The sequence below is a fragment of the Salmo salar genome, chromosome 03 (assembly GCF_965601325.2).
Source record: "Salmo salar chromosome 03, fSalSal1, whole genome shotgun sequence".
NCBI classification, from domain to species: Eukaryota; Metazoa; Chordata; class Actinopteri; order Salmoniformes; family Salmonidae; genus Salmo; species Salmo salar.
In genome coordinates, this window is record NC_138293.1 from 78642587 (window position 1) to 78786765 (window position 144179).

Consider the following 144179-nt stretch of genomic DNA (forward strand, 5'->3'; position numbering starts at 1 on the left):
TGATATCCTAGCACTCCCATGTCCCTGTTTTTATTGGATAATCTGAGACAGCTCAGAAGTACCTTGATAAGAAACAACTGATTGAACATGCAATGCTTTTTTCAGACTTCTACAAGAGTCTAGTGATGACATCACAAACACAACTCTTAAAAGGAATAATGGAGCAATAATTTAAAAAGGAAATAGAGTTTACTATACTTAGAGTAATCATGTGTCCATTATCCAACATGACTGGAGAGGTTAAAGAAAAGGTTCCCCTGTAGTCATATTACAGTAATATCACATTGTTGATCACAGGAAGGAAGGAAGGCCTCTTTGGTGGAAGACTTCTTCCCATCCATCAGTGCAGTATGACATCTTTATGTATCCATAGAAGCAGACAGATAGTGGGAATTTGTGTCTTCATTGTGCGACATTAAAAAGCATGAGCTGGCGCACACCCAGAATAATAGTTTGTGTAGAGGTGCTGAGTAACGGTGAATAAACTATCAAAATAAAGTGTAATGTTGTAGAAAGTAGACCAAGGTGCAGCGTGTCGAGCGCTCATGATGAATATTTATTTTAACTCAGAACACTAAAGAAAAAATAACAAAGAGCAAACGAAAGCGCACAGTTCTGTCAGGTACATAAACTAAACAGAAGACAACTACCCACAAACACAGGTGGAAAAAAAAAAAACGACTTAAGTATGATCTCCAATTAGAGACAACGAGGACCAGCTGCCTCTAACTGGAGATCATCCCCCCAAAAAACATAGACATAGAAAAACTAGAACCTAAACAAAGATATACAAAACATAGAAAAGCACAAAACACCCCCTGTCATGCCCTGACCAACTCTACCATAGAAAATAACTCCATGTATAATCTCCCAGCAATTTAATGGGTATTTACCAACGTTTCGGCATCACTGTGCCTTCTTCACCCTGCACAGTGATGCCGAAACGTTGGTAAATACCCATTAAATTGCTTGGAGATTATACATGGAGTGTGCGACTTTCTTTATTTTTGTAGTTCATTGTGTGACATGATACAACTCCTTTGTCTTCCCCTTCTCCCTCTGTAGCTGATGGTCATTAGTCGGGAGATGTGGGACATGAAACATCTTCCCTCTCTCTCATCTCTCTTATCTCTCCCCATCCCTTTGTTTTTAATGTTCGTTAGCTGATGCCATGACGGGTCGTTAGCAACGTCGGCTAACGGTTACAGCTCTACCCGGAGGGGATGCAGGCAGGGGGTATGGAGATGAAACAAGCCATCGGAAGCTAACACTAGGCTAGCGTTAGCGCTGTGGCTAATTACATCAGACAGCTGCCTGACAAAACAGAGAAGGAAAACAGCACTTCTCTCTTCTATCTGTCTGTCTGTCTGTCTGTCTGTCTGTCTGTCTGTCTGTCTGTCTGTCTGTCTGTCTGTCTGTCTGTCTGTCTGTCTGTCTGTCTGTCTGTCTGTCTGTCTGTCTGTCTGTCTGTCTGTCTGTCTGTCTGTCTGTCTGTCTGTCTGTCTGTCTGTCTGCTACTGCTACAGCACCTCTCTATATCTTCCAGACTTGTCCTCTTTTTTCTCCTCTACTCCTGGTCTCTCACATATCTCTCTATCTTAAACACCTCTGTAGTCTACTGTAGCAATCTCCAATAGAATCCATTTCATGTTTCTCCATCTGTCTTTTCGTAATCTGTCTGCTCCTTATTGACGCCGCAGTTTCACCTTGTTTTAATGCCGGCCTTGAGATCAATAATTCAGACCTCCCTGCAGTGAAGGCAGCTTGACAGACTGATTAAACATGAGAGGGAGAGATATGGAGTGTGGGAGGGACAGAAAGAGGAAGAGCAGGGTGCTGTAGAAACAGGGGATATAGCTAGAGAAGGAAAGAACAGTGTGAGTGTTAGAGTGAAACTGGATGTCACGTCCTGACCAGTAAAATAGGTTATTTGTTATTGTAGTTTGGTCAGAGCGTGGCAGGGGGTGTTTGTTTTGTGTGTTTCGGGGTTTTTGGTGGATGTTCTATGTTTTCTATTTCTATGTGGGTTTTCTAGGGAATGACCCAAAACAGCTGGTTGTCGTTGCTTCTAATTGGAGGCCATATTTAAGTGGGTTTATTTTCTCTTGTTTTTGTGGGTAGTTATTTTTCATATAGTCCTTGTGTTCTTACGGAACTGTTGGTTGACATTGATTTATTTTGTTTAAGTGTTCACTTATATAAATAAAAGAAGGTGAGCATGATACCCACTGTGCCTTGGTCCACTTTCTACAACACACCTGACAGAACTACCCACCAAACCAGGACCAAGCAGCGGGGATTGGAGCACCGAAAAAAAGGATGGACGTGGGAGGATGAATGACGATTCTGGGAGGACAAACTAAGGGAGCTAGAGGAGACCGAGAGGCATCCCCCCAAAAAAATTTTTTTGGGGGGGGCACACGGGGAATTGGGCAGAGTCAGGATGAAGACCTGAGCCAACTCCCCGTGCTTATTACGGGGAGCGACGGATCAAGAAAGCACCGAGCTATGCGGAAATGCACACTGTATTGCCCAGACGCATTCAAAGGCCGGTGCGATCAGTAAAAGCTCCTCAGTATGGCCAGGATATGTTGAGCACTCAGCCAGGAAGGGTTGTGCAGGCTTTATGCTCCAGACCTCCAGTGCGTCTCCAGGATCCAGTTTACCCTGTTCCTGCTCCTCGCACTAGCCCTGAGGTGCGTGTCACTAGTCTGGCATCTCCTAAGCCAGTCCCACGCATCAGGCCACCAGTGCGCCAGCCCAGTCCAGTACGTCCTGTTCCTGCTCCCCGCACTCACCCTCCAGTGCGCCTCCATAACCCGGTACAGCCAGTGCCTGCTGTGAGCACTTGGTCTCCAGAGTCGCCCGCCAGTCCGGCGCTGGCAGAGTCGCCCGCCAGTCCAAAGCCTTCAGCGGTAGGCTACAGCCCTGAGCCTTCAGCGGGGGTGGACAGGTTTGAATGGGGACTAAGGCCGGAGCCAGATCCACCTCCGTAGTTGGAGGGGGGGTGTAGCACGGTAGCCGTCGGTGATGATAGCTCTCTCCCTTCCTTCCCTTTAATTTTGGGGTTATTGTTTTGTTAGTTTTTTGTTTCAGGTGCATCCAGGGTCTGCACCTTTTGGGGGGGGTGTGTGTGTATTGTCAAGTCCTGACCAGTAAAAGGGGTTATTTGTTATTGTAGTTTGGTCAGGGCGTGGCAGGGGGTGTTTGTTTTGGGGGGTTTTGGTGTATGTTCTATGTTTTCTATTTCTATGTGGGTTTTCTAGTTTTTCTATTTCTGTTAGTTTTGGGAACGACCTCCAATTAGAAGCAGCTGGTTGTCGTTGCTTCTAATTGGAGACCATATTTAAGTGGGTTTATTTTCTCTTGTTTGTGGGTAGTTATTTTTCGTATAGTCCTTACGGAACTGTTGGTTGACGTTGATTTAATTTGTTGAAGTGTTCACTTGTATAAATAAAAGAAGATGAGCACGATACCCGCTGCGCCTTGGTCCACTTTCTACGACGCACCTGACACTGGAGGGATATACACTGAGTGTACAAAGCATTAGGAACACCTTAATAATATTGAGTTGCACCCCCTTGTGCCCTTAGAACAGCCTTAATTCATCGGGCATGGACTCTACAAGGTGTCAAAAGTGTTCCACAGGGATGCTGGCCCATGTTGACGCCAATGCTTTCCTCAGTTGTGTCAAGTTGGCTGGATGTCCTTTGAGTGGTGGACCATTCTTGATACACACGAGAAACTATTGAGTGTGGAAAAACCCAGAAGTGTTGCAATTCTTGACACAAACCGGTGCACCTGGCACCTACTACCATAACCCGTTCAAAGGCAATTAAATATTTTGTCTTAGCCATTCACCCTCTGAATGGCACACCTACACAATCCATGTTTCAATTGTCTCAAGGCTTAAAAATCCTTCTTTAACCTGTCTCCTCCCCTTCATATACACTGATTTGAAGTGGATTTAAAAAGTGAGGGATCGTAGCTTTCACCTGGTCAGCCTGTCATGGAAAGAGCAATGTTTTGTCCACTCAGTGTAAAACAAGGAACAGAAAGGGAGGTGAAGGGAATGAGAGAGAGAAGAGAACAAGAAAAAGGGCAGAGGGAACTGGGAGTGAGGAAGTAAATGTTAAGAATGGAGAGAGGAGGTAATGAGGAAGAGAGAGAGAGAGAGAGAAGGAGAGTGAATAAGGGGAAGGCCGAGTGAATTCTGCTGAGAAAAGATGAAGGATGGTGAGAGTGACAGAGAGCAAAAGAAAGAGCTAGAGAGCAGGTTGATGAGGGATGGTGAGAGCGACGGAGGGAGTGAGGCAGAGAGGTGGGGGAGAGGAGCGTTTGTGGGGATGATTTACAGTAGCAGGGTAAATGCTTATCTTGGTCTATAATGGCCCCATATGACACTGACCTTTCCAGAGGTCCCAGTGGGGAATTGTGTTATTATCAACAGCAAGAGTAGTGGAAAACACCTGTGTTCACCAATTAAATTCTTACAGTGACACACACACGCACCTACATACTAATACACACACACACACATTGTGACCAACAAGTGCTATACATGTGAATGTTACCTTTCATCTTTCATAGCCTCACAGTCCTTTCTGTACAACACAGTCACAAATGAACCAAGAGTCACCATCTGAGTCTAGACTGTAGAATCTAGACCTTCTCAAAGAACCCTGGCAGGACTGATACATCACTGACAATTACAGATGTTCTGTATGGACCAACCAGGCCTCATATGAAACTCAACTGGACTGAATTACAATGGCAGAGAGAAGAGAAGGCAGAGAGAAGAGAAGGCAGAGAGAATAGAAGGCAGAGAGAATAGAAGGTAGCGAGAATAGAAGGTAGCGAGAATAGAAGGGAGAAAGTATAGAAGGGAGCAAGTATAGAAGGGAGAGAGAATAGAAGGGAGAGAGAATAGAAGATAGATAGAATAGAAGGCAGAGAGAATAGAAGGCAGAGAGAATAGAAGGTAGAGAGAATAGAAGGTAGCGAGAATAGAAGGGAGCAAGTATAGAAGGGAGAGAGAATAGAAGGCAGAGAGAATAGAAGGCAGAGAGAATAGAAGGCAGAGAGTATAGAAGGGAGCGAGTATAGAAGGGAGAGAGAATAGAAGGGAGAGAGAATAGAAGGGAGAGAGAAGAAAAGGCAGAGAAAATAGAAGATAGATAGAATAGAAGGTAGAGAGAATAGAAGGTAGAGAGAATAGAAGGCAGAGAGAATAGAAGGTAGAGAGAATAGAAGGGATAGAGAATAGAAGGGAGAGAGAATAGAAGGCAGAGAGAATAGAAGGCAGAGAGAATAGAAGGTAGAGAGAATAGAAGGGAGACTGAATAGAAGGGAGAGAAAATAGAAGGTAGAGAGAATTGAAGGGAGCGAGTATAGAAGGGAGAGAGAATAGAAGGGATAGGGAATAGAAGGCAGAGAGAATAGAAGGGAGAGAGAATAGAAGGGATAGGGAATAGAAGGGATAGGGAATAGAAGGGAGAGAATTGAAGACAGAGAGAATAGAAGACAGAGAGAATAGAAGGCAGAGAAAATTGAAGGTAGAGAGAATAGAAGGTAGAGAGAATAGAAGGCAGAGAGAATAGAAGGCAGAGAGAATAGAAGGCAGAGAGAATAGAAGGCAGAGAGAATAGAAGGGAGAGAGAATAGAAGGCAGACTGAATAGAAGGTAGAGAGAATAGAAGGCAGAGAGAATAGAAGGCAGAGAGAATAGAAGGCAGAGAGAATAGAAGGCAGAGAGAATAGAAGGGAGAGAGAATAGAAGGCAGACTGAATAGAAGGGAGAGAGAATAGAAGGTAGAGAGAATTGAAGGGAGCGAGTATAGAAGGGAGAGAGAATAGAAGGGAGAGAGAATAGTAGGGAGAGAGAATAGAAGGTAGAGAGAATTGAAGGGAGCGAGTATAGAAGGGAGAGAGAATAGAAGGCAGACTGAATAGAAGGGAGAGAGAATAGAAGGTAGAGAGAATTGAAGGGAGCGAGTATAGAAGGGAGAGAGAATAGAAGGGAGAGAGAATAGTAGGGAGAGAGAATAGAAGGGAGAGAGAATAGAAGGCAGAGAATAGAAGGCAGATAATAGAAGGGAGAGAATAGAAGGGATAGGGAATAGAAGGGATAGGGAATAGAAGGTAGAGAGAATAGAAGGGAGAGAGAATAGAAGGGATAGGGAATAGAAGGGAGAGAATAGAAGGCAGAGAGAATAGAAGGTAGCGAGAATAGAAGGCAGAGAAAATTGAAGGTAGACAGAATAGGCGAATGAAAGAGTAAACCGGGTGTCCCGTTCAAAACTAACAAACAGTTCATCATCATGCGCAGATTAGAAATGAGATAAACTGATATCAAACAAACACAAAATACAATCAGACCACAGGAGGTTGGTGGGACCTTAATTGGGGAGGAAGGGCTCGGGGTAATTGCTGGAGCGGAATAAGTGGAATGGTATCAAACACATGGTTTTCAGGTGTCTGATGCCATTCCATTCGCTCCGTTCCAGCCATTATTATAATTCGTCCTCCCCTCAGAAGCCTCCACTCAATCAGATGTGCTTTGTGTAACAGTGCAACTACTGGACTGTGACAGTGTTTAAATAACTGAACACTCCATCCTCTCTGAATCCATACACCCACCTCGGGTACGTTTCTGACAATATACAATCTAATCAATAATTCATAATTGTAATGGCTGTCGTGAGAGAGAGTAGACCAAGGTGCAGCGGAGGATGTGTTCATCTTCAGGAATGTATTACAGAAAGAACACGTTAGACAAAAAACAAGAAACCGACAGCCAAACAGTCCTGTCAGGTGCAAACACTAAACAGAAACAATTACCCACAAAACCCAAAGGAAAAACATGCTCCTTATGTGTGACTCCCAATCAGCAACAACGAGCTTCAGCTGTGCCTGATTGGGAGCCACACACGGCCCAAAACAAAGAAATACAAAAACATAGAGAAAGGAACATAGAACGCCCACCCAATGTAACACCCTGGCCTAACCAAAATAAAGAACAAAAAACCCCTCTCTATGGCCAGGCGTTACAATAATGAAATGTGTGAAGGGATGGATGCAGAGAAGTTCCCTCAAGGGAAACATCTAGTTATTCTATTCTATTTGATTCTGTAAAATTATATTCTATTTTAATATATTCTATTAATTTCTATTCTATCCTATTCTATTGCGTATATGGATGTGATTGAAAGGATTACAGTAGCTAGAATGTGTAATGTCATAGCCGACTTAACAATGGAAGTTTTAGAATGTTGAAGGAATAACATTGGAGAGGATGGGAGGTTCTTGGGAGAACAAAAACCGGTGCAGTTTTGAAAGTATAGAAATGGTATCAAAAAGCTATATGTTAGTATTTTTTGTACCCTAACCTTGCTGATGGAAGCACACTAATAAATGGAAGGAGAAACAAATGTAAAATGTTGTTTTTATAGATTACATTCTTGATACACACTCTTTATGACATCACAAAGTGCCTGTGACATAGGGGTTCCAGAATCATACTTGTTGACGTCTCATGTGCTGGAACACTCATTTGTCTTGCATGCAATGTATCTATCAAACTGTTCTACTGAGAAGATATTAGACTGTCAAATTTGTTAACCCTTCTATGGTCGTCATGGACATGAGGGTGCCTTTGGTCTCCTTATATGTAGGTAATTTACATATTCTTACGAATGAACATACTTTACTCCATAAATTCAGTCCAAAAGGGACAATCCACTCAATTAAGGTCTGCGGAGATAGGAAGACCCAACGATCATTGGGATATACTGTAGATATATAAACATTTACAAAAAGGATGTTGAGTCTGCCTTGGACAGTATGAAATGGAATGTGACTCATGTGGAATCAACAAATCAAATCAAATCAAATTTATTTATATAGCCCTTCGTACATCAGCTGATATCTCAAAGTGCTGTACAGAAACTCAGCCTAAAACCCCAAACAGCAAGCAATGCATGTGAAAGAAGCAAGGTGGCTAGGAACAACTCCCTAGGAAAAACCCCCAAGAAAGGCCAAAAACCTAGGAAGAAACCTAGAGAGGAACCAGGCTATGAGGGGTGGCCAGTCCTCTTCTGGCTGTGCAGGGTGGATATTATAACAGAACATGGTCAAGATGTTAAAATGTTCATAAATGACCAGCATGGTCAAATAATAATAATCATAGTAGTTGTCGAGGGTGCAACAAGCACGTCCGGTGAACAGGTCAGGGTTCCATAGCCGCAGGCAGAACAGTTGAAACTGGAGCAGCAGGACGGCCAGGTGGACTGGGGACAGCAAGGAGTCATCATACCAGGTAGTCCTGAGGCATGGTCCTAGGGCTCAGGTCCTCCGAGAGAAAGACAGAAAGAGAGAAAGAGAGAATTAGAGAGAGCATATTTAAATTCACACAGGACACCGGATAAGACAAGAGAAATACTCCAGATGTAACAGACTGACCCTAGCCCCCCGACACATAAACTACTGCAGCATAAATACTGGAGGCTGAGACAGGAGGGATCAGAAGACACTGTGGCCCCATCCGATGATACCCCCGGACAGGGCCAAACAGGCAGGATATAACCCCACCCACTTTGCCAAAGCACAGCCCCCACACCACTAGAGGGATGTCTCCAACCACCAACTTACCGTCCTAAGACAAGGCCGAGTATAGCCCACAACAATCTCCGCCATGGCACAACCCAAGGAGGGGCGCCAACCCAGACAGGAAGACCACGTCAGTGACTCAACCCACTCAAGTGACGCACCCCTCCCATGGACGGCATGGAAGAACACCAGTAAGCCAGTGACTCAGCCCCTGTAAAAGGGTTAGAGGCAGAGAATCCCAGTGGAAAGAGGGGAACCGGCAAGGCAGAGACAGCAAGGGTGGTTCATTGCTCCAGCCTTTCCGTTCACCTTCACACTCCTGGGCCAGACTATACTTAATCATAGGACCTACTGAAGAGATAAGTCTTCAGTAAAGACTTAAAGGTTGAGACTGAGTCTGCATCTCTCACATTGGTAGGCAGACCATTCCATAAAAATGGAGCTCTATAGGAGAAAGCCCTACCTCCAGCCGTTTGCTTAGACATTCTAGGGACAATTAGGAGGCCTGCGTCTTGTGACCGTAGCGTACGTGTAGGTATGTACGGCAGGACCAAATCGGAAAGATAGGTAGGAGCAAGCCCATGTAATGCTTTGTAGGTTAGCAGTAAAACCTTGAAATCAGCCCTTGCCTTAACAGGAAGCCAGTGTAGGGAGGCTAGCACTGGAGTAATATGATACAAATTTTTGGTTCTAGTCAGGATTCTAGCAGCCGTATTTAGCACTAACTGAAGTTTGTTTAGTGCTTTATCCGGGTAGCCGGAAAGTAGAGCATTGCAGTAGTCCAGCCTAGAAGTAACAAAAGCATGGATTAATTCTTCTGCGTCATTTTTGGACAGAAAGTTTCTGATTTTTGCAATGTTACGTAGATGGAAAAAAGCTGTCCTTGAAACAGTCTTGATATGTTCTTCAAAAGAGAGATCAGGGTCCAGAGTAACGCCGAGGTCCTTCACAGTTTTATTTGAGACGACTGTACAACCATCCAGATTAATTGTCAGATTCAACAGAAGATATCTTTGTTTCTTGGGACCTAGAACAAGCATCTCTGTTTTGTCCGAGTTTAAAAGTAGAAAGTTTGCAGCCATCCACTTCTTTATGTCTGAAACACAGGCTTCTAGCGAGGGCAATTTTGGGGCTTCACCATGTTTCATTGAAATGTACAGCTGTGTGTCGTCCGCATAGCAGTGAAATTTAACATTATGTTTTCGAATGACATCCCCAAGAGGTAAAATATATAGTGAAAACAATAGTGGTCCTAAAATGGAACCTTGAGGAACACCGAAATGTACAATTGATTTGTCAGAGGACAAACCATTCACAGAGACAAACTGATATCTTTCCGACAGATAAGATCTAAACCAGGCCAGAACTTGTCCATGTAGCCCAATTTGGGTTTCCAATCTCTCCAAAAGAATGTGGTGATCGATGGTATCAAAAGCGGCACTAAGATCTAGGAGCACGAGGACAGATGCAGAGCCTCGGTCTGACGTCATTAAAGGTCATTTACCACCTTCACAAGTGCAGTCTCAGTGCTATGATGGGGTCTAAAACCAGACTGAAGCGTTTCGTATACATTGTTTGTCTTCAGGAAGGCAGTGAGTTGAAATTTTTGAGAGGAATGGAAGATTCGATATAGGCCGATAGTTTTTTATAATTTCTGGGTCAAGATTCGGCTTTTTCAAGAGAGGCTTTATTACTGCCACTTTTAGTGAGCTTGGTACACATCCGGTGGATAGAGAGCCGTTTATTATGTTCAACATAGGAGGGCCAAGCACAGGAAGCAGCTCTTTCAGTAGTTTAGTTGGAATAGGGTCCAGTATGCAGCTTGAGGGTTTGGAGGCCATGATTATTTTCCTCATTGTGTCAAGAGATATAGTACTAAAACACTTTAGTATCTCCCTTTATCCTAGGTCCTGGCAGAGTTGTGTAGACTCAGGACAATGGAGCTTTGGAGGAATACCCAGATTTAAAGAGGAGTCCGTAATTTGCTTTCTAATGATCATGATCTTTTCCTCAAAGAAGTTCATAAATTTATTACTGCTGAAGTGAAAGCCATCCTCCATTTGCGAAGGCTGCTTTTTAGTTAGCTTTGCGACAGTATCAAAAAGAAATTTCGGATTGTTCTTATTTTCCTCAATTAAGTTGGAAAAATAGGATGATCGAGCAGCAGTGAGGGCTCTTCGATACTGCACGGTACTGTCTTTCCAAGCTAGTCGGAAGACTTCCAGTTTGGTGTGGCGCCATTTCCGTTCCAATTTTCTGGAAGCTTGCTTCAGAGCTCGTGTATTTTCTGTATACCAGGGAGCTAGTTTTTTATGACAGATGTTTTTAATTTTTAGGGGTGCAACTGCATCTAGGGTATTGCGCAAGGTTAAATTGAGTTCCTCGGTTAGGTGGTTAACTGATTTTTGTCCTCTGACGTCCTTGGGTAGGCAGAGGGGTCTGGAAGGGCATCAAGGAATCTTTGGGTTGTCTGAGAATTTATAGCACGACTTTTAATGCTCCTTGGTTGGGGTCTGAGCAGATTATTTGTTGCGATTGCAAACACAATAAAATGGTGGTCCGATAATCCAGGATTATGAGGAAAAACATTAAGATCCACAACATTTATTCCATGGGACAAAACTAGGTCCAGAGTATGACTGTGGCAGTGAGTAGGTCCAGAGACATGTTGGACAAAACCCACTGAGTCGATGATGGCTCCGAAAGCCTTTTGGAGTGGGTCTGTGGACTTTTCCATGTGAATGTTAAAGTCACCAAAAATTAGAATATTATCTGCTATGACTACAAGATCCGATAGGAATTCAGGGAACTCAGTGAGGAACACTGCATATGGCCCAGGAGGCCTGTAAACAGTAGCTATAAAAAGTGAGTGAGTAGGCTGCATAGATTTCATGACTAGAAGCTCAAAAGACGAAAACGTCATTGTTTTTTTTTTTGTAAATTGAAATTTGCTATCGTAAATGTTAGCAACACCTCCGCCTTTGCCGGATGCACGGGGGGTATGGTCACTAGTGTAACCAGGGGGTGAGGCCTCATTTAACACAGTAAATTCATCAGGCTTAAGCCATGTTTCAGTCAGGCCAATCACATCAAGATTATGATCAGTGATTAGTTCATTGACTATAACTGCCTTGGAAGTGAGGGATCTAACATTAAGTAACCCAATTTTGAGATGTGAGGTATCACAATCTCTTTCAATAATGGCAGGAATGGAGGAGGTCTTTATACTAGTGAGATTGCTAAAGCGAACACCGCCATTTTTAATTTTGCCCAACCAAGATCGAGGCACAGACACGGTCTCAATGGGGAAAGCTGAGCTGACTACGCTGACTGTGCTAGTGGCAGACTCCACTAAGCTGGCAGTTTTCAACCAGATCCTTCTGTGATCCTTCTCTGAGGAAGAGCATCATTGTGAATATTATCGTCAAGAATCTGGATAAGCATTAGGGGACACATTTTATATTCTGTCCTCTAAGGTTGTTTGTGATACTAAGGGCATATCCCGAGGGTATGGTTATGTAGATTGCACAACCCAGGATGCTGTTGAATGAGCCAAGAGATTGAATGGTAAGATGTCGGCTGATGAAATAGTGAGCATTGAACCATTTAACCTCTCTAGGGTAGGTGGCACCAAATCGTCCCACCTACGTAACAGCCAGTGTAATCCCTTGGCGCGTTATTCAAAAACCTCAAAAATGCAAAAACTTCAATTTTTCAAACATATGACAATTTTACACCATTTTAAAGACAAGACTCTCGTTAATCTAACCACACTGTCCGATTTCAAAAAGGCTTTACAACGAAAGCAAAACATTAGATTATGTCAGCAGAGTACTCAGCCAGAAATAATCAGACACCCATTTTTCAAGCTAGCATATAATGTCACATAAACCCAAACCACAGCTAAATGCAGCACTAACCTTTGATGATCTTCATCAGATGACAACCCTAGGACATTATGTTATACAATACATGCATGTTTGTTCAATCAAGTTCATATTTATATCAAAAACCAGCTTTTTACATTAGCATGTGACTAGCATGTGACTAGCATTCCCACCGAACACTGCCGGTGAATTTACTAAATTACTCACGATAAACGTTCACAAAAAGCATAACAATTATTTTAAGAATTATAGATACAGAACTCCTCTATGCACTCGATATGTCCGATTTTAAAATAGCTTTTCGGTGAAAGCACATTTTGCAATATTCTCAGTAGATAGCCCGGCATCACAGGGCTAGCTATTTAGACACCCAGCAAATGTAGCACTCACCAAAGTCAGATTTACTATAAGAAAAATGTTATTACCTTTGCTGTCTTCATCAGAATGCACTCCCAGGACTTCTACTTCAATAACAAATGTTGGTTTGGTTCAAAATAATCCATAGTTATATCCAAACAGCGGCGTTTTGTTCGTGCGTTCAATACACTATCCGAAAGGGTAAATAAGGGTGACGAGCATGGCGCAATTCGTGACAAAAAAATTCTAAATATTCCATTACCGTACTTCGAAGCATGTCAACCGCTGTTTAAAATCAATTTTTATGCCATTTTTCTCATAAAAAAGCGATAATATTCCGACCGGGAATCTGCGTTTAGGTAAACAGCCCATAGTACTCTGATCGGCCACTTGCCAAAAGCGATAATGTGTTTCAGCCAGAGGCTGCCTCGATATCGTTCAGCTTTTTCCTGGGCTCTGAGAGCCTATGGGAGCCGTAGGAAGTGTCACGTTAGAGCAAAGATCCTCAGTCTTCAATAAAAAGAGCCAAGATGAAACACAACTTCTCAGACAGGCCACTTCCTGCATGGAATCTTCTCAGGTTTTGGCCTGCCATTTGAGTTCTGTTATACTCACAGACACCATTCAAACAGAAACTTTAGGGTGTTTTCTATCCAAAGCCAATAATTATATGCATATTCTAGTTACTGGGCAGGAGTAGTAACCAGATTAAATCAGGTACGTTTTTTATCCGGCCGTGTCAATACTGCCCCCTAGCCCTAACAGGTTAAATCATGTAAACGGCGAGAGGCTGAATTTGGATCCAGGGCCAAGGAGTTCACCTATGTGTACATCAAGAACTTTGGCATCAACATGGACGATGACAAACTGTGAGACATGGTTGACATGGTGAGTGTTTGGCAGATGTGTCTTGTGTAGCCTACTGTTGTATATTCTCTTGTGTTTCGTGTCTGTTTAGTTGACCTTTTTATTGAGTTGAGGACGATTCTGTCCTTTTCAGCTCCAGGGAGTGTCATGGTTGATCACAGCATGAAATCCAGAGGATTTGGCTTCCTCAGTTTGAAAAGGAAGGAGGATGCACAGAAGGTGAGAGATGTCATCCATTATTGTCACTGTCTAGATGTGTTACGTAGCTCAGTGTCTGGGAGACCAGTGTGTCATTGGAGTGTATCTGATTTCTTTAGGCTGTGGATCAGATAAATGAGGAGGTGAACAGGAGGTGGATCTATGTGGGCCACGCCCAGAAGAAATGCGCAACAAGCTCTAACAATCTCATGTCAGAATTAGACGTTTATCCATGTTTCTCAATCGTCAGATTTCGAAGTTGTCCCAAACTTAACATTTAGAAGTGTTTAAGGTTAAGTTTAGGCATTAACTCTGAATTTTTAAGGTTAGACATTAACTGTGAATGGTTAAGGTAAGTGTTAAGGTTTGAGATAGGCTTAAAACAAAAATCAAAAAAGTGGCCAGTTTTTACGTCATCTCCCGACATCCTCAGACATGGATCGACATCTAATCCTGATTTGTACCACCGGTGACCTGGCTGGAAATGCAAGTGCCAGACAGTGCTAAAATGCAGGATTGAGCTGAGGAAGAAGGCCGCATTAACTGAGTCGATCTGTATATGAATAATATGGATGATAGCTGGGACGGCCATCATCTCCAGGAAGAGCTTTGCCGCTTCGGAACAATCACTAGCACCAAGGTGATGATGGAGCACGGTTGAAGCAAAGGCTTTGACGCCACCAAGGCTTTGACGGAGATGAACAGCCGCATCGTGACCAACAAGCCGCTATCTGTGGCTCCGGCCCAGTACAAGACCCTACAGCAGGAGTATCTGAAGAACTGCTACCTGCAGAGGATGGCTAGCGTCATGGCCATCCCCAACCCAACCATCATCAACCCCAACCAGCCTGCACCCGCCATTATGCATCAATGCACCATGAGTGCCTCATCCTCCCATCAGATGAGGGAGTATATCTGATGATGCAACATATATGTAAATGATGGAGTCATTGTTGATACTACTCCCATACCATTTATCTTGAATGTCTTTAGTTGGACGAATACTGGCTATTGTCATCATCACATCTCTGATCATAAATATATTCGCCCCACCTTCCCAGGCAGCCATAGTGAGCATGCCTCAGAAAACCTCTCAGCAGGAAATGAATGCCCTGCTTCAGGTCCACATGCAATCGCCTGCTGTCCATGTCCAGGAGCCTCTGACTGCTTCCATGCTGTCAACCTTATCCCTTGAGAATGACATTAAATATTCAAATGGAAAAGTCCACAGCCACTACAAAAGGCTTTCAGAGCTATTATCGACTCGGTGGGTTTTGGCCAACATTTCTACGGACCTACTCATTGCCACAGTCATACCCTGGATCTAGTTTTGTACCGTGGAATAAATGTTGTGGATCTAAATGTTTTTCCTCATAATCCTGGACTATCGGACCACCCTTTTATTACATTTGCATTAGCAACAAATAATCAGCTCAGACCCCAAACAAGGATCATCAAAAGCCGTGCTATAAATTCTCGGACAACCCAAAGATTCCTAGGTGCCCTTCCAGACTCCCTTCACCTACCCAAGGACATCGGAGTACAAAAATCGGTTCACCACCTAACTGAGGATTTTAATTGAACCTTGCGTAATACCCTATATGCAGTCGCACCCCTAAAAACCAAAAAACATTTGTTACAAGAAATTTGCTCCCTGGTATACAGAAAAGGCCTGAGCCCTGAAGCAAGCTTCCAGAAAATTGGAACAGAAATGGCGCTCCACCAAACTGGAATTCTTCCGACTATCTTGGAAAGACAGTACCATGCAATATCAAAGAGCCTTCACTGCTGCTCGATCAACCTATTTTTCTGACCTAATTGAGGAGAATAAGAACAATCTAAAATGTATTTTTGATACTGTCGCAAATCTAAATAAAAAGCAGCATTCAACAAAAGAGGATAGCTTTCACTTCAGCAGTGATAAATTCATGAACTTCTTTGATGAAAAGATCATGATCATTAGAAAGCAAATTACGGACTCCACTTTGAATCTGCGTATTTCTCCAAATCTCAGTTGTCCTGAGTCTGCACAGAACTACCAGGACCTAGGATCAATGGAGTTTTTTTTATCCTGTATCTTTTGACACATTCATGAACATAGTCATGGCCTCTAAACTGTCAAGCTGCATACTGGACCCTATTCCTACTAAGCGAATGAAAGAGCTACTTCCTGTGCTTGGCCCTTCTATGTTGAACATAATAAATGGTTCCCTATCCACGATGTGTACCAAACTCACTAAAAGTGGCAGCAATAAAGCCTTTCCTGAAAAGGCCAAACCTTGACTCGGAAAATCAAAAAAGCCTATATAGAATCTCCCATTCCTCAAAAAAATGAAAAAGCTATTGCTAAACTCACTGCCTTCCTGAAGACAAATAATGTATATGAAATGCTTCAGTCTGGTTTTAGATCCCATCATAGTAATGAGACTGAACTTGTGAAGGTGGTAAATTACCTTATAATGGCGTCAGACCAAAGGCTCTGCATCTGTCCTCGTGCTCCTAGACCTTAGTGCTGCTTTTGACACCATCGATCACCACATTCTTTTGTAGAGATTAGAAACTCTAATTGGTCTACATGGACATGTTCTTGCTTGGTTTAGATCTTATCTGTCAGAAAGATATCAGTTTGTCTCTGTGGATGGTTTGTACTCTGACAAATCAATTGTAAGTTTCAGCGTTCCTCAAGGTTTCGTTTTAGCACCACTATTGTTTTCACTATATATTTTACCTCTTGGCGATGTCATTCAGAAACACAATGTCAACTTTCACTGCTATGTGGATGACACACAGCTGTAGATTTCGATGAAACATGGTTGAAGCCCCAAAATTGCCGACCCTGGAAGTCTGTATTTCAGACATAAGGAAGTGGATGGCGGCAAATGTTTTACTTTTAAACTTGGACAAAAAAGAGATGCTAGTTCTAGGTCCCAAGAAACAAAGAGATCTGCTGTTGGATCTGGCAATTCATCTTGATGGTTGTACAGTCGTCTCAAATGAAACTGTGAAGGGTCTTGGCTTTAATCTGGACCCTGATCTCTCTTTTGATGAACATATCAAGAATATCTTCGTAAACATTGCAAAAATCCTAAACTTTTTGTACCAAGATTATACAGAAAAACTAATCCAATCCACTTCTAGATTAGACTATTGCAATGCTCTACTTTCCGGCTAACCGGATAAAGCACTAGATATACTTCAGTTAGTGCTAGAATCCTGACTAGAACTATTTATAATTTTACTCCAGCCTCTCTACGTTGGCTTCCTGTTAAGAGCTGATTTCAAGGTTTTACTGCTAACCTACAAAGAATTACATGGGCTTGCTCCTACCTATCTCTCCGATTTGGTCCTGCCGTATATACCTACAGGTACGCTAGGGTCACAAGACGCAGGCCTCCTTATTGTCCCTAGAATTGCTAAGCAAACAGCTGGAGGCAGGGCTTTCTCCTATAGAGCTCCATTTTTATGGAATGGTCTGCTCATCCATGTGAGAGACTCAGACTCAGTCTCAACCTTTAAGTCTTTACTGAAGACTCATCTCTTCAGGAGGTCCTATGATTGACTGTAGTCTGGCCCAGGGGTGCGAAGGTGAACGGCAAGGCACTGGAGCGTCAAACTGCCCTTACTGACTCTGCCTGGCCGGCTCCCCTCTCTCCACTGGGATTCTCTGCCTTTGACCCTATTACGGGGGCTGAGTCACTGGCTTATTAGAGCTCTTCCATGCCATCCCTAGGAGTGGTGCGTCACTTGAGTGGGTTGAGTCATTGACGTGATCTTCCTGTCTGTTGATATCCCTCTAGTGGTGTGGGGGCTGTGCTTTGGCAAAGTGGGTGGGGTTATATCCTGCTTGGTTCTGTCTGGGGGTATCATCGGACAGGGCCACAGTGTCCCCTGACCCACCCCTGTTTCAGTCTCCAGTATTTGTCCTGCAACAGTCTATGTGCCGGGGGGCTTGGGTCAGTCTGTTATATCTGGTGTAATTCTCCTGTCTTTTCTGGTGTCCTGTGTGAATTTAAGTATGCTCCCTCTAATTCAATTCAATCCAATTCAATTCAAGGGCTTTGTTGGCATGGGAAAATAAATAAACATAAATATGGGATGTATTTACAATGGTGTTTGTTCTTCACTGGTTGCCCTTTTCTTGTGGCAACAGGTCATAAATCTTGCTGCTGTGTTGACACACTGTAGTATTTCACCCAGTAGATATGGGAGTTTATCAAAATTGGGTTTGATTTCAATTTTTTTGTGGATCTGTGTAATCTGACGGAAATATGTGTCTCTATTATGGTCATACATTTGGCAGGAGGTTAGGAAGTTCAGCTCAGTTTCCACCTCATTTTGTGGGCAGTGTGCACATAGCCTGTCTTCTCTCGAGAGCCAGGTCTGCCTACGGCAGCCTTTCTCAACAGCAAGGCTATGCTCACTGAGCCTCTACGTAGTCAAAGCTTTCCTTAAGTTTGGGTCAGTCACAGTGGTCAGGTATTCTGCCATTGCGTACTCTCTGTTTAGGGCCAAATAGCATTCTAGCTTGCTCTGTTTTTTTGTTAATTCTTTCCAATGTCAAGTAATTATCTTTTTGTTTTCTCATGATTTGGTTGGGTCTAATTGTGTTGCTGCCCTATGGCTCTGTGGGGTCTGTTTGTGTTTGTGAACAGAGCCCCAGGGCCAGCTTGCTTAGGGGACTCTTCTCCAGGTTCATCTCTCTGTAGGTGATGGCTTCGTTATGGAAGGTTTGGGAATCGCTTCCTTTTGGATTGTTGTAGAATTTAACGTCTCTTTTCTGTATTTTGATAATTAGCGGGTATCGGCCTAATTATGATCTGCATGCATTATTTGGTGTTTTACGTTATACACGGGTGATCGTTTTGCAGAATTCTGCATGCAGTCTCAATTTTGTGAATTTTTGGTTGATGAGCGGACCGCGGACCTCACAACCATTAAGGGCAATGGGTTCTACAACTGATTCAAGTATTTTTAGACAGATCCTAATTGGTTTGTCGAATTTTATGTTCCTGTTAATGGCATAGAATGCCCTTCTTGCCTTGTCTCTCAGCTCATTCACAGCTTTGTGGAAGTTACCTGTGGCGCTGACGTTTAGGCCAAGGTATGTATAGTTTTGTGTGCTCTAGGGCAACAGTGTCTAGATGGAATTTGTATTTATGGTCCTGGTGACTAGACCTTTTTTGGAACACCATTATTTTTGTCTTACTGAGATTTACTCCAGGGGCCCAGGTCTGGCAGAATCTGTGCAGAAGATCTAGGTGCTGCTGTAGGCCCTCCTTGTTTGGTGACAGAAGCACCAGATCATCAGTAAACAGTAGACATTTGACTTCAGATTCCAGCAGGGTGAGGCCGGGTGCTCCCTCCCCTCCATGAGGAACTGAGCCCTAGGATCATGCCTCAGGACTACCTGGCCTGATGACTCCTGGCTGTCCCCAGTCCACTTGGTCATGCTGCTGCTCCAGTTTCAACTGTTCTGCCTGTGGCTAGGGAACCTTGACCTGGTCACCTGATGTGTTACTTTGTCCTAGACCTGCTGTTTTTGTCTCTCTCTCTCTCACCTGCTGTCTTGACCTCTGAATGCTCGGCTATAAAAAGTCAACTGACATTTACTCATTAGGTAATGGCCTGTTGCACCCTCTACAACCCATGTGATTATTATTTGACCCTGCTGGTCAACTATGAACTTTTGAACATCTTGAAGAACAATCTGGACTTAAATGGCAATGTACTCTTATAATCTTCACCCGGCACAGCCAGAAGAGGGCTGGCCACCCCTCAGACCCTGGTTCATCTTTAGGATTCTTCCTAGGTTCCTGCCTTTCTAGGGAGTTTTTCCTAGCCACCGTGCTTCCACATCTGCATTGCTTGCTGTTTGGAGTTTTAGGCTGGGTTTCTGTTTAGCACTTTGTGGCATCTGCTGATGTAAAAATGCTTTTAGAAATACATTTGATTGATTGAAGGTGGAGGATGCATCCGCTGTCTACGAAGCCCACGTGGCCCAAGCTAAAACACCTGCCCCAGTGGCTTGAACATTCAATATGGCATTTAATTTTGCAATAATGACCGCAAACATGACAAGCATTGGACAATAAATAATGTATTTTAAGTGAATACATGATTGATTTTGTCTTGTCTAGATAAGGTTAAGCTGAAGTTTAGCTTAAAAGGTTGAAGAGTAGTAGGTGCCAGAATACGAATGTGTGTGTGTGTGTGTGTTTGCTTTCCATGTGTGCATGGTGCCATAGCCCTTCTCTGCCAGCCCTGTGGTCCTGTATCCTGTGGTCCTGTATCCTGTGGTCCTGTATCCTGTGGTCCTGTATCCACTCCTCCAGTTCCTGGGACAGATGTAACCACCTCCAGCACTATTCTCTATTACAGCAGATCTAATTAGCCGTCCGTATCAAAGGAGATGTCAGAGTGACGTTGCCGGCTGTTCTGTCAGACCAGCTTACAGAACCAGGGCCTGAACTTTTGCCCTGTCGCCGTGCTACATAGCTAGCTACAGCTCTATAGCGGGTGAACATCCAGCTTCATAGTGACATGGGTTGTGTCCCAAATGGGCCCTGGTAGTGCACTAAACAGGGAATAGGGTGCCATTTGGGACACCATGCACAATGCTGTATCTGGGAGGGCTAAAGGAGTGGTTTAGTCTACAGTTTTATTGTGTGTCCCAGCCAGGCCTAATCTCTGTTAACCCAGAAGTCAACTATTGAGTCATTTGTTCAGCTGCATGATTTACCCCCCCCCCCCCCCAGATTGAACAGTGAATGCTGTAATCTACAGGAAGAGGATGGATTAAGTTATTCTGGTCATATTTTGTGGTTGTTCTGCAGACTGGATAACACACTTGTATGACATACACACACGTCAAAAGATAAATGAACACATACACCACACACGAATAAATAAATGCGAGTACACACACACACACACACACACACACACACACACACACACACACACACACACACACACACACACACACACACACACACACACAGAGAAAAGGGGTGAGGGGAAGAGAGAATTACATCACACACATCTATGATTTATGTTCTCCACAGACACATAATGTAAGGAATGGAGGCACTGAGCTGTAAAGCTCCCTGAAGGCCATGATAATCACTTGGTAATGGCATGGTTCAGATGTAGGTAACACAGCTTGACCCAGCCGCTAACCCAGGGCCCAATTTAAGCAAAGTCTGGAGAAAAAATATTACAACAAAACAAAACATATTTTGATTTATTGTGGCGTTAAGTTGCCTTTTGCTTTAACCAGTAAGCCCTTTTTATGAAAATATGAATTCAAAAATACATTCATGCTGGTAAAGAAGAATTATGTTTTGATTTAATTGAGTATCCCATTTTTATCTTAGAAACCCTACTGTTTCTGCACAAAGTCATACTGCCGCATTGAATAATTCCAGACTGTTTGGCAAGATACACACATGCAGAAACAAATACAGGCTATAGAAACGGAGTTACCAAGATTGATTGAAGAAACACTCTGTGGTGTTGACAGATCTAAGGGTCTGGGGGTTGAAGCAATATGGCCGAAGCACTGAACTGCTTCTCACCTCAATATCCATATTACTATTATATCAGCAATACAGTACAGTCCCAGCACAGGGTATGAAAAACATGAATTATAGAGACATATGATGGATCATTAATGGTGACGGATCGGTTGCTACAGCTGTTACCATAGTGACCTGATGTGGCAACGGGACTGGAGAGTGTCTCTGTCTATCTGTTGGTCTCTCTCTCTCTCTCTCTCTCTCTTTCTCTTTACCTCTCTTGCTCTGTCTCACTCTCTCTCTTTTGGTTCCTCTCACCCTCTACATCATTCTCAACCTGCATATCTGTCTCTGTCCTGAACATTACTCTCTTAGTCTCTGTAAATCTCCCCAGTTGTATATCACTCCACACCATCTCCCTTTCCTTCTCTCCTTCTCTCAATCATTTTCTCTCTCCCTTTTTATTTTGTGCCTGTCTGTCACTCCTTGAACTCCCTCTCTTGCATGTGCACCCCCTACCCTCTCTTATGCTCCTTCCCTTCTGTCCTGCTCCCCTCCATCCCGCTTTCTCCCCTCGCTCTCTCTCCCTTTTTCTCTCGTTTCCTCCTCTCTCTCCCTCCGTCTCTCTCTATGACAGATATGCTCAGTGTCTCTATACACCAGTACAGAACAAGCTCTGAGAACTGAGAGAGAGAAAGAAAGAAAAAAGAGAGGGAAAGAGAGGGATTTGACTTTCATGAGCCTGTTAAAGTGTAATAGATACCTCCCCACCCCCAGAGATCAAACCGCATCAAAAGACATCACCATTTAAAACACTGTAACACTGCTTTATTTGAGCATTTTACCTCTTTTACAATACAGACTTGGTGAAATAAACATGCTGTTATACTAGCAACTTGCCCAGCATGGTGTAGCCCCGGGGGCAACCTGCTAAAAATGGAGTCCAAGACAGAAACACCCAACAGCCTCAGACCTTCCTTGTCCAAACACCAAATCAACCACTGAGCAGGATCATAGAACCATAGCATCTTACAGCAGGCCCTTGCATTCAGCCTTCATACCAAAGGAGAGGGTCTTCAGAGTGGGGAAACAGAAGCGTTAAAGGACCCTGGAGACTGGAGCTAGCAATGCCTGCATGTGAATGATGTAACGTGGCCTCCAGGCAAGACTTCATCATGCATGTTACATAACTCTGAACTATTTGTCCCTCCTGGGATCTGGTCTCTGGGCTTGGTGAGGGGGTCCAGTGGATATGTGAAATCATTAGCTTATGATGTCCTGTCTATGGACATCTTCAATGGTTCTGTGCTGGTTTCTGTGGAGTGAAGATCAAAGATAAAGATACACAGTGAACAGTGTTAATGAACTTTCAAAATACATACAGTTGAAGTCGGAAGTTTACATAGACTGAGCCAAATACATTTAAACTCAGTTTCACAATTCCTGACATTTAATCCTTGTAAAAATACCCTGTCTTAGGTCAGTTAGGATCAACTCTTTATTTTAAGAATGTGAAATGAAATGTCAGAATAATAGTAGAAAGAATGATTTATTTCAGCTTTTATTTCTTTCATCACATTCCCAGTGGGTCAGAAGTTTACATACACTCAATTAGTATTTGGTAGCATTGCCTTTAAATTGTTTAACTTCGGTCAAACGTTCCGGGTAGCCTTCCACAAGCTTCCCACAATAAGTTTGGTGATTTTTGGCCCGTTCCTCCTGACAGAGCTGGTGTAATTGAGTCAGGTTTGTAGGCCTCCTTGCTCGCACAAGCACCTAATAATCTCTCTTTCTCAACGACAGCACACAGACTAACAGATTCTTCACACATTTCCTCATTTATCCAAAGGCGCTCTCTTCTGTCCAATAAAATAACTGCATGACTGCAGAGAATTGAATCTGTGAGAGAACTGAACACTAAGATTTTCTTCTCCCCTCTGTTATTTCATGTGAAAACAACCTGCCGATTCATTCTAATGAATGTGATCTATTATGACCGGTCAATATCACCGTAATCAATATGACCGTGGTCAGTGTCACTGTGCGTGTTCCCACAGCCCTCTCACGTCCACAAGTTGACATGGTACCCTGCACATCGACTCTGTACCGGTAGACCATGTTCTTTTTTACTCGTTATTGTTATTCGTTATTCCTCGTGTCTATTTCTCAATTTAAAAAAATAAAGATATACAGTATATCTTTAACTGCATTGTTGGAACAGGTAAGCTTTTTCACTGTTAGTCTACACCTCTTGTTTACGAAGCATGTGACAAATACATTTTGATTTGTTCGATTAGAATGGAAAATATCCCAAAACAAACCCTGTGAACCCTGTCAGCCTGACTCTTCCCTTCCTCTCCTCTCTCCTCTCCCCCTCTCTCTAGCACCGCCGTCTTCCCCTCTCTGACGTCATAGCAACTGCAGTCAAATAGAACATCGAGCCAAGCAGAACATCATACATCTCTCCATCTGTCTGGGGGCTAGTTCTGGACAAAGGGGGATCGGAGAACGGAATGAGGAGGAGGAGAGGTGTGTACTAAACTCCGGCTCTACAGACCACGTCATAGAGACGCTAGAATAATATTCCCTATAATCTGTCTTTAAACAGACTGGCTGCTACCAGGCTCTGTATAAGTTCCCCTGAGAAGAAGTAAAGTTATTCTATCAGTCACATTTCTATGTCTGACTCACCCCACCACTGCAGCAGAGGACCAAACATGAACCTGCAACAGGGCCAGCTAATAGACAGACCAACTTCATAGAAACATGTCAGAGAAAGAGAGAGAGAGGGACAGAGAGGGACAGAGGATATATGGGGAAGAGGAAGAAGAGTGAGAGAAAGAAAGGTTGGACATAGAGAGGAAGAGAAGGAATGAAAAGGGAGAAGGGAGGGGAGGAATGGAGAAAGAAGGGAAGAGAGAGAGATGCCAGAGGGAGGGAGAGAGAGAGAGAGAAAGAGAGAAGGAGGGAGGTGCAGGTGGAGAGAGACGCTAAGTGATTAGCATTCCAAAGGGATTGGCTGCTGACTCAGGAGACTGTGCAACGCTGCTCTTTCACAGCCACACACACACAGGCACATGCAGGCACACACATTCATATCCTTATCCATACGCATATACATTAACAATTACAATGTGTAAACAAACATGGACCTGCACATTTACAATCCTGCAAATCCTTTACAAATGACACACTCTTCATCACTTTGTTTCATTTATTTACAGGACTCCCTCCCACCCTCACACACAGATAACCACTGCTAGATTCATACACACCTACATGAAAATCACACACACACACACACACACACTAACTCGCACACACTCAATCACTCACACATGCAGAAATGCACTCTCACACACACACACACACACACACACACACACACACACACACACACACACACACACACACACACACAAATAACCAATGCTATATTCAGCTGGAGGTACAGAGATGAAATACGACCTCCCACTGTGCAGATTTTCCAGCCGTATCATTAAAACATATAGAAAGGTTGTGCCTGGAACTTCCATGACAGAATAAACTGCTGATAGGATCATTTGGCTTCAAAACCCCTCTTGAGGCCTTCCATTTCCTGACAGATATGTAAAACACCAAAAAACATCCTGAAAATACAGATAGAAATGTAATGAATAGAGATTACATGATTCCTTACTCTACATATGCGCTTTGAGAATATTTTCTCTAATGAAAAGTTCTACACAAGTTAAATAAATTATTATTATTATTTTCGAGAGGCAAGTCAACTTTCCATAAAGACCAGCAAGGGACCACTAGGGAACATTGAGAATGTCCTGAGGACATCCCCAACCTGGTCTTAGAGCATTTCGTATTATTTTGCATGTAAATCAGAGATGCTCCATTGAGTAAGATATGTTACGTTTAGTATGATATGTATTAATTTGTGGATGTCCTTCTCCCATTTTGCATGATATGTTGACGAATTACAATTCGTATTATATGTTATGAATTTGCAAAATGTACAAAATATTATGGCTTCGCAAAACATACAATATGTTACGAATTTGCGTGCTATGTATGATACACAGTAGCGACCCGTCATTCAGCCCCACCTTTTAAGTCTGTTATTTTGACATTAATACGTGTCACATATCAAAAAATGTAATAATAATTGAGTTAATAAAGCCCCATACAAACTTGGTCTCTTTTTTACTTTCTTGAATAAGGGAGCTCCACAATGCTGGTGTTTCAGCCTAGCTCAGTGCTTTCTGTGGAGGTGGGGCAGCCAGCGGAAAATACAGAGCATAGGGGTTGGTAATGTTCTCTAGTTGCGCCGTGATTGGCTCAGTATTCTGTCACCCACGGGGACACTACTTCATCGCCAAATCTAAGGGTAGAGCTTGAAAATGTAAGCCCCTTGGGTGCTGCCATAGAATTACATTAGAAGTGTCCATCCAATGAGGCTCAATGTCATTGGCCACAGATAAAATTATGTCAAATCACGTTATATCTACATTAGCTTTGATTGAACTGATCATGTCAACATCATACTTTCAAAATCTTAGCTAGCAAGCTAGCAGTCATCATCATGAATCAAGTCGACAATCTACTGGCAAATGCTTTCTAATCCTTGTCATATGAAGAGAAATAATGAAGAGAAAGTATAGATAAAACGTTATCAGTGCTCATCGGCCATTGGACATAAACATTACACAACAAGTTGGAAATCGCAAATTCAACAATGAGTGGTTAGGAAGGAATTAGTGGTAAACTGCAAGCATTGCAAAGCAATTACTACCCTGCTATTCAGTGGAGTGGGTGTGTGGTTCCAAGTCTATGTTTAAGGGTCTCTTTTCCAAGTTTAAAAGGATAAACATTCAACATTGGCCATGCTGTCAATCCGGCATGACTTCTTCCACGCTCAAAACAACTGGAAACTTAGAACTGGGAAATCGGAGCTCAAGACAACTGGGAACTTGCAAGTTGGGAACTCGGGACTCTTTCCAGAGCTCCGATCTGAAGATCATTGACGTTATCATGATTCAACCTGTTTTTTTCCGAGTTCCCAGTTGTCTTGAAAGTACCATAAATTCAGAGAACGACAAACTTTGATGACAAAGTTTGATGACAAAATTTGCCCACAAAGGATTGCCTCGCCACCTTCCTGTTCAAGTAAACACGGCACAACAAGGTGAGTCCAAAAATGTATTGTATGTTGCTGCATAAATGATGTAATATACAAGGGAGATATGTATACTGTAGCTAAGAAAGTAATACTAAGTTTATGTTGTGTAGTAGCCCATGTAATAATGTAATAATTTGGTCCCTTTTCCCCCTCTTACTTTCCCCTGCAGCTCTGACTTGGTGGTGCACATGTAGCCTATAGCCTGTTTTAGAGAAGTATAATCATTGAATATTGTAAGAGCTTTCATTGTCTGCTTATATGCCCTCTTTATTTATCCTATGGTTCTGACTTCATATACAGGGAGTATACTATAAGAACGGCCCATGTTCTGAATTCTGTCGCTGTACATTTTAAAGTGCAGAACAAATAGTTATACGTACTACGTCCATCCTAGCTCGCCATTAATGTCTTAATCAAAATTACGGATTGCCTCTTATCTGCTCATCATCTTCTTATGCCATAGTTTGTACATCTCAAATTCCAGTAGAAACCACATTTGTTTAAGCAAGTCAGCCATATCAGCTATGTTTTTTTTTAAAGGCCGTAAATGAGGCTGAATGAAATGATTCCCTGCCAGACAAGGCTCCGCTGATAGCCAGGTGTAGCAGTGGTAAGATGTTGGGACTGCTGTTTGGACTCTGCTATTGGGGCAGCTTTATGTAGGACCTAACAGTTTGTGGGCACTGTTTGTCACTGTTATAGTGCAATTAATGTATTGTTTAGTGTTGTGTAGTGGCTTTGCTGGCACGCATCTAAAAAAAATAAAAATCGTTTGCCCCACCAAGATTTACAGTTGAAGTCGGAAGTTTACATACACCTTAGCCAAATACATTTAAACTCAGTTTTTCACAATTCCTGACATTTAATCCAAGTAAAAATTCCCTGTCAGTTAGGATCACCACTTTATTTTAAGAATGTGAAATGTCAGAATAATAGTATCGAGAATGATTTCAGCTTCTATTTCTTTTATCCCATCCCCAGTGGGTCAGAATTTTACATACACTCAATTAGTATTTAGTAGCATTGCCTTTAAATTGTTTAACTTGAGTCAAATGTTTTGGGTAGCCTTCCACAAGCTTCCCACAATAAATTGGGTGAATTTTGGCCCATTACTCCTGACAGAGCTGATGTAACTGAGTCAGGTTTGTAGGCCTCCATGCTCGCACACGCTTTTTCAGTTCTGCCCTCAAATGTTCTATGAGATTGAGGTCAGGGCTTTGTGATGACCACTCCAATACCTTGACTTTGTTGTCCTTAAGCCATTTTGCCACAACTTTGTAAGTATACTTGGGGTCATTGTCCATTTGGAAGACCCATTTGCGACCAAGCTTTAACTTCCTGACTGATGTCTTGAAATGTTGCTTCAATATATCCACACAATTTTCCATCTACATGATGCCATCTATTTTGTGAAGTGCACCAGTCCCTCCAGCAGCAAAGCACCCCCACAACATGATGCTGCCACCCCCGTGCTTCACGGTTGGAATGGTGTTCTTCGGCTTGCAAGCCGCCCCCTTTATCCTCCAAACATAACAATGGTAATTTTGGCCAAACAGTTCTATTTTTGTTTCATCAAACCAGAGGACATTTCTCCAAAAAGTGTGATCTTTGTCCCCATGTGCAGTTGCAAACCGTAATCTGGCTTTTTTTATGGCGGTTTTGGAGCAGTGGTATCTTCCTTACTGAGCGGCCTTTCAGGTTATGTCGATATAGGACTCGTTTTACTGTGAATATAGATACTTTGTACCTGTTTCGTCCAGCATCTTCACAAGGTCCTTTGCTGTTGTTCTGGGATGGATTTTCACTTTTCACACCAAGGTACATTCACCTCTAGGCAACAGACCGTGTCTCCTTCCTGAGCGGTATGACCGCTGCGTGGTCCCATGGTGTTTATACTTGCATACTATTGTTTGTACAGATGAACGTGGTACCTTCAGGTGGATGAACCAGACTTGTGGAGGTCTACAATTATTTTTCTGAGATCTTTGCTGATTTCTTTTGATTTTCCCATGATGTCAAGCCAAGAGGCAATGAGTTTGAAGGTAGGCCTTGAAATACATCCACAGGTACACCTCCAATTGACTCAAATGATGTCAATTAGCCTATCAAAAGCTTCTAAAGCCATGACATCATTTTCTGGAATTTTCCAAGCTGTTTAAAGGCACAGTCAACTTAGTGTATGTAACCTTCTGACCCACTGGAATTGTGATACAGTGAAGTGAAATAATCTGTCTGTAAACAATTGTTGGAAGAATTACTTGTGTCATGCAAAAAGTAGATGTCCTAACCGACTTGCCAAAACTATAGTTTGTTAACAAGAAATTTGTGGAGTGGTTAAAAAACTAGTTTTAATGACACCAAACCAAGTGTATGTAATCTTCCGACTTCAACTGTACATGCTAAAATTGACACTGATAATACAGTATGTTATGAATTCTAGCTACGTGGCTAACGTTAGCTAGGCTATGGGTTAGGATTAGGGGATAAGGTAAGTGTTAAGTTAGGAGTTAGGTGAAAGGGTTAAGGTTATCTATAAGGGTTAAGGTTAGGATTAGGGGACGGGTTAGCTAACATGCTAAGTAGTTGCAACAATGCAAAAAAGTAGGAAGTAGGTGTAAATGTACTAATTAGATAAAATGCTAAAGTTGTCCATGGTGAGATTTGAACTCACAACCATTGGGTTGCTAGACATTTGAGACTTTTGCTTTTGCCTTAAGTAACCATCTGTCTTATGTAACCATACCAACATAACATATTATCAGTGGTGTAAAGCACTTAAGTACTACTTAAGCAGTTTTTGTGTGTATCTGTACTTTACTATTTATATTTTTGACAACTTTTACTTTTACTCCACTACATTCCTAAAGAAAATAATGTACTTTTTACGCCTTACATTTTCCCTGACACCCAAAAGTACTTGTTACATTTTGAATACTTAGCAGGAAAGGAAAATTGTCTAATTCACACATTTATCAAGAGAACATCCCTGGTCATCTCTATTGCATCTGATCTGGCGGACTCACTAAACACAAATGCTTCGTTTGTAAATTATGTCTGTGTGTTTAACTGTGCCCCTGGCTATCCGTAAATTAAAACAACTAGAAAATCATGTCGTCCGGTTTGCTTATCATAAGGAATTGTAAATTACTTATACTTTTGATACTTAAGTACATTTAAAACCAAATAATTTTAGACTTTTACTCCAGGGGTATTTTTACTACGTGACTTTTACTTTTTTATTGAGTCATTTTCTTTTAAGGTATCTTTACTCTAAGTATGACAATTGGGTACTTTTTCCACCACTGCATATTATACTCATTTTTATATATTGCGTGTTGCGTCTAGTCTATGAGACCAGGCTGACGTCCCCGGTCCCAAGGTCTATTCTACACGATATTTACATCTGAAGGCGGGCTTGTTCGCCTCCAGGCTCACCTTGCTCAGCTCTAATACCTGCCTCCACATTTTGAAGTTCCATTCTGAGGCTGTCCGTTACCGTGATGAACCATAGAGAGTTACGTGTTTGAGGGCAGGCTGCCAGATCTGGCATTGACATGTAGGGGGGGGGGGGGGGAAATATAGGCAAAGGGCGACACCGTGTGGTGATGAAGATAAGTGCATTATTGAAATATGTAATAAATCCAGCTCTAGCCACAGGTTTATTTTTATTTTATTTATTTTTATGTAACCTTTATTTAACGAGGCAAGTCAGTTAAGAACAACTTCGTAGTTACAATGACGTTCTCCCAGAAGACAAAAGTCCTCCAGCAGGAACGGGGTTGTGATTAAAAATAAAACATAAAATATAGGACAAAACACACATCAAGACAAGAAAGACACCACAACTCTACATAAAGAGAAACCTAAGACAACAACATAGCATGGCAGCAACACAACATGGCAGCAGCACAACATGGTAGCACAAAACATGGAACAAACATTGTTGGGCACAGACAACAGCACAAAGGGCAAGGTAGAGACAACAATACATCACGCGAAGCAGCCACAACTGTCAGTAAGCGTGTCCATGATTGAGTCTTTGAATGAAGAGATTGAGATTAAACTGTCCAGTTTGAGTGTTTTTTTCCAGCTCGTTCCAGTCTCTAGCTGCAGCAAACTGAAAAGAGGAGCGACCCAGGGATGAGTGTGCTTTGGGGACCATTAACAGAATGTGACTGGCAGAATGAGTGTTGTATGTGGAGGATTAGAGCTTCAGTAGATATCTCAGATGGAGGGAGTGAGGCCTAAGAGGGTTTTATAAATAAGCATCAACCAGTGGGTCTTGCGACGAGTATACAGAGATGAAAAGTTTCCATAGAAGCAGTTTACGCTTCTCCTAAATCTCAAGCAAATCAAATCTAATTTGATTGGTCGAATACACATATTTAGCTGATTTTATTGCGTGTGTAACGAAATGCTTGTGTTCCTAGCTCCAACAGTGCAGTAATATCTAACAATACACACAAATCCAAAAAAACAATAAAATGGAATTAAGAAATATAGAAATATTACGACGAGCAATGTCAGAGTCCGGAGTATGTATGTATGTATGTATGTATATATATATATATATATATTACACTGCTCAAAAAAATAAAGGGAACACTTAAACAACACAATGTAACTCCAAGTCAATCACACTTCTGTGAAATCAAACTGTCCACTTAGGAAGCAACACTGATTGACAATAAATTTCACATGCTGTTGTGCAAATGGAATAGACAACAGGTGGAAATTATAGGCAATTAGCAAGACACCCCCAATAAAGGAGTGGTTCTGCAGGTGGGGACCACAGACCACTTCTCAGTTCCTAAGCTTCCTGGCTGAAGTTTTGGTCACTTTTGAATGCTGGCGGTGCTTTCACTCTAGTGGTAGCATGAGACGGAGTCTACAACCCACACAAGTGGCTCAGGTAGTGCAGCTCATCCAGGATGGCACATCAATGCGAGCTGTGGCAAGAAGGTTTGCTGTGTCTGTCAGCGTAGTGTCCAGAGCATGGAGGCACTACCAGGAGACAGGCCAGTACATCAGGAGACGTGGAGGAGGCTGTAGGAGGGCAACAACCCAGCAGCAGGACCATTACCTCCGCCTTTGTGCAAGGAGGAGCAGGAGGAGCACTGCCAGAGCCCTGCAAAATGACCTCCAGCAGGCCACAAATGTGCATGTGTCTGCTCAAACGGTCAGAAACAGACTCCATGATGGTGGTATGAGGGCCCAACGTCCACAAGTGGGGGTTGTGCTTACAGCCCAACACCGTGCAGGACGTTTGGCATTTGCCAGAGAACACCAAGATTGGCAAATTCGCCACTGGCGCCCTGTGCTCTTCACAGATGAAAGCAGGTTCACACTGAGCACGTGACAGACGCGACAGAGTCTGGAGACGCCGTGGAGAACGTTCTGCTGCCTGCAACATCCTCCAGCATGACCGGTTTGGCGGTGGGTCAGTCATGGTGTGGGGTGGCATTTCTTTGGGGGGCCGCACAGCCCTCTATGTGCTCGCCAGAGGTAGCCTGACTGCCATTAGGTACCGAGATGAGATCCTCAGACCCCTTGTGAGACCATATGCTGGTGCGGTTGGCCCTGGGTTCCTCCGAATGCAAGACAATGCTAGACCTCATGTGGCTGGAGTGTGTCAGCAGTTCCTGCAAGAGGAAGGCATTGATGCTATGGACTGGCCCGCCCGTTCCCCAGACCTGAATCCAATTGAGCACATCTGGGACATCATGTCTCGCTCCATCCACCAACGCCACGTTGCACCACAGACTGTCCAGGAGTTGGCGGATGCTTTAGTCCAGGTCTGGGAGGAGATCCCTCAGGAGACAATCCGCCACCTCATCAGGAGCATGCCCAGGTGTTGTAGGGAGGTCATACAGGCACGTGGAGGCCACACACACTACTGAGCCTCATTTTGACTTGTTTTAAGGACATTACATCAAAGTTGGATCCGCCTGTAGTGTGGTTTTCCACTTTAATTTTGAGTGTGACTCCAAATCCAGACCTCCATGGGTTGATAAATTGGATTTCCATTGATTATTTTTGTGTGATTTTGTTGTCAGCACATTCAACTATGTAAAGAAAAAAAGTAATTCATAAGATTATTTCTTTCATTCAGATCTAGGATGTGTTGTTTAAGTGTTCCCTTTATTTTTTTGAGCAGTATATATATATGGATAGAATACGTAGTGTATCTGAAGAATACGTAGGACAGAATAGTATATGTACAGCAATAGTTAAATTAGGATAGGCCTTGAGTAGAATACAGTATATACATATGAAGTGGGTAAAACAGTATGTATACATTATTAAAGTGACTAGTGTTCCATTAAAGTGATCAGTGTTCTATGTCTTTGCACAAGGTAAGTACACACACACTCCCTCTCTCTTCCCACTCTTGTGCTCCCATTGTATATTCTATGTCAAGGGCCAGGCATTCTGTCTGACCACAGCTGCGAATTCCACAAACAATAAATGAATAGGAGAGTGCTTGAGGGAGAAATACGGGGGAGTGGTGGAGCTAGAGAAAAGGAAAGAGGGAGGAGTATATATATCTGAACAACCTTATCAATCAGCCATTATCTATCATCCATCCAATAGTTAGCTAATCACTCACTGGTAATGGTCTTTATTTCCCATTGCAAGGTCGGTGGATTGATATCAGACAGGCAAAGAGCAATCCGCTAATGCGTCTGTTTACATTGAGTAGATGTCAGAGAATGTCTGAACAGGACATTCAATGCCTATTCTTTCGATACTCACTTTATTTCTCTCAAATACCGATATTCCACATCTGTAAATGTATTCATATATGTTCTTGGACTGAATCACTTTCAAAGTAGACATTATATCATTTAAATAAAGCAATTGATCCATATTCATTCATATCAATCCACACTCTACGTCATTAATGGAGTCCAAGGCGGAAGGCTATGAAGACAGATTACGTTACGTACTGTAGTTCTGGGATCTGGGACTACTTTTCACATTGGAAAACACTGGAGAAGCGCAATGATACCAAAGAGAAACGCACCGCAAACAGGTGTATGACGCAAAACGGAGAACCCTAGTAGTAGCAGATTTGGCTATTTTTACAACTAAGAAACGTCGTCGGAAAACATTGGACAGTCTTTGTAATTGTACAGAATGACAATAAGGTAAGACACTAGCTATTGTAATGTAGTCACTGACACTGCACTTGTTGTAGTCAGAGCCATATTTAACATATGGTTAGCTACCTACCTAGCTAGCTATTAGTTCGCCAGTTAAGTAACGTTAACGTTGTTATCAAGCAAGCTAGAACTGTAACTTACTAGCCAGGCTTCATGCATGCTCATTGAATCTATCTATCATGATTGGCAATGTAGCTAGCTAGATAGCATGTTCTGAATAGCATATTAGTAAACTGAAATTTACCTTGTTAGGTAGCCAATACAATCACGAATCAAAGAATATGTTCATGTCAAGTGATGACGAACGATAAAGGTTTCCATCCATCCAAGTCGTGACATATGGTTGGACTGTTGGCATCAATATAACGTTAATGTGTTGCTGCTACAATGGAATATAATGTTATTTATAACCAAAAAATGTAAGTTAACTAACGTTAGTATGGGGAGTTCATTGATGAGGATTTGTGATCGGTACCATGGATGATGGTGCTTACTACGTTTTTCCACACATGCGTAGTGTACACTTGTACACCTTTTGTAGACCCGCGGATATTTTAATTTTAATTTTTTATTATTTTTAGGAACTCAGTTGGTCTCAACTTACTGAGTTAGAATAGTAGAAACACAAGGTGCAATTTCGAAATCTGGTTGTGCATCAGTAGTTTTCTCTTATGGCTGTCACAGATGGTCACTCAATTAGCCCATGTCAGCAAAACATTTTTAGATTGGTAAATTAGTCTACCCAGCTATCTAAACTTGTGGCAATCATGGTCAAATGAATGACCGGGGACCCTTATTCAGATATCATATTAACTGCAAACATGTCTCTACATCCTATGGCAACGTGTAGAATTGCAGGAAATTCAAAACTTAGTCGACTCCAAAATAATCGATTCCTTGACTATCTGCCCCATTCTCTGACATCTGCTCCGCTTGGAATCAACTCCTAAGATTCAGTATTTTTGCAAAGGTGGAAACTACTTGCCATAGTCTACTTCGAAAACACAAACTTTTGCATCTTTCACAGCAAAGAAAGAGCCAGCTAGCAAGGGAGAGAGTGATGGGCGGGAGCACAGCCAGGCATAGGTAGGTGTGTCGGTCCCTAGGCTGACAGTCAGAACCGTGCAACAGTAATCAGAAGATGTAGGCTATTGCAATGCTGTATTTTGCCATTTCTTGTCTTGCAATGTCTCGCGCAAATCCATTAAAGTAGGGGCTATCAGTGAGTAGGCTTAACTATTCTACACTCAACATACCGAAGACCAAACACACACTAGCATTTTTCATAGCGAAGAGAAAGAGTAACAGGCAAGCCAGCAAGGGAAAGAGAGGATCGGGGCAGACAGTCAGAACCATGTGCATAGGTTATATTTTGGTAATCTGTATCTAGCAATGTCTTGTCTATTAATGCCTCGTAAATTCATCAAACGTATATTCAAGTGAAACTGAAACTATTCCCCAGGTCGTTGCTGAAAATGAGAATGTGTTCTCAGTCAACTTACCTGGTAAAATAAATAAAAACAAGTATAGGGTGAGTATTGTTAAGTGGGACACCTGGAAGACTTAAGCTTTGTAATGGCTATCCTATAAATGTGTACAATAACAATCATTGCCTGTGTGTCATTGAGAAAGTATGTGACTGATAAAAAAATTGGTTCAATGGGCATCATTGTGGGCGTGGCATCTCGTGTAATGACACGTCTCTAGAGGCATAATGGTAAGTCAAATGACATAGGGTTTCTGAGGTAATTGATGTTAAGGTTCTATTGTTTTTAATTTTTTTCACTGAAATATTCTTGTTCTTACACATCACCTAGTCCTTTTTATAGGCTAAGTTGATGAGCAAAGGGGCAGCATCATGCTCATGTCAGTCCTCTAGAATGCAAATGCAGTCTTCCTAGTAGGACTCAGCAATAATGAGGTGGTGTGTACGTGTGTGCATCCGTTTCAGCGTATTTTGGAGTCGCGCAAGAGCCGACTCCCACCACAGGAGTCGCGCAAGAGCCGACTCCCACCACAGGAGTCGCGCAAGAGCCGACTCCCACCACAGGAGTCGCGCACCACTACTAGTCCTTAGGTATTTAACCGAAATGTCGGTTGTTTTTCCGTTTTTAAACAACTAGCTAATTATTTGAAATTCCTTTTTTTTCTGTCAATGCACTGCAGTTTCTGTAGAGAAATCGGATCATGTCTGAAATGTACGATGTTTTAGTTGCCAACTGGCCAATGTTCTACATAATTATCATGTTTTCTGCACTAAACTAACTACACTGACCTTAAATCCATTGCGAGGCTACTTGTCCGTTCTGTTTCTTTTATGCCTGCTACGTAAGCTACAGATGAATGCAGGATCAAGAGGGGATACACGGAGAGCAGTTGCTTTGAGGTATTGGTATTCAGCAGTCATAAGTCTGCCTTATTTACTCTGAATAACTACTAAATAGTGCTTTTTGTCAGACAGCGTAGGCAGCAGTTCTATAGAGATGATGACTTGGAATGAAATGATAGTAATCAAATAAAACAAATGTAATGTACACAACTGAAATAATATTAAAGCAATGTGAATAACTGATGGTTAATAAGTGATAAGCAGTCATGATCAGTCACTACCATCGTGGGAATTTTATAAATTGTTTTATTCTGTGTTACAGCATTCAACCCGCATAATGCGTAGTGCGTTTATTTTATTTTTAAATCCGCCCCGTGGCAAAATGAATAGAATTGCATGAAATTTGTAATACAACCAAAAATATTTTGTATTTATTTTGCTGTCAGGGTGGTGGTGGTGGGGGGGGGGGGCGCTAAAACATTTTGCTTTCACTGTGGATGGGGAGGGCCCAAGACAATTTCACATAGGGCCCCAAAAGGCTAGGGTATGCAGACCCCTGAGCCATGAACAAAGTTGCCCATCCCTCGGTCAGGTGCTGTGTGTGTGTGTGTGTGTGTGTGTGTGTGTGTGTGTGTGTGTGTGTGTGTGTGATTTTCATCCTTATTAGATGTTTAAAGTGGTGTGCATTACTTTACTGACACTGTTAAGTATTGATTTAGGTTGTCATGAATGGCTCTGTTTTGTTATTGGCGTCTGGTCTGAGTGCCTAGGATGGTTGTATTAAGCCTATACAATGCAGCAACAAAAAAATAAGAAGTCTTAGACTTCTGTATGTTGCTCCAGTGTGTTGGAAACATCTGCACGTCTCAATACTGAAATTAATGGTACCGTCTTACTGGCTCCACCACACACTCGGTCTTTAACACCTGTTGGTTGGGATTTCAGAGAAAGTGCCATTTCTCCTTACTGTGTCACACATGTCTGTGTGTTGGAATAGGTGTAGGAACCTGTGATGGGGCGTGTGTGTGTGCGGTACGGCGCCAGCATGCCTAAGAGAATGGGGCCTGCTGTTGATCATAGTGGTGCTCGTGTGTGTGTGTGTGTGTGTGTGTGTGTGTGTGTGTGTGTGTGTGTGTGTCCAATGATTTAGCCTGCTGTGACTCACCATTTGCTGACGTGGCTGGCTGGCTGGCTCTGAGGGGACCTGCTGAAGGGAGAACCAGGGAGTAAGGGGATGGATTAAGGATTTTGAGCAGAGAACAGGTCACACACACCAGAGTCTGCATCAGGAGAGAGGGAGAGGGCCCATCATAGCACTTCCTTTAAGAGCATTGGGCCAGTAACTGAAAGGCAGCTGGTTCGAATCCCAGAGCCGACTAGGTGAAAAAAAAATCTCTCTGTATCCTTGAGCTTGGCACTTAACCTTAATTGCTCCTGTAAGTTGCTCTGGATAAGAGCATCTGATAAATGACGTGAATGTCAAATTTACCTGCCATTTTAATAATAATAAATTCAAAAATAATGTTTTGTATAGCACCTTTCAATACAAGCAACAGTGCTTCACAGTATAAAACAACATAAAATATAAGTACTAACAAAGAGCGGAGGAAGGAGAAAGAAACAAGGTGGATAATTAAAATCACGCATTAAACAAATTGTTATAAAAATGTGTCTTCAGCAGGGATTTAAAGAGGCACTGAATCTGCAAGCCAGATCTCCTGCTCTGGTGACTGAGGGCTCACACACACACGGCACTCCCAGCCCACACAGCAGGATCTTCATTGTGTAAAGTGTAGGTAAACACAGGATAGCCTCGCCTTAAAATCTGTCCAGCCATCTCTCTTTATCTTGCTTTCTTCCAGAATTGTCTTTAAGAATGTAGAAAAGGGATACATTTGCGCTATAAATGTGTAATACCAATCCAACAAATGACTGTGTAGCCTACTTGTTGCCCTGTACCCCCCGAAACAGGAAACACACAAGGACTAGTCTAGGACTGCTCTGGCTATCCTCCAAACCACCAATTGATTTCTCAAGTCCCAAATATCCTCTTCATATACTGATACTCCCTGTCTGGATGAATGACTGCTTTGTTGCCATGGTGGTTGGCCTGATATGCTTAGCTGGCTGGTTATAGCTATTATGCTAATGTAGTCTATGTTTATGAGGAGGTGGTAGTGGGGCTGTTTACTGTGAATGAATGGTCTCTAGGAAGTTGTCTCAGAAGAGCGAGCCTCCTGCTGTTTAATGTTTTCAAGGCGGTCGTGTTGTTGTCGCAACGTTTGTTTTCCGACAGTGTCTGTTTCCATGAAGCTGCCGTCGGTTACCATGGTATAGTTGCCGGGAGTGATTGTCACAGTTCAGGAAGCTAAACAGGTTTGTAAAAGGTCTCCTGGTGTCATAAAATGTGTCTGGTAAACTTAAATGTGTGACTTGTCCCCACATCACTTCCGGCCAACAAGTCTCTAACTGTCGCTGATTACAACTTCAATAGGCTAAGTACTGTTAGTTACCATGAACACTGTGTTACTAGGGCCCAGGGGCGCTGTAATGTGTTTTTGTCATAGTGATTAGAGAACATGACTTGTTGGCTCAGAGGAATGGCAAACAAACATAATCTATGCTACACAGCTCATAAGACTTGAGTGAGTTTTCCTCCCAACCCAAGATTAAAAGTCGACACCGTCTCCGGGGGAAACGGTCTCCATGGGTAACCAGCTAGGTGTTCTTTTGGCCTGTGATGAGGTAACTGCGTTTGTCTGTAAGCTCTATCTTGACTCGCTGTGATATGAGTCTGGGTATGAACTGAGTTGTGTGTTATCGAGTGGGGATTTTCTACTGACTGTCACGGCTGCAGAAGGGTCACTCACTCATATGATTTTAGGTTTCATTATTCATTCACCAGATAGGCTAACGCCTGTTGATTTGTCCTTGCAAACGCACGTAGAAATATACACAAGCATGGGTCATTCTCACACAACTGAAATTTGACTCAAAAAATGATTATTTTTCATGACATTTCCTCTTGGATCACTGAGATATTATTAGGATACATTTTTTTTATCAGATATGCATTTTACCACAATTTCCACAACTACCAATGCAAAAATGTTCATTATTGCAACAGTTTTCAAAGTCCCCAAAAGTTGTAAGCAAATCAATTTTTAATATTTTGTAACATTGCTCCCCTAATGACAAGGCCCGAGTTAAACATCACAATGAAAATAAAAATATTACAAATTTAACTTTTTTGTAATTTCTCATTACAGTAACACATTTTTTTTTAAAGGTTTTTGTCATAATCACTTATGTATACGAGGTATGAGTTGTATTTATGCACATATATCTGGATGGAGATTAAGACAAAATTGCTTAAAGTATACATTTTATTTTTCCTAATCTCCTCAATATCGGTGCATTACGGTAATGATGCGCAGGTTACGGAGATGAGACTACATGTTTCGGTAATGAGTAGTGAATAGTTTAACTGTATTGATTTCTATCAGATATTCTGTAACTCAACAAATCATCAAAGTGTCATTTGTTAATCCCAAATTACTTGTATAATACTAAAATCACTGATCGTAATGCAATTTACTAAAATACCCTTTATTTCAGAGTAAGTATAAGTACTGTAATTGTATGCCTGTATTTTTCAAAAGCGGACTTAAAAGTAACAAAGTGACGTTACAGGTAGAGGTCGACCGATTAATCGGAATGGCCGATTTTAATTGGGGCCGATTTCGAGTTTTCATAACAATCGGAAATCGGTATTTTTGGACACTGATTTGGCAGATTTTATTTAAAAAAAATTTAACACCTTTTATTTAACTAGGCAAGTCACTTAAGAACACATTCTTATTTTCAATGACGGCCTAGGAACGGTGGGTTAACTGCCTTGTTCAGGGGCAGAACGACAGATTTTTACCTTGTCAGCTCAGGGATTCAATCTTGCAACCTTATGGTTAACTGGTCCAACGCTCTAACCACCTGCTTTACGTTGCACTCCACGAGGAGCCTGCCTGTTACACGAATGCAGTAAGAAGCCAAGGTAAGTTGCTAGCTAGCATTAAACGTATCTTATAAAAACAATCAATCAATCTTAATCACTAGTTACACATGGTTGATGATATTACTAGTTTATCTAGCCTGTCCTGCGTTGCATATAATTGCTTAGGTACACGTTGCTCCAACGTGTACCTAACCATAAACATCAATGCCTTTCTTAAAATCAATACACAAGTATATATTTTTAAACCTGCATATTTAGTTAATATTGCCTGCTAACATGAATTTCTTTTAACTAGGGAAAATGTGTCACTTCTCTTGCAACAGAGTCAGGGTATATGCAGCAGTTTGGGCCGCCACTTTAGTATTGCCAGTGTAACAGTATAGCTTCCGTCCCTCTCCTTGCTCCTACCTGGGCTCGAACCAGGAACACATCGACAACAGCCACCCTCGAAGCAGCGTTACCCATGCAGAGCAAGGGGAACAACTACTCCAAGTCTCAGAGCGAGTGACGTTTGAAATGCTATTAGCGTGCACCCCGCTAACTAGCTAGCTCTTTAACATCAGTTACACCTGCCTAATCTTGGGAGTTGATAGGCTTGAAGTCATAAACAGTGTAATGCTTGAAGCATTGCGAAGAGCTGCTGGCAAACGCAGGAAAGTGCTGTTTGAATGAATGCTTACGAGCAAGCTGCTGCCTACCACCGCTCAGTCAGACTGCTCTATCAAATCAGACTTAATTATAATATAATAACACACAGAAATACGAGCCATAGGTCATTAATATGGTCAAATCCGGAAACAAAACGTTTATTCTTTCAGTGAAATACGGAACCGTTCCGTATTGTATCTAACGGGTGGCATCCATAAGTCTAAATATTGCTGTTACATTGCACAACCTTCAATGTTATGTCATAATTACGTAAAATTCTGGCAAATTAGTTCGCAACGAGCCAGGAGGCCAAAATTGTTGCATATACCCTGACTCTCCGTGCAATGAACGCAAGAGAAGTGACACAATTTTCCTAGTTTAATATTGCCTGCTAACATTAATTTATTTTAACTAAATATGCAGGTTTAAAAAAAATATACTTCTGTGTATTGATTTTAAGAAAGGCATTAATGTTTATGGTTAGGTACATTCTTGCAACGATTGTGCTTTTTTCGCAAATGCGCTTTTGTTAAAGCATTCCCATTTATAAGATACATTTAATGCTAGCTAGCACCATACCTTGGCTCCTTGCTGCACTCGCATAACAGGTAGTCAGCCTGCTACGCAGTCTCCTCGTGGAGTGCAATGTAATCGGCCATAATCGGTATCCAAAAATGCAGATTACAGATTGTTATGAAAACCTGAAATCGGCCCGAATTAACCGGCCATTCCGATTAATCGGTCGACCGCTAACCCAGACACAATTGTCTAAATTGATGGGTCACGTGAAAGAAATGCTTTATCCACCCCCAGCCACATATAGGTAAGTGGATGGGTCACTATTGTCTAGACATGTACAGTTTAACCTCTATGGGCTACTCAACAGCCAGTGTAATCCCGTGGCGCGTTATTCAAATTCCTCAAATGCAAAAACTTCAATTTTTCAAACATATGACTATTTTACACCATTTTAAAGACAAGACTCTCGTTAATCTAACCACACTGTGCGATTTCAAAAAGGCTTTACAACGAAAGCAAAACATTAGATTATGTCAGCAGAGTACCCAGCCAGAAAAATCAGACACCCATTTTTCAAGCCAGCATATAATGTCACCAAAACCCAGAAGACAGCTAAATGCAGCACTCACCTTTGATGATCTTCATCAGATGACAACCCTAGGACATTGAACAAAACATGCATGTATTGTATAACAATCAAGTTCATATTTATATCAAAAACCAGCTTTTTACATTAGCATGTGACGTTCAGAACTAGCATACCCCCCGCAAACTTCCGGGTAATTCGCTAACATTTTACTAAATTACTCACGATAAACGTTCACAAAAAGCATAACAATTATTGTAAGAATTATAGATACAGACCTCCTCTATGCACTCGATATGTCCGATTTTAAAATAGCTTTTTGGTGAAAGCACATTTTGCAATATTCTAAGTACATAGCCCAGGCATCACGGGCTCGCTATTTAGACACCCGGCAAGTTTAGCACTCACCATAATCATATTTACTATTATAAAAGTTTGATTACCTTTTGTTGTCTTTGTCAGAATGCACACCCAGGACTGCTACTTCAATAACAAATGTTGGTTTGGTCCAAAATAATCCATCGTTATATCCGAATAGCGGCGTTTTGTTCGTGCGTTCCAGACACTATCCGAAATAGTAAAGAAGTGTCGCGCGCATGGCGCAATTCGTGACAATAAAATTCTAAATATTCCATTACCGTACTTCGAAGCATGTCAACCGCTGTTTAAAATCAATTTTTACGCCATTTTTCTCGTAGAAAAGCGATAATATTCCGACAGGGAATCTCCTTTTCGGCAAACAGAGGAAAAAATCCCAAAGGCGGGGGCGGTCGGGTCACGCGCATAAGCCCAGTGTCCCTTGATCGGCCACTTGAGAAAGGCGATAATGTGTTTCAGCCTGGGGCTGGAATGACGACATTCTGTTTTTTCCCGGGCTCTGAGCGCCTATGGACGACGTGGGATGTGTCACGTTAGAGCAGAGATCCTTAGTAAATGATAGAGATGGAAAAGAAGTTCAAGAAATGGTCAGACAGGCCACTTCCTGTAAAGGAATCTCTCAGGTTTTGACCTGCCATTTGAGTTCTGTTATACTCACAGACACCATTCAAACAGTTTTAGAAAATTTAGGGTGTTTTCTATCCATATGTAATAAGTATATGCATATTCTAGTTACTGGGTAGGAGTGGTAACCAGATTAAATCGGGTATGTTTTTTTATCCAGCCGTGTCAATACTGCCCCCTAGCCCTAACAAGTTAAAGACAAGACTCTCGTTAATCTAACCACACTGTGCGATTTCAAAAAGGCTTTACAACGAAAGCAAAACATTAGATTATGTCAGCAGAGTACCCAGCCAGAAATAATCAGACACCCATTTTTCAAGCTAGCATATAATGTCACATAAACCCAAACCACAGCTAAATGTAGCACTAACCTTTGATGATCTTAATCAGATGACAACCCTAGGACATTATGTTATACAATACATGCATGTTTTGTTCAATCAAGTTCATATTTATATTAAAAACCAGCTTTTTACATTAGCATGTGACTAGCATTCCCACCGAACACTGCTGGTGAATTTACTAAATTACTCACGATAAACGTTCACAAAAAGCATAACAATTATTTTAAGAATTATAGATACAGAACTCCTCTATGCACTCGATATGTCCGATTTTAAAATAGCTTTTCGGTGAAAGCACATTTTGCAATATTCTCAGTAGATAGCCCGGCATCACAGGGCTAGCTATTTAGACACCCAGCAAGTTTAGCACTCATCAGTCAGATTTACTATAAGAAAAATGTTATTACCTTTGCTGTCTTCGTCAGAATGCACTCCCAGGACTTCTACTTCAATATCAAATGTTGGTTTGGTTCAAAATAATCCATAGTTATATCCAAACAGCGGCGTTTTGTTCGTGCGTTCAAGACACTATCCGAAAGGGTAAATAAGGGTGACGAGCATGGCGCAATTCGTGACAAAAAAATTCTAAATACTCCATTACCGTACTTCGAAGCATGTCAACCGCTGTTTAAAATCTATTTTATGCCATTTTTCTCATAAAGCGATAATATTCCGACCGGGAGTCGTTGTTTTCGTTCAAAGACTGAAAATGTAAACATGGAGTCGTCTCGTGCACGCACGCACGCACCAGTCTCATTGTTCTCAGATCGACCACTTACCAAATGCGCTACTGTTTTTCAGCCATGGCCTGCAAAGTCATCATTCAACGTTTTGGCGCCTTCTGAGAGCCTATGGGAGCGTTAGAAAATGTCACGTTACAGCAGAGATCCCCTGTTTTGGATAGAGATGACAAAGAAGGCCAAGAAATGGTCAGAGAGGGCGCTTCCTGTTTGGAATCTTCTCAGGTTTTGGCCTGCCATATGAGTTCTGTTATACTCACAGACACCATTCAAACAGTTTTAGAAACTTTGGAGTGTTTTCTATCCAAAGCTAATAATTATATGCATATTCTAGTTTCTGGGCAGGAGTAATAATCAGATTAAATCGGGTACGTTTTTTATCCGGCCGTGAAAATACTGCCCCCTATCCATAACAAGTTAAGAATGTGTAATGTCAGAATAATAGTAGAGATTTATTTCAGCATTTTTTTATTTATTTTTTATCACATTCCCAGTGGGTCAGAAGTTTACATACACTTAATTAGTATTTGGTAGCATTGCCTTTAAATTGTTTAACTTGGGTCAAACATTTTGGGTAGCCTTCCACAAACTTCCCACAATAAGTTGGGTGAATTTTGGCCCATTCCTCCTGACAGAGCTTGTGTAACTGAGTCAAGTTTGTAGGCCTCCTTGCTCGCACATGCTTTTTCAGTTCAGCCCACACATTTTCTATGGGATTGAGGTCAGGGCTTTGTGATGTCCACTCCAATACCTTGACTTTGTTGTCCTTAAGCCATTTTGCCACAACTTTGTAACTATGCTTGGGGTCATTGTCCATTTGGAAGACCCATTTGCGACCATGCTTTAACTTCCTGACTGATATCTTGAGATGTTGCTTCAATATATCCACATAATTTTCCATCCTCATGAAGCCATCTATTTTGTGAAGTGCACCACTCCCTCCTGCAGCAAAGCACCCCACAACATGATGCTGCCACCCCCGTGCTTCATGGTTGGGATGGTTTTCTTCGGCTTGCAAGCCGCCCCCTTTTTCCTCCAATGATAATGACCATCGTTATGTCCAAACAGTTCTATTTTTGTTTCATCAGACCAGAGGACATTTCTCCGAAAAGTATGATCTTTGTCCCCATGTGCAGTTGCAAACCATTGTCTGGCTTTTTTATGGCGGTTTTAGAGCAGTGGCTTCTTCCTTGCTGAGCAGCCTTTCAGGTTATGTCGATATAGGACTCGTTTTACTGTGGATATATATATATATATATATATATATATATATATATATATATATATATATATATATATATATATATATATATACTTTTGTACCTGTTTCCTCCAGCTTCTTCACAAGGTCCTTTGCTGTTGTTCTGGGATTGATTTGCACTTTTCGCACCAAAATACATTTCTAGGAGACAGAACGTGTCTCCTTCCTGAGCGGTATGACGGCTGCGTGGTCCCATGGTGTTTATACTTGCGTACTATTGTTTGTCCAAATGAACGTGGTACCTTCAGGCATTTGGAAATTGCTCCCAAGGATGAACCAGAGTTGTGGAGGTCTACAATGTTTTTTCTGAGGTCTTGGCTGATTTCTTTTGATTTTCCCATGATATCAAGCAAAGAGGCAATGAGTTTGAAGGTAGGCCTTGAAATACATCCACAGGTTCACCTCCAATAGGCTAAATGACATCATTTGAGTCAATCAGAAGCTTCTAAAGCCGTAACATAATTTTCTGAAATTTTCAAAGCTGTTTTAAAGGCACATTCAACTTAGTGTATGTAAACTTCTGACCCACTGGAATTGTAATACAGTGAAATAATCTGTCTGTAAATAATTGTTGGGAAAATGACGTCATGCACAAAGTAGATGTCCTAACCAACTTGGCAAAGCTATAGTTTGTTAACAAGAAATTTGTGGAGTGGTTGAAAAACGACTTTTAATGACTCAAACCTTAGTGTATGTAAACTTCCGATTTCAACTGTACATATGTAATCACCCCCAGAGACACCTGGCTAACATGATGGGACATCAAATCATCTGGCGAGTCCTTTGTTTAGACATCTTGCTAGCTAAACAATAAACCTTCATAATCCTAACTCGTACTACTAACAATACAAACAAATTATCATAGCTGAAGTATGAATCTGTAGGTACCTAAAGCTAACTAACATTTAGCTGTAACTAAGCTCTACCTCGCCCTCCATTTGCAAATCTGACCATAATTCTATCATCCTGATGCTTGCTTGCTTACAAGCAAAAATTAAAGCAGGAAGCACCTGCTATAAAAGTGGTCAGATGAAACAGATGCTAAACTACAGGACTGTTTTGCTAGCACAGACTGGAATATGTTCCGGGATTCTGCCGATGGCATTGAGGAGTACACCACATCAGTCACTGGCTTCATCAATAAGTGCATCGACAACGTCGTCCCCACAGTGACTGTACGTACATACACAAACCAGAAGCCATGGATTACAGGCAACATTCGCACTGAGCTAAAGTGTAGAGCTAATGCTTTCAAGGAGTGGGACACTAACCCGGAAGCTTATAAGAAATCCTGCTATGGCCTCCGACAAACCATCAAACAGGCAAGGCGGCAATACAGGACTAAGATTGAATCGTACTTCACTGGCTCCGATGCTCGTCGGATGTGGCACGGCTTGCAAACTATTACAGACCACAAAGGGAAGCACAGCTGAGAGCCCAGTGACACAAGCCTACCAGACGAGCTAAATAACTTCTATGCTAGCTTCGAGGCAAGTAACACTGAAACATGCATGAGAGCATCTGTAGAGTCTGTAATACCAACATGTTTCAAGCAGACCACCATAGTCCCTGTGCCCAAGAACACTAAGGTAACATGCCTAAATGACTACCGACCCCTAGCACTCACGTCTGTAGCCATGAAGTGCTTTGAAAGGTTGGTCATGGCTCACATCAACACTGTTATCCCAGAAACCCTAGACCCACTCCAATTTGCAAACCTCACCAACAGATCCACAGATGATGCAATCTCTATTGCACTCCACACTGCCCTTTCACACCTGGACAAAAGGAACACCTATGTGAGAATGCTGTTCATTGACTACAGCTCAGCGTTCAACACCATAGTGCCCTCAAAGCTCATCACTAAGCTAAGGACCCTGGGACTAAACGCCTCCCTTTGCAACTGGATCCTGGACTTCCTGACGGGCTGCCCCCACGTGGTAAGGGTAGGTAACAACACATCCGCTACGCTGGTCCTTAACACGGGGGCCCCTCGGGTACGTGCTCAGGCCCTTTCTGTACTCCCTGTTCACTCATGACTGCAGGGCCAGGCATGACTCCAACACCATCATTAAGTTTGCCGATGACACAACAGTGGTAGGCCTGATAACCGAGAACGATGAGACAGCCTATAGGGAGGAGGTCAGAGACCTGACTGTGTGGTGCAAGGACAACAACCTCTCCCGCAATGTGACCAAGACACAAGAGATTGTGGTCTACAGGAAAAGGAGGACAGAGCACGACCCCGTTCTCATCGACAGGGCTGTAGTGGAGTAGGTTGAGCGCTTCAAGTGCCTTGGCATCCACATCACCAACAAACATGGCCCAAGCACACCAAGACAGTCGTGAATAGGGCACGACAAAACCTATTCCCCCTTAGGAGACTGAAACGTTTTGTCATGGATCCTCAAAAGGTTTTACAGCTGCACCATCAAGAGCGTGCTGGCTGGTTGCATCACTGCTTGGTTTGTCAACTGTTTGGTCTCCAACCGCAAGGCACTAAAGATGGTAATGAGTAAGGCCCAGTACATCACCGGGCCCAAGCTTCCTGCCATCCAGGACCTCTATACCAGGCGGTGTCAGAAGAAGGCCCTAAAAATTGTCAATGACTCCAGCCACCCTAGTCATAGACTGTTCTCTCTGCTACTACACGGCAAGCGGTACCGGAGCGCCAAGTCTAGGTCCAAGAGACTTCTAAACAGCTTCTACCCCCAAGCCATAAGACCCCTGAACATCTTATCAAATGGCTACCCAGTCTATTTGCGTTACACCCCCCCCCCCCCTTAAACTCTGCTGCTACTCTGTTATTATCTATGCGTAGTCACTACCTACATGTACTGATTACCTCGACACCGGTGCCCCCGCACATTGACTCTGTACCGGTGCCCCCTGTATATAGCCCCGCTATTGTTATTAACTGCTGCTCTTTTTAATTATTTGTTATTCTTAACTCTTTTTTTTTTTTTTAGGTATTTTCTTAACTGCATTGATTAAGGGCTTGTAAGTAAGCATTTCACTAAGGTCTACACCTATTGTATTCGGCATACTCATGCAAGGGTTTTTCTTTTTGTTTTACTATTTTATACATTGTAGAATAATAGTGAAGACAATCTATGGAATCATGTAGTAACCAACAAAGTGTTAAACAAATCAAAATATATTCGAGATTCTTGAAAGTAGCCACTCTTTGCCTTGCTTGAATCCCTTGTACCCAACAAAATCTAAGGTTAGACATTTCTAATGTATACAGCCCTAATTTTCAATTCAAAAAGTGAAGATAAAATGAAATATTTATCTCGTGCAGTTTTGGGCCTTTTATTACATTTTTGTATGTGAGGTAAAAAATATTTGATAAAATGTGAAAAGTCTGGAGTGGGCATAATGGGTATCAAATGTACCCTTTAAGCCCATGGGTGTTCCAAATAAGGCCACCTCTTAAATAATTAATTTCCGAATGTTAAGAAATGTCATTATGTCATGTGCATTATAATCATCTCCCCCATTTCTATTCATCATGAAATTAGCATTCATAACAGGAAGTTAGGTGTCTAATTGTAACCACAGAGATCAATTTGGTCCCAAGCTTTTGTTCTTGCCAACCAGTACACACCTGATTCAACTAATCATAGACTTCAATCAAGACTTGATTTAGTTGAATCAGGTGTGTTACTGCTTGGTTAGACTAAAACCCTGCCCCCGCACCGACCCTCTGTGGACAAGACTCCATGCACAAAGACCATAACTCATTAAAAAAAAGTTGCGTTATCTGAAAGCTGGTTCACATTACTCATAAAATATTTGGAAACCAGTTGTCTGGGATATGAATATACTACAATATTATGCAAAGTTAGAATTGATTATGTTGAACAATATTTATAACCATTTACATTCTGTTTAGAGGGGAGGGGGGTTGTGATAATGTACCCTTTAAGCCCACCTGAGATAAATGTCAAATTTACAAGAATTGCATTTATGTATAACAATGCAAGGTTCATTTAACAGTGAAACAAAATGCGTAAAAATAGCTGTGAGATCTATTCTGCGCTACCAAGCAAAAAGGCAGTAACTGCTCATAGCTTGGAGCTGAGAAATATAGCTTTTTCTTGACTTTTTTATTTTTAACTTTCCAGCTAAGTTAATTGTAGGGAGATCATTGGAGATGTACTGTAGTGATCTGTTGTCTTACTATGAGTAAAATGTTTTATTCATTTTGACCCTGACCTCTGTGACCTTTGATCCTTAAACATCAGTTACTGCCTTCTTCCTTGGCATGATAAGTTAGAAATTGTAGGGTAATACAAAAGCAAAGAGCCGTATCTGCCATTTTCATGTGTTAGTTTACTATGCTTCTCATTTTATTACTGACAGTGTAACAGAGTTGAAACTGCATCCTTTGTGTGTCTTCCACTAAGATACCAGTTGCATTTACATGGAGATGTAGGTTCTGCATCAGTGACGTTACATACTGTGTATTTCAAGTAGCCTATGTCTTGTTATAAGAATAAATGTGAAAAGCAGCACTGCAATTGTTAGAATTACATTAAATGACTACCTGTCTTGTAATGATGTATTGGATCATGATAGAAGTATGATGTAGGGTAATACTAATTATTAAAAAAATGCCATGAGATTGCAAATTTAAAACAATGAATTAATGATACTTACAATTAAGAAATAACTTTAAGAATAAATGTTCATTGTCAAGTCCATCTGTTAATTTCATACCTGCTCCCTCCAAAAAAAGGCTCTTACATTTGCATCTTTATTTACTATTCTAATATTAAGTTCATAAGAATAGCACTCTTAATAGCTCTAATGCTTATTTAGATTGCATGGATGGACATTGACAGGAGTAACACTTAGTATTGATGTGGTTGTACAGTTGATTCCCAGAAATACTATAATCATCTAGGCCACAGGGATTGGTGGTAGTCATTTTGGCAAAACTGTTTTTTTTCTTGCACTCATGTAATGATGACACTGAAGAAGACACGTTGAGCACACATTTGGCATGCAAAGGTTGTTGTACTAATTACCAACAAAAGTGACAGATACAATTTGGGATTTTAACTTTCCTGACCAGGACAGTCACTCAATACTGGAATATTAAAGAACCATAAACTCTGGACATGCGTGTTAGATATATTATTAATGAGGTAGCAATTGTTCGTGTGTGCTCAACCGGAAAATGAGCGTGCTTGGCTTTTGACTAGAGGTCGACAGATTTAATTGGGGCCGATTTCAAGTTTTCATAACAATCGGTAATCTGCATTTTTGGACGCCGATTACATTGCATTCCACGAGGAAACTGCGTGGCAGGCTGACCACCTTTTTACGCGAGTGCAGCAAGGAGCCAAGGTAAGTTGCTAGCTAGCATTAAATGTATCTTATAAACTATTAATCTTCACATAATCACTAGTTAACAACACATGGTTGATATTACTAGGTTAACTAGCTTGTCCTTGCATATAATCAATGTGGTGCCTGTTAATTTATCATCGAATCACAGCCTACTTTGCCAAACGGGGGATGATTTAACAAAAGCGCATTTGCGAAAAAAGCACAATCGTTGCACGAATGTACCTAACCATAAACATCAATGCCTTTCTTAAAATCGATACACAGAAGTATATTTTTTTAAACTAAATATGCAGGTTTAAAAGAAATTCATGTTAGCAGGCAATATTAACTAGGGAAATTGTGTCACTTCTCTTGCGTTCATTGCACACAGAGTCAGGGTATATGCAACAGTTTGGGCCTCCTGGCTCGTTGCGAACTAATTTGCCAGAATTTTACATAATTATGACATAACATTGAAGGTTGTGAAATGCAACAGCAATATTTAGACTTAGGGTTGCCACCCATTCACTGAAAGAATAAACGTTTTGTTTTTGAAATGATAGTTTCTGGATTTGACTATATTAATGTCCAACGGCTTGTATTTCTGTGTTTATTATATTATAATTAAGTCTATGATTTGATAGAGCAGTCTGACTGACCGGTCGGTGGTAGGCGGCAGCAGGCTCGTAAGCATTCATTCAAACTTTACTACGTTTGCCAGCAGCACTTAGCAATGCTTGCTTCACAGAGCTGTTTATGACTTCAAGCCCATCTACTCCTGAGATTAGGCTGGCAATACTAAAGTACCTATTAGAACATCTAATAGTCAAAGGTATATGAACTACAAATGGTATAGAGAGAAATAGTCGACGCGTCATAATAACTACAACCTTAAACTTCTTCATTGGGAATATTGAACCACCAGCTTTCATATGGTCTGTGCAAGGAACTTAAACGTTAGCTTTTCTACATGGCACATATTGCACTTTTACTTGCTTCTCCAACACTGTTTTTGCATTATTTAAACCAAATTGAGCATGTTTATTTATTTGAGACTAAATAGATTTTATTTCTGTATTATATTAAGTTAAAATAAGTGTTAATTCAGTATTGTTGTAATTGTCATTATTTTATATATAATATATAAATTGGACGATTAAAAAAAAAAAAATCTATCGGCTTTTTTGGTCCTCCAATAATTGGTATCGGCGTTGAAAAATCAATTGGTCGACCTCTACTTTTGACAATTCAGTATTTTTATGTCAGAATATAGAATATATTTTATCTGGGTTTCAAAGTAACTTTTTGCAGTTACTGTTAACGTGACCCCCTTTTTCTCCAAAACAATACAATAAAGGCAGGATACTTTCCCACTTGATTAACCATGTATTTCATGTAGCAAAAATGGCATTAACAAATTTTCCACCAAATGAGAAGTTACTGCCTTTTTGCTTGGTAGGGCGGTATCCTTAGCCGTGTCCTCAGAGCATGCGCAGACCAGCTGGCTGGTGTGTTTACGGACATATTCAATCAATCCCTATCCCAGTCTGCTGTCCCCACATGCTTGAAGATGGCCACCATTGTTCCTGTTCCTAAGAAAGCTAAGGTAACTGAACTAAATGACTATCGCCCCATTGCACTCACTGCTGTCATCATGAAGTGCTTTGAGAGACTAGTCAAGGAACATATCACCTCCACCCTACCTGATACCCTAGACCCACTCCAATTTGCTTACTGCCCCAATAGGTCCACTGACGCTGCAATCGCCATCACACTGCTCTATCCTATCTGGACAAGAGGAATACCTATGTAAGAATGATGTTCATTGACGACAGCTCAGCATTTAACACCATAGATCCCTCCAAACTCGTCATTAAGCTCGAGACCCTGTGTCTTGATCGCGCCCTGTGCAACTGGGTCCTGGACTTTCTGACGGGCCGCCCCCAGGTGGTGAGGGTAGGAAACATCTCCACCCCGCTGATCCTCAACACTGGGGCCCCACAAGGGTGCGTTCTCAGCCCTCTCCTGTACTCCCTGTTCACCCATGACTGCGTGGCCATGCACGCTTCCAACTCAATCAAGTTTGCAGACGACACTACAGTGGTAGTCTTGATTACCAACAACGACAAGACGGCCTACAGGGAGGAGGTGAGTGCCCTCAGAGGGTGGTGTCCGGAAAATTACATAACCTCTCACTTAATGTCAACAAAACAAAGGAGATTGTGGACTTCAGGAAACTACAGAGGGAGCACCCCCCCCCCAATCCACATCAACAGGACAGTAATGGAGGTGGTGGAAAGTAAAAAGAAGTGCGCAACAGTGCCTCTTCAACCTCAGGAGGCTGATGAAATTTGGCCTGTCATCTAAAACCCTCACAAACTTTTACAGATGCACAATTGAGAGCATCCTGTCGGACTGTATCACCACTTGGTACGGCAACTGCACCGCCCTCAACCGCAAGGTTCTCCAGAGGGTGGTGCGCTCTGCACAAAGAATCACCAGGGGCAAACAACCTTCCCTCCAGGACACCTACACCACCTGATGTCACAGGAAGGCCAAAAAGATCATCAAGGACAACAACCACCCGAGCCACTGCCTATTCACCCTGCTATCATCCAGAAGACGAGGTCAGTACAGGTGCATCAAAGCTGGGATCGAGAGACAGAAGCTGTTTTTCAATCTCAAGGCCATCAGACTGTTAAACAGCCATCACTAACATAGAGAGGCTGCTGCCAACAGACAGACTCAAATCTTTGGCCACTTTTAATACATTTACTTAATAATGGTATCACTAGTCACTTTAAATGACGCCACTTCAATAATGTTTACATATCCTACATTACTCATCTCATATGTATATACTGTATTCTATACCATCTACTGCATCTTGCCTATGCCGCACGGCCATCGCTCATCCATATATTTATATGTACATATTCTTATTCATCCCTTCACATTTGTGTGTGTATAAGGTAGTTATTGTGAATTTGTTAGATTACTTGTTAGATATTACTACATTGTCTGAACTAGAAGCACAAGCATTTCGCTACACTTGCATTAACATCTGCTAACGTGTATGTGACCAATAAAATGTGATTTGATTATATTGTTGTGGTTCACCGAGTTCTGTTGCTACAGTATTGACTGTGACATGGTGCAACTGCTAGCATGAAAAACCTATTTTCAATTGGCAATAAATAGCATACTACGTGTATTAATTACTATCATGTGCATATATCAACACATTAATCTCCTATTTTTACATTAAGTATGATCACATCTGAGGTAGTACTAAAAAATCAGGAATGTTATTATCAGAGTCACCAAGTTTTTTTTTTTGCAGCTTTGAAATTGGCCACTAGTAGGAACTGTCCATAACTTAATAATAAAACATCTCATTGACTTAGAATAACTGGTTGAACCATTAAATTGCAGAACATTTTTCTTTTTCTTCTTTGAATCCAAAGATGGAAGTGGGCTTAATGGGTACACTTACATTAACTGCTGTTCATTCAAATACACTGAGTTCAAATGCTACTCCCTGAGGAGCTAGGCATGTCATGGGTTTACTTTCAAGACAGTAATACTCTTATAGTGTTTGTGAGAGAAGTCAAGGAATGGCAATATTTACAGTATGTAGAACAGCAGCCATGGTCACGCTGCCATGATTATTGCATGAGAACAGTTGGTGCTTCAGGGAGTTTTATCCCTCTTTCTTCCTCCTTCACACCCCCGCAGTTTTATTTTTCTCCCACTTGCGCTCTCTCTCCCTCTCTCCCTCTCTTGCTCTGATTATCTATTCTTCCTCATCTCTCGCTTCAATCTCTCTTTCCTCATCCTCCCTCTCTTGTTCTATCAGTTTTGATCCTGGCTGCATGGTGCAAGAATAGGTCATGTGAGTCTCTTCTTTTTTGTTTGTTTTCTATAAGGAAGAGGTGTGTTTATGAGAGCGAGGCTGTTGCTCCAGTATTTCTACTGCTTCACATGGAGAAGGGTTAAGCTCTTATTGTGTGCTCTGTCTAGTGTCTGTTCATGTGTTTGAACTGACCCCTCCTTACTAGGGGAGGGAAAGACTGATTACGAAAGAATGTACTAATGCTGGCTACCTTGCTACATGGAATTGAAGACCAAACTGAACATGCAAGAGCTCTAATGCCACTCTTGGATTCAAAAAGGAGTTCACTAAAGGGGGACTAATCTTTGGGACATTTAGTGTGAGTGAGTTACTGGGTCAGATGGGTAATTTGTCTGTTTTGTGTTTTCTCCTTCCAGAGTCGGTGCTAGTATCTGATCTCCCTCTTTTCACAGAGTGGTTGTCTACACCAACACACACCGTATTCATTCTGCTCTCCTCCAGCATGTCAGGTAAGGGCTCCCATCCCTCTTCCCCTCTTCCCTCCCTCAATCCCTCTGTCCTCTCCCTTTTCTTTCCCTTACGCTTCCCCTTTCTGATAGTGCTTTTGATTATCCTTCTGCCAGTTTCTCCTCTCACCCCCCTCCCCACTCATTTTCCATTCCGTCTTTCTCTCAAACTTCTCTGTCAGGGTTTGATTATCCCCGTCAGTCTATTCTCATTCAGTCCCCTGTCATCCCACCTCGCCCCTTTCCCTTCATGTTTCCTCTCTTATCCTTCTATTTTCTGTCACTCACATTATTTGACTCTCTCCATCAGTTTCTCCTCACAGTACCTCATTTACCTCTATCTCCCTCTTCTCTCATTCCTTCCCCCCTCTGTGTTCCAGGTGGTTACACTCCGGCCCCTGGGGGCCCCTTCTCAGCCCTGACCTCCAGTATGTGGCCCCAGGACATCCTGGCCAAGTACTATCAGGTAAGGACTGACCTGACAGAACCGATATCTTGGTATTGCTAGGTTAACACTGTGGAGAGGGAGCCTCTAGCTTAGTACTGTGGTTGTCTAGGCTATTTCTGGATTTATTGAATGTGAACGTTTTTACCACACCTGCCCATATTCATATTTTTTGCCATTCATTCTTGTAGCGCCTTGTTTGCACACATTGACCTATAAAGGTACTGCTTAACCCTTAGTGTTTGCTGTGATTTATCTCGTGCTTTAATATAATATGTCATGGAACTCGTTGTATGCTCTTATTGTCTCCGTTTACAGAAGGACCCAACAGAGGAGGCAGAACTGCAGTATGATGAGTTTGGCTTCAGGCTGGACAGTGACGGTAAAAACACTCATATTAGTTACCCACTTAGTTGTTTTTATTTATCCTGTACTTCATTCAAATGCATTTCTCGCTAAGCTAATATTAGACCTGAGGAGAAAATAACGTCAGAGAATATCTGTTAAAGGAGCCCCCCTGAGGAAGTTGCCGCCATTATTTCAATGTAATTTCCTGTCCTAGATAGGACATGCACATTTCGGTTCCACATCCAAAGAATAACGAAGGCTACTTAAAAACTCAGCAAAAAAAGAAACATCCTCTCACTGTCAACTGTGTTTATTTTCAGCAAACTTAACATGTGTAAATATTTGTATGAACCTAACAAGGTTCAACAACTGAGACATAAACTGAACAAGTTCCAGAGACTTGTGACAAATAGAAATTAAATAATGTGTCCCTGAACAAAGGGGGGTCAAAATCAAAAATAACAGTCAGTCTCAGGCGTGGCCACCAGCTGCATTAACCTCTCTAGGCTAGGCGGGACGAATTCGTCCCACCTACGTAACAGCCACTGCCAGCCTGTGGCGCGATTTTCAAAACCTTAAAAATCCTATTACTTCAATTTCTCAAACATATGACTATTTTACAGCCATTTAAAGATAAGACTCTCGTTAATCTAACCACACTGTCCGATTTCAAAAAGGCTTTACAACGAAAGCAAAACATTAGATTATGTCAGCAGAGTACCAAGCCAGAAATAATCAGACACCCATTTTTCAAGCCAGCATATAATGTCACCAAAACCCAGAAGACAGCTAAATGCAGCACTCACCTTTGATGATCTTCATCAGATGACAACCCTAGGACATTATGTTATACAATACATGCATGTTTTGTTCAATCAAGTTCATATTTATATCAAAAAACAGCTTTTTACATTAGCATGTGACGTTCAGAACTAGCATACCCCCCGCAAACTTCCGGGGAATTCGCTAACATTTTACTAAATTACTCACGATAAACGTTCACAAAAAGCATAACAATTATTTTAAGAATTATAGATACAGACCTCTATGCACTCGATATGTCCGATTTTAAAATAGCTTTTTGGTGAAAGCACATTTTGCAATATTCTAAGTACATAGCCCAGGCATCACGGGCTCGCTATTTAGACACCCGGCAAGTTTAGCACTCACCATAATCATATTTACTATTATAAAAATGTCATTACCTTTTGTTGTCTTCGTCAGAATGCACACCCAGGACAGCTACTTCAATAACAAATGTTGGTTTGGTCCAAAATAATCCATCGTTATATCCGAATAGCGGCGTTTTGTTCGTGCGTTCCAGACACTATCCGAAATAGTAAAGAAGTGTCACGCGCTTGGCGCAATTCCTGACAATAAAATTCAAAGTATTCCATTACCGTACGTCGAAGCATGTCAACCGCTGTTTAAAATCAATTTTTACGTCATTTTTCTCGTAGAAAAGCGATAATATTCCGACAGGGAATCTCCTTTTCGGCAAACAGAGGAAAAAATCCCAAAGGCGGGGGCGGTCGGGGTCACGCGCATAAGCTAGTGTCTCTTGATGGGCCACTTGAGAAAGGCGATAATGTGTTTCAGCCTGGGGCTGGAATGACGACATTCTGTTTTTTCCCGGGCTCTGAGAGCCTATGGAAGACGTGGGAAGTGTCACGTTAGAGCAGAGATCCTTAGTAAATGATAGAGATGGAAAACAAGTTCAACAAATGGTCAGACAGGCCACTTCCTGTAAAGGAATCTCTCAGGTTTTGACCTGCCATTTGAGTTCTGTTATACTCACAGACACCATTCAAACAGTTTTAGAAAATGTAGGGTGTTTTCTATCCATATGTAATAAGTATATGCATATTCTAGTTACTGAGTAGGAGTGGTAACCAGATTAAATCGGGTATGTTTTTTATCCAGCCGTGTCAATGCTGCCCCCTAGCCCTAACAGGTTAATCTGTCTGGCGTCCCACCCCTGGTACACCCTATCAACAGCAGGTGAAATATCAAGGGTGCCAAATTTGAAAACAATTAAATGTCATAATTCAAATTTCTCAAACATACAACTATCTTACACCCTTTGAAAGATAAACATCACCTTAATCTAACCACGTTGTCCGATTTCAAAAAGGCTTTACGGCGAAAGCATAAAGTTAGATTATGTTAGGACAGTACATTGAAAATAGCTGTGTGTAATGTTTTGTCAATGCAAAGACAGGCGTCACCAAAAGCAGAAAACCAGCTAAAATTATGCACTAACCTTTGACAATCTTCATCAGATGACACTCCTAGGACATTATGTTAGACAATACATGCATTTTTTGTTCTATCAAGTTCATATTTATATCCAAAAACAGCGTTTTACTATGGCGTTGATGTTGAGGAAATATTTTCCCTCCAATACCGCCAGTCAATCAGCACAACAAATTAACCTGTTAGGGCTAGGGGGCAGTATTGGCACGGCTGGATAAAAAACGTACCCGATTTAATCTGGTTACCATTCCTACCCAGTAACTAGAATATGCATATACTTATTACATATGGATAGAAAACACCCTAAAGTTTCTAAAACTGTTTGAATGGTGTCTGTGAGTATAACAGAACTCATTTGGCAGGCAAAAACCTGACAAGGTTTCAGGCAGGAAGTGGCCTGTCTGACAACGTGTCGTTCTTCTTGTCTCTGTTTATTGAAGAGTGAGGATCTTAGCTGTCCCGTGACACTTCCTACGGCTGCCATAGGGTCTCAGAAGGCGGCAAAAAGCGGAATCGTGGCTTTGCAGGCTCTGGCTAAAAAAAAGTAGCGCGTTTGGGTAGTGGCTGGTTACAGTACTGTGAGACTCAGGCTCGTGCCCGCGTCGACCGAAAGCTTTGTTTACTTTCCTCGGTTTAGCTAAATGGACATTCCCGGTGGGAATATTATCGCTTTTTTACGAGAAAAATGGCATAAAAATGGATTTTTAACAGCGGTTGACATGCTTCGAAGTACGGTAATGGAATATTTAGATTTTTTTTGTCACGAATTGCGCCATGCGCGCGACCCTGATTTACCATTTCAGATAGTGTCTGGGACGCACGAACAAAACGCCGCTATTCGGATATAACGATGGATTATTTTGGACCAAACCAACATTTGTTATTGAAGTAGCAGTCCTGGGAGTGCATTCTGACGAAGACAACAAAAGGTAATCAAACTTTTATAATAGTAAATATGATTATGGTGAGTGCTAAACTTGCCGGGTGTCTAAATAGCTAGCCTGTGATGCCTGGGCTATGTACTTAGAATATTGCAAAATGTGCTTTCACCAAAAAGCTATTTTAAAATCGGACATATCGAGTGCATAGAGGAGGTCTGTATCTATAATTCTTAAAATAATTGTTATGCTTTTTGTGAACGTTTATCGTGAGTAATTTAGTAAAATGTTAGCGAATTCCTCCGGAAGTTTGCGGGGGGTATGCTAGTTCTGAACGTCACATGCTAATGTAAAAAGCTGGTTTTTGATATAAATATGAACTTGATTGAACAAAACATGCATGTATTGTATAACATAATGTCCTAGGGTTGTCATCTGATGAAGATCATCAAAGGTTAGTGTTGCATTTAGCTGTCTTCTGGGTTTTTGTGACATTATATGCTAGCTTGAAAAATGGGTGTCTGATTATTTCTGGCTTGGTACTCTGCTGACATAATCTAATGTTTTGCTTTCGTTGTAAAGCCTTTTTGAAATCGGACAGTGTGGTTAGATTAACGAGAGTCTTGTCTTTAAATAGCTGTAAAATAGTCATATGTTTGAGAAATTGAAGTAATAGGATTTTTAAGGTTTTGAAAATCGCGCCACAGGCTTCAAGTCGCTGTTACGTAGGTGGGACGAATTCGTCCCGCCTAGCCCATAGAGGTTAAATAATTACTATTCGAAAACATTGGTAAAATATTATATTGTCATTCAAAGAATTATAGATTAACATCTCTTGAACGCAACCGCATTGCCAGATTTAAAAATAACTTTACTGGGAAATCACACTTTGCAATAATCTGAGTACTGCGCCCAGAAAAATAGGCTTTGCGATACAGACTAAGCGCCATGTTGGAGAGATCTAAAATCAAAAATACTATGTAAATAATCCCTTACCTTTGATTATCTTCATCAGAAGGCACTTCCAGGAAACCCAGGTCCATAACAAATGTAGTTTTGTTCGGAAAAGCTCATAATTTATGTCCAAAAAGCTCCGTGTTGTTAGCGCGTCCTGTAGGCTACTCAAAAACATAAACGACGCCCGCCGGACTTGTCTTCATCAAAGAGGGAAAAAAAATATTTACTTTCGTTCAAACATGTCAAACGTTGTATAGCATAAATCATTAGGGCCTTTTTCAATCAGAACTTCAATAATATTCAAGGCGGATGATTGCATTCTCTTTTAAAACGTATTGGAACGAGAGTACCCAAACATGCACTCGCGCGCCAGAGTCGTATCGGCCATCCGCTTATGACCAACGTTCTAAGTCTCTTGTTCGGTCAGTTTTCACAGTAGAAGACTCAAACCACTTTGTAAAGACTGGTGACATCTAGTGGATGGCGTAGGAAGTGCTCAATGATTAATACGTCCCTGTGTGTTTCAATGGCATAGGCTTAAAAGTAATTCAACACATCAGGTATCCACTTCCTGTCAGAATTTGTCTCAGGGTTTTGACTGCCATATGAGTTCTGTTATACTTACAGACACCATTTAAACAGTTTTAGAAAATTCAGGGTGTTTTCTATCCAAATCTGTTAATAATATGCACATCCTAGCTTCTGAGTTGGTGTAGGAGGCAGTTAAAAATGGGCACATATTATTTTCAAAATTCTCAATACTGCCCGCCATCCCCAACAGGTTTTAAGTACTGCAGTGCATCTCCTCCTCATGGAGTGCACCAGATTTGCCAGTTCTTGCTGTGAGATGTTACCCCACTTTTCCACCAAGGCACCTACAAGTTCCCAGACATTTCTGGGGGCAATGGCCCTATCCCCACCCTCTGATCCAACAGGTCCCAGACGTGCTTAATGGGATTGAGATCCAGTCTCTTCGCTGGCCATGGCAGAACACTGATATTCCTGTCTTGCAGGAAATCACGCACAGAACGAGCAGTATGGCTGGTGGCATTGTCATGCTGGAGGGTCATGTCAGGATGAGCCTGCAGGAAGGGTACCACATGAGGGAGGAGGATGTCTGCAATGACAACAAGCTCAGTCCGATGATGCTGTGACACACCGCCACAGGCCATGACGGACCCTCCACCTCCAAATTGATCCCGCTCCAGAGTACAGGCCTCGGTGTAACGCTCATTCATTCGACGATTAACGCGAATCCGACCATCACACCTGGTGAGACAAAACTGCGACTCGTCAGTGCAGAGCACTTTTTGCCAGTCCTATCTGGTCCACGGTGGGTTTGCGACGGTGGGTTTGTGCCCATAGGCGACGTTGTTGCCGGTGATGCTTGGTGAGGACCTACCTTACAACAGGCCTATCTCCAGCCTCTCTCAGCCTATACGCGACGTTGTTGCCGTTGATGTTTCATGAGGACCGACCTTACAACAGGCCTCTGTCCAGCCTCTCTCAGCCTATTGCAGACAGTCTGAGCACTGATGGAGGGATTGTGCATTCCTGGTGTAACTTGGGCAGTTGTTGTTGCCATCCTGTACCGCAGGTGTGATGTTCGGATGCACTGATCCTGTGCAGGTGTTGTTACATGTGGTCTGCCACTGCGAGTATGATCAGCTGTCCGTCCTGTCTCCCTGTAGCTCTGTCTTAGGCGTCTCACAGTACGGACATTGCAATTTATTGCCCTGGCCACATCTGCAGTACTCATGCCTCCTTGCAGAATGCCTAAGGCATGTTCACGCAGGTGAGCAGGGACCCTGGGCATCTTTCTTTTGGTGTTTTTCAGAGTCAGTAGAAAGGCCTCTTTAGTGTCCTAAGTTTTCATAACTGTGACCTTAATTGCCTATCATCTGGAAGCTGTTAGTGTCTTAACGACCGTTCCGCAGGTGCATGTTCATTAATTGTTTATGGTTCATTGAACAAGCATGGGAAACAGTGTATAAACCATTTACAATGAAGATCTGTGAAGTGATTTGGATTTTTCCGAATTATCTTTGAAGGACAGGATCCTGAAAAAGGGACGGTTCTTTTTTTGCTGAGTTTAATTATTCATGAATTAGGTGTGGGAATTTACATGTGGAGTTGATAAACATCAGCAAATAGGGCACTGACAGCTGTCAGTGTAGCTAGCTAGCATGCTAACCTTATCTAGCTTGCTGGCTGTCTTTCTAACCTTATCTAGCTAGCTAATGTTATCTGTTGCTGGTTTTCTTTTTTACCTACACCGTATTCAACAGATTAGCCAGCTGGGTCTATGGCTGTGTTAGCAGTCGATGTTACTCTTCAGTAACACAGACCCCAAAGCAAATCAGGGGAGGAAAATAGGTTTATTCAAAGAGGACAAATCATAGATGTTATACTGAGAGGTAGATTTTCATTCAAATCAAATTTTATTAGTCACACGCGCCAAATACAACAGGTGTAGTAGACCTTACAGTGAAATGCTTACTTACGAGCCCCTAACCAGCAATGCAGTTTTAAAAATATGGATAAGAATAAGAAATAAAAGTAGCAAGTAATTAAAGAGCAGCAGTAAAATAACAATAGTGAGACTATATACAGGGGGGTACCGGTACAGTCAATGTGCGGGGGCACCGGTTAGTTGAGGTAATATGTACATGTAGGTAGAGTTATTAAAGTCACTATGCATAGATGATAACAACAGAGTAGCAGCGGTGTAAAAGAAGCAGGAGCAATGCAAACAGTCTGGGTAGCCATTTGATTAGTTGTTCAGGAGGAGTCTTATGGCTTGTGGGTAGAAGCTGTTTAGAAGCCTCTTGAACCTAGACTTGGCGCTCCGGTACCGCTTGCTGTGCGGTAGCAGAGAGAACAGTCTATGACTAGGGTGGCTGGAGTCTTTGACAATTTAGGGCCTTCCTCTGACACGGCCTGGTATAGAGGTCCTGGATGGCAGGAAGCTTGGCCCCAGTGATGCACTGGGCCGTTCGCGCTACCCTCTGTAGTGCCTTGTGGTCGGAGGCCGAGCAGTTGCCATACCAGGCATACCTGTCCTCAGTGATTCTTTCCACAGAACAAAGGGACAGGATGTACTTTTATAACCCAACCCTAGCCTGTGGTTGACCAATTAGAATTCCTTTGGCCAATGGCCAAATAACAAGTATCCTGTTTCAGGCTCAATGCCTAGACAAATTCCTCCCGTGTCTCTGACCCGTAGATCATTAATTCCCTATTACAGAAAAAACACTATTTCCATTGATTGTTAATTCCCTCTTGACCTTTAGTCATCTTGACATTTAGTCCTCTGCATTGTATATTATCTTAAAATATTCTTACACTCCCCCCTAGAACATTTTTAAAAGAAATATACTTAAAATGTATTTTTAGAAAACCAAAAAATAGACACAGTATAAAAAAAACAGAAGTAAGCATAAAATTATTTACATTAAACACCTTGCATTTCTATAAAACACAAAGGGCATATTTTACTTGCTGTTACAATAAGAAACGGATTTCTAACAATGTTATTGAAAATAAGTATTAACCTGGTGAGGACAGATGTTCCGCTAGCGGAACCCCGTTCCGCCTGCGGGACTCCTAGCCAACAGCCAATGGCATCGCACGGCGCGAAATACAAAACCAACTAAAATACCACAATTCAATTTTCTCAAACAATCAACTATTTTACACCATTTTAAAGATAAAACTCGTTAATCTAACCACATTGTCCAATTTCAAAAAGGCTTTACAGCGAAAACAAAACATTAGATTATGTTAGGAGAGTACATAGACACAAATAATCACACAGCCATTTTCCAAGCAAGCATATATGTCACATAAACCCAAACCACAGCTAAATGCAGCACTAACCTTTGATCTTCATCAGATGACACTCCTAGGACATTATGTTATACAATACATGCATGTTTTGTTCAATCAAGTTCATATTTATGTCAAAAACCTGCTTTTTACATTAGCATGTGATGTTCAGAACTAGCATACCCACCGAAGACTTCCGGTGAATTGACTAAATTACTCATGATAAATGTTCACAAAATACATAATTATTTTAAGAATTATAGATACAGAACTCCTTTATGCAATCGCGGTGTCAGATTTTAAAATAGCTTTTCGGCGAAAGCACATTTTGCAATATTCTGCGTACATAGCTCGGCCATCACGGCTAGCTATTTTGACACCCACCAAGTTTGGGACAACCTAAACTCAGAATTACTATTAGAAAAATTGGATTCCCTTTGCTGTTCTTTGTCAGAATGCACTCCCAGGACTTCTACTTCAACAACAAATGTTGTTTTGGTTCCAAATAATCCATAGTTATATTCAAATAGCTCCGTTTTGTTCGTGCGTTCAGGTCACTATCCGAAGGGTGACGCGTGAGCGCATTTCGTGACAAAAAAAATCAAAATATTCCATTACTGTACTTCGAAGCATGTCAACCGCTGTTTAAAATAAATTTTTATGCCATTTTTTCTCGTAAAATAGCGATAATATTCCAACCGGGCAACGTTGTATTCATTCAAAGGCTGAAAGAAAAAAATGGAGTAGTCTCGTGAACGCGCATCTCCAGTGTCACTGTCCCCAGGCTGACCACTTACAAATTCTGCTGCTGTTCTTTGCCCAGAGACAGCAGACACCCCATTCCACTTTCTGGTGGCTTTAGAGAGCCAATGGAAGCCTTAGAAAATGTCACATTACAGCACAGATGCTGTATTTTCGATAGAGATGCAGCAGAAGGACAACAAATTGTCAGACAGGGCACTCCTGTATGAAATCTTCTCAGGTTTTGGCCTGCCATATGAGTTCTGTTATACTCAGACACCATTCAAACAGTTTTAGAAACTTTAGAGTGTTTTCTATCCAAATCTACTAATTATATGCACATTCTAGTTTCTGGGCAGGAGTAGTAACCAGATTAAATCGGGTACGTTTTTTATCCGGACGTGAAAATACTGCCCCCTATCCTAAAGAAGTTAACAGGTGTAATGATGTCCCTTACGATTCCTACCACATTCTGTAGGAGGAAACTCACAAAATAAATAGTCTGCAAGACAATAATATTCAATCGTCCTATTGTCAAGGTAATCATTCACCAAGTCCTTTAAAAGTGACCAGCTCTTCCATAGTGGTATCAGTCCCACATATATAACTATTAAATATGATGTTCTGACAGTCTGCTGGTAGTGAGGAATTCTACTTTCATTCCACTGGTTGATAAGGACTTCTAACACTTCACTGGTAGTCGTCAGACGGTAGATTCTCATAACCTGTAATGAAGGAAACAAAAAAGTGAAAGTAACATGTCCTGGTTTCAGGAGAGATTGATATTTCACATAGATTTCCCTAAGTAAGCATGTCCTGATTTTTCAGGAGAAAGTTGGACATTTCACCTAGATATCCCTAATATGACGACTGCGGTATACAACATAGAAGCTTATCATTTTCTGGTCATCTGTGGTGGCTAATTTCTGCATTACCAAATGAGGAGAGTTAAACTTTACACACCAGTCAGAGTTATACTTAAACTACATCTTTAAATATTAAGAGCTTTTGCATAAGCACTTTGACTTTCAATGATGCGCTATCTCTAATGAACCATTGAAAAGTGATTACACAAAAGTACAAAGATCTTTTATAGCCAAGATGCACCCCTCTCAACGTACATGACGAACCACAGATACATAGAATGGGTCACAAGGTTATGTTTTGTATGAAAGATATCTATAAAACATAGCAGACAGCAACTTGTCTATCAACAGTGTTCATTGTATAGACCAGTGTCTGGTCCTCCTACTCCAAACTGGAACTGTCTCTCCCTGGTACGGTATAGAACAGAACCATTAGCTCATGTCCTCTGGAATGCTCTTTAGGTGTTATTATCAAAAGACGTCGTACATCTCCTCTGTCAGTGCTATCTCAGAGGCCCATCCTCAGTAAAACACACACATGCATACACACACACACATATGTAGACAATATTCCATTCTGTCCTCTTCCCTTTCTGATATTCTGCATAGCATCAGGGACAATCACCATGGTCTTGTCAGCACAGGTCATGTAGCCACCTTTTTCAGCCACAAAGAGGGTGAATGGTTGGCCTGAGTCTGGAATGCCCAATTCCGGCACTGATGCAGAGCTAGTTTAAGCTGGCCAAAAACCTCTTTCTGTTCTTCCGTGAAGTCTACAGAGTATTTTGAATCAGGGTCTCCCTTGAGGAGGTCGTTAACCTGTCTGGGCTAGGGGGCAGTATTTTCATGGCCGGATGAAAAACGTACCCAATTTAAACAGGTTACTACTCTGGCCCAGAAACTAGAATATGCATATTATTAGTAGATTTGGATAGAAAACAATCTGAAGTTTCTAAAACTGTTTGAATGGTGTCCGTGAGTATAACAGAACTCATATGGCAGGCAAAAAGCTGAGGAAAAAGTCAACCAGGAAGTGGAGGATCTGAGAATTGTAGTTCTTCTTTCTAGTCCCTTTCGAAACTACAGTATCCGTGGGGTTACGTTGCACTTCCAAAGGCTTCCATTGGCTATCTAAAGCCTTCAGAAAGTGGTTTGAGCATTCTCCTGTCACTGGGCAGATAATAGGAGCTCAGTTTCTGAGTGGACTGCCTGGCAACAACGGGATTGGATATGCGCGGTCACGCGAGCACGCTGTTCCCTCTTTTTCTCCTTGAATGAATACGCTATTGTCCGGTTTGAATATTATCGGAATTTTACGTAAAAAATACCATAAAGATTGATTTTAAACAGTGTTTGACATGCTTCTAAGTACGGTAATGGAACATTTTGACTTTTCGTCTCTGGTTCCTCGCTCGTGCGTTATGCCTTTGGATAAGTGATCTGTACGCACGAACAAAACGGAGGTATTTGGACATAAGTGGATTATTTGGAACAAAAACAACATTTCTTGTGGAAGTAACGGTCCTGGGAGTGCATTCTGATGAAGATCAGCAAAGGTAAGAGAATTTTTCTAATACTAATTCTGAGTTTAGGTTGCCCCAAACTTGGCGGGTGTCTGTATAGCTCGCCGTGATGGCTGAGCTATGTACTCAGAATATTGAAAAATGTGCTTTCTCCGTAAAGCTATTTTTAAAATCTGACACAGCGGTTGCATCCAGGGGTAGTCTATCTATAATTGTTATATATTTTGTCAACGTTTATGATGAGTATTTTTGTAAATTGATGTGCACATTCACCGGACGTTTTGGTGGGAATACATTTTCTGAACATCACGCACCAATGTAAAATGCTGTTTTTGGATATAAATATGAACGTCTCATCTGACCACAACACTTTCACCAGTTGTCCTCTGAGTCATTCAGATGTTCATTGGCAAACTTCAGACGGGCATGTATATGTATTCTTGAGCAGGGGGACCTTGCGGGCGCTGCAGGATTTCAGTCCTTCACGTCGTAGTGTGTTACCAATTGTTTTCTTGGTGACTATGGTCCCAGCTGCCTTGAAATCATTGACAAGATCCTCCCGTGTAGTTCTGGGCTGATTCCTCACCGTTCTCATGATCATTGCAACTCCACGAGGTGAGATCTTGCATGGAGTCCCAGGCCGAGGGATATTGACAGTTCTTTTGTGTTTCTTCCATTTGTGAATAATCGCACCCAATGTTGTCGTCTTCTCACCAAGGTGCTTGGCGATCATCTTGTAGCCCATTCCAGCCTTGTGTAGGTCTACAATCTTGTCCCTGACATCCTTGGAGAGCTCTTTGGTCTTGGCCATGGTGGAGAGTTTGGAATCTGATTGATTGATTGCTTCTGTGGACAGGTGTCTTTTATACAGGTAACAAGCTGCGGTTAGGAGCACTCCCTTTAAGAGTGTGCTCCTAATCTCAGCTCGTTACCTGTATAAAAGACACCTGGGAGCCAGAAATCTTTCTGATTGAGAGGGGGTCAAATACTTATTTCCCTCCTTAAAATACAAATCAATTTATAACATTTTTGACGTGTTTTTCTGGATACTTTTGTTGTTATTTCTGTCTCTCAAATAAACCTACCATTAATATTATAGACTGATCCTTTCTTTGTCAGTGGGCAAATGTACAAAATCAGTAGGGTATCAAATACTTTTTCCCCCCACTGTATATTACAGTTCGTAGAAACATGTCAAACGATGTATAGAATCAATATTTAGGATGTTTTTATCATAAATTTTCCATAATATTCCAACCGGATGATTCCTTTTGTCTTCAGAAATGAAATGGAACACACCTAACTCTCACGGGAGCGAGCGAGATTGAGCTCATGTCATTTTCTCAGTCATCTGATTCCATATGTACTTGTTCTCTCCCCATTCACAGTAGAAGCATGAAACAACTTTCTAAAGACTGTTGACATCTAGTGGAAGCCTTAGGAAGTGCAAAATAACCCCACAGACACTGTGTATTAGATAGCCAATCACTTGAAAAACTACAAACCTCAAGATTTCCACACTTCCTGGTTGGATTTTTTTCTCAGGTTTTTGCCTGCCATATGAGTTCTGTTATACTCATTCAAACAGTTTTAGAAACTTCAGAGTGTTTTATATCCAAATCTACAAAAAATATGCATATCCTACCTTCTTGGCCTGAGTAGCAGGCAGTTTACTACGGGCACGCTTTTCATCCGGACGTCAAAATACTGCCCCCTACCCCGATGACGTTAAGACATCGTTCGTCACCGCTGTCAGTATCTGTTGACTCAAAGCCAGCCAATGCTGACCAGATGCTTGAAACCTGATCATCCTTGCGCAACTCAGCCTGAGGGTAGATTGAGGGAACAAAGGGTCCACAGGAGGGGGCCAAGTCTGCTTTTACGACCCTTGCCTGTAATTGTTGAATTCCTTCTTTTAAGGTTTTTATCTGTTCACCAAGAGCCCTCAAACTATCTTTAAATCAAATCAATTTTATTGGTCACATACACATGTTTCGCAGATTTTATTGCGGGTGTAGCGAGATGCTTGTAAAGTAATCTCTCTGCAATGTCTAATCATGCTTATCAAGACAATTTCTCATCCCTTATTCTTATTTCTTATTTAATACCGTTAGACCATTGTGTTTTTGTCAACGAGTTAGTCATTCTCTGTATTTTTCCCCAAGATTTTTGTATATCAGACAGATTCCATATTCCATCTTTGTCAACAATGACGGAATATTTATTTCTCTTGCCTACACATCTCTACTTTGAAATGGTTCTTCATATCACTAGACAGTGAAGTTAAAATATTTTTCATGCTCACATCCGGAGGAGCTGTTCTCCCCCCTTCTCCAGTGGTTTTCTCACTTAACAATGACATTACATTAACTTCAAAAGTTGTATAATATATATCTATACGTTTATGTATTTATTTAACCCCAAAATGTGTGTGTTTGTATAACCCCTTGAGGATTCAAACATATCTATAGAACACAAATTGTTTCTGTAGGTCCTGGTTACCCATAAAACTTGTGTTCACTTCAAAAGCTTGTTGAATGCTCACAAGGCTTACATTAACCACACGTGTAACAATTGCTTCTTAACTAGCAACTTACTTCTATGCAACAAGGTTTCACACCCTTAATCAATTGTTGCTTATTTAACTGATAGTGCTTTAACAAAAACAGAGGCCTCAAACCTTTAACAAAGGACTCTAACCTTTTAAGAAAGCAAACAAAGGACTCTAACCTTCTACATCACAGATATGTATCACTCATTGCATGCATACATTTTAACCTGATTTGGTTCTTTTAAATGATATCGGTCTAGACTCACCCAGCAATATGTTAGCAGTCATTCAGTAGATTAAGAGTTGACTACCGTGGTGGGTTGCGCTCAGCCCTCTCTCTTTCTTTTCCCTGGATCAAAAGACAGTTCAGTTCTTCCTTGTTGTTCAACACTAATTCAATCTGGGTCACGGCAAGTCATAAGCATTGATTTAGGGAAAACTACTCCACAGATGGAAACCACTGGCCTATCTTTGACTTCGCCGTCTATTTTTATCTCCATAGTTGTGGCATCTTCCCTAAATTGCGTCCACGAATCCGCCATTGAAATTGTTAGAAAAAATATGACGCTCCGGTAATATGGATTACTATTGAAAGAAAGCTGATGTGTTTTTCTACATTGTAATGGACACTGCAACCTTTGGGAGGTAGGCTACTGGCAGGCTTCGGCTGCGGTACAACAAAGCCAAGTCAGCCTGTGCTCATGGTTCTCACGGGAAGTGAAATGATGGGCAACACAATGACTTATCTCATGATCATGAAAATGAATAATACTGCACCTGTTTCTGATGAATAAACAATGGCATGCTGGTTGGTGGTAACACTCAAATAAAACCCAGCCCTGAAGTGTAATTTAGGCTGAAAATAATGTGTATGTCATATATCATAGGAAAAGACACCGCATTCACACAAATTTGCACAAAGGGGCACTTCGGATTTGTCATTTCAAGCCCAAATATTCTATACATTGACTAAAACTGACTTAATGACTAAAATCGTTACGCGACATCATGGGTAAGCTCTGGCCATCGTCTTTCAGATTTTTTTCAGCCATAGCTGTACAGTTACAGTATGCAACGTGTGACCGATCAATTCAATGCCTGTGATCAATTCAGGAGGACAGTGGAAGGAGGTCTTTGGAGGGGGAGAAACCATTAAAACAGGGGAGGACAGTGGAAGCAGACATTTGGTGGAGGAGGAGAAACCATTCAAACAGGGGAAGCAGACCTTGGTGGAGGGGGAGAAACCATTCAAACAGGGGAAGCAGACCTTGGTGGAGGAGGAGAAACCATTCAAACAGTGGAAGCAGACCTTGGTGGAGGAGGAGAAACCATTCAAACAGTGGAAGCAGACCTTGGTGGAGGAGGAGAAACCATTCAAACAGTGGAAGCAGACCTTGGTGGAGGAGGAGAAACCATTCAAACAGGGGAAGCAGACCTTGGTGGAGGAGGAGGAGAAACCATTCAAACAGGGGAAGCAGACCTTGGTGGAGGAGGAGGAGAAACCATTCAAACAGGGGAAGCAGACCTTGGTGGAGGAGGAGGAGAAACCATTCAAACAGGGGAAGCAGACCTTGGTGGAGGAGGAGGAGAAACCATTCAAACAGGGGAAGCAGACCTTGGTGGAGGAGGAGGAGAAACCATTCAAACAGGGGAAGCAGACCTTGGTGGAGGAGGAGGAGAAACCATTCAAACAGGGGAAGCAGACCTTGGTGGTGGAGGAGGAGGAGAAACCATTCAAACAGGGGAAGCAGACCTTGGTGGAGGAGGAGGAGAAACCATTCAAACAGGGGAAGCAGACCTTGGTGGAGGAGGAGGAGAAACCAATTAAACAGGGGAAGCAGACTGAGTGCCAAAGTAACAGGAATGCAGGGGTTTAACACTGAACAACGATAACTGAAGTTGAACACCATCTTCCCCTCTCCCCCTCCTCCAGATGGCGTAGAGCCGAGGCCAGAGCCCCAGAGAGAGGACCCCCAGCAGAGGCTACGCTGGCAGGCCCACCTGGAGTTCACCCACAACCACACCGTAGGAGACCTGACCTGGGACCTCATCTCCCCCGTCCTGCCCCGCTCTGAACGCCTCCGCTCCCTGGTGCTGGGTGGCATACCACACAGCATGAGACCACAGGTGAGGGGGCCTAGAGGGGGGAAAACACAGCAGTAGAGGTTTTAACAAAGGGAAAAGGCAGAATGAAACCACAGACCAGTAATGGGAGGTAAAGTGGTCAAAGGGCCAACTCCTACTACGGTATATAACCTGATTCAGAGATGTCTGTTGTCTCACTGCCCCCTCTCTCTGGTCGTGCTAGTTGTGGATGCGTCTGTCTGGAGCTCTGCAGAAGAAGAGGACTACAGAGATCTCCTACAAAGAGATCGTTAAGAACAGCACCAATGACGAGACCACTGCTGCCAAACAGGTACTGGATGCTGAGGTACTGTACATCCAGATGACTCCAGGTGGAGGGGTGGAATGGTACTGATGATGTAAGATGTTTGTCTCCCTTGATGAAAATCTGTGATGGAGGATCAAACATTGTTAACCTGTTTAAAAAATATAAGTGATTTACAAGGGGATTTATTAATGCTTGATTATTAATTTATAGATGCTAATAAATCTGTAAACTCTTACAACACATTGGTTGAAAAACAATATTTCCCCCCCTCTCTTTGTCTCCCCTCTTCCCCTCTCTCTCCACCCCCTCTCTTCCCTCTCTGTCCATCCCTTCCCCTCTCTCTCTCCACCCCCTCTCTTCCCTCTCCGTCCATCCCCTCTCTCAGATAGAGAAGGACCTGTTGAGGACCATGCCCTCCAACGCGTGTTTCTGCAGCCTGCAGAGTGTGGGTGTTCCCAGGCTGAGGCGGGTACTGCGGGGCCTTGCATGGCTCTACCCAGACATTGGCTACTGCCAGGGCACAGGCATGGTGAGGAGGACCTTCACTGTACTCTATTGTGTTGTTACGGTCTATACACTTTCCTCTGGCTGGCAAAGACCTGGCATATGATCCAGGTCCCTTTCAGAAAAGGTTAAGAACTTCTCACTCTCTCACCACCTGCACGTTTTAAATAGTATTTTAAATATAACTTTGATCTTGTGTTCTTGATTAACTCTTTAATCTAGGGAGTTTGTAATGCCTCTACTGTAATTTGTATCAGCCCAGACTGTATTTTTGCTGCAACCGAATTGCCCAACGGGGACAATAAAGATCTATTCTGTTCCTTTTCTCCACCCTCTCCCCATCCCCAGGTGGTGTCATGTCTGCTGCTGTTCCTGGAGGAGGAGGACGTGCTGTGGATGATGTGTGCCCTGATCGAGGACCTGCTGCCACCCTCCTACTTCTCCTCCACCCTGCTGGGGGTCCAGACAGACCAGAGGGTCCTCAGACAGCTCATAGTCCAGTACCTACCAAGCCTGGACAGGCTTCTGCAGGAGCACGACATCGGTGAGAGAGATGGGGGGTTCTTTACACTTTAACACTCTCACTTGTCTTTTCCTACTTTGCTGGTAACTACTTTATTGAGGAAAAAGGAACTGTGACTCTGAAATGTGGTTGTCTCACCCAGCTAAATTAAGATTGAATGCACTAGTGTAAGTCACTCTGGATAAAAGTGTCTGCTAAATGACTAAAATGTTAATGTAAACATGTACATAGCGATCTAGGGGACCTACAGGGAAACTGCAATAACAAGGCTTTTAAAGTCTGGTGTTTAGAGGCCACAAACATTGCTAAGAATGCCAGGTGTAGTGTAGGAGACCAACCTGCCTGTGTGTCCTAACATTTCACTTCGTCTCCTCCCCTCCCCCAGAGTTGTCTCCGATCACGCTGCACTGGTTCCTGACATCGTTTGCCAGTGTGGTGGACATCCGCATCCTGCTGAGGATCTGGGACCTGCTGTTCTACCAGGGCTCTGTGGTCCTCTTCCAGGTCACACTGGGCATGCTCAAGATCAAGGTGGGATAGTTGTTTCTCATTGGCTGGCTGGTTGATTGGCTGGCTGGTTGCTGGTTTGATTTTAAACCAACCCCTACTCCCTAGACCTGTGTAGATCAGAAAGGATTGGATTGCTATTGAAAATCATACGGTAATAACTCCACCTTTTTTTCTTACATCTATCCAACCCTTTCAGATCTAGAGGCCTACAAGTGTCTTGGGGATTTGGGATTGGTCATTCCCCTGTTTAACCCTCTCCTCTCCCCCCTACAGGAGGTTGACCTTCTCCTCTCTCCCCTACAGGAGGAGGAGCTGGTGTCCTCTGAGAACTCTGCGTCCATCTTCAACACGCTGTCCGATCTGCCCAGCCAGCTGGGTGACGGGGCTGCAGTACTGGGGGAGGCCATGAGGCTGGCGGGGGCGCTGTCCCAGGACACGCTGGAGACCCAGAGGAACAAACACCTGGCCTACATCCTCAATGAGCAAGCCCAGCTCAACACCAACAACTCCCACACACTCAACAACAACCTCAATAAAGTGAGTGGTCTGATAGTAACAGTGTGTGTGTGTGTGTGTGTGTGATGGCTTGTCTAACCAGAGTGTGTCTATAGGTTGTGAGGAGACAGTTGGTACGTAGGAAGTCCACTCTGAGCTCTCTGTTGTGGGGTGAGGACGAGGCGGAGGCTCTCAAGTCTAAGAACATCAAGCAGACAGAGCTGGTAGCAGCGCTCCGAGAGGCCATCACCCGCACCGCTGAACACTTCCACTGTCTGGACCCCCGACACACCAGCACTGTGAGTCTCACTACTGAATCAGATTACTGAATCATATAGCTGTCTGGACCCCCAACACACCAGCACTGTGAGTCTCACTACTGAATCAGATTACTGAATCATATAGCTGTCTGGACCCCCAACACACCAGCACTGTGAGTCTCACTAGTGAATAAGATTACTGAATCGTATAATTGTCTGGACTCCCAACACACCAGCACCGTGAGTCTCACTACTGAATCAGCTTACTGAATCGACTCAGTTTCACTGACCCCGCGTTTAAGAGAGAAGCTCCCTAAACACCATGCACAATGTCACCTTAGCCTATCTGGCATGGTGACACAGCTAGCGAGGAAGTCCCTCCTTCAATTGGTTATCTTGTGGTCGCCTTGCTGCTTATTTGCAGAAATCTGGGACTTTCTGGTCTTTGAGCTCATAGTCGCTGGCCGTTAAGTCACTGAATGTATGCATCTCTTGTCCTCCCCCATGCTGGGTGCCGAAGACATGGATGTCAGTTTAAGGCAGCCCTCTGCCCCTCTCTGATTCAGAGACACATTTCAGTTGAATGCATTGTTGTACAACTGACTAGGTTATCCCCCTTTCCCTTGACTGATCTCCAGTAGTTTGATGGCTTTAGGCAGTGCCTGGTGTAATCGTGGCATGAGTCATATAATTGAATTCTTCCCCTGACACAGCAGCACTGTGAGTCATGTTACCCAACAATGAGTCACTCGGTCATTAAATCAAATCACTGAATCAATGGTGCTTCACACTGCGACACAGTTAGTTAGGATGTAGTAGAGTCATTCTGATTGACATGTTTGATGCACAAGTCACTAGCACATTCTGAGCTAATTAGATTAATCTATGTCCCTCTCGCCTTCTCTTCATCTTTCTCCCTCCCTCTGTCCCTCCTCCTCTCAGGACCTGACTCCAGACTACTCCATGGAGAGCCACCAGAGAGACCACGAGAACTTCCTGGTTGTGTCTCGTAACCGACGGAGACGGGCCAAAGCCCTGCTGGACTTTGAGCGCCATGACGACGACGAACTGGGCTTCAGGAAGAACGATATCATCACAGTGAGTGGACAGAACACATACATGTAATGGAGTTAAGTGCTGTAGTTTCACTCCACAGCTTTCTTTAAATGTTGCCGTGTATTTGTATAGCTCAATCCGTTGGTACGTTGTCAAGGAAGTTGGTCACGTGTGTTTGCGAGTAGAGTATCACTAGTTAGAGCCCGGTATGGGACAGGGACAGTGGGAAAGCTATACTGTTAGCAGCACACTGACTTTGTTTTTGCAAACACAGCGTGAAAAATTTGTGTGAACGTGCGTGTAAGAACAAAAAAAAAAAAACGTTTTACATAAGTGACTAACTCTCACTCCTCCATCTCATCCCTCTGTTTTTGTCTTTTTTAAAAGATTTTTTCCCAGAAAGATGAGCACTGTTGGGTGGGAGAGCTCAACGGGCTGAGAGGTGAGTGTAAACACCCCATCTCTATCCCGTCCTGTTGAATGTCCATCTCTATCCCAATCTCCCCTCCACACGTCCTGTAGAATGTCCATCTCTGTCCCAATCTCCCCTCCACGCGTCCTGTTGAATGTCCATCTCTATCCCAATCTCCCCTCCACACGTCCTGTAGAATGTCCATCTCTGTCCCAATCTCCCCTCCACGCGTCCTGTAGAATGTCCATCTCTATCCCAATCTCCCCTCCACACGTCCTGTAGAATGTCCATCTCTATCCCAATCTCCCATCCACACGTCCTGTAGAATGTCTGTCCCAATCTCCCCTCCGCACGTCCTGTAGAATGTCTGTCCCAATCTCCCCTCCGCACGTCCTGTAGAATGTCTGTCCCAATCTCCCCTCCGCACGTCCTGTAGAATGTTGTAGTCCATGTTTTCCTAACACTCTGGGGAACCATCCATCTCATGATCTGTTCTCTTACTCAAGGTTGGTTTCCAGCCAAGTTCGTAGAAATCCTCGATGAGCGGAGCAAAGAGGTTTGTCAGTGAATTATTGTATAGTCAGTCTAGTAAAAACAGATTTTAAATTTGTCAGTGCTCTTTTAGTGGATATATCCAGACTATGGGTTTGTCAGTATGGTGTTGTCAGTATTAACTGGTCTGCTGTCCCCACTACTGTCAGTATCAACTGGTCTGCTGTCCCCAGTACTGTCAGTATTAACTGCTCTGCTGTCCCCACTACTGTCAGTATCAACTGGTCTGCTGTCCCCACTACTGTCAGTATCAACTGGTCTGCTGTCCCCACTACTGTCAGTATTAACTGGTCTGCTGTCCCCACTACTGTCAGTATTAACTGGTCTGCTGTCCCCAGTACTCTCTGGCGGGTGATGACTCGGTGACTGAGGCGGTGACAGACCTGGTCAGAGGGACGTTGTGTCCTGCCCTGAAGGCCATCTTCCAACACGGTTTGAAGAAACCCTCCATACTAGGAGGACCCTGCCACCCCTGGCTCTTCATAGAGGAGGTAGGAAACAGAGGGTTGGGTACAGTGTCTGTCTGTCGGTGCTATACCTGACTGTTCTTTGGTCTGTTTTCTCCTCAGGCAGCCAGTAGAGAGGTGGAGAGGGACTTTAACTCAGTCTACTCCAGACTGGTGCTGTGTAAGACGTACAGGTAACTTAGACACACACAGACCTCTGTACCATATGAACAGCTATGATTCCTACACGGTTGTCTTTATTTGTGTGGTGCAGTCCATCAGTTCTCTCTCCCCCCCTCCCCCCCCCAGATTAGACGAGGATGGCAAGGTTCTCACACCAGAGGAGCTGCTCTACAGAGTGAGTCCTCTTGTAAATGTTATCCTATAACAAGCCTGTTTACTTCCTCACACCCTGCCACTAAAGACTTCCTGCCACTAAAGACTTCCTCATTCCATCTCCAAGATCTGAAAGAACTGTGTAATATGGAACCTAGTTCTCTATTGAATTTACAGTATCTGGGCCTCCTGAGTGCTAGAGGTGTCACTCCAGACCCGGGTTCAATCCCGGGCTAGACTGACTATACAATAATTCACTGACAAACCTCTGGGAGACCCATGAGGCTGCGCACAATTGACCCAGCGTCGTCTAGGTTAGGGGAGGGTTTGGCTGGCCGGGATGTCCTGGGCCAGGCGTATGCACACTGACTTCAGTCGCCAGGTGTACGGTATTTCCTCCGACACATTGGTGCGGCTGGCTTCCGAGTTAAGAGAGCAGTGTGTCAACACGCCGTGTGGCTTGGCAGGGTCGTGTTTCAGAGTACGCATTGCTCTCGAGCTTCAACTCTCCCGAGTACGGGAGTTGCAGCGATGGGATAAGACTGTAACTACCAATTGGATATCATGAAATTGGGGAGATAAAGGGGGTAAAATGTACCATTTCAAAAATTATAATACTTAGTATCTGCATTTCAGGTGCTTTCAAAGGGGGAATGAGGAAGTGGTAGGGGCCGATGGGCTGTAAAGGTCGACTGTTAGAAACTTAGGCCTTAGGCTACAGATGAGTGTTTTGTTCATAAGCATTTGTTTCAGTGATGCTTCAGCGCCCTCCGTCTGTCTCTTTCAGGCGGTGCAGTCTGTAAATATGAGCCACGACTCTGCACACGCTCAGATGGACGTCAAGTTCCGCTCGCTCCTCTGCGTGGGCCTCAAGTGAGTCACACAGATTCTCTCACTCAGAGATCCTGGCTGTCCCTCTTATCAGTGAACACTCCCTAACCACATCTCTCTCACCCCACAGTGAGCAGGTGTTACACCTGTGGTTGGAGGTGTTGTGTTCCAGTATGCCTGCAGTAGAGAAGTGGTACCAGCCCTGGTCCTTCCTACGCAGCCCAGGATGGGTCCAGATCAAGTGTGAGCTCAGGTAAGAAATGGAGACAGATGTCCACGAGAGAGATTAAGAGAGAATGAAAAGAGATTGGAGCGAATGATTAAGAAATAAAACAAATGAGAGATTTGAGTGAAACTGTGAGATCACAAGTGAGAATGAATGAGAGAGCGATGCACACAAGACAGTGGCAGCAGAATATTACAAGATTAAATCACGCGATTCAAACGTATTAACAGCTAGATTATTTTTGAAAGACTTAGAGGCCAGGATGAAGTGAAATGGATATATAATGGTGTATGTGTGAAAAGGATGGTGGTGTGGTTTTAAAAAGGTGATGTTTCCTTAGGGTTCTCTCAAAGTTTGCCTTCAGTCTCTCTCAGGACTGCGAGCTGCCTGCCAAGAAAGAGGTATGTATGTATGTATGTATGTATGCATGCATGTATGTGTAACAGTGTAGATTCCGTCCCTCTCTTCGCCCCAACCTGGGCTCGAACCAGGGACCCTTGCACACATCAACAACTGACACCCACGAAGCGTCGTTACCCATCGCGCCACAAAAGCCGCAGCCCTTGCAACGCGAGGGGAACAACCACTTCAGGTCTCAGAGCGAGTGACGTCACTGATTGAAACGCTATTAGCACGCACCACCGCTAACTAACTAGCCATTTCACATCGGTTACGTATGTATGTAATGTAATGTAAAACACACACCCACCCTGTGAACTCATACCTGTGTGTGGTCTTGCAGAATTCAGCCATTCTCAAAGAAGGGGTTGCAGATATGTTGGTTGACCATTACCTCTTTAGTTGGGATCCATAGGTAAACTCTGATCTCTGGTTAATGTATTTGGTTTAGTTACTCAACTATGGGTTTAGGGACTAGAATAGAAAACTAGAGTTATCTAAACAACAAGCTGTTCCTGGTTCAGTTGTTGGAGAACGTAGCTGGTGGTGGCTAGTGATAGTAGAATAGTGAACATTGGTGAAAACCATCCCAATGTGCACACCTCACCCAATGACCCTTTGACCTCCATTGTGGACATTTTAAACTGCACCCAGAAACTGCTGTTCCTTATACACTCCCTTTAAACAAACAGCCTTTCTTTCTTTCACCCCTCCCCTCCCTCCAGGAGAAAGATCAGAGGCCACTGAAGGAAGGAGTCCAAGACATGTTGGTGAAGCATCATCTCTTCAGCTGGGACATCGATGGCTAGACACACACACCCAAAGCCTGCAAAAAACTCCCCTGCCCAACACATGCTGTGTGTCTACCAGAGTGATCTTTCTGTGTCTTTCATATTGACTGCTATGTCAGAACCCACTACTGTTTCCATCACTACCTCTCACTAGGAAGTATTGTATTGTTCAGACATTTGATCATCATTCTATAAACACATTGATATGCATCGTGGTTTCCCCTCCTCGTCTCAACTAAACTGCATCCGAAGCCTTTCTACTGAGGATAGTACACTATAGGGGGCGTGTTCAGCACGACGCAACGTTTTGGAATGTTCAGATAGGAATAACATCAGCTCTATTCATGGCATTTCTATCTGCAATATTTGGCAACTTAACGTGGCCAGGGTATCATTTGAGACACCTGAAGACTTTATCAACTAATTACATTTACCCTCTGAGCTTGCTAACCAATCAGAGGTCTTTTGAGGAAGCAATTATCATGTAATCAAGGTTGATAGTCCTGGCTGTCACCATGGCTCTTAGTTCTTGGGTGAAGCTACTGTGTATGTTGTCCACACCAGTGTTTCTGATGCAGAAGACTAGGAACATACAGAAAGTGCTGATTGTAGCATTCCTTAGGTACAGAGTAGTCACCTCTACTGTGCCATATGAAGTATTTCCTCAGACTCAAGGACTGGGGTGTATCACTAAGAACCAAACGGGGAGGAATGTACCTGAATTTGTCCCATAAACTAGTTTTTTGTTGCAAAATGTTTTTCGTTGTGAAACGTTTTGCTACAGTGTGCACTGATCTGATGTCCTAGTAGCACCTGTGTTCACAAGTGTGTCCTGCTACCAGTACTGTAGTAGGATGTGCTGATTGAGAAGTGTTTCGTACTCCGCAACCACCCTGTCGATCTGTGTTGGCACCCAACAATCCCATTCTACTCTGCATTCCGTCCACTATTGTCTCCAAATGTTTGGTGCCAACATGGCACCCAAATGACTCTCAAACCAGGTTTGTCCCTTGTAAAGTGTGGGCTACTAAACAGTGTATCTGTAGTAGTCACTTTGTGCTGACTAGGAAGAACTGTGTCCAAAAATGAAGTTTTATGAAATGTAAATTTTTCAGTTCAGTCTTCATATTACAATGGGTGTGTCCACCCGCCATCAACTTGCATCTTGGTGTGTAATTACTGAAGAAAAGCCACAACTTTCACACATCACCTTGCAGTAATATTACACTATATATACATAAGAAAATAAACCAATCTCTCTGTTGTGCTCTGATATTAAATGAAAGGCGGTGTAACCATCAGAATATGGTGGTAAACTAACCCAATAACTTGTATTCCTTCTCCTCAACAATGCTACCATACCTATTGACTTCTTTCATAGTGCACAGAGACAAATGGTATCAGTTCAGACTCAGAATATCTAACCTCACTGAAACTATACACAACCTTAACCCCTATAGTTTTCACTGTTTAAATATAAATTAATGTACACACCACAGTTGACCAATCAGAGATCAATAAAGCCTGTTTTTATTGGTGAATGTCAGAAGCAAACAGTGATGGTCCAAACAGTACTGCAACTATTATTACAATCAATGTGTAGTTTAAGCAGTTGCTAATCAAGTGTACATTATATTCTTAAACCTTATTTTCAGTGTAAATGGAATCATTTATTTTAGGCAGGACAAGTGGTCTTCAACTCCTCTCGCCTCCTGAAAAATGATGAGAGGGAACATGGATCAATGCGCTTGTTTGAAATGACTCCTCTGCTCAGGCAAATGACATTTACAGGTGTGATCCCAAAATCAGTGATAAATGCATTTAGTTGTGCTAGACATGATCTATGTGTACATGTCAGAAAACAACAGCTGATTCACAGGGGGTGTAGTATAGTTGTAGACTCTTCAGAGAAGAGGATACACGTCACTGGCCTCCATGAAAGGTGGCTATCGATGAGCGGAGGATATTATTCCATTTCGCCTACAAACACTCAACCGCTTATCGGTTTCCGGGCCATGGACTTTTTCCCAAATGAGAAAGGACAAGTGTGTGAGTCAGACAAACCCTGGGTTTCCTTTTGGTTTCACTGATGGCCATAAATGGCCAATAAAACATCTTATCTACAATATTACACTCATAATGAAGGCCCACTAAATGTACCATTCACTATGTCAGTTGTGACCTTACTTCCTTTCATTAATCTTCACATTTTAGTATAAAATTAAATAGAAAACATGCTTCACTATGTCATATTGGGGGATTCTAGTGGTAAATAGGAAATGAGAGAACCTAGTATGCCTGCTAAACAGAGAAACAATGAGCTATAGTGCTGGGTTACTCTACTGTAAGGGAATAGTTGTGACTTTGGACCCATGATTAACTATACACAGTATTACAGTGATTCTCACCATAGACCCAATGAAAGAAGGCATATCAGGTTCATATACTGTAAATATAAGGATGCTTTCTAAACTAATCGGAGTTAAGATGAGGAGGCAGAGGTAACCATCTACAAGCGCAGAGCTGTGTCTCCCCTTCGGGAGCTGCTTTTCACCTAGTCCCTCTTAAGACTTTCTCCGGTGTAAGTGATAAAGACACTTGATAAGGCGATAGATAGCAGGGTGGTATAGAGGGAGAGAGGTGGGGACAGGGCCATTTACGACCCCATTTTTTTCGACGGGGGTTAGTGGTGGAGTAGTTTTGGGAAGGGGGGGGATAGTAGTCTGCTGAAACAGGTGGATGGAGGAAGTACTGTAGTTTGGGGGCTGGGAGGGGTGTAGTTTAGGAACCTCCTGTGCCTGCTGATGACAGGGCTGCTGTGGTGGAGCTGCTCTGGTTTGATTTGCCTTTATGTCTCTGTCCTCCTCGTCTCCTGCTCCCTCCTCCTGACTTTGTCTGTAGAGAACAGATCACAATCAGACAGATGGAGAACATAGAAACAACTGGCTTAACAATGAGGTTACCATTCAAAATCACACCCAGCTGAGACTGACGTTATCAAACTGAACTACAGGTCGTGTACACATCTCTAGAAGATTCATGATTGGTTCACAGCAGTTGAGGCATGCATTGTTTCAGGATATTTACAGAAGTTACTGGACAAGACTCATTTCCCACACCTCAATTGTTACATGACTCATTTGACCTAATTCTTTGTTTACCTGCCTGGTTCCCATTGTTTATCTTGCTCTGTTTGTTTCTGTTTACCTTGCTCTCTTTGTTTCCCTCATTACTCTGAGGGTCATCCTCCCCCTCTGTCTGAGGAAGCAAGCAAAGCACCAACACAGAGAGGAGAAAGAGGAGGAATGGAGGGCAAATCAAGGATGTAGTAACATTGTAATGCACAAAGAGGATGAAGAGCAAATTAACGTGGAATTGAAAAGAATGCAGAGAATGAAACGGGGTGAGAGGAAAGACAGGGTGGCAGGTGGAGTAATCAGTAAATGAGAATAGCAATGAAAAGGAAGGAAACAGTAGGGTGTGTGAACATGAAGAGGAGAAGAATAGTAGGAAAGGAGAGGTGTTAGGCAGATCAGACAGACACAGCTACAGAAGAGAACATTCTAGAAGCAGTAAGGCAAGTGAAGAGGCAAGCCTACGCACCACACACACAAGTTAAACACTTACACCTATTCAACTGCCCTGAAACTATTACTTTCACGATTCGACCCGCCATCTAACCATCTCCTCCACTCCCTTCATCAGTCGCTCCATCCATCCTTTCAGTCCGTTCACATCGTTCCTTCACTTCCTCCTCTCTCTCACCGGTTGTTGTGATTGGTGCGGACTGTCTGGTCGGGCTGTGCTCGCTTCGTCCTCATTGGCTGGCGTGGCTCCTTCCTCTCTGCGGTACGGGGCCTTTTTAGTAGACTGCATTTTGATTTGCGGGGGTTTGAAGTTTGACGGCAGATTATTGGTTGACTGCAGCAGCTGTAAACACCCACCAATAAGAGTAAGGCATAAGGGAAGTACTCTGGTGTCTTTATGACCTTTCATAAACCATTCAGAACCATTTATAAACCTTTAAGTCCTGACCTTGGTGATGTTACCCACAGCCTTGGTGTGTCCCTCTGAACACCAGTCTACTCTCTGGTCTATGTGGAGGAACTCTGGGGTCTTCATGAGCATGATCCTTCATAAACCCTTTCCAACCATTCATAAACCCTTTCTAACCCCTGACCTTGGTGATGGTGCCCACAGCCTTGGTGCGTCCCTCTCTGAACACCAGTCTCTGGTCTGTGTGGAGGTACTCGGGGGTCTTGATGAAGCGGAAATGGACCGATGCCTTGTCCCCTGTTCGTAGACAGTCTCTGTTCATGGTCAGGATAGTGGCTGTCTGCCTGATGCTGCCACAGTGCACTGCGGAGGGGGAGAAAGAGGAATGACGAGAGGAGAGACATATAGTCAGACATGAGACAGCTGCGTGTGTGTGTGTGTGTGTGTGTGTGTGTGTGTGTGTGTGTGTGTGTGTGTGTGTGTGTGTGTTTCTCACCCATGGCCTGGTAGCGGGGTGATATCGTAGTTGGGTGGTGCAGAACCAGAATCTCAGCCATAAACTCCCATGATGCCTGTGGGTTTAACCTGGGGGACACCATCACCATGCCTTTCCTTATGGACGAACGCTTGATCTAAGGAGGGAGACAGGGAGGGATGAGGTAGAGAGAGAACGTGGTGGGGGAGAGAGGGAGCGGGAGGGGGAGAGAGGGAGCGGGAGAGAGGGAGCGGGAGGGGGGAGAGAGGGAGCGGGAGGGAGAGAGAGGGAGAGGGAAGGTAGGGGGAGAGAGGTAGGGGAGGGGGAGAGAGGTAGGGGAGAGAGGGGGGAGAGACTTGAGGTGTTGATTCCTATTCACTGCAAAAAACATTCAGTTCAACAAAACATTTATCTATCAATGCATCAGAAAAGTGTTGTAATACCAAACAACTCCAGCAGGGGACACTAAAGAGAAAACATACCTTTTTGAGGGCGAAGGAGGCAGTCTGTCCACCTCTCACCTCCTTGACTGGCATCCTCTTCCTGTGGATAGATTTGACTGCAATGGGGAGGAAACTGCCCAGTAGGTCTGGGCCTAACAGCATTGTGTCATTCAGACGTATCAATCCACGTAAAGTAGTCCCTGAAACAACTGTGCCTACACCCTGACAGAGAAGGTAAACATGGTTAGAGAGGTGTGTGTGTGTGTGTGTGTGTGTGTGTGTGTGTGTGTGTGTGTGTGGCATCAATATGCATGTGTAGCAGCTGCTTTGTGTGTGTGACTAACCGGTACTGAGTAGGTGTCATCTATCTGGAACTCTGCAGGTTCGTCTTCTCTGAAGGAGGTTTTAGAAGACAGCAGGTTGAGGAACATCTTCAGCAGGTCCATGTTCTCTCCTGTCACATTGGAGATCTGGAAGATTGGACACATCCTACACACACAAAACACACACACACACTGAATTATGTTCCCCTATAATTGAAGCAAAATCCAGTTTATAAAGAGTGTGTGATTGTGACTACAAAGTGTGAACCTTAACGTTACCTCTCAGAGCTGAAGTTGGAGGCTGTGACGATGACGTCATCTTTGTTTTGGACCAGAACAGGGATCTTTCTGCAGCCTGGGGACTTTAGTAACCTCTGGAGCAGCTTCAACGTCTCTGTTACAATAACATAACCAGTAAAGTCAGGTTTTGTGATGACTGTCAATATTGTAACAAAAGGGGGGGGGGGGGCCTCTTATCTCATCACTAAATCTAAGAGAAAGCAGTATGGTGTTGTAGAGGGAATATGGTTTCACCTGTATAATTATTTCATATCAGTGCAGATGTGGGGAAGGAGTCCAGGAAAGGAAGCAGATTTAGACTCGAGATGCACCCAGAAAGAGAAAGAAAGGAACTGACCTTGTAGGATGTTGGCAGGACACATGTCTATCTTGGTGACCACTACGAACACAGGCACATTGAGGGCCAGGGCCAGACCTAGATGCTCCTTAGTCATCCCTACGATACCTGCATTACTGCCCACCTACAGAGAGGACGGGAGAGATGGACAGGGAGAGGGGGTAAAGAGAGTGAGGGGGGGTAGAGAGAGTGAGGGGGGGTAGAGAGAGCGAGGGGGGAGGGTAGAGAGAGCGAAGGGGGAGGGTAGAGAGAGCGAAGGGGGAGGGTAGAGAGAGCGAAGGGGGAGGGTAGAGAGAGCGAAGGGGGAGGGTAGAGAGAGCAAAAGAAAATGGTGAAAGATTCATCAGTGGTGCTGTTGATGGATAGTAAAGTCAGAAAAAGCACCAAAGCCCACACACTACCCCCTCACTCACCATGAGCATGCAGAAGTCAGGCAGGTGTCCAGTCATTCCAAACACCGTGGTCTTGAGATACTTCTCATGTCCAGCTAGGTCTATGAAGGTGATGACCTTAGAGGACCTCTCACAGATCTTAGTCCAGTCTAGACTGCCACCATGGCTGTCTGGCTTATTCACCACCTAGGATACAGGGACAGAGATAGAGAGGGGTTACACACAACAACAACTTCATGTCTCCATCTATAAAACCAATTCATCAACAAAATGATCAATGAAGCAGGCCTTACATTGTCATCTCTCAAGTCTCATGTCAATGTTATCCCAGTGTAATCTCCATCACCCTTAAGTCACCACTAAGTCACCTATACGCCCCTCCTATGTCATCTCCCTCACCTGTCCCTTCTGGTCGAAGCCCAGGATGTCATTCCCCACACTGCTGGTCCTGCCACTCTCCATTTCGTGTTTGTGTCTGAAGAGTTTCTGGCGGGCGAACCCCCTGCCGTTGTCCAGTTCCCCGTGGGTCAACACCCCCAGCAGGGTGCTCTTACCTGCATCCACGTTACCCACCACCGCTACCCTGAGAGAGGGGGAGAAGGGGAGAAAGAGAGAGAGGGCGAAAGAGAGAGGGGGGGAGGAGAGGAGAGGTTTGACATTTGGGAGACAAGATCAGATCAAGATGAAGAGAAGAGGGATGAAAACAGAGTACTGCTCGTGTGTTGCTTTGACAACACTGGATTTTCCCCCTTTATGTCAACATCCCCTAAAGCTTTTTTGAATTTAAATTGCATTTGAGAGACATGCTTGTCCTCGTCAGCCCTGGTCTAATGTCAAAACACGTCTAATTGTTGATCAAGTCAGCCTTTGACCCCTGACCTTCCCCCAACTCACCTGACCTCCAGGAAGTCTTGATCACCTACACGTCGGCGGATGAGGTAGTCGCGTACCTGCCCCCCAACTTCGATACGCTCCCTCAGCAGGATCAGCTCTGACTCTGTCTGCTCACACAGGGACTGAACTGTGGCTACAGACGCCTCCATGTCTCCCTCATCCAGACCATAGTCACCTCCATCTGATAGAGAGGGATGAGGGGTGAGGGGTTGAGGTTTATAGGTGTAAAATGTCGCTCGCTACAGTGAGTGAGTGATTCTGTGAGTTAGTGAATGTAGGAGCAAATTAGTGCATACTGTATAGCCTCAAGTGAGTGAGTGAGTGAGTGAGTCCAACTTACCTGAGCCCATCCCAACAACGTAGATGGTCTCCCCACAACCCTCGTCCATCCTCTCCCGGAGTTGTCGTAGTAATGAGTCATACTGCTCTCCATTTGGGCTGACCAGGGCCAACTGACGAGGGAGGGGAGGAGAGAGACAGAAAATGTATACAATCTAGATTCCTGCTTGGTTGATGTAGGCCTGGGTATCCTATAACATGGCCATGGTGGAAAGCCTACACATATTTCCATTGATATAGGCCTAATTGTACCTTATCAAAAGCTATAGGGTTATTCGTCTTGTATTGTCCTCAATCTGGGTAGAGGTGTGAATGCTACACCATTTTTGTGAAAAATAGATTATACATCTCGTCTAAAAACATTTGACTATCTGGGTACTCAGATTTGGCTGTAGATTTACCTTACAAGCATGCTTTCATTCCAAATCAATCTCTATACAATGTTCTCAGCTTAGGGAAGCCTGATAAAGACCATGTAGAGTTGTGAATGCTCCACTATTTATGTGAAAATAGATTAATCCAAACAGTGAGTGAGTTTGTTTTGCATCACTCGGGGCCCCGGTGGGCGGGGTTTGCACATTTAAGACCATTCCATTGGTCCTAAACTGAAATCTCTACCCACCCAGAGCACCCAGCCACGGAAAAAGAAATCGCCCAATCAAAAGCAGGTGAACTTGCCTGACAGCTTTCTGTTACCGTGTGTTGCATCAGAAGAAAACTTATTTGGCTTTTTCGAGACATACATTGATGGCAGATTTGTAAATCATCACAGTGGTTTCATAATAATGACTCAATGTCATTATTACTCAAAGCTGCAGGCTAAAGTTAAATCTAGACTTGGTTTCCTCTATCATAATCGCTCCTCTTTCACCCCAGCTGCCAAACTAACCCTGATTCAGATGACCATCCTTCCCATGATAAATTACGGAGACATAATTTATAGATCGTCAGGTAAGGGTGCTCTTGAGCGGCTAGATGTGCTTCACCATTCGTCCATCAGATTTGCCACCAATGCTCCTTATAAGACATCACTGCACTCTATACTCCTCTGTAAACTGGTCATCTCTGTATACCCGTTGCAAGACCCACTGGTTGACGCTTATTTATAAAACCCTCTTAGGCCTCACTCCCCCCTATCTGAGATACCTACTGCAGCCTTCATCCTCCACATACAACACTCGTTCTGCCAGTCACATTCTGTTAAAGGTACCCAAAGTAAACACATCCCTGGGTCGCTCCTCTTTTCAGTTTGCTGCAGCTAGAGACTTGAACGAGCTGCAACAAACACTCAAACTGGACAGTTTAATCTCAATCTCTTCATTCAAAGACTCAATCATGGACACTCTTACTGACAGTTGTGCCTGCTTGTGCGATGTATGGTTGTCTCTACCTTCTTGCCCTTTGTGCTGTTGTCTGTGCCCAATAATGTTTGAACCATATTTTGTGCTACTACCATGTTGTTGTTATGTTGTGTTGCTAGCATGCGGTGTTGTCATGTGTTGCTGGCTTGCTATGTTGTTGTCTTAGGTCTCTCTTTATGTAGTGTTGTCTGTGTTTTGTCCTATATTTAATGTATTTTTTATCCCAACCCCCGTCCCTTAACTGATTTGCCTAGTTAAATAAAGGTTAAATAAAAAATACACACACACACCTAGCCTATTTGTTTTGTAGTATTGACACCAAAAAGTCCTAGAAGTATTGCATCTTTCTCAGGTCTGACACCAGAGTTATTCTAGTGTATTTCTCTCTGTTGATACTGATCTTGATATGGATGGGGGCCAAAGATGCAGGGAGATGAGTTTCCTGTCAGTCAACAACACACTGATCATTGTTCAGCACTGTAAGTTGAGCCTGACCCATTTGTCAGAAACACTTCCTTCTGACACACACACACCATTTCCCTATTGCCCTGTGTTTCATCAGGCCAAGTGGTGGCACAGTATGTACTGGGACTCATCAACCAGAGAAAGAGAAAGTCATGGCTGTGGTTTGTGAGTCACACTGCTGCTGGAGTGTCCTCTCTCTAGCCAGCAGTTACATCAGCCATAACACCTCCAAGACCCATTCAAACCACATCTGATCTGGTAGGCTAGCTAAAGCCTCTTAAGGATCCGCACCTTTTTTTCAATTTTCTTGTTACTTACAACCTCATGCTAATTGCATTAGCCTACGTTAGCTCAACCGAAGTGTAAGATGACAGAATCAGTAGGACATTTAAAACCACAAACTTTTGCCACAAAATATAGTTCTGAACTTTTAGATATGCAATTCTGCATAACATTTTAAGCAAGCTGGGCATTCAGCTAGATTGATTAGTATATAGTACAATCGTTCCTCTAACTAGCTAACTTAGCTTGCAATACAGCAGCCAGAATGACAGCACGTTTAGGCATAATAAACGCCAATTTGAATATGATAAAAACAGCCCCGACTAGCGCGGCCTAGCTAACTACCTTGTTAGTGAAGTCAATGCCGAGATCCCCGGCCTCGCCGTTGAAGAGGTCGCCATCCTCGAAGCACTCTTCCCCGGCGTCATGATCTCCACAACCTCCTCCATCCGGAGCGAAAATGCTCGCGGGCATCAGAGCGTCTGCGAGGACTGGTATCGAATTTGGGCTTAAACTCGGCTCGTGTGCAGCCAACGATGCCATTATGTCAGCTTTGCAGTAACGATTGCTATATTGTCTTCTTACTGTCTCTTGTGTTGATGATTATGACAGCTAGCTAGCTTCAGTACCGTTGGCAAACAATTCAGACCACTAAACAGCTGATATATGTTCAGTTATTACACAGAACTGAGAAACAAAGCAATTGTATGATACAGGCAGAATACAAAAATTCTCTCTCACGTTTTGGCTGTCTGCTTTCTGTGTAGCTAGCAATAAAACATATGTTTACAATCCTCCAAGTAGCAACAGAAAATTGTGGTGACGTAAATTAAAAAACATAAGGGGGTTGGTTCATTTTTTATTTTTTTTGCTGACACACCTTCTTATCAACAATCTAACCAATTGCGCGCCGAATACCCAAATAATATTCCAGAATAAACCAATCAGAGCAAGTTAGTCCTTCACATATAATTAGAAAAAACGTCCAGCGTGGTTAAAATATAGGCGTGGTTGATATCAGCAATGCGTCAACTCATTATATCAGGATTGGTTCCTGCTCATTCATTGAAAAAAGATAAAGTCGCATAAACCGAATGATGCAAAGAGGTGCAAAACATGCCTGACGTTATTATCCAAACAAGCCATAGGTCAATTGTAACCAAATCTGCAAACAGGGAACACTTCCTCGTGAGATGCCAATGTGATAGTATGATGATAAAGGGGAAACAGCAAGAGATGTGATGTAGTTAGCTTCAACCGCAGCCGAGGATTCCAATGGGACTTTGGTATAAACAGACCACGAAGCTAGCGAGTCAGCCAGTGTGCAATCATGGAGCAGGCACACTACCAACTGTGACGCAGAGGCCTAGACCCCTTGGCAGCGGCCGTAGTAACGTTAGTCTATGACACATATAGAGTGAGTGAGTGAGTGTAATGTTTACTGTTCATTTTTATTGTTTATTTCACTTTTGTATATTTCCTACTTCACTTGCTTTGGCAATGTTAACATATGTTTCCCATGCCAATAAAGCCCATTGAATTGAGTTAGTTTCATACAGGAAGGTACAGGGGCTAAGAGAAGGATTTTTTCCATGGAAAATAAATACAATTTTCTCCCTACTCAAGTCCACCTACTTAATATGATTTAGTAAGGATCCTTACCGCTAAGTCTGACTGACTGATATGTAGGCTGGATGATGGCCTATGATGTGTATGTTGGCAACGATTTCCTTTTTAATTCGGCACATTTGTTTTTACTTTTTAATTCTACATTTTTAGGAAAGGGCTCATAAGTAAGCATTTCATGGTAAAGTCTGCACCTGTTGTATTCGGCGCATGTGGCAAATAAAATGTGATTTGAACTTGGCATATATTGTAGGCCTTTATTATGGTTTCTATTGCAAGTGTACTACCCAGTGACAACACACGAGGGCAGTATAGATGAGTGAGGAATGGTTTATGTGGATAACGTTATTCAGATGCCATGTGCACAGTTTACAGTAACTGGGTGTGCCCAAGCCTGAGAAATAGTGGGCTGGTGACCAACATAGATATTACTAATGATAGTGGGCAAATCCCCCAACCGATAAGGTGAAACATTTGGCGATGTGCCCATGAGCAAGGCACTTAACCGTAACTGCTCCATGGTCTCCACTGATAATGGCAGACCCTGGCCGTGACCCCACTCTCCGAGGGTTTCTCAGGAAGAGAAGGATATGCAAAAAAAACACATTTCCAATAACCACATGTGTATAATACACACTTGTACATGACAAATATAAGCAGCCACCAAATTATTATAATAAAATTATGTTGCGTAAAAATCTGTTGGACTACATTACGTGACTGGAACATTGTCCTCTATATCTAACCCAGTGTACAGTTTGCTGTAGAACTATCAGTTATGCAGCTGTTTCCTCTGTCCATCCAGCTCTGGTTTCTGTGTAGTAATTGAGTCTTATGACTGTCTCAAGACCAGCCCAAGGGAACTGAGTCTGTGCTACACATTGAACTCTTACACCACATTTAGCAACACACAATGTGATCTGAATTTGGCCTGATACTGTGCTGGTATGTGGGTATGTGTGCATGAAACCACAGAACCATAGAATGATCATTGTAAACGTCTAATTCTCTGGATGGTGTGTGTGTGCTACTGAATGAAGGATATATTTTTGTAAACAGTAGCAATGCAGTCTCAAGTATACTAAATGTGGGCTATCCTCACTTCCCACAGCTGTGCATTGCCTCGTTATCCCCCACTAATTGTGTTCTATTACATAATCATCATGGCTCATGTAGGCTTCCCCCATGTTCGTAGAGAACAGGGACAGCTAGGCCTTGGCAGAAGAACACTTCAAGAACAGCAACTCGATTACAGATGATGAGATGCTGATCTATCGGCCTCCATCTCCAGATTCACAGAAAAGCCATATCCTGTTCCACAGCCTACTGTCGTTTGTCACTGCTTATCTTGGAGTTCCTTTGAGTCAACCACTGCAATGTCCGTCCTTACTGTACCTCCCACATGGCTGTGAAAGAATTTGCAAAACAAAGGTGCAGTAAAATGTGTCTTTGGTGTTAAAGATAAGGATTAGAGTCGACTGTATCTTAGGCTAGGTTGAGGAGTGATATTGCAATGAGGAGGAGTTGAAGACAAGGTTTCCAGTTCAGAGTATTTATTATCTAACTAAAAAATCATAGCACAAGGACACTGGACCATATTGGGGATAGGATGGAGATAAGGAATAGCTTGTAAGGCCGGTAGGTATGGTTGTGTGATACAAGTTGTGGTTTTTAGTCAGGTCACGCACAACAAAAGGAAATGCAAAATAATTGGGCCACCCAATAGACGGGTTGGTTATTTCTAGCAACAAAATGGACATGTTGCCAATCATAGCTGCGGGAAGTCGTTTGGGGTGGGGGTGCTGCAAGTTTTTGGCCAGTATATTGGTCCGCTAATACAGAACTAGTAAGGGCCCAGTGCACTACTTTTGTGAAAAAACTAAATGTATTTGAGAGTTTACCAGCATTTGTATCTTGAGTCTGATAATTATCTGTACAAAACAGGTAATCTGAAAATAGTTGCTTGATGTAGTGAGCGCATACATTTTCATAATGGCCCCCCGTGGGAATCAAACCCAGAACCCTAGCATGCAAGGGCCATGCTCTACCAACTGAGGCACATTATCATATCACATCATCACAAACCACTTGATGTCTCAATGTACTCAATTACTGTATTGTGCATTTTTTTTCATGTTTATGGAAAGTCTACAGGTACAAACCTAGATGACCAGCCTTGGTACAATACAGTAATATACATTTACATTAAGTGGTTTGTAAGGATGTTAAATTAATACTGCACAAAAAGTGGTTATTTGATCAAGAAAAATATTTTATTTGACTTTGCACCTTTTGATGTCAATGTTTGAGAACAGGGTATTGCTCTTTTTGGATTCCATTAGAATGACAATTGCAGAGAAGAGGAAGGGACAGGGCAACAACTCTTACAATTCCAACTATTGAAACCTGCAAGATACTGTTCTTAATTATACAACTACCTTTCTTGCTCAAAGCAGAGATGCTGAAAAAAATGTTTTGCCCCACTACAGACGTCTATATCGGTCCGATAATACTAGTAAAGGCCCAGTGCACTACTTTTGTAAAAAATATGAGATTTTTCAGGGGGTGCTGCAGCACCCTCAGCACCCCTAATTCCATGGCTATGTGCATAAATATGGGGCAAAACAGACAAGGTTGGATTAGATTGTTGACAACATGTAAACTATATTTAATCTCCAATGTTTATTGAAAACAAATACATTTGTACAATTAACAATTTTTCTCTCTCAAATACATTGTTACAGTTGTTAGGTAGCTGGCCATTTTTTTGCCACATTAGCATAGACATGACATCAGTCAAAAAAATTCAAAACAACATAAAGCTAGCCTACGATTCCCCATATGGCAATTTCTTGTCATTGTCACTAGTTATCTGGCCATCCAGAATCACAACAACACATGGACTTCTGCCCCATTGAAGCTTGCACATCATTTTTGTGACATTGTCAGTTAAATGGTCTATGTCACCACAAACACTCAACAAATACTGAGGTAAAACAAGCTGCTTATGTACCAGAGGAAGGGAGAGGAATGGTGATTAGCAGAGTGAGTTCAGAGGTACGTTCAGTTCGCTTGAACGTTTGCTACATTGTGGAACAGTTTGTACAATGCCTACAGTGAAAAGCCTATAAGAGGAATGTCCTCTGTGTAGACAAGTTTTAATATTGTATTGGACTAAGATGAGAAGAACTTTGGAGCGGCCAAATACGGGCTACTGTGAAACTCGCTATTCAGGTAGATTGCAATTTTGGAACTTACATTTATTTATTTTTGTATTTGTAATCATTTGTTTTATCATTATTGTTATTGTATATCATGGCTATTATTGTTAGCCTATTTATTAATCAAAATCAGTTCTTTAAATATGCCAAATTCTTACATTTTCATTGGCTAAATTTTGTTGAATCTGTCTTTTTAATTGTGTGATCCATGTTTAGTTTTAGATAGATTATAAGTAGGCCTGTTGTAAAATAAGTAGGCCTGTTGTAAAATAAATAACAGTAGGCTATTGCTGTCATTTGTTGGGTATGGTAGGCACTATCCTTTTTGGGAAATTGCTGCAATATAGCCTGTTCAAAACATTTGTGGTGTCATGACTCTCCTGTGAAGATCTGAAGGATCAGATTACAGTGGGTCTGCTCTACCACACCCTCTCCCCCTACAGAGGTGGAAGGGGCCGCTTTATGGCGGTCGTAAAATACTCTACTTCTGGCCTCTGTAGTATCGAGATTGGAATGTCTGTGGAACACAGAGACACAGACGTCAAAAGGTTGAATAATAAAACAGGTTTTCTGTATTCCAAGCAGTTGGAGTGGTCCGTGGACACTTAAGGAACAGTCATGTCGAGTTTGTTTCCTTTCCTTTGAAGGACAGGAAACACACATTACTATTTCTTTGTTTGTAGACACTTCTCAATTATGAGGTTTGCTTCTGAATGTTGTATAAAATAAATGATTGAGTATACAGCACTGTACAGCACTTTGAGATATCAGCTGATGTAGGAAGGGCTATATAAATACATTTGATTTGATTTTATTTGATATAGGAATACTTTTGGAAAGATAATAATGTGATCTTAGTCTTCTAAATGAGAATTGTTTTCATAGTAACTTAGGATCAGTCAGTGGCCACACCCCCATGAGCACAGACATTACATGACCTCATGGAACGCCCCCTTTTCTACTAAATATAAAACCCACTTACGACAAAATTACATTAGACCAGAAAACATAGAGCTGTCGCTACATGTTGAAATGGTTGGCAACTTTACCAAAGGACAAGACCAGAGAACGTGGAGATCATCCCCAGGGTGAAATGGTTAAGACATTTACAAACTAAAGACCAATTATTCCTTCTGCAGCTGTTTAAATACTTTAGTCTGGTAAATGCAACCGGTCGAATGACCAAATGGTACTCTGACGTATCCATTATAACAAACTACAACTACGAAAGACTTTGATCTCTGGTGGACAAACCAGAGACTTTCTGTCGATTGACTATCCAGCAGACGGACCGGCGATCGTGCGATCATGTTCAAAGTATAAGCATTTCCATGAGTGTAGTGTAGTCAACATGGGTCCACTCTTAGTTTCCCGCTCTTGAACTGGCCCCACCCCTTTCCTTTGTCTACCAAGCCGTCATATCGACATAGCCCACTAGGGACTTTTCAGTTTATCATGTCAGTAATCAATGTATTGTGTGTGTTTATGTAATTCTGTGATTGATTAGTTAGTTAGTAAATAAATAATTAAATCAATTTGTATATCGCTGATTCATGATTTCTGATGCTAGGGTTCGTGCAGATATCCAAGGGTTTGCGACATTCAGGAATGAGACTGATGAGGTAATAATACATTAATAGAAGACTGTAATTGATAAGATAATAAAATATCTGTAGAGTTATATTCGGAAAATTGCAACTCTAAAAACAACATTTTCCCGTGGTGCCCCAACTTCCTAGTTAATTACTAGTCCGTGATTCGTTTAATCACTGAATAATTACACATAGAGAATTGATTTGATGATATAATGTCACATTTAATGACAGCAAACGTTACGACAGTGGTTTAAACCCGTTTGCAAGTGTTTTGTTTCATTCTGTTGAGACATTTTCTTTGGCCAAATTAAGTTCTAACTGTAATTCTGTGTTTGCGTGCTCATATCATAATAGCGTGCTCATATTTTCCCTATAAACAATGGCCTGACTTAGTTTTGATATTACCCTAATAAGTTTAGAATCATTTCTGAAGGTTTGGTGTGGTGTGGCTATTATTAAGCTTTAGCTACTGCAGGCCTATGATATGAAGGCAGTGAGCACCTGTGCTCCAACTGACTCTAACATTTGAACTTGAGATGAGAAAGACGTTTTAGGCCTACCAGAGTAACTCCTATAATCTAACAATATCATACTTATCTTTATACAAAATATTTGGACAGAAAATGAACGAAGTAGCCTCCTTCTGTAGGTCTATATCTGTATATCAGACGCAGTAGCCGTCTGACATAAAGAAATGCAGGTTGGTGTTGTAGCATGCCGCTGGCATACCTCTCTCTCTTTCTATCTCTCTATCTCTCGGGGCTAGTCCTAAGCTTCTCTTACTTTATATATAATTTAATGTTATTTTTTGTTGTTGTAATATCATACAGTGGACATCGACAGTGGGGGAAACAAGTATTTGATCCCCTGCTGATTTTGTACGTTTGCCCACTGACAAAGAAATGATCAGTCTATAATTTTAATGTTAGGTTTATTTGAACAGTGAGAGACAGAATAACAACAACAAAAAAATCCTGAAAAACGCATGTTAAAAATGTTATAAATTGATTTCCATTTTAATGAGGGAAATAAGTATTTGACCCCCTCTCAATCAAAAAGATTTCTGGCTCCCAGGTGTCTTTTATACAGGTAATGAGCTGAGATCAGGAGCACACTCTTAAAGGGAGTGCTCCTAACCACAGCTTGTTACCTGTATAAAAGACACCTGTCCACAGAAGCAATCAATCAATCAGATTCCAAACTCTCCACCATGGCCAAGACCAAAGAGCTCTCCAAGGATGTCAGGGACAAGATTGTAGACCTACACAAGGCTGGAAGGGGCTACAAGACCATCGCCAAGCAGCTTGGTGAGAAGGTGACAACATTTGGTGCGATTATTCGCAAATGGAAGAAACACAAAAGAACTGTCAATATCCCTCGGCCTGGGGCTCCATGCAAGATCTCACCTCGTGGAGTTGCAATGATCATGAGAACGGTGAGGAATCAGCCCAGAATTACATGGGAGGATCTTGTCAATGATCTCAAGGCAGCTGGGACCATAGTCACCAAGAAAACAATTGGTAACACACTACACTGTGAAGGACTGAAATCCTGCAGTGCCCGCAAGGTCCCCCTGCTCAAGAATACATATACATGCCCGTCTGAAGTTTGCCAATGAACATCTGAATGATTCAGAAGACAACTGGTGAAATTATTGTGGTCAGATGAGACCAAAAGGGAGCTCTTTGGCATCAACTCAACTCACCGTGTTTGGAGGAGGAGGAATGCTGCCTATGACCCCAAGAACACCATCTCCACCATCAAACATGGAGGTGGAAACATTATTCTTTGGGGGTGTTTTTCTGCTAAGGGGACAGGACAACTTCTCCGCATCATTTGACGGGGCCATGTACTGTCAAATCTTGGGTGAGATCCTCCTTCCCTCAGCCAGGGCATTGAAAATGGGTCGTGGATGGGTATTCCAGCATGACAATGACCCAAAACACACGGCCAAGGCAACAAAGGAGTGTCTCAAGAAGAAGCGCATTAAGGTCCTGGAGTGGCCAGGCCAGTCTCCAGACCTTAATCCCATAGAAAATCTGTGGAGGGAGCTGAAGGTTCAAGTTGCCAAACGTCAGCCTCGAAACCTTAATGACTTGGAGAAGATCTGCAAAGAGGTGTGGGACAAAATCCCTCCTGAGATGTGTGCAAACCTGGTGGCCAACTACAAGAAACGTCTGACCTCTGTGATTGCCAACAAGGGTTTTGCCACCATGTACTAAGTCATGTTTTGCAGAGGGGTCAAATACTTATTTCCCTCATTAAAATGCAAATCATTTTATAACATTTTTGACATGTGTTTTTCTGGATTTTTTTGTTGTTATTCTGTCTCTCACTGTTCATATAAACCTACCATTAAAATTATAGACTGATCATTTCTTTGTAAGTGGGCAAACGTACAAAATCAGCACGGGATCAAATACTTTTTTCCCCCACTGTAAGCCTATAGGCCTATGCATGCAATGCCCTGATGTATTTAGTGGCCAAATCTTTGACAGCTAAACCATGAGATGGAAAATGATTGTTTTAGGAAAGTAAAAAAGAAAACAAAAAATAGGCTATAAAAGCCTGGCACATATACTGGCACTGGAATAAGTTGCTGAAAGATACTGTGAGGACTTAGCATAGGGGCGTTTTTTGGGTGACAAAAAAATGCCTGGATTATTAACCTGTTCCCATGATTTTAAAATAAACGTTCTATTCTGGAACTGTATAGATCACGTTAGTTTGCAGTTCTGATTCTGTTCCTCAAAAAAAATCTAATCTGGTTATCAGTTCTGTTCCCTGAACTGGTTCCAACCACTGGTTTGTACTGAACATCACGTTTCCCCAAAACATTCTTGTAAGTTCTTGAACAGACTTTGAGGTATGTTTGCTCCCGTTTCGTGGGTGTGGCGAATTGTGGCTTGAAACTTGACAGCGTTCCCCAACCCCCAACCCATCCCCTCCCCATTTTTCAACTGGTCGTTCAGTACAGCACCGTTTCCGTTCAATTGAACATTCCAGAATGTAAAAACGTACTTATTTTCGGATAACTGTGAACTCACGGTAACATTGTCAAAATGATATGTGATCATTGTGTGTTGAGTAGGGAATATGAGTATTATTTGATTCGATTTTTATCTGGGTTGATTATTTGTGTGTGCCTGCGTGCATGAGGTCAGTGTGTATGCAAGAGAGAGAGTCTTGTTGATTATTTATATGAGTGATGTGTAAACAGAGCCATTGCTGAGATACGGCCTAATTAATCGGTCTAGTGCTCAGTCCACCTATATTCACATAAACAAACCAATGGTCCCACCTCTCTCCCCCTGCGTCCTACACACACGCCAGAGCATTCTCACACACACCTCACAGATGCCCCACCACCTCTGGCCAAAGTCACAAATAGACCACTTTACCCCCAACAAGCTAGTCCAGGAAATGTACTCTGTGTTGGTGAAATATCATGCCACCTTTTGACGAAAATAAGCATTTCTGCTTTATTGCTGATCTTAAAATGTCGTCCTGGGAGAGAGAGGCCGAGGCAGTCATAAGAGTCTGTTTCTTGTTTGATGGGGGCCTGCTGCCAAAGTTCACTACTGTAAGACTATCTTGATGTCAGCTTGTGACTACTCTTTTTTCTTCCACACCGTCCTACATCAAACTTCATCAATGATTATAAAACCAAATTTCAATTAAAAGCTACAATTTAATTTCCCATAGTCAAAAGCTAAAAAAGTTTGTCTGGCACCAAATATTTTGCTGTCTCCCAGGCAACAAGAAAGTGATCTCTACTTGTGTCTCTGGTCTTGTGGTGTTCTACATCCTGTCCTCTGACTCACCCAAATATAATGTTATTATAAGTAGATCATAAATAAACTTTCATTAATTATCTTCTCACTCTCAATCACCTTCAACTATGGACGTTCATTTCGTCCTCTTGCCTGCTAAATAGTTTATAGCGCTTTTTAAAACTTATCTGTGATTGGTCCGTTTTTTGAGCGCCTATACTCCTATTGGTTTATTATAGCGTCACTCACATTTGGCTAGTGCACTTGACCATATAAGCCTGCCTGCTTGGTTCTACTGCACTCCGATGCCAGCTAAGCATTCTTCCAGCTGTGAACATTTGCGGTTTGTGCAGTCAAGATGAGTGTAAGTACAACTTTTTGTATTTTACTGGCTTACAATGTCTAATATGTTAGTTCATTTGATTGTTATCTGAAAAGTAGCCTACATGCAGTGCAAATTCATAACGGTTCATGTTGGTGCTATTAAACAGCTGTTCGGAAAATAATGCCCCGATTTGAATAGCCTATGTGCTGTAGCCCAATATAATAGAGCAATATCCTCTCTAACAATGCCCTTTTATTGTCAACCTTGTTGTCAATGCGTCTAAGAAGACGAATCAGACTTTTGGCATGCTAGATGGCTTGACTGTCTTGTTTAGGCTAGGTTTTATGACATAGCACTTTTTATTTTTCTGCAGTGACTACAGATGAGAAGGGTTTCTCATTGCAATATAATATGTAGTTCTATCATTAACAAAAGTTAATTTTATTCTCACAATGAATGATTTGAACTTATTGCAACTACTACTGATGACAGAGGTTGTGGACATAGGGCAGGGTGGGGCAGGCATGTAGAAGACCGACAGCAGTGAAACGATGATCTAATCAGTATGTACTAGTAGGGTTTGAATGGGTTGAACTATTGGGGTGCTTGGTCCACCATTAACAAATCAGGAAACCATAAGCATAAGTATAGGCTATCAATGTCTGCACCCCCAGGAGTGTTGATAAGATCGACTTTGGTCCAAACCACTGTTTTTAGGGTGTGTAATTTGAACCCACATGTATTTAGTTGTGTGGGTACAGTAGTTGGCTGAGTGGGAGTTATGTGGGTACAGTAGGCAGTGTGGGACAGACAGCCTCTGATCAGAGTATGATCATGAACAGCATAACTGTGGGTTCAACCTGGGCCACCCCTACTGTTCCTGGACATTACAATCCACATTTAGCCAATAATATTACTTACTCCACTCACCTCACTTTTAACAGGAGCTGAAGGTGCAACATTTTGTCTTGGACGTGACTAACAATGACTCTCCTTGGTCTTGTAATACACTCTCTGAGTTAACTGGCTGTGTGTGTGATAATAAAGGCTTTGTTTCACCGTGGCTGTTTTGTGGTTACCATGGTAATCATAGATGTGTATGGAGAGCAACAGGGTTAATTCTATTCAGATCTAAATGAATTAAAGTTACCGTAAACAGAGGTCAGAATAGATAGAGTAGCAGAGTGATGTTATATCCAGTGAGCCAGTATGATCTTCCCCAAGCGGAGCTATAGGATATACCTACAGTAAACGTCAGGTTAACAAGGGTTAGATTGGCTGTCATGTCCTGAGCTCAGTTGGTAGAGCATTGTGCTTGCAACTCCAAGGTTGTTGGTTCGATTCCCACAGGGGACCAGTGTGAAAATGTGTGCAGTTGCTCAGGATAAGAGCATCTGCTATTTAATGACTAGACTGTAAATGTCAGTCAGGTAAGCTTTATAGTAAGTAACGTATACAGCCAGGAGTTATCATGTGGATTTACGAACTATGTATATCCATTCTACCCATCCTATTTCTGCATTGCCTGCAGCTGCAGCCCAGCTGTCCTGTGTCTCTCAAACAGTGTGGGGAGGTATGTCACACTGGGATGAGAACTGCAGTCTGAAGTAGCACTGGGCTGCATTTAGCCAAGTCCAGCTAGCGCCATAGATTTTACACAGTTTACACTAACTACACACAGTTTACATTAAGGAGGGAGGACTAACACGGAAAGAATGCAACATTTCACTATCGCCCCCCCCCCTCTCTCTTTCCTCTCTCTCTCTCTCTCTCTCTCTTTGAACTTATTACCACTTTTCCTATTTCTCATTTTTGTAACTCTTCTTTCTATCTGTCGGTCCTCTCTTCCACCCTCTACCCCTCCCTTTCCCTTTCTGCTCCTCTCTTTATTTCTCTCTCCTCTACATTCTCTCTCTCTTGCCAGAATGTAGTCTTCCTGTCTGTGCAACACTAATAGAGCTCTAATGTTATATTATCCTGTTCTATTTCTGGATTGGGTGTCAAAGGGTTTGTGTCTGGCTCTGCACTGTTAAAGGCCAAGTACTGTGTCCTACTGTATATGTCTTGTAAGCAATGATTAGGCACTTACTGTACGTTGAAAGTTACACTGTAAGCATTACGTTCACACTCCTATTCCCCCAGTGACTTACAAGAAGTGCATTCAAGTAAGAAAGTTAAAACACATGTTCAGGGGTAATGTGTGACAGTTTTTTTCTTGTCCACTGCCCACTGTGTTTCTGTCAGAAATAAAACCGAAGTACAAGTGTTGATGTGGTTTCCCTTTGGTGAGGTTTCTGTTTGATTATCTGCTGTTGCCCAGGGTTATACAGTATATTATCGACCTGGTCTTTAGCTCAACTGGCTAACTATGTCTTCTGTCAGAGAAGGAACAGGGTGTTGCCAAGTGACAGAAATGGGTAACATTTACTACACACCACAGCCAATAGATGTCATGTGGAAAGAAGGGCAACAATAAGAGGTCTATATGCAGCTCATTAAGAGAACTGTATATGTGCAGACAAACATCATCTAAACACCATTTCCCCTGCCACATGTAAAGATCAATCATTACTTTGATCCTGTGCCGTGCCCAACCTCCATTGGTCCCATGTTGGCTGCCCACCATAATCTGGGCCCTGCGGAAAATGTGACTTCACTTCAGCCTTACTGAGTGTAACCCAGCCTTCCTTCCACCATCATTTATGGACAGATTTAGCCTCCCCTTCCAAATCACTGCAGGGAAAATGTGAACGCTGTCCAGGACTGTGATTTATAAAAATCTTTGGGCCGTTCCATAGATGGAAGACCTTTAATTGGAGACAGATGTTGTATTTGTTAGACTGATGGAAAGGGTTTAGCAAAGTGTAGCCATACTCTATAGCCCTCTACACCAGAGCCACGTAAAGACTCCACATCTACATTATACCCACTGAACACACACTGGTTGAATCAATGTTGTTCCACATCATTTTAATGTAGAATATACATTGAATTGACGTCTTTGCATTGTGGGTACTTACTATAACAATGGTTTTATAGAACCATCTTTGTTTCAGAAGTTATAGGCCATAACTTATGGCCAATTACGTCTTAACTATCAGCTAATTGCACATTTGATGTTTTTCAGTTGATGCATTTCTCTCTCTCTCTCCCTTCTCTCTCTCCCCCTTCTCTTTCTCTCCCTCTCGCCATTTTTCTATCCCTTCTCTTTCTATCCCTCTCTCTCTATCCCTTCTCTTTCTCTCTGTCTCTCCCTTCTCTCTCTACAGGGTGTTGTGGTAAAGAACATGTCCTTCAAGCTGGGCCAGACCCTGACCATCACAGGGATCCCTAACTCTGAAGCAACACAGTGAGTAGCTAACCCCCTTCAGACACAATTCATTGTCACTCCACTTCTCAGTCAGCAGCCTAAAGACATCATAAACTAGTCACTGTATCACGAGAATGATCCGTTCATATTCACAACATACATTATCAAACTACAACGGAAAAGTAGATTATAGCTATAAACTGTTTCTGTGTAATTATCAATTTCCCTGTAGGTTAAAGGATGTTCCTTATCCCTTCTCTGTGTCTGTTTGCTCCTCTTCCCTTACTGTAGTTTTGTCATCAATGTGGGCAACAGCGAGGATGACCTCGCCTTGCACATGAACCCTCGCTTCGACGCCCACGGAGACACCCGGGCCGTGGTGTGTAACTCCTACCATGGAGGCAAGTGGTGTGAGGAGCACAGAGAGGGAGGATTCCCCTTCAACCAGGGAGAGGAGTTTAAGGTGAGAAATTACATTCTGTGTGTGTGTGTGTGAGCACAGGTGGATATGTGTATGTTTCCAATTTAACTCATGCTGATGTGAATGTCCTCCTCTTTTCCCATGTGTGTAAGGGAGTTCTACCTGGGACCTCTGGTGGTAATAACTTGCAATCACTGCATCCCAAATACCTAAGCACTTCTTTGGATAAAAATGTGATATTACTTCTCTGTCTCAGATAAATATCACCTTCACCAAGGAGCAGTTCCTAGTTTCGCTTCCCGACGGCTCTGAGATCCACTTCCCCAATCGCCAAGGAGACGAGAAGTATAAATACATGCACTTCGAGGGCGACGTCAGGATCAAGGGCGTCGAGATCAAGTAGACCAGTCAGAGTGGAGAAGAATCCTCCATAAGGCACTCAATTGGATCTTTAGCTTTCTTGTCTGGCTGCTCATTGGCTTTCCAGAGGTCCACACACACACACACACACAAGCCTTATTCTTTTTTACACACTCACCATAGTTTTAAGTTAGTTTTAATGCTGCCATTCCTAACCAATGCATGGAGCCACTAACAAGTGAAACCTACAAGTAAAATATGTATTTTACAATGGCAGCCCATTACAAGCTTGGAAGTGTTGAAATGTGAAAAGTTCCCTGGTAGTTAAATTAATATCAATTGTTTTATTGAAGATAAATGTGTCTTTCATTAATGTGGAACAATCATTCCAGATCATTCCAGAAGTGGTTTAAGAAAAGTGCAAAGTATTTGTTCATTAAAATTCTTTTTTTTAACCATTTCAGATTGTATCTTCCTTTGTGAAAATGTGTGATTTTTAATCAGCAGGTTTTCTTTTCGTAAATGTCTGTGTAGCTATCAATGTTAGAGATTGTTTCTGTATAAAGCGCTTTGGATAGGCTAGCATTCTTCAGTGACTTTATTACATGCATTACAAGATGTTAGGCTACAGATTCATTCATGCAGCCTAATTATTAATGAATTAAATCAGCGATGCAACTCCTGTGCAGTTACAGTTGAAGTCGGAAGTTTACATACACCTTAGCCAAATACATTTAAATTCAGTTTTTCACAATTCCAGAAATGTAATCCTTGTAAAAATTCCCTGTCTTAGGTCAGTTAGGATCACCACTTTATTTTAAGAATGTGAAATGTCAGAATAATAGTAAAGAGCTTTATTTCAGCTTTTTTTCTTTCATCACATTCCCAGTGGGTCAGAAGTTTACATACACTTAGTTAGTATTTGGTAGCATTGCCTTTAAATTGTTTAACTTGGGTCAAACGTTTCGGGTAGCCTTCCACAAGCTTCCCACAATAAGTTGGGTGAATTTTGGCCCATTCCTCCTGACAGAGCTGGTGTAACTGAGTCAAGTTTGTAGGCCTTGCTCGCACATGCTTTTTCAGTTCTGCCCACAAATTTTCTATGGGATTGAGGTCAGGGCTTTGTGATTGCCTCTCCAATACATTGACTTTGTTGTCCTTAAGCCATTTTGCCACAACTTTGGAAGTTTGCTTGGGGTCATTGTCCATTTGAAAGACCTATTTGTGACCAAGCTTTAACTTCCTGACTGATGTCTTGATGTTGCTTCAATATATCCACATAATTTTCCCGCCTCATGATGCCATCTATTTTGTAAAGTGCACCAGTCCCTCCTGCAGCAAGCACCCCCATAACATGATGCACCCCCATGCTTCACGGTTGGGATAGTGTTCTTCGGCTTGCAAGCCTCCCCCTTTTTCCTCCAAACATAATGATGGTCATTATGGCCAAACGGTGCTATTTTTGTTTCATCAGACCAGAGGACATTTCTCCAAAAAGTACGATCTTTGTCCCCATGTGCAGTTGCAAACCGTAGTCTGGCTTTTTTACGGTGGTTTTGGAGCAGTGGCTTCTTTCTTGCTGAGCGGCCTTTCAGGTTATATCGACATAGGACTTGTTTTACTGTGGATATAGATACTTTTGTACCTGTTGACTCCAGCATCTTCACAAGGACACTGTAAAGTCCATGGAGAATAAGAGCACCTCCTCCTAGCTGCCTACTGCACTGAGGCTAGGAAACACTGTCACCACTGATACATCTGCAATAATTGAGAATTTCAATAGGCATTTTTCTACAGCTGGCCATGCTTTCCACCTGGCTACCTCTACCCCAGTCAACAGCCCTGAACCCCTCACTGCTACTTGCCCAAGACTCCCCATTTCTCCTTCATCCAAATCCAGATAGCTGATGTTCTGAAAGAGCTGCAAAATCTGGACCCCTACAAATCAGCAGGGCTAGACAATCTGGACCCTCTCTTCCTAAAATCTTCCGCCAAAATTGTTGCAACCCCTATTACTAGCTTGTTCAACCTCTCTTTCGTATCGTCTGAGATCCCCAAAGATTGGAAAGCTACCGTGGTCATCCCCCTCTTCAAAGGCGGAGACACACTAGACCCAAACTGCTACAGACCTATATATATCCTACCCTGCCTTTCTAAGGTCTTCGAAAGCCAAGTTAACAAACAGATCACAGATCATTTCGAATCCCACGGTACCTTCTCCGCTATGCAATCTGGTTTCGGAGCTGGTCACGGGTGCACCTCAGCCACGCTCAAGGTCCTAAACAACATCATAACCACTATCGATAAGAGACAATACTGTGCAGCTGTATTCATTGACCTGGCCAAGGCTTTCGACTCTGTCAATCACCACATTCATATCCGCAAACTCAACAGCCTTGTTTCTCAAATGACTGCCTCGCCTGGTTCACCAACTACTTTTCTATCAGAGTTCAGTTTGTCAAATTGGAGGGCCTGTTGTCCGGACCTCTGGCAGTCTCTTTGGGGGTGCCACAGGGTTCCATCCTCGGGCCGACTCTTTTCTCTGTATACATCAATGATGTCGCTCTTGCTGCTGGTGATTCTCTGATCCAACTCTACGCAGACGACACCATTCTGTATACTTCTGGCCCTTCTTTGGACACTGTTAACTAACCTCCAGACGAGCTTCAATGCCATACAACTCTCCGTCCGTGGCCTCCAACTGCTCTTAAATGCAAGCAAAACTAAATGCATGCTCTTCAACCGATCGCTGCCCACACTTACACACCCGTTCAACATCACTACTCTGGACGGTTCTGACTTAGAATATGTGGACAACTACAAATACCTAGGTGTCTGGTTAGACTGTAAACTCTCCTTCCAGACTCACATTAAGCATCACCAATCCAAAATTAATTCTAGAATCGGCTTCCTATTTCGCAACAAAGCATCCTTCACTCATGCTGCCAAACATACCCTAGTAAAACTGACTATCCTACCGATCCTTGACTTCGGCGATGTCATTTACAAAATAGCCTCCAACACTCTACTCAGCAAATTGTTTTCAGTCTATGACAGTGCCATCCATTTTGTCACCAAAGCCCCATATACTACCCACCACTGCGGCCTGTATGCTCTCGTTGGCTGGCCCTCGATTCATATCCGTCGCCATACCCACTGGCTCCAGGTCATCTATAAGTCGTTGCTAGGTAAAGCCCTACCTTATCTCAGCTCACTGGTCACCATAGCAGCACCCACCCGTAGCACGTGCTCCACCGGGTATATCTCTCTGGTCACCCCCAAAGCCAATTCCTCTTCGGCAACCTTGACTTCCAGTTCTCTGCTGCCAATGACTGGAACGAACTGCAAAAATAACTGAAGCTGGAGACTCATATCTCCCTCATTAACTTTAAGCACCAGCTGTCAGAGCAGCTCACAGATCACTGCACCTGTACATAGCCAATCTGTAAATAGCCCATCCAACTACCTCATCACCATGTTGTTATTTATTTTATTTATTTTGCTCCTTTGCACCCCAGTACCGCTACTTGCACACTCATCTTCAGCACATTTAATTTGCCATACTGTAATTATTTCGCCACTATGGCCTATTTATTGCCTCACCCCCCTTATCCTTCCTCATTTGCACACACTGTATATAGACTTTCTCTATTGTATTATTGACTGTATGTTTGTTTATTCCATGTGTAACTCTGTGTTGTTTGTGTCGCACTGCTTTGTTTTATCTTCACCAGGTCGCAGTTGTAAATGAGAACTTGTTCTCAATTAGCCTACCTGGTTAAATAAAGGTGAAATAAAAAATTTTAAAAGGTCCTTTGCTGTTGTTCTGGAAATGATTTGCACTTTTCGCACCAAAGCACGTTCATCTCTAGGAGACAGAATGAGTCTCCTTCCTGAGCGGTATGACGGCTGCGTGGTCCCACTGTGTTTATACTTGCGTACTATTGTTTGTAAAGATGAACGTGGTACCTTCAGGCATTTGGAAATTGCTCCCAAGGATGAACCAGACTTGTGGAGGTTACATTTCTTTCTGAGGTCTTGACTGATTTCTTTAGATTTTTCCATGATGTCAAGCAGAGGCACTGAGTTTGAAGGTAGGCCTTGGAATACATCCACAGGTACACCTCCAATTGACTCAAATGATGTCAATTAGCCTATCAGAAGCTTCTAAAGCCAAGACATACTTTTCTGGAATTTTCCAAGCTGTTTAAAGGCACAGTCAACTTATGGAAATGTAAACTTCTGACCCACGGAATTGTGATGCAGTGAATTATAAGTGAAATAATCTGTCTGTAAACAATTGTTGGAAAAATTACTTGTGTCATGCACAAAGTAGATGTCCTAACCGACTTGTCAAAACTATAGTTTGTCAACATGAAATTTGTGGAGTGGTTAAAAACGAGTTTTAATGACTCCAACCTAAGTGTATGTAAACTTCCCACTTCAACTGTATATAGTCATTTGTAACTAATTATCAAACCCATCCTGGTCCTCACTACACATTTACTGGTTAAACACCCAGCTGTATGTGATTATGATACTTATAGAATAACCATGTCTTAGTAATGCAGCATTACCTTTCTATGCTAGTTAATTAAACCACATGGTAGATGAATTATCGACCTCTTCAGCCTATGACGATGAGCATATGCCTAGCGTAAGAGGTGTTGAGTCATGTCACATTTAATGCATGTATGTAAATACAGTGAGATATGTGAAAGAAATCCACTGCAAATTGCACTGTTCAATAGAAAAATGTACATTAATCGAATTAGTTCCCTTGTATTTCATTGGTCTAGCAGTGGTGAGTGAATTGGCTCATGAACCAATCACAGTTCGTGTCAATAAAGTTTGAAAACACTTACAGAGTGAAAACACTGCCCATACCAAGCTGTTTATTTGCCCTGCAGTTTTGCAAGAGTTCTACTAAATAAAGGCTTTTGTATCAAGTCATTCATCCTTCCGTTCTTAGAGTGCGTAGATGAGAAAAATAAGCCCAAAGATCAATGTTGCTTTTTTGTTTACTAAGTGGTGGCCATTATCCCCTTAGTTTTTCTGCCAGTCTGTAGACTACCCTTTTCCAAAGAGCACTATACCCCATGGCCTATTGGCCTTATGGTTTTAACCCATTTGACCGCACCAGCACATTGTTTTTTCCTAAAGACTAACTTTGGTTTTAGGCACAAGATATAGCCAGCATACAGGACTATACACACTTTTCCACACATAGGAACTACAATGGGGCATCAGGAACACCGTTTTTTTGTCTTACAGTGCATTTCCACAAAATGATGAATCGGATAGCTACCTTTATTTTTGTTTAACCCTTGTTTGGTGTTCGGTTCTGTGGAACCCATTTTCAATGTTTACCAAAAAAAATTACACAATTAATTATTTTTTCAACCTGAGACTCATTGGCCTTGACTCATTTTCTGTGAAGAACATGTAAAATAACACATTTTCATTGAGTACACACTGTGCACCCTCCTACACATTATTATTAAATGTGGTGTTTGGGTCCACTGGACCCCAGGGTAATAAAAGTTTGGAAAAGCGTGTGAGTAGGTGACAACTCTGTCTTCCTCCTCCCTGGGCCTGCTGTTTCAACATAGCACCAAGAACCTATCTGTCTTCCTGCCTGTCTACCAGTCTACAGCTTTTCTCACACTCTTTACCCTTCGTAGTGTGTGAAACTACACAATGTCTTGCGGGAGCTTGCACAATGTTACTACAATAAATTATTTCGATACATTGTAAAAACAAATCTGTATTCAGGTGCAAATTGGGGGAAGGACACAACAAATAAACAGCTGTGCATGTGTCTCCTTACCACAGTCAATCAGTATGGCAAAAAATATCTCTGCTTAGAGGGCCTTAGAAATACTTTTTGCAGAGAGAGGAGCTAGTGTGGAAGGAGCGTCTTCTACTTTGGAAGATGAAGAATTTTCCGAATATGAGGATCATGTCTCGGTCAATTCGGACTCTGACAGTGAGTTGGAAGAGGATGAGATTGACCCTCAGCCAGCCCCAGGACCAGCCCATCAGCAGTCAGCCCCAGGATCAGCCCATCAGCAACCAGCTCATCAGCAGCCTGCAGGAGGAGAAATATGGATGTCAAAAAATTATGAAAATAAATGGTCTTCTTGCCCAAGGAATGAGCCACCCCGCATGGCTGCCAATGTGATAAGGATGCAACCAGGGCGGGTGGCGGTTACTCATGTTCAGGACATAAAGTCTGTTCATCCCAGACACCATCCAGAAATCATTCTGGACTGCACTAATTTGGAGGGAAGGCATGTTTTTGGAGAGAGATGGAAGGAGATGGACCAAACTCATTTACATGCATACTTTGGGATTTTTATCCTTGCTGGTGTTTTCAGATCCAATGGGGAATCCACAGAATCCCTGTGGGATGCAGAAATTGGCAGAGAAGTTTTCCGTGCAACAATGTCTCTGGAAAACTTCCACATTATTTCCAGGATTACTCGCTTCAAAAACCGAGACACCAGACCAGCTCGGCGGCAGAGAGACAAGCTAGCTGCAATCAGGTCAGTGTGGAACAATTAGGTGGACCGCCTTCCCCTGTTTTACCACCCTGGGCCCAACACTACTGTTAATGAGCAGCTTATGCTATTTAGGGGCTGCTGCCTCTTCAGGTAGTACATACCGTCTAAACGCAAAATGTGGAATCAAGATCTGGGCTGCCTGTGATGCTACTTCATCACATGCATGGATTTTTTGTTGTTGTTGGTACGTATTGCTTTTTTGTTGTTACACTTACTGATCATTTCAAAATAATATTTCAATTCAATATGAAGAGGGGTTTGTTCTCCACCCACTTCATTTTATGGATAAAGAATCTTGCATGAAAGATAAACAAATGAACAATGAAAGTTAAATCAGGGTCCATATCATCTGGATCAAAATAAAACATAATATCAGAGTCTCTCAGATTAACATTAATAGTTGTTTCTTTTCAAATAAAATCTTACTCACTCCAAAATCTTCTGACATAAGAACTGTGCCAAAATAAATGGTCAAGAGTCTCTGGGTCACAACCACAAAATACACATTTGTTATCAGTAGCTAATTTGAATCTGTGTATAATAAAGTTTTTATTTTATTTAACCAGGCAAGTCAGTTTTGAACAAAGTTTTAATTACAATGACAGCCTACCAGGGAACAGTGGGTTAACTGCCTTTTCAGCAGCAGAACAACATTTTTTTTGTACCTTGTCAGCTCAGGGATTTGATCCAGCAACCTTTCGGTCACTGGCCCAACGCTCTAACCTCTAAGCAACCTGCTGCCAGGTAGATTCTTTGAATGAGTTTGTATGATACAATATTTGCCAGACAACAACGAGACTATGTTCCAGTTCACTTGTCTTAGGGCTGCATAGCAGAGGGAATACTAACATCTTCACATAGTTTTCATACATGTCATTACATTCATAGTTTAAAATGTCAATTCCTTCTAGCTGTATTGAGGCTACAAAATCCTCAGCAGTTGCACTTGGAGTAATGTTATTTTCTCCTAAAAGAAGAATAGCACCTTTAGGGACAGCTCTAACAACTATTTGAAACTCCTCAGGAGTGAATGTAACATTGTGTGTTGTCATAAATTCTGGATAATCATATTGTTGTCCATCATCAATCATTTTTTTAACCCAAATAATGCTGTTCTCAAACCAGTTCTGGTTTGTTGTATTTTATGTCTTTATTATTCCAGATTGTATACCTATGATGGGAAAAAATATGTTTGTACATGAGGTTGCAAGTTAGAATTAAACTATTTGCAATATATGAAAATAGCCTTACGTTTGTGTAAATTATAAATACCCCTGACATTAATTGAACAAAGAGATAAAGACATGAACTTCAACCAACATCCTTGTTATGCTAATGTAAGCTCTTCCAAAGGATATGTAACTCAAAAGGATTTCCGTCCCATGATTAACCTCTCCAACAAAAAACGAAGAAATACTGGTCATAAAGTTACCAAGTTATTCTTACTCCCACAAGAGGGAGACATTGTGTAGACCTTACAATAAGCAGTTATTCACCCATAGTTAGTGTTTGGTTTACCAGTTCTCAGGTCAGCCTTTTCTCATTCAAGTGTTTGTGTAATTTCTATACAATAAAAGGCTGTTTTTCACCTGCAATTAGGCAGTGTTTAGGCCAACCAGTTCTGTCCGAGTTAGACTCTGGATCACTCTTGCACTGACAAAAAATGACGTTTTCCCTGCCTTTCGAGCTGCAGCCGCCATCGGCCACAGTTCCTCCCATGTCACTTTCACCACTGACGTCAGATCCTCTGTGAACCTCCATTTTTTGCTTGATGAGGAACTCACAGTTCTTTGCTCGTCTCCAGAGAAGATCCCGTGTAGATCTGTTGGTGAACCTGATGATGGTTGTCCTCGGTCTCTTGTCTTGATCCTTGAGTCTTCCCAAATGATGAACGATGTCCACATTTTCCTGAAGTTTGGCTTTTGATTTGGGAATGACAGCTTCACAGATGTCAACAACTCTGCATTTGATGTCCTCACCCGCCTGTTCTGGAATTCCATGGAGCCTCAGGTTCCCCCAGGCCTGGTATCTCTCCGCCTCATTCACCTTTTGCTCGAGTTCAGCCACATTCTTTTCATTTTCCTGTCAGATAACTTCAATTTTCTTCAAGTCACTTTTGAGGGTTTTCACTTCAGAGATAAAGTCAACAGATTTTTTTATGGCCTCAATTTTCATCGTATTCACCCTAACCATGTCCTCCAAGCCATTTTCCCTTTCATCTATCTTTGCTGTCAAAAGCATCACAATATTGTTTTGCATCTCAAGAAGTGACACACCCTCTTGTCCTCTCATATTTTTCCCCTGGGGTTGGACTGGAGTGTCGGGGTCGTAAGGTAATGGTCTGAGCTGGGGACTGGATGGGTGAAAATTGTCAGCATTGTTGCCCGTGCTCACCAAATTTTCATCACCCACAGCAGTATTTCCCCCCACAGATACATTCTGAAGAGGAGTACCCAAAACCATACCATCTTTTGCTGTTAATCTGATGATTTCTCAATTTCTTTTAGTTCTGGTCGTGGACGTTTCCATGTAGACAAGCTAGTTTTTGAGCTAGCTAGTGTTGTCGCTAACTTAATAGTTTAAGAGGTGAATAACTTGCAGAAGGTAATCAATTACTTTGGTAAACAAACAATGGGGTTTTATGACCTTAGAAATGACCAAATGGTCATTTTGGGGTCAGGAAATCCAACAATACCTTCAGCAATCAAAAAAGCGCATCTGCACTGGCCGCCACCTTGCGCGTGCCCAGCGTCACCCTCATGTTGGTGCTAGCAGGCTAAGTTGTGCTAGGTATCAACAATCCAGTAGGGGCTGGAAACTATAGTGATCTTCGATTGGTCAATAGCACAGCGATGTCGCAGAGTATTTACATAAAGTTCAACTTTCCCCAACTTTGTTCCAGCCATGTTCACATTCCCTAGCCCATGCTGGCATAGCCCAATGGTTCCCCGCCCACTTCGCTTATGTCAAATGAAAATAAATGGGGCTCCGTTGTCTCATCGCCCCCATCATGTCATGTGGTAATGTACTGTTAGGTCTACCTCCCAGGTCATACTTGCTACTTTTGTGGAAAGCGTGAGCCTCATAAAATTGAATTCATGCAGGACAATGTGGGAACTGGAGGTCCACATCGACATTAAATAGCGAAGTAGTAAGAAGATGGCGAGGTTTCTCAGGTGAGCAATCATTCAACACCGAATTTGAAATTATGGATTTATTGGTCACTCATCAACTATTGTCGATACAACCACTTGGAGGAGCCAAGCAACCAATAATATTAAAAAAAATACACCAAAAATAGTTTTTCTCATAGTTAGGTGCCATCAGCTATTTCTTAAAATGGATGATTGAACTACTTTCTAGAAATGAAACAAACAGATAATCATATCAGTCTAAATATCAAGGTAGTCAAATAAATATTGCTATTAGGTTGTAAATCACAGCTAGGTCATTGTTTGCTACCTCATTCAGGAAATGAACCGTTTTAGTTTCAGTGACCCAATATTTTGGACAAAATATTTACTCAACCTTTTTGCTTTTCTTTGAGTTATCAACACATCTGACCACACATTATACCGACTGGCTGGTTTGGAATGGATATTATTATAGGCCTAATTCAGAAATGTTTTTCCCAACACTAATACTATCTATATTGTGACTGTTTTATGTACTGTAACTACACTATGTGATTCGTGGCTTTGTCAGTACGACAGACAAGTCAACGTGTAGCAAAGGGCTGTTTTGGTCTTATCACATACCGTCACATTCCTGAATGCTGTCCGTGGTGCTGATCACTAATCCTCTCTTTGCCACTCCAGTAAGAGGAAGGGAGAGACTGTGACAAGCGGGTGTGTGTGTGTGTGTGTGTGTGTGTGTGTGTGTGTGTGCGCGTGTGCATCTCTCACTTATTTTCTTCCCCTCTCTCTTTGTCCCCTCTTTCTTCTTCCCTCTCTCCTCCTGTGTCCCCCCCCACACACACACACACACACACACACACACACACCCACACACACACACACACACACACACACACAGGCATGCATGCACACACAAACTGCTGAGAAGAAGAGTTCACATCCAGTAGTAGTTGTGCCCACCAGTCTGCCTGCCTGTGGGTTCACACACACACACACACACACACACACACACACACACACACACACACACACACACACACACACACACACACACACACACACACACACACACACACACACACACACACACACACACACACACACACACACACACACACACACACACACACACACACACACACACACACACAAACAAACACAGAAAAGCAACCCAGTCTCTCAGATGTCATCTTTGGCAAGACTGTAGCAGGCTATGGGATCATTTAAGGCGACCTGCCAGTTTCCTGGCAGAAATCCTGTGTGTCTGTGTGTGTTTTCTCTAGTTTCTACAGTCCAATATCTCACCCACACTGTGAGCAATACGGTGGAGCAGTGATTTCTCCCATTCTATTATTACTGTTATTAATTCAATTACACCCACATTACTGTTAACAGGACCCTGATCAACCCACTCACAGATACATGGAGCATCACTAGAGCCATTCCTACTCATTCTCTTTCTCTAATTGTTTTCCCATTCAACATAATGGGTTAGTGATGAAGCAGATAGATTATGGCTGATGTTGGATATCTATTCATTTAATTGACTCAGTACTGAATGTCTGGTGCTGAACTGATGCTGCTGTTGACAACACATACACGTTGAAGATGTTGATGCGAACAAAACACAAACATTTACCTGGTGCTTTAATGGTACTGACCCATTTTCTATGATGGAAGCAGAGAAAGAGAGAGGGGGGGAGGGGAGGGGGGGTAGAATAGAAAAGGGGGGGAGGGGTTAGAAGAGAGGAGATAAAATAAATGAGAAAGAAGAGAAAGAGGTAAAGGATGGAGAGAGAGAGAGAGAGAGAGAGAGAGAGAGAGATAGAGAGAGAAAGAAAAAGGAAGAGAGAGTACAGGGGATAGAGAGAGAGATGTGTGATTGGGCAGCACCTTGTCTCTTTTCTATGACATCAGTGACATCTGGCAGGACAGTCTCTCTGCACACTCAGATTTAGGGATCTGAGTTTTCTCAGTGTGTCTTAAACTGGGTCATAGTGGAGATGCAGGCAGGTGGAAACAGACTGGGTTACTGGGCACACATACAGTACACACACACCACACACACACATGCCTGTACAGTACATGAATGACCCTGATGGAACATGTCCTCCAGTGTGACGACCCTTTGCTCTCTGACTCTGTGTGTAGGTGGAACCAGTTGGATCTGGCCATCGTGTTGCTGTCAGTGATGGGCATCACTCTGGAGGAGATTGACTACAGCGCTTCTCTCCCCATCAACCCTACCATCATACGCATCATGAGGGTGTTGAGGATCGCACGAGGTAACGAGGGAGGGAGGGAGGGAGGGAGGGAGGGAGGGAGGGAGGGAGGGAGGGAGGGAGGGGGAGGGAGGAGGGAGAAGGAGGGAGAAGGAGGGAGAGAGGTGCATGTGAGTGTTTAGTCGCACTCTGGAACACACACACACCACACACACACACACACACACACACACACACACACACACACACACACACACACACACACACACACACACACACACACACACACACACACACACACACACACACACACACACACACACACACACACACACACACACACACACACACACACAGACAGTACAACACATTTCCTACTCATACCCCTCTGGAATCTATGGATAGCATGCACACACCCAGTGTACAGACCCAGTGTACAGACCCAGTGTTCAGACCCAGTGTGCAGACCCAGTGTATAGACCCCGTGTATAGACCCAGTGTTCAGATCCAGTGTACAGGCCCAGTGTTCAGACCCAGTGTATAGACCCAGTGTACAGACCCAGTGTACAGACCCAGTGTATAGACCCAGTGTACAGACCCAGTGTATAGACCCAGTGTACAGACCCAGTGTACAGACCCAGTGTGCAGCAGAGGATCAATGCTTCATCATTAATCCTACCAAAGCTACAGCTCATGACTAATGGTTGGGCCAGTGAGAGGGCCATGAGAGAGCGTGTGTGTGTGTGTATGACAGTGTCTGTGAGAGTGTGTGTGTATGACCATATCTGTGAGAGTGTGTGTGTATATGGCCGCGTCTGTGAGTGCGTGTGTGCTGGGTATAAATTTAGCTGTGACCTTTCAGAGGCTGGATGTTTCCCGTTTAGTCCAGAATTGAACCAGAGGGAATTCCTTAAATGCCCAGCATTTATAATCTCCCCCTCCACTTCTCCTCTCCCCAGCCCTCATCATAACCTTTTTCTCTCTTTCTGTCTTTCTGCCCTCTCTCTCTCTCTCTCTCCATCTATTCTCTCCATCCCAGTTCTGAAGCTGCTGAAGATGGCTAAAGGAATGAGAGCTCAGACAGACAGACAGACAGACAGACAGACAGACAGACAGACAGACAGACAGACAGACAGACAGACAGACAGACAGACAGACAGACAGACAGACAGACAGACAGACAGACAGACAGACAGACAGACAGACAGACAGACAGACAGACAGACAGACAGACAGACAGACAGACAGACAGACAGACAGCACACACACACACACACACACACACATATAGCTCCTATGTATGATGAGTGCAGACAAACAGAGGGGCTGAATGAATGATTATGGCTAGGATTAGAGGCACTTTTTACATGTTCAGTGGGAGAAACTGAACAGAAAATGAACAAGCATTTTTATCTGTTTTTCAACAAGCTGTTCTACCAAGGGTTATTATGTAGATGATGGCAGCTGCAAACAATCAAACAATCAAATGAGATGATGATCTTCAAACAGTAGCTATATCTCTGTACATAATGTGGACAGTGTGGGCTTTCAGGACCACGGAGAGTGCTCTGGGAAAAGACTGTATTCATAATGAGTCCCCCTGTTTTATTCATTAGGATCTAAAAGGATAAACTGATCCAAGATCAGTACTCATATTCTGAGACACTTTATTAAAACCGCCCTGGTCTAGAAACAGCCCCTAGGCCCATAACCACTACTGCCTAGGCACCTCATGTAGATATGAAAGGATTTGACATCATGCAATATGGAAGTAGCTAAACCTTTCACTCTAATATGCTTGGATGGAGTTTGACCATATTGCATACACCTCTCATATCCTTTCTGATCTCTACAAGTGGCTAGGGGTTGTTTCTGGCTGGGGTACACTGATATTAATACCTCTACTACATTAAGAAATGAAGTGTGGTTATTAGATCTGGTTGGGCTGGAATGACATGACTCCTTTTCCTAAATAAGGTTTGGACCAGACCACATCATTCCCACAGAGAGAGAGAAATGAAGAGTGTGTGTGTGAGAGAGAGAGAGAGAGAGAGAGAGAGAGAGAGAGGGGGGGAGAGAGAGAGAGAGAGAGAGAGAGAGAGAGAGAGAGAGAGAGAGTGTGAAAGAGAGCAGGCAGGGAGAACAGGCGATGAGGAGGAAGGAGTGTAGGGAAGATGGAGGTAAGGCAGAACGGATCTCCTCTCCTCCGCTGCTATCGATCCCTCTCTCATTAATACAGTAATTAACACCAAGGTGATTAAAGAGGTGTGTGTCAGTTTGAGTGTGTGTGTTTGTATCCTTAAGTGTGTGTGTGTGCATGTGTGTGGGATGAGAGGAGACAATCAGTCTGCCATACTAAACACTCTTGAGAAGGAGGTGAAAAATCACCTGCCAGGGTGGTGTTACACACTGTTAAGACTGAGAGTAATGGTGTTACTTTCAGAAGCCCCAGACAGATGTTAGCTAGATAGCTGAAGCTAACACTCAAACACATTATGACTGACGCTATCTCTTATCTCAGAATCTGCCTAAAATAAAGTCACATTACACAACTACAATCCACCATTATCCCATTTCTCCCCCGCTGAGCTAAAATGGCTTCCATCTGCTGTTCACTAGGTGGTAGTCACCACTAAAGCCAGTTGTTTTATCTCCACCAGGGGCTGGGTTATAAACTTCAGATATAGTCTATGGCAGGAGGCAACGCTGCTTGAATATCACCATTTCTGCTTTCAAAAAGCTCATTACGAGTGCTCACAGAGACATCTTATACGATTCTATAAATCCTGTTAGGGCTAGGGGGCAGCATTGACACGGCTGGATAAAAAACATACCCGATTTAATCTGGTTACCACTCCTACTCAGTAACTAGAATATGCATATACTTATTACATATGGATAGAAAACACCCTAAATTTTCTAAAACTGTTTGAATGGTGTCTGTGAGTATAACAGAACTCAAATGGCAGGTCAAAACCTGAGAGATTCCTTTACAGGAAGTGGCCTGTCTGACCATTTCTGGAACTTCTTTGCCATCTCTATCATTTACTAAGGATCTCTGCTCTAACGTGACACTTCCCACGTCGTCCATAGGCTCTCAGAGCCCGGGAAAAAAGAGAATGTCGTCATTCCAGCCCCAGGCTGAAACACATTATCGCCTTTCTCAAGTGGCCCATCAAGAGACACTAGCTTATGCGCGTGACCCCGACCGCCCCCGCCTTTGGGATTTTTTCCTCTGTTTGCCGAAAAGGAGATTCCCTGTCGGAATTTTATCGCTTTTCTACGAGAAAAATGACGTAAAAATTGATTTTAAACAGCGGTTGACATGCTTCGACGTACGGCAATTGAATACTTTGAATTTTATTGTCAGGAATTGCGCCAAGCGCGCGACACTTCTTTACTATTTCGGATAGTGTCTGGAACGCACGAACAAAACGCCGCTATTCGGATATAACGATGGATTATTTTGGACCAAACCAACATTTGTTATTGAAGTAGACGTCCTGGGTGTGCATTCTGACGAAGACAACAAAAGGTAATGACATTTTTATAATAGTAAATATGATTATGGTGAGTGCTAAACTTGCCGGGTGTCTAAATAGCGAGCCCGTGATGCCTGGGTTATGTACTTAGAATATTGCAAAATGTGCTTTCACCAAAAAGCTATTTTAAAATCGGACATATCGAGTGCATAGAGGAGGTCTGTATCTATAATTCTTAAAATAATTGTTATGCTTTTTGTGAACGTTTATCGTGAGTAATTTAGTAAAATGTTAGCGAATTCCCCGTAAGTTTGCGGGGGGTATGCTAGTTCTGAACGTCACATGCTAATGTAAAAAGCTGGTTTTTGATATAAATATGAACTTGATTGAACAAAACATGCATGTATTGTATAACATAATGTCCTAGGGTTGTCATCTGATGAAGATCATCAAAGGTGAGTGCTGCATTTAGCTGTCTTCTGGGTTTTGGTGACATTATATGCTGGCTTGAAAAATGGGTGTCTGATTATTTCTGGCTTGGTACTCTGCTGACATAATCTAATGTTTTGCTTTCGTTGTAAAGCCTTTTTGAAATCGGACAGTGTGGTTAGATTAACGAGAGTCTTATCTTTAAATGGCTGTAAAATAGTCATATGTTTGAGAAATTGAAGTAATATGATTTTGAAGATTTTGAAAATCGCGCCACAGGATGGCAGTGGCTGTTACGTAGGTGGGACGAATTCGTCCCGCCGGTCCCATAGAGGCTACTGCAGTTAGCACATTTTTGATAATCCCTGTGATTTTACATTTTTTTTGTAAAAGTTTTTTCAGAAAATAAATTTCCATATATTTTAGGTAGCTGTATGTATGACATAACTCTACCAGTCATATTTATGATATCATTTACGAAGATTAGACCATTTCAATTTTTTATACAAAAAATTACGATTTTTTTATCAATTAATTTATTTGAGTTTAACAACAATATTTGTTGTATTATTTGTTCTGTCTTTTCTGGTGGATTAAATTGAAATTGCAACCAACTTTGTATGGCTTGTTTTATAAATAGCGATATTTGGGAGATTATTTCCTTTTCAAATAACTGAAAGTGAGAGGTTGTAATCTGAATAAAGGGAAGATGTCACGGTTCCTTAAGGCAGGAGGAAAGGGCAGAGTCAAACGCAGGAGACGTAGTCCAGTAGTGCCGTAGAACGGTATATTTATTGCACCGAAAAACCACTCGGCGTAACAAAAGGGCATAGGGTGCGCCCAGAGACCACACGGGAACACAGTAAACCCCGAGAAAACAAAAATACGCACGGGGCGCAGCCCGGCAAATACATCATTCCTCTAGCGAGAATCTGCTGGGGGAAAAATGTGCAAAAGCACAGAACGTTCACAGACCTGCCCGCTGACGAACAAACAATCCCGCACAAAGACGAACCCAAAGAAACTAACTAAATACTTCCCCACTAATGACAGACAAGAGACAGGTGCGGGCTAGATCAGACAAAAAACAAAGAACACAGAAACATAGATCTGTGGCAGCTAGAAGACCGGCGACGACCGCCGAGCGCCGCCCGACCGAGGAGGGGCGCCATCCTCGGTGGATACTGTGACAGTACCCCTCCCCTGACGCGCGGCTCCCGCAGCGCGCCGACGCCGGCCTCGGGGACGACCCGGAGGGCGAGGCGCCGGCCGGTCCGGCCGGAGACGATGAAACTCCTGTACACCGAACAGGAAGAGACATAGTGTCTTACATCCTCAGTCAAGGTGGGCCACCAGTACTTTCCTTTCAGGCCTCGCACTGTCCGTTCCACTCCAGGATGACCCGAGGAGGGTAGAGTGTGAGCCCATCGGATCAGGCGATCGCGAACACCAAGCGGAACGAACTTCAGACCCGCGGGACATTGAGGGGGAGTGGGTTCCGCCTGAACTGCCCGCTCGATGTCCGCATCCACCTCCCATACCACCGGTGCCACTAGACAGGACGCCGGGAGTATGGGAGTTGGATCGATGGTCCGCTCCTCAGTGTCGTAGAGACGCGACAGTGCGTCGGCCTTCCGGTTCCGAGAACCCGGAATGTAGGAAAGGGTGAATTGGAACCTCGTAAAGAACATGGCCCACCTGGCCTGACGAGGATTGAGTCTCCTCGCTGCTCGGATGTACTCCAGGTTACGGTGGTCGGTCCAGATGAGAAAAGGGTGACGTGCCCCCTCAAGCCAATGTCTCCACACTGTCAAAGCCTTGACCACGGCCAACAACTCCCTGTCCCCCACGTCATAGTTGCGCTCCGCCGGACTCAGCTTCTTAGAAAAGAATGCACAGGGGCGGAGCTTCGGAGGAGCGCCCGAGTGCTGCGACAGCACTGCTCCGACCCCAGCCTCGGATGCGTCCACCTCTACTATGAATGGCAAAGAGGGATCCGGATGCGCCAGCACTGGAGCGTCAGTAAACAGAACCTTCAGACGATGGAAGGCTCTGTCCGCCTCTGCCGACCACCGCAGTCGCACTGGACCCCCCTTCATCAGTGAGGTAATGGGAGCTGCCACCTGACCAAAACCCCGGATAAACCTCCGGTAATAATTGGCGAACCCCAAGAACCGCTGCACCTCCTTCACCGTGGTAGGGGTCGGCCAATTACGCACGGCCGTAACGCGGTCACATTCCATCACCACCCCTGTGGTGGAAATGCGATATCCCAGGAAAGAGACGGCTCGTTTGGAGAACTCACATTTCTCAGCCTTGACGTATAGGTTATGCTCCAGCAGCCGCCCAAGCACTTTGCGCACCAGAGCCACATGCGCGGCGCATGTGGCGGAGTAGATCAGAATGTCATCGATGTACACCACCACACCCTGTCCGAGCATGTCTCTGAGAACCTCGTCCACAAAGGATTGGAAGACAGTGGGAGCATTTTTTAACCCATACGGCATGACGAGGTACTCATAATGGCCAGATGTGGTACTAAATGCGGTTTTCCACTCGTCTCCCCCTCGGATACGCACCAGGTTATATGCGCTCCTGAGATCTAGTTTGGTGAAGAAGCGCGCCCCGTGAAATGACTCCACCGCCGTAGCAATGAGAGGTAGCAGGTAACTGAACCCCACTGTGATCGAATTTAGACCTCTATAGTCAATGCACGGGCGCAGACCTCCCTCCTTCTTCTTCACAAAAAAAGAAGCTCGAGGAGACAGGGGATTTAGATGGCCGAATGTATCCCTGTCTCAAGGACTCAGCGACATACGTTTCCATAGCCACTGTCTCCTCCTGAGACAGAGGATACACGTGACTTTTAGGAAGGACCACGTCAGCCTGGAGGTTTATCGCACAATCCCCCTGTCGATGGGGTGGTAATTGGGTCGCCTTCATCTTACTGAAGGCGATAGCCAAATCGGCATATTCAGAGGGAATGTGCACGGTAGAGACTTGGTCTGGACTCTCCACCGTGGTTGCACCAATGGAAACTCCTATACACCTACCTGAGCACTCCCTCGACCACCCCTTAAGAGCCCTCTGTCTCCACGAAATCTGAGGGTTGTGAGTGGCTAGCCAGGGGATACCCAGTACCACTGGAAACGCCGGGGAGTCAATGAGGAAGAGGCTGATACGTTCCACATGACCCCCCCACGTCGCCATAACCAGTGGTACAGTAGCCTCCCCCACTTGGCCGGACCCTAGTGGTCGACTGTCTAAGGCGTGCACAGGGAAGGGGTGGTCCAGCTGAACCAGGGGAATCCCTAACCTCTTAGCGACCCTACGGTCCATAAAACTCCCAGCTGCACCTGAATCGACTAGTGCCTTATACTGGAAGTGAGGGGAAAAATCGGGAAAACAAACTGAAGTGTACAGGTGGTCGACAGGGGGCTCTGGGTGTGGCTGGTGCTGACTCACCTGAGGGGTCGATGTAGTGCTCTGCCTGCCATCCGAACTCCCGGGGGGACCCCTCCAGCACCGGTCCGCAGTGTGTCCTCTGCGCCCGCACTGGGTGCAGTAGAGGCCCCCCCCCCGGTCCTCCTCGATGCAGCTCCTCCTATCTCCATGGGCTGTGGAGCAGGAGGGATGGGAGGTGGAACGAACAGGCCTCGACTGGAACGTCCCCGGGCAGCCAGCAGGTTGTCCACTCTGATGGATAAATCCACCAGCTGGTCCAGTGTGATGGCATGGTCCCTGCAGGCCAGCTCCCGGCGGACATCCTCTCGGAGACTGCAGCGATAATAATCCATTAGGGCCCGCTCATTCCACCCCGACCCCGCGGCGAGAGTCCTGAACTCCAAACCGCGTTGGCCCATTCCAGGGCTCTACCCGTAAGACAAGAGACGAGGATGCTCACCTTTTCTTCGTCGGAGGGAGAGGGGCGAACGGTCGCCAGGTAGAGTTCAACCTGTAGCAAAAACCCCTTACATCCCGCAACTGTCCCGTCAAACTCCCTCGGTGGCGCAATCCGGATGCCGCTCGCACCCGCTTCAGGGGGGGTTGGTTGGGGCGCCGGCTGAGGAACCGGAGCTGGTCCGGTGGGTGAAGCCCCTCTCTCCCAGTTCTCCAATCTGGCCAGCACTTGGTCCATCGCCGAACCCAGGCGGTGGAGGAGGTTGGAGTGCTGTGACACCTGTTCTGCCACTGACGGTGCTTCCGCTCCTGCTGACTCCATATTTTTAGTGGTGCGGGATTCTGTCACGGTTCCTTAAGGCAGGAGGAAAGGGCAGAGTCAAACGCAGGAGACGTAGTCCAGTAGTGCCGTAGAACGGTATATTTATTGCACCGAAAAACCACTCGGCGTAACAAAAGGGCATAGGGTGCGCCCAGAGACCACACGGGAACACAGTAAACCCCGAGAAAACAAAAATACGCACGGGGCGCAGCCCGGCAAATACAACATTCCTCTAGCGAGAATCCGCTGGGGAAAAAATGTGCAAAAGCACAGAACGTTCACAGACCTGCCCGTTGACGAACAAACAATCCCGCACAAAGACGAACCCAAAGAAACAAACTAAATACCTCCCCACTAATGACAGACAAGAGACAGGTGCGGGCTAGATCAGACAAAAAACAAAGAACACAGAAAAATAGATCGGTGGCAGCTAGAAGACCGGCGACGACGACCGCCGAGCGCCGCCTGACCGAGGAGGGGCGCCATCCTCGGTGGATACTGTGACAGAAGAAGACCTTTCTTGAACATAGTGTGAGGCATTCTTACTAATTTGCTAGAGAACCAGTTCGAATTTAAGTATAACTTTTGTATGACTGAAACCTTTAGGGAAAGGTCTAATGCAATAATATTTAATAATTTCTGCCCTCCGAATTCATATTCATTATATAATTTTGTCTGGAATGCCGTTCCAAATAAAATGGAATATTTTTTTCTTATATAATAAAAAAAAACTGTTCGCTAGGTGTAGGCAAGACAATAAGCAAATAGGTAAACTGGGATATGACGAAAGAGTCAATCAGGGTGATTTTTCCACAAATGGAAAGGTATTTACCTTTCTATAAAAATGTATTGGAGTGAGATCATTTATTTATTTCGGGATATGTATACCGAGTACTATATCCACATCACCATCAGACCATTTTATTGGTAAACTACTGTCACGTCTACTCCAGACTCCCAGCGTACACATTCCAGAATAACACCTCACCAAATGGGAGCATCTGGGAGTCCAATTGCCGGGTCCAAATGCCGCTGTCGAAGCAACCGGGGATGCCTCCGCTGGCTCGTCAGGCTTTCATGCCTCCGCTGGCTCGTCAGGTTTTCAAGACTTGGTTGACTCGGCAGGCTCCCCATGCCTCAGCCGGCTCGTCAGGCTCCCGTGCCTCAGCTGGCTTGTCAGGCTCCCACGCTTCAGATGACTCGTCAGGCTCCTGCGATTCAGACGGCTCGTCAGGCTCCAGTGCTTCAGACGGCTCGTCAGGCTCCAGCGCTTCAGACGGCTGGTCAGGCTCCTGTGCCTTAGACAGCTCGTCAGGCTCCCGTGCCTCAGCCGGCACGACAGGTTCCAGCGCCTCAGCAGAGCGACCGGCCCATTCCTGGTCCTTGAGACGTCCCTCTGGTTGGCGTCCTGTGGCTGGAGCCTCGCATCAGTGAGGGGTTTACTGTCATGTCTACTCCCGACTCCCAGCGTACACATTACAACTACATGGTAAAGTAAAAGTAGTATTTTTTAATTTTTTTATTTATTTTTTTATTTCACCTTTATTTAACCAGGTAGGCAAGTTGAGAACAAGTTCTCATTTACAATTGCGACCTGGCCAAGATAAAGCAAAGCAGTTCGACAACATACAAAAACACAGAGTTACACATGGAGTAAAACAACATACAATCAATGATGCAGTAGAAAAAAAAAAAAGAAAAAAAAAAATATAAGACTATATACAATGTGAGCAAATGATGTGAGATAAGGGAGGTAAAGGCAAAAAAAATGCCATGGTGGAAAAGTAAATAAAGTATTGCAAGAAAAACACTGGAATGGTAGATTTGTAGTTTGAAGAAAGTTCAGAGATAAAATATAAATAATATGGTGCAAAGGAGCAAAATAAATAAAATAAATAAATACAGTAGGGGAAGAGGTAGTAGTTTGGGCTAAATTATAGATGGGCTATGTACAGGTGCAGTGATCTGTGAGCTGCTCTGACAGCTGGTGCTTAAAGCTAGTGAGGGAGATAAGTGTTTCCAGTTTCAGAGATTTTTGTAGTTCGTTCCAGTCATTGGCAGCAGAGAACTGGAAGGAGAGACGACCAAAGGAGGTCCAATACTAGTAATAGTGATCCAATACATAATGTAGTACAATTTGGTTGTAATCCAGAGAGGTTATAAAAATGATCTAGATCCTCTATGAGGCTGTGGAGGGATCCAAGTTGTGGATTTAAAAGAAAACATGAATCATCAGTGTACAATGACACCTTTGATTTTAAGCCCTGTATTTCTAATCCCTTAATATTATTGTTGGATCTGATTTTAATAGCTAACATTTCGATGGCCATAATAAATAGATATGCCGATAGTGGATAACCTTGTTTTACTCCTCTTGACGTTTACTATTTCACACCTAGGGTTACTTTACATTATTTGAACCCATTTTATGAGAAATTCTTCAAAATTGAAATGTTCCAGGCATTTATATATAAACTCCAGCTGTACTTTATTAATAGCCATTTCAAAGTCCGTTATGAATAGCAGGCCTGGTTTCCCAGATTTTTCATAGTGTTCTATTGTTTCCAATACTTGCCTTATATTATCTCCAATGTATTGTCCATGTAAAAAAATCTGTCTGATTAGATTGAATAATGTCCGACAATACCTTTTTAATTTCTATGCGCTATACATTTCGCTAGAATTTTGCATCATAACACAACACAAGTGTAAGCAGCCTCCATTTTAAAAATGGACTGGATCTTTATATTTCCCACTTGTATCCTGTTTCAGTAATAATGAAATTAGACCTTCTTGTTGAGTGTCTGATAATCTACCACTTTCATAGGAGTGGTTAAAACAGGCTAATAACGGTCCTCTGAGTATATCAAAAAACTGGTATGGCATCTAGCCCTGGAGTTTTTCTGGACTTAAAGGCTTTAATTGCATCAAGAAGTTCCTCCTCTATAATTTCACCTTCACATGAGTCTTTCTGTTTGGCTGTTAATTTTACATTATTAATAGAAAAAAAATCCATACAATTAGCTTCGGTTAGAGGAGATGGAGGAGACTGAAACAAAAACATATGCTTAAAGTACTTTGCTTCCTCTTTCAAAATATCATTTTGTGAATCATAGGTCACTCTGTCATTTGTAACAAGTTTCAGTACATTCTTTTTGGTAGCATTTCTATGTTGAAGATTAAAAAATAATTTGGTGCATTTTCCCCCATTTTCCATCCAGTTTGCTTTATTATTATAATATATTACACTTGATAACATTGCTATGTTATGTCAGAAAAATGCAGTTATAAATTCCTCTGTCCTAGTTAAAAACAAGTTATCCTCCAATGGGCTTTGATTACATTTCCAATATCCTGGCCCACGTGGAAATTCAGTAAGAGTAATGTATATGCCAATTATATGATGGTCTGACCACATTATATCCCCTATCAACACATTCCACTTTTGGTGTCAATGAGAATGACATAAGAAAGAAGTCAAGATGACTAGCTTGATTGAGCCTTCGCCATGTATATCTCACTAGGTCAGGGTATTAAACCTCCTCCATGTATATCTCACTAGGTCAGGGTATTAAACCTCCTCCATGTATATCTCACTAGGTCAGGGTATTAAACCTCCTCCATGTATATCTCACTAGGTCAGGGTATTTAAGCCTCCATATATCCACTAGTTCCCATTATCCATGACATTCATGATTTCCTTCAGTGCATGAGGGTGATAGTTTGTAGTGTGATTTCCTTTACGGTCTATTGAGGTATTTAAAACAGTGCTATAATCTCCCACCATAATAATAGAGTCTTGTATTGCTTGCAGGGTTGATCATTTATTATATATATTTTCAAAGAAGCGTGGATCATCATTATTTGGTCCGTTAAGGTCAATAAGCCATATCTGTTTATGGTCCAATAACATATTTAAAATCATCCATTTACCTTGCGGATCTGTTTGGACAATTTGCACATTCTGATCAAAATTTGCCCATGGGAGAAGTATATTTCAGCCCCCCAGTCCATTTTCCACTCAACTTCATCTAAAATTGTTGAATGAGTTTCCTGTAAACAAAATATATAATATTCCTTCTCTTTAAGCCAGGAAAATATTTGTATTATTATCTGCTAAGCCATTACAATTATAACTGGCTATACTTATTTAATCATTTACCATAATGAGATACAAGTTTCAAATCTATTCATGATAATATATGTTTGTAAATTTACCATTAAAAAGTATCATGGTGATTGAGTGTCCATAAGTGACCCTCAAATTGTTCTCCACTACTCCATCCGCCAAAGCCCCTCCCAAGTTGGGTTGTCATCCCAGTGACTGGCAGACCACCAACGTCCCCCCGGATCCCCAGGGCCTCCGAAAGGCCAGGACCCATCCTTCGAAAAGAGCACACAGTGCCACCCACAGAACAGAAGCAGATCAACCACTAAAAGTATTTCCAATGCTTTCACCTAAATTTGCTTTATATATTGCTCAAAAAAATAAAGGGAACACTTAAACAACACATCCTAGATCTGAATGAAAGAAATAATCTTATTAAATACTTTTTTCTTTACATAGTTGAATGTGCTGACAACAAAATCACACAAAAATAATCAATGGAAATCCAATTTATCAACCCATGGAGGTCTGGATTTGGAGTCACACTCAAAATTAAAGTGGAAAACCACACTACAGGCTGATCCAACTTTGATGTAATGTCCTTAAAACAAGTCAAAATGAGGCTCAGTAGTGTGTGTGGCCTCCACGTGCCTGTATGACCTCCCTACAACGCCTGGGCATGCTCCTGATGAGGTGGCGGATGGTCTCCTGAGGGATCTCCTCCCAGGCCTGAACTAAAGCATCCGCCAACTCCTGGACAGTCTGTGGTGAAACGTGACGTTGGTGGATGGAGCGAGACATGATGTCCCAGATGTGCTCAATTGGATTCAGGTCTGGGGAACGGGCGGGCCAGTCCATAGCATCAATGCCTTCCTCTTGCAGGAACTGCTGACACACTCCAGCCACATGAGGTCTAGCATTGTCTTGCATTAGGAGGAACCCAGGGCCAACCGCACCAGCATATGGTCTCACAAGGGGTCTGAGGATCTCATCTCGGTACCTAATGGCAGTCAGGCTACCTCTGGCGAGCACATGGAGGGCTGTGCGGCCCCCCAAAGAAATGCCACCCCATACCATGACTGACACACCGCCAAACCGGTCATGCTGGAGGATGTTGCAGGCAGCAGAATGTTCTCCACGGCGTCTCCAGACTCTGTCACGTCTGTCACGTGCTCAGTGTGAACCTGCTTTCATCTGTGAAGAGCACAGGGCGCCAGTGGCGAATTTGCCAATCTTGGTGTTCTCTGGCAAATGCCAAACGTCCTGCACGGTGTTGGGCTGTAAGCACAACCCCCACCTGTGGACGTCGGGCCCTCATACCACCCTCATGGAGTCTATTTCTGACCGTTTGAGCAGACACATGCACATTTGTGGCCTGCTGGAGGTCATTTTGCAGGGCTCTGGCAGTGCTTCTCCTGCTCCTCCTTGCACAAAGGCAGAGGTAGCGTTCCTGCTGCTGGGTTGTTGCCCTCCTACGCCCTTCTCCACGTCTCCTGATGTACTGGCCTGTCTCCTGGTAGCGCCTCCATGCTCTGGACACTACGCTGACAGACACAGCAAACCTTCTTGCCACAGCTCGCATTGATGTGCCATCCTGGATGAGCTGCACTACCTGAGCCACTTGTGTGGGTTGTAGACTCCGTCTCATGCTACCACTAGAGTGAAAGCACCGCCAGCATTCAAAAGTGACCAAAACATCAGCCAGGAAGCATAGGAACTGAGAAGTGGTCTGTGGTCCCCACCTGCAGAACCACTCCTTTATTGGGGGTGTCTTGCTAATTGCCTATAATTTCCACCTGTTGTCTATTCCATTTGCACAACAGCATGTGAAATTTATTGTCAATCAGTGTTGCTTCCTAAGTGGACAGTTTGATTTCACAGAAGTGTGATTGACTTGGAGTTACATTGTGTTGTATAAGTGTTCCCTTTATTTTTTTGAGCAGTGTATATTGCTGTTAAAATGTATATATAGATACATATTCAAATATCCTACGTATCTTAATTTACATAATTTACAATTAATATGCGTATTAATGTTGTCAGTTTGTGCAAAGGATTGTTACCTATAACCACGATTGCCATTGCATTACATTATATTTTTGTCAAGTAATTATTATTTTACAAAACAATTATTGTGATTCCTCCTATATTGTCCCTAACATCCTTACCCCCTTGCAACAGATGTGGGATACACACACACACACACACACACACACACACACACACACACACACACACACACACACACACACACACACACACACACACACACACACACACACACACACACACACACAGACAGTACAACACATTTCCTACTCATACCCCTCTGGAATCTATGGATAGCATGCACACACCCAGTGTACAGACCCAGTGTACAGACCCTAACCCTAACCCTCACATGATGAGATGAATTATTCATGTATTTCCACCAACAATGTATCACAGTTTGACTTCGAAATTTGACATTTGTCCGCATTTTTCCAAAAGTCTATCGGTGATGTCAAGGTAAACGTTGGTTTTTGATGTTTAAGTTTAGACACTCACCTAACCAAAAACACTTCTCATTAAGTTAAGGGTTAATGTTTGGGATAGGATTAAAATAGGGTTAAGTTTAGGAATTAATTCAGAGTGATTAAGTTAAGGGTTAAAGTTTAGGAAAGGCTTAAAACAGAAAAACAAAAAATGATATCCTAGCTCTGGGATTGAACACACAACCCTTGGTGCCGTAGAGTGGCTTTTACACCTATCCACCATCCCCGTCTACAACCCCCTTACAATCAGCCAGCCTACTTGAAAATAATAACACTCACTGTTGCCCCTAGTGTCCGGTTTTGAAGGCAATTCTAGACGTTCATGGGACCTGGATTGACATCTAACTTGGACTTCAATCTAGAGCAAACTCCCTGTATACACACCAGGCAGGACACAGACACACACATATACACACACCTTATTCTCTGTTTTTTACTCATCTAAAATCACCAAAAGTCCCCACAAGGATAGTAAAGCAAGGAAAAAAACAAAGGCTATTTTAAACTTAGTGGTTAGGTTTAGGGTTAAGGTTAGGGTTACAATTAGGGTTAGAATTAGGGTTAGGGTAAGCATTAGGGAAAATATGATTTTTTTATGGAAATGACATATTAGGTCCCCACGAGGATAGAAGAACATAACAAGTGTGTGTGCGTGCGCATGTGTGTGTCTTGCTAATTGCCTATAATTTCCACCTGTTGTCTATTCCATTTTTACAACAGCATGTGAAATTTATTGTCAATCAGTGTTGCTTCCTAAGTGGACAGTTTGATTTCACAGAAGTGTGATTGACTTGGAGTTACATTGTGTTGTTTAAGTGTTCCCTTTATTTTTTTGAGCAGTGTATATTGCTGTTAAAATATATATATATAGATACATATTCAAATATCCTACGTATCTTAATTTACATAATTTACAATTAATATGCGTAATAATGTTGTCAGTTTGTGCAAAGGATTGTTACCTATAACCACGATTGCCATTGCATTACATTATATTTTTGTCAAGTAATTATTATTTTACAAAACAATTATTGTGATTCCTCCTATATTGTCCCTAACATCCTTACCCCCTTGCAACAGATGTGGGATACACACACACACACACACACACACACACACACACACACACACACACACACACACACACACACACACACACACACACACACACACACACTGAATGATGACATATGTGAGCATGCCAAAATAACAACACTATGGGGAATCACATAACGGTATGAGCAAACACTCACATGATGAGATGAATTATTCATGTATTTCCACCAACAATGTATCACAGTTTGACTTCGAAATTTGACATTTGTCCGCATTTTTCCAAAAGTCTATCGGTGATGTCAAGGTAAACGTTGGTTTTTGATGTTTAAGTTTAGACACTCACCTAACCAAAAACACTTCTCATTAAGTTAAGGGTTAATGTTTGGGATAGGATTAAAATAGGGTTAAGTTTAGGAATTAATTCAGAGTGATTAAGTTAAGGGTTAAAGTTTAGGAAAGGCTTAAAACAGAAAAACAAAAAATGATATCCTAGCTCTGGGATTGAACACACAACCCTTGGTGCCGTAGAGTGGCTTTTACACCTATCCACCATTCCCGTCTACAACCCCCTTACAATCAGCCAGCCTACTTGAAAATAATAACACTCACTGTTGCCCCTAGTGTCCGGTTTTGAAGGCAATTCTAGACGTTCATGGGACCTGGATTGACATCTAACTTGGACTTCAATCTAGAGCAAACTCCCTGTATACACACCAGGCAGGACACAGACACACACATATACACACACCTTATTCTCTGTTTTTTACTCATCTAAAATCACCAAAAGTCCCCACAAGGATAGTAAAGCAAGGAAAAAAACAAAGGCTATTTTAAACTTAGTGGTTAGGTTTAGGGTTAGGGTTAGGGTTACAATTAGGGTTAGAATTAGGGTTAGGGTAAGCATTAGGGAAAATATGATTTTTTTATGGAAATTACATATTAGGTCCCCACGAGGATAGAAGAACATAACAAGTGTGTGTGCGTGCGCATGTGTGTGTCTTGCTAATTGCCTATAATTTCCACCTGTTGTCTATTCCATTTGCACAACAGCATGTGAAATTTATTGTCAATCAGTGTTGCTTCCTAATTGGACAGTTTGATTTCACAGAAGTGTGATTGACTTGGAGTTACATTGTGTTGTTTAAGTGTTCCCTTTATTTTTTTGAGCAGTGTATATTGCTGTTAAAATATATATATAGATACATATTCAAATATCCTACGTATCTTAATTTACATAATTTACAATTAATATGCGTAATAATGTTGTCAGTTTGTGCAAAGGATTGTTACCTATAACCACGATTGCCATTGCATTACATTATATTTTTGTCAAGTAATTATTATTTTACAAAACAATTATTGTGATTCCTCCTATATTGTCCCTAACATCCTTACCCCCTTGCAACAGATGTGGGATACACACACACACACACACACACACACACACACACACACACACACACACACACACACACACACACATACACACACATACCCACACATACCCACACACACTTACACACTCAACCTCTTTCCCCACACTCAACCATGAGCTCAGATGCTCAAAGGTTGTTACATCCCAGAGCGCAACTTAAGAAAGGACCTGCATATACAGTTACAGCTGTTTGAGAAAGCATGCAAGATTGAGAAAAAATTGGCAAAAATGTGAGATTTGATTAAGCATTGTCATGTCCTAGGTGATGGAGATCAGATCCACCCCGTTCCCCTGAAACACACAAACGCTGGTCCCCCGTTGTGACCATTTTCCCAAACATCTCTGTGCAGTCAGACTTTTGATTATTTTGTGGCACCAGGGCCACAATAATTTGCCCCCTCTCTGATTGTCTGAGTGTGACCTCCTCCCCATGGGTTACTGCAGCTAGTGTTGCCACCACTGCCACTGCCTGGGTGGGGACACCCCAGTGGAATCCCCACCGGCTAGGTACAAGGTTGTTAAGGTTCTCATTAGCAGCTTTGAGAATGTCCTTGTATATAATGCTCTCCCATCAATTCAGATGGCTGACTAAGGACGTTTGTGTTTGTTTTCTATGATTGTGTTTTGTATCTTTGTTTTGCTTTTGTAGTGCGTTTGATGTATATATTTCTGTCATTACAGGGCTCATCTGTAAAAGAGACCTTGGACTCAGCATGACTCCCTGTCAAAATAACGGTTCAATACGAAGAGAATATAGAGCAGAAACAGTTCCTAATACTGTTCCTATGTGTGTTTCAGGTGGGGAACCTGGGTCTGCTCTTCATGCTCCTGTTCTTCATCTATGCAGCACTGGGGGTTGAGCTGTTTGGAGAACTGGGTGAGTTGGTAGTGATGGGCTGGAACAAAACCCTGCATACCCAATGGCGTGCCACATTCAGAGTTGTACATATCCAATCCTGTTAGATTACAGAGCCAAGACAGAAATAGAAAGGGACTTGCAGTAAAGTATCTCGATGCAGCCAGAGCCAAGAAGTATCATGGAGACTAGAAAGGTGAAACAATAACCAAGCAGCTAGGCCTGTCTTCAAACTGTCACACTCTCTCTATGGACTCTAGTCATGTCTGCTGGAGATTATCTCTCATCCCATCAGTCTTGAGCAAAGGCTTAGAGCCAAATGCAACTGTAGTAAGGAGAGAGATGTGTAAACAATCAGCCAAGACAGCTTTAAGACCAGGAGCAAACAACCACGTCTGCTGTTGTTGATTGCTGGTTTCTAAGAGGACTGAACAGATAAATGTTCTCTCTATAAACTGTTATTTTCTCTTCATGTATCTTTATCTCTCCCTCTATCCCTTCGTCTTTCCCCCTGTTTCCCAATCTCTCTGTATCTATCTTTCTCTATTTGTTTCTCTCTCCCCTTCTCTCTTACCTCCCCATCCCTCCCCCTATCCCTTCCTCCCCACATTCCTCCCTCCCTCCCTCCCTACTCTCCTCTCCCAGTGTGTAACGAGGACTACCCATGTAAGGGGATGAGCCGCCATGCTACCTTTGAGAACTTTGGCATGGCCTTCCTCACTCTGTTCCAGGTCTCCACTGGGGACAACTGGAATGGGATCATGAAGGTATGGATGGACTTCTTCATGGTGTTCTATGGAGTGTTTATTACGATCAATTAGATCGTTGATCATCTAATACTTTAATCTAAAATTACTTGGATTACCATGTTTCAATGTGTTGCTATTTGGGTTATATTATTCAGGTTTCATTTTGATGTCTGTGGTTGGTATTTGGTGCCTGGCTTCTTAGCTGCTTTGAAGGGTGTCGTTTCAGAGTAATTACAAGACCTGTAGCCCTAAGGGCAGGCCCCAAGCCTATGTTAAATCAAATCAAACTTTATTTGTCACATGCGCCGAATACAACAAGTGTAGACTTTACCGTGAAATGCTTATTTACAAGCCCTTAAAACCTGTTGAGGACAGGCGTTCCGCTAGCGGAACCTGTGACGATCTTCATCAGATGACACTCCTAGGACATCATGTTACACAATACATGTATGTTTTGTTCTATAAAGTTCATATTTATATCCAAAAACAGCATTTTACATTGGCGCGTGATGTTCAGAAAATGTATTCCCACCAAAAACATCCGGTGAATTTACAAAAATACTTATCATAAACGTTGACAAAATACATAACAATTATTTTAAGAATTATAGATACAGTACTCCTTTATGCAATTGCTGTGTCAGATTTTAAAATAGCATTACGGAGAAAGCACATTTTTCAATATTCTGAGTACATAGCTCGCCATCACAGCAAGCTATACAGACACCCGCCAAGTTCGGGGCAACCTAAACTCAGAATTCGTATTATAAATATTCTCTTACCTTTGCTGATCTTCGTCAGAATGCACTCCCAGGACTGCTACTTCCACAAGAAATGTTGTTTTTGTTCAAAGTAATCCATATTTATGTCCAAATACCTCCGTTTTGTTCGTGCGTACAGAGCACTATCCAAAGGCATAACGCGCGAGCGCGGTACCAGAGACGAAAAGTCAAAATGTTCCATTACCGTTCTTAGAAGCATGTCAAACACTGTTTAAAATCAATCTTTATGGTATTTTTAACGTAAAAATGCGATAATATTCCAACCGGACAATAGCATATTCATTCAAGAAGAAAAGAAGGAACGGCGCGCTCGCGGGATCACGCATATCCAATCCCTTTGTCCCCAGGCAGTCCACTCAGTGACTGAGCTACTATACTCTGCCCAGTGACAGGAGAATGCTGAAAGAACTTTCTGAAGGCTGTTGACAGCCAATGGAAGCCAAAGTACATTCATCTCTTGGAGACAGAACGCGTTTCCTTCCTGAGCGGTATGACAGCTGCGTGGTCCCATGGTGTTTATACTTGTGCACTATTTTTTTACAGATGAACGTGGTTCCTTCAGGCGTTTGGAAATTGCTCCCAAGGATGAACCAGACTTGTGGAGGTCTACAATTTTTTTTCTGAGGTCTTGGCTGAATTCTTTTGATTTTCCCATGAAGTCAAGCAAAGAGGCACTGAGTTTGAAGGTAAGCCTTGAAATACATCCACAGGTACACCTCCAATTGACTCAAATGATGTCAATTAGCCCATCAGAAGCTTCTAAAGCCATGACATCATTTTCTGGAATTTTCCAAGCTGTTTAAAGGCGCAGTCAACTTAGTGTATGCAAACTTCTGACCCACTGGAATTATGATACAGTGAGTTATAAGTTAAATAATCTGTAAACAATTGTTGGAAAAATTACTTGTGTCATGCACAAAGTAGATGTCATAACCGACTTGCCAAAACTATAGTTTGTTAACAAGAAATTTGTGGAGTGGTTGAAAAACAAGTTTTAATGACTCCAACCTAAGTGTAAGTAAACTTCCAACTTTAACTGTACCTCCTCTGTCTCCCATAATTTGAAATAACTCATTTGAATTTATTTATATCCAAAAAATGCTCAACTATCACTCTTCAGTCTTAATCTCTCTCCAACAATGTCACCAAGTTTCTCAACACATAGAACCACCATAATGCTCTTTGGCACAATCCCAATACAACACACTAGATTCATTCTCTGACCTAATTCTATGATTGGATGGACAACATGTCAGTTCATATTGCAAAAGCTTTGATAGGTTGGAGGACGTCCTCCGGAAGTGGTCATACTTACCACGTATGTCTATGGATGGGGGTGATTCTTTCGAGCCTCCTTGGTTTTGTATTGAAGTCAATATAGCCAGAGGAGAACGGAAGCTAGCAGTCCTTCGGCTACACCATGGTGCTACGCCAGACAGTGCTGTTGAAGTTACTGTAGACCTTCATTGCAAAACAGTGTATTTTAATCAATTATTTGGTGACATGAATATATTTTGTATAGTTTGATCTAAAAAGGATAACTTTTTAAATGTTTCCCTGTATATATTTATTTTTCTTATATCACTGAGGAGTATGGTCCTCCCTTCCTCCTGTGAGGAGCCTCCAATGGAATGGAAGATATGTTTTTGTAATATTGTGGAAAATTAGAAGATTTTGTTATAATACTGTTTATGCATCGAATAAGGTTTCTCAGTACTGTCTCATCTGTGTCTGTGGGACTGAGTTGGGCCTCTCGGGCTTGGTGCTGGTAATTCATTTTTGATGGCTTGGTGATAAAACCTACAGCCTGCATTCCATTGAATGATTATTCTCTGTGAAATGCTGGCCTGTCTTCCAGGGCCATGTGAACACTCCCTCCAGTTTCTCTCCCACATGCAGATTCACACTGGACTTCAGAAATTTTGATGAGGACACATTGTCCCATGTTGCATTAGTATCTGTGTTTTAATGAGTGCGAAATGGAGACGATAATCCTGTATGAACAAGCAGTAAATAACCTAGAGACAGAAATCTTGTAAATCTTGCGGTCTGTTGCTTGATAGCACAACGTACCTTTGTATAATTCTGCACATCTGTTGTTTGTCATGAGCATTCAGGAGGATGTACTTTGCTATAAAGAGCTTTAACCCTGATCACTTATGGGGGTCGTTGACCAGCTCCATTATTGCAATAATTAATAATAAAGTTTGATTGTTTTGAAGAAATCTAAAAGTCTCTCTCCTTTGAGTCAGAAATATTCCATGACAATATTTGGCGACGAGGTTTATGGGTGACTAACTCCATTTTGTTGCTGATACAGTGCCTTGCAAAAGTATTTATCCCCCTTTGCGTTTTTCCTATTTTGTTGCATTACAACCTGTAATTTGAATGGATTTTTATTTAGATGTCATGTAATGGACATAGACAAAATAGCACAAATTGGTGAAGTGAAAAAATAAATAAATAATCTTGTTTCAAAAAATTGTAAAAAATTTAAAACGGAAATGTGGTGTATGCATATGTATTCACCCCCTTTGCTATGAACCTCCTAAATAAGATCTGGTGCAACCAATTACCTTATGAAGTCACATAATTAGTTAAATAAAGTCCACCGGTGTGCAATCTAAGTGTCACATGATCTGTCACATGATCTCAGTATATATACACCTGTTCTGAAAGGCCCCAAGAGACTGCAACACCACTAAGCAAGGGGCACCACCAAGCAAGTGGCACCATGAAGATCAAGGAGCTCTCCAAACAGGTCCGGGATAAAGTTGTGGAGAAGTACAGATCAGGGTTGGGTTATAAAATATTATCAGAAACATTGAATATCCCACGGAGCACCATTAAATCCATTTTTAAGAAATTGAAAGAATATGGCACCACAACAAACCTGCAAAGAGAAGGGCGCCCACCAAAACTCACGGACCAGGCAAGGAGGGCATTAATTAGAGAGGAAACAAAGAGACCAAAGATAACTTTGAAGGAGCTGTAAAGCTCCACTGCGGAGATTGGAGTATCTATCCATAGAACCACTTTAAGCCATACACTCTACAGAGCTGGGCTTTACGGAAGAGTAGTGAAAACAAAGCAATGTAAAAAAAATGTGCAAACATGTTTGCACAAAAAACATTGTAACCATTTATGCCAATACTTTTGTCTGTAATAGATTTTTTGAGCCAGGTTTAAGAAAGCATAAATACGTCAGGGTCAACAGTTTTTATCCATATATTCACAAAATCTAGCTTCGGCAGAAGACTTCTTACATTCATATGCAGAAACTTCATGCCACTCTGACTACTTAATTGGGCAGGGGTAAAAATGTCAGGACCTGGGTTAGATTGCACATTTCCAGACAGTAGAAGCAGCAAGATAAAGGCTAGATCGAGGGTTTCAACATTTGGATTTACAGACAGCACTTGAATGATAATCCACAGTCACCAGAGCCTTAATGCCACATATTTCAGGAGATGTGTAATGCCCAGAGACATGGTTAGGTACCAAGAGAATAGTCCTGACATGCAAGCACAAGAGTCTGATTACTCCCATGTTGTTTGGGAAAAATGTGCATAGTTCTCGTGTGCATTTACAGAGCAAGCGTGTGGTTTCTCCCAAAACACGAGGGAGAAGCTGTCATCTATTTCCTCATTCACAGAGCAATGGGCTCTAAAAGTATAGCCAACATTGTAAAAACCAAGGGTAGACAACAGCAAAATGAGCAATAGCAGCATGTTTGTTTAACACAGCACTAAGCACATACAAAGTTATTAACATAAAAATCTAAGATATGTATCCAACACAATCCTAATCTCCTATTATTAAATGAGCTATGACTTCAAATAAGTGGAATAGAAGGTGTCTATTCCACTTAATGGGACACTGTATTATCTGATGTGTCTTACGTAGGATTCTTTCTTCCAGGACTGATGGAAGTCCTCTACAGTATGTATCTTAAGGGAGCTTCCAAATTAAATAAGGCCTGGCCATTTTTGTTTGTTTTTGCCCTACGCTTTACCAGCACACATACCTACAACCCACTTGTTATGAATATTTGTTAGTGGTTTTAATACTGTGTTTGATTTATTGTGTGGGGTCCAGTGGCGATTTTAGCAGGTAAATCTTGTTGGGGCAAAAAATAAAATAAAGTGGTGTCATGACGTTGGCCTCTTTTGGTACAGGGAGGACAGTTGACCCCCTCCCTTTTGCACCACCACCCAACCTACCTTCCCCCCAATCCACCCTGTGTGTAAAGGGTTGTAAAAACTCTAAAATTCCAGGAGAGTCTCTGGCCACATGGCCCATAGAGAGACAAAGGAAATTCTTCCAACTCATAGAATTGGAGAACCGAGCGACATGTGTGTGCTGGAGAAGGTATGGAAGATTGGTGAAGAATCCAGCTACGAACTGATCCGCTTGGTACAATTTTGTGATACTCAGAAGAGACAATATAGCCATATTACCATAAAACTGTTTATATAATAGCATCAGCTTGAGAATTGCATCATAATGGTTGTATAGAATGTATTAATAAGGATAAAGCTTTTGTAAGACATTGAGATGCTATGTACTGATGTAATGTGATAGAATTGTATTTCTGTAACCAAGTCTAGCTCAGTCATGGGCACGCCCCCAGGGACCCATACAGGACCAGGCGTCATTTGACAAGCCTGTTCGATGGGCACTATAAAACACCCCCTGATTTACATTTCCCCAGACCAGGCCTACACTCCATGGCCAATAGGTTTTACCATCCAATTCCTCTACTGAAAGTGAACCATACCACGTGGTTAACTTTTAGACTATTGATACCGACAGAATAAGAACAAGTCTTTGATATTAATTATTAGTCTGCAGCTAAGTAAATTATATCATTGAACGCGAAGACCAACGAAACAACCATTCGATGACGACATTAATGAATGTCGCTTTGAAAGATCCATTCTAACCGAGAGAGAGACTCTCCATCAGAACTACTCTCCAACAAGAATCAGAACAACACACTGAGCGTAAATATATATTGATTGCAATTGTTCCCGAATGAGTGAGCCTTCAATTGTCAATTGTTAATATTAATGAACTCTGTAGGTGTGCATTCTCAGCTGACCGTTTATGACCCATTGTTCAACAGGCCGACCTGCCTGTTTAGCCCACAAGGGCACATTCCTCTACCAATCCTTTGTGACGATAATTACTGTTTGTATGTTTTCTGTTAATTACTTAGTGTAGTAAATAAATGATTTTAAGACAATTGATGTATGGATGATTTTAGTAAAGACTGGGTTCGTGCAGATACAACAATTTACGACGTTTGGAATGAGACTGGACTAAAGGTAAAAGACATCATTTAAACCAGAAGATAATCGGCCTATACTATAATATAATATTATAGTACAGGAAAGTTATATTAGGAAAATTATAGCTTTGTAATCTGAATATTCTCCTTGGTGCCCCGATCTCCTAGTTAATTACAATTAAACGATTAATCAGTTTAATCGCGTGATAATAATTACAGTGAGCTAATTGATAAACATATCTTCAGTTTAATGGTACCCCCAAAGACACGACAGTGGGATGCATGCCAGCAAAGCCAATACATTATTTGCACCATAATGGTGACAATCTGTGCCCACAAACTGTAAGGGCCGACATAAAGCTGTCCAAACAGCAGTCCCAACATCTTACTGCTGCTACACCTGGCTATCAGCGTAGCCTTGTCTGGCAGCGTAACAGTTCATTCAGCCTCATTTACTGCCTTTAAAAAAAACATAGCTGAACTGGCTGACTTGCTTAAACAAATGTGGTTTCTAATGACAATTGAGATGTACAAACTATGGCATAAAGGAACAACAAGCGGATAAGAGGCTATCCGTAATTTCAATTAAGAGAACTGTATATGTGCAATTCATCTAAACAATATTTCCCCTGACACATATAAATATCACTCATTACTTTGATTCTGTGCCGTGCCCAACCTCCATTGGTCCCATGTTGGCTGCCCACCATAATATGGGCCCTGTGGAAAATGCGACTTCACTTCAGCCTTACTGAGTGTAACCCAGCCTTCCTTCCTCCACCATTTATGGACAGATTTAGTCTCCCCTTCCAAATTCCAAATCACTGAAGGGAAAATAGTAACGCTGTCCAGGACTGGGATTTATAGCAATCTTTGGGCCATTCCATAGATGGAAAAACTTTAATTGGAGACAGATGTTGTATTTGTTAGACTGATGAGGCTAGGATAAAAGTACAGGAAAGGGTTTAGCAAGGTGTAGCCATACTCTATAGCTCTCGTCACCAGAGCCATGTAAAGACTTCACGTCAACACTATACCCACTGAACACACACTGGTTGAATCAACGTTGTTCCACATCATTTTAATGTAGAATATACATTGAATTGACATCTGTGCATTGTGGGTACTTACTATAACAATGGTTTGATAGAACCATCTTTGTTTCAGAAGTTATGGGTCAATTCCTATCAGCTAACTCTCAGCTAATTGCACATTTGATGTTTTTCAGTTGATGTATTTCTCTCTCTCTCCTCTCTCTCTCCCTTCTCTCTCTCTCTCCTCTCTCTCTCCCTTCTCTTTCTCTCCCTCTCTCTGTCTCTCCCTCTCCCTCTCTCTCTACAGGGTGTTGTGGTAAAGAACATGTCCTTCAAGTTGGGCCAGACTCTGACCATCACAGTGATCCCTAACTCTGAAGCAACACAGTGAGTAGCTAACCCCCTCCAGACACAATTCATTGTCACTCCACTTCTCAGTCAGCAGCCTAAAGACATCATAGAGAAACTAGTCACTGTATCACGAGAATGATCCGTTCATATTCACAACATACATTATCAAACTACAACGGAAAAGTAGATTATAGCTATAAACTGTTTCTGTGTAATTATCAATCCAGACTCTCTTTCCCTGTAGGTTAAAGGATGTTCCTTATCCCTTCTCTGTGTCTGTGTGCTCTCCTCTTCCCTTACTGTAGTTTTGTCATCAACTTGGGCAACAGTGACGATTACCTCGCCCTGCATATGAGCTTTCGCTTCGACGCTCACGGAGACACTCGGACCGTGGTGTGTAACTCCTACCATGGAGGCATGTGGTTTGAGGAGCACAAAGAGGCACAATTCCCTTTCAACCAGGGAGAGAAGTTTAAGGTGAGAAATTACATTCTGTGTGTGTGTGTGTATGTGTGTGCGCAAAGGTGGATGTGTGTGTTTGCTTTCAATTTAACCCATGCTGATGTGAATGTCCTCTCTTCCCATGTGTGTAATGGAGTTCTACCTGGGACCTCTGGTGGTAATAACTTGCAATCACTGCATCCCAAATACCTAAGCACCTCTTTAGATAAAAATGTGTAATTACTTCTCTCTCAGACAAATATCACCTTCACCAAGGAGCAGTTCCTAGTAGCTCTTCCCGACGGCTTGGTGATCCACTTCCCCAATCGCCAAAGAGACGAAAAGTATAAATGCATCGACTTCGAGGGCGAAGTCAGGATCCAGAGCATCGAGATCATTTAGAGATGAGTTTTAAGTTAGTTTTAATGCTGCCATTCCTAACCAATGGATGGAGCCACTAACAGTGAAATCTACAAGTAAAATATATATTTTACAATAGCAGCCCATTACAAGCTTGGAAGTGTTGAAATGTGAAAAGTTCCCTGGTAGTTAAATTAATATCAATTGTTTTATTGAAGATAAATGTGTCTTTCATTAATGTGGAACAATCATTCCAGATCATTCCAGAAGTGGTTTAAGAAAAGTGCAAAATATTTGTTAATTAAAATGATATTTTTTTGAACCATTTCAGATTGTATCTTCCTTTCTGTAAATGTGTGATTCTAATCAGCATGTTTTCTTTTCGTAAATGTCTGTGTAGTTAGATATCGTTTCTGCATAATAGCGCTTTGGATAGGCTAGTATTCTTCAGTGACTTTATTACATGCATAACAAGATGTTAGGCTACAGATTAATGAATGTAGCCTCATTATAAATGCATTAAATCAGCGATGCAACTCCTGTGCGGTTATATAGTCATTTGTAACTAATTATCAAACCCATCCTGGTCCTCACTACACATTTACTGGTTGAACACCCAGCTGTATTTGATTATGATACTTATCGAATAACCATGTGTTAGTAATGCAGCATTACCTTTCTATGCCAGTTAATTGAACCACATTAAACCACAACCACTCTTCAGCCTATGACGATGAGCATATGCCTAGCTTAAGAGGTGTTGAGACATGTCACACATTTAATGCATGTAAATACAGTGAGATACGTGAAAGAAATCCACCGCAAATTACACTGTTCATTAGAATATACATTCATCGAATTAGTTCCCTTGTATTTGATTGGTCGAGCACGGTTCGTGTCAATAAAGTTTGAAAATCGCAACACTTACAGAGTGAAAACACTGCCTGTACCAAGCTGTTTGTTTGACCTGCAGTTTTGAAAGATTTCTACTGAAATGCCTAGTAAATAAAAGCTTTAGTAACAAGACATTCATCCTTCCGTTCTTAGAGTGCGTAGATGAGAAAAATAAGCCCAAAGATCAATGTTGCTTTTTTGTTTACTAAGTGGTGGCCATTATCCCCTTAGTTTTTCTGCCAGTCTGTAGACTACCCTTTTCCAAAGAGCACTATACCCCATGGCCTATTGGCCTTATGGTTTTAACACATTTGACCGCACCAGCACATAGTTTTTTCCTAAAGACTAACTTTGGTTTTAGGCACAAGATATAGCCAGCATACAGGACTATACACACTTTTCCACACATATGGCTAACATAGGAACTACAATGTTCCTTCCTGAAGACAAACAATGTATACGAAACGCTTCAGTCTGGTTTTAGACCCCATCATAGCACTGAGACTGCACTTGTGAAGGTGGTAAATGACCTTTTAATGATGTCAGACAGAGGCTCTGCGTCTGTCCTCGTGCTCCTAGATCTTAGTGCTGCTTTTGATACCATTGATCACCACATTCTTTTGGAGAGATTGGAAACCCAAATTGGTCTACACGGACAAGTTCTGGCCTGGTTTAGGTCTTATCTGTCGGAAAGATATCAGTTTGTCTCTGTGAATGGTTTGTCCTCTGACAAATCAACTGTAAATTTCGGTGTTCCTCAAGGTTCCGTTTTAGGATCACCATTGTTTTCACTATATATTTTACCTCTTGGGGATGTCATTCGAAAACATAATGTTAAATTTCACTGCTATGCAGATGACACGCAGCTGTACATTTCAATGAAACATGGTGAAGCCCCAAAATTGCCCTCGCTTGAAGCCTGTGTCTCAGACATAAGGAAGTGGATGGCTGC

General features: G+C 42.6%; 4 protein-coding genes across 12 annotated transcripts; 3 read left to right on the forward strand and 1 right to left on the reverse strand.

Annotated features, from left to right (window-relative positions):
* The first annotated feature begins 33598 nt into the window (after positions 1-33598).
* Positions 33599-80199, forward strand: LOC106592858 (small G protein signaling modulator 3). 5 transcript variants are annotated; one of them, XM_045715474.2, is made up of 21 exons: positions 33599-33754; positions 54823-54915; positions 55293-55378; positions 55676-55739; positions 71239-71432; positions 71614-71736; positions 72083-72226; positions 72550-72745; positions 73110-73255; positions 73508-73771; positions 73846-74028; positions 74932-75087; positions 75433-75487; positions 75964-76013; positions 76348-76500; positions 76579-76649; positions 76765-76813; positions 77579-77664; positions 77753-77875; positions 78189-78249; positions 78973-80199. In XM_045715474.2, the coding sequence occupies exons 2-21, from the start codon at positions 54909-54911 to the stop codon at positions 79054-79056; spliced, it is 2295 nt and encodes a 764-aa protein (XP_045571430.2). In that variant the 5' UTR covers positions 33599-33754; positions 54823-54908; the 3' UTR covers positions 79057-80199. The 5 variants fall into 5 exon arrangements, with proteins under 5 accessions (XP_045571430.2, XP_045571433.2, XP_045571432.2 ...); XM_045715477.2 differs by having other exon boundaries at positions 73538-73771; XM_045715476.2 differs by having other exon boundaries at positions 71614-71721.
* A 346-nt stretch (positions 80200-80545) lies between these two features.
* On the reverse strand, positions 80546-89483 carry gtpb1 (GTP-binding protein 1). 5 transcript variants are annotated; one of them, XM_082971396.1, is made up of 15 exons: positions 88991-89483; positions 86539-86650; positions 86199-86379; positions 85704-85887; positions 85326-85490; positions 84913-85036; positions 84555-84669; positions 84297-84441; positions 83992-84174; positions 83531-83666; positions 83219-83397; positions 82804-82968; positions 82246-82296; positions 81885-81933; positions 80546-80750 (listed from the first exon to the last, which is right to left on the reverse strand). In XM_082971396.1, exons 1-15 carry the CDS (start codon positions 89186-89188, stop codon positions 80734-80736), a joined length of 2004 nt encoding a protein of 667 aa, XP_082827522.1. In that variant the 5' UTR covers positions 89189-89483; the 3' UTR covers positions 80546-80733.
* A 9648-nt stretch (positions 89484-99131) lies between these two features.
* LOC106601689 (beta-galactoside-binding lectin) lies at positions 99132-103736 on the forward strand. The gene is made up of 4 exons (XM_014194039.2): positions 99132-99224; positions 102455-102534; positions 102787-102958; positions 103173-103736. The coding sequence occupies exons 1-4, from the start codon at positions 99219-99221 to the stop codon at positions 103317-103319; spliced, it is 405 nt and encodes a 134-aa protein (XP_014049514.1). The 5' UTR covers positions 99132-99218; the 3' UTR covers positions 103320-103736.
* Positions 103737-124781: 21045 nt separating this feature from the next.
* Positions 124782-142642, forward strand: LOC106575944 (beta-galactoside-binding lectin-like). Its single transcript, XM_082973128.1, has 6 exons — positions 124782-124823; positions 133266-133344; positions 133969-134090; positions 141483-141568; positions 141838-142042; positions 142229-142642. The coding sequence occupies exons 1-6, from the start codon at positions 124782-124784 to the stop codon at positions 142373-142375; spliced, it is 681 nt and encodes a 226-aa protein (XP_082829254.1). The 3' UTR covers positions 142376-142642.
* The last annotated feature ends 1537 nt before the right edge of the window (positions 142643-144179 follow it).

Bases quoted from the DNA above. Each gene is read 5' to 3' on its own strand.
- gtpb1 (XM_082971395.1), bottom strand. From the start codon at position 89,188: ATGGCATCGTTGGCTGCACACGAGCCGAGTTTAAGCCCAAATTCGATA. The intron at 84,670-84,912 runs GTCAGTTCCTTT...TTATTGTAACAG, and splicing joins TCCTGCCAACATCCTACAAG to AGACGTTGAAGCTGCTCCAG. The intron at 82,297-82,803 runs GTGAGAGAGAGG...TTGCTTCCTCAG, and splicing joins CGCACCAATCACAACAACCG to ACAGAGGGGGAGGATGACCC.
- LOC106575944 (XM_082973128.1), top strand. From the start codon at position 124,782: ATGTCTACTCCCGACTCCCAGCGTACACATTACAACTACATG. The intron at 124,824-133,265 runs GTAAAGTAAAAG...TGTGTGTTTCAG, and splicing joins GTACACATTACAACTACATG to GTGGGGAACCTGGGTCTGCT. The intron at 141,569-141,837 runs GTGAGTAGCTAA...CCCTTACTGTAG, and splicing joins CCTAACTCTGAAGCAACACA to TTTTGTCATCAACTTGGGCA.
- LOC106592858 (XM_045715474.2), top strand. The intron at 55,740-71,238 runs GTAAAAACACTC...CCCCTCCTCCAG, and splicing joins CTTCAGGCTGGACAGTGACG to ATGGCGTAGAGCCGAGGCCA. The intron at 77,876-78,188 runs GTAAGAAATGGA...ATGTTTCCTTAG, and splicing joins CAGATCAAGTGTGAGCTCAG to GGTTCTCTCAAAGTTTGCCT.
- LOC106601689 (XM_014194039.2), top strand. The intron at 102,535-102,786 runs GTGAGTAGCTAA...CCCTTACTGTAG, and splicing joins CCTAACTCTGAAGCAACACA to TTTTGTCATCAATGTGGGCA. The intron at 102,959-103,172 runs GTGAGAAATTAC...TCTCTGTCTCAG, and splicing joins ACCAGGGAGAGGAGTTTAAG to ATAAATATCACCTTCACCAA.